This window comes from Lepus europaeus, chromosome 7 (assembly GCF_033115175.1).
Source record: "Lepus europaeus isolate LE1 chromosome 7, mLepTim1.pri, whole genome shotgun sequence".
Classification (NCBI taxonomy): Eukaryota; Metazoa; Chordata; class Mammalia; order Lagomorpha; family Leporidae; genus Lepus; species Lepus europaeus.
In genome coordinates this window covers 8,579,593-8,701,488 of record NC_084833.1, presented here as the reverse complement: position 1 = coordinate 8,701,488, position 121,896 = coordinate 8,579,593, and the positions used below count along the sequence as shown (strand labels likewise).

General features: G+C 53.3%; 14 protein-coding genes and 1 non-coding gene across 21 annotated transcripts in view; 4 read left to right on the top strand and 11 right to left on the bottom strand.

The window, feature by feature from the left end:
* Positions 1-541: 541 nt before the first annotated feature.
* Positions 542-12,463, bottom strand: EEF1G (eukaryotic translation elongation factor 1 gamma). The gene is made up of 10 exons (XM_062196002.1): positions 12,356-12,463; positions 11,137-11,295; positions 10,436-10,499; positions 10,140-10,282; positions 9,475-9,618; positions 5,820-5,949; positions 5,270-5,474; positions 1,207-1,379; positions 993-1,117; positions 542-778 (listed from the first exon to the last, which is right to left on the bottom strand). Exons 1-10 carry the CDS (start codon positions 12,365-12,367, stop codon positions 620-622), a joined length of 1,314 nt encoding a protein of 437 aa, XP_062051986.1. The 5' UTR covers positions 12,368-12,463; the 3' UTR covers positions 542-619.
* Positions 12,464-12,786: 323 nt separating this feature from the next.
* On the bottom strand, positions 12,787-26,748 carry TUT1 (terminal uridylyl transferase 1, U6 snRNA-specific). Its single transcript, XM_062196001.1, has 9 exons — positions 26,604-26,748; positions 25,148-25,338; positions 20,637-20,952; positions 20,370-20,470; positions 16,203-16,672; positions 15,514-15,623; positions 15,248-15,358; positions 14,983-15,075; positions 12,787-14,612 (listed from the first exon to the last, which is right to left on the bottom strand). The coding sequence occupies exons 1-9, from the start codon at positions 26,683-26,685 to the stop codon at positions 13,468-13,470; spliced, it is 2,619 nt and encodes an 872-aa protein (XP_062051985.1). The 5' UTR covers positions 26,686-26,748; the 3' UTR covers positions 12,787-13,467.
* Positions 26,749-28,555: 1,807 nt separating this feature from the next.
* MTA2 (metastasis associated 1 family member 2) lies at positions 28,556-36,913 on the bottom strand. Of its 2 annotated transcripts, none has more exons than XM_062195999.1 (18): positions 36,689-36,913; positions 35,918-35,985; positions 35,488-35,581; positions 33,831-33,948; positions 33,640-33,703; positions 33,340-33,457; positions 32,592-32,694; positions 32,295-32,394; positions 31,938-32,126; positions 31,755-31,829; positions 31,603-31,661; positions 31,347-31,444; positions 31,089-31,228; positions 30,608-30,836; positions 30,353-30,442; positions 29,852-29,970; positions 29,610-29,758; positions 28,556-29,398 (listed from the first exon to the last, which is right to left on the bottom strand). In XM_062195999.1, exons 1-18 carry the CDS (start codon positions 36,714-36,716, stop codon positions 29,233-29,235), a joined length of 2,007 nt encoding a protein of 668 aa, XP_062051983.1. In that variant the 5' UTR covers positions 36,717-36,913; the 3' UTR covers positions 28,556-29,232. The 2 variants fall into 2 exon arrangements, with proteins under 2 accessions (XP_062051983.1, XP_062051982.1); XM_062195998.1 differs by lacking the exon at positions 36,689-36,913 and adding an exon at positions 36,144-36,350.
* A 591-nt stretch (positions 36,914-37,504) lies between these two features.
* Positions 37,505-46,510, bottom strand: EML3 (EMAP like 3). Of its 2 annotated transcripts, none has more exons than XM_062195996.1 (22): positions 46,223-46,510; positions 45,223-45,394; positions 44,885-45,145; positions 44,675-44,788; positions 43,598-43,665; positions 43,309-43,432; positions 42,918-43,088; positions 42,701-42,770; positions 42,504-42,614; positions 42,167-42,262; positions 41,671-41,826; positions 41,365-41,506; positions 40,783-40,934; positions 40,575-40,700; positions 40,366-40,497; positions 39,882-39,949; positions 39,285-39,373; positions 39,114-39,211; positions 38,903-38,990; positions 38,317-38,415; positions 37,962-38,092; positions 37,505-37,883 (listed from the first exon to the last, which is right to left on the bottom strand). In XM_062195996.1, the coding sequence occupies exons 1-22, from the start codon at positions 46,242-46,244 to the stop codon at positions 37,680-37,682; spliced, it is 2,694 nt and encodes an 897-aa protein (XP_062051980.1). In that variant the 5' UTR covers positions 46,245-46,510; the 3' UTR covers positions 37,505-37,679. The 2 variants fall into 2 exon arrangements, with proteins under 2 accessions (XP_062051980.1, XP_062051981.1); XM_062195997.1 differs by having other exon boundaries at positions 44,885-45,142.
* Positions 46,511-46,657: 147 nt separating this feature from the next.
* On the top strand, positions 46,658-48,910 carry ROM1 (retinal outer segment membrane protein 1). The gene is made up of 3 exons (XM_062197827.1): positions 46,658-47,649; positions 48,051-48,297; positions 48,383-48,910. Exons 1-3 carry the CDS (start codon positions 47,060-47,062, stop codon positions 48,599-48,601), a joined length of 1,056 nt encoding a protein of 351 aa, XP_062053811.1. The 5' UTR covers positions 46,658-47,059; the 3' UTR covers positions 48,602-48,910.
* Positions 48,911-49,101: 191 nt separating this feature from the next.
* Positions 49,102-53,437, bottom strand: B3GAT3 (beta-1,3-glucuronyltransferase 3). The gene is made up of 5 exons (XM_062196000.1): positions 53,317-53,437; positions 52,183-52,357; positions 50,419-50,779; positions 49,935-50,225; positions 49,102-49,584 (listed from the first exon to the last, which is right to left on the bottom strand). Exons 1-5 carry the CDS (start codon positions 53,396-53,398, stop codon positions 49,486-49,488), a joined length of 1,008 nt encoding a protein of 335 aa, XP_062051984.1. The 5' UTR covers positions 53,399-53,437; the 3' UTR covers positions 49,102-49,485.
* A 2,291-nt stretch (positions 53,438-55,728) lies between these two features.
* GANAB (glucosidase II alpha subunit) lies at positions 55,729-73,898 on the bottom strand. Of its 2 annotated transcripts, XM_062195994.1 has the most exons (25): positions 73,820-73,898; positions 70,564-70,668; positions 70,323-70,431; positions 69,953-70,080; positions 66,365-66,544; positions 65,857-65,922; positions 64,975-65,044; positions 64,714-64,801; positions 64,530-64,626; positions 63,812-63,992; positions 63,097-63,250; positions 62,674-62,909; positions 62,454-62,580; positions 62,271-62,350; positions 61,927-62,070; positions 61,697-61,793; positions 61,272-61,373; positions 60,871-61,114; positions 58,185-58,249; positions 57,929-58,005; positions 57,748-57,822; positions 57,467-57,580; positions 57,232-57,344; positions 56,994-57,094; positions 55,729-56,860 (listed from the first exon to the last, which is right to left on the bottom strand). In XM_062195994.1, the coding sequence occupies exons 1-25, from the start codon at positions 73,855-73,857 to the stop codon at positions 56,751-56,753; spliced, it is 2,901 nt and encodes a 966-aa protein (XP_062051978.1). In that variant the 5' UTR covers positions 73,858-73,898; the 3' UTR covers positions 55,729-56,750. The 2 variants fall into 2 exon arrangements, with proteins under 2 accessions (XP_062051978.1, XP_062051979.1); XM_062195995.1 differs by lacking the exon at positions 65,857-65,922.
* A 227-nt stretch (positions 73,899-74,125) lies between these two features.
* On the bottom strand, positions 74,126-79,333 carry INTS5 (integrator complex subunit 5). Its single transcript, XM_062195993.1, has 2 exons — positions 79,220-79,333; positions 74,126-77,262 (listed from the first exon to the last, which is right to left on the bottom strand). The coding sequence occupies exons 1-2, from the start codon at positions 79,297-79,299 to the stop codon at positions 74,286-74,288; spliced, it is 3,057 nt and encodes a 1,018-aa protein (XP_062051977.1). The 5' UTR covers positions 79,300-79,333; the 3' UTR covers positions 74,126-74,285.
* Positions 79,334-86,102: 6,769 nt separating this feature from the next.
* On the bottom strand, positions 86,103-91,082 carry LOC133762949 (uncharacterized protein C11orf98). Of its 2 annotated transcripts, XM_062195992.1 has the most exons (5): positions 90,752-91,082; positions 89,677-89,907; positions 87,123-87,247; positions 86,492-86,589; positions 86,103-86,408 (listed from the first exon to the last, which is right to left on the bottom strand). In XM_062195992.1, the coding sequence occupies exons 1-5, from the start codon at positions 91,065-91,067 to the stop codon at positions 86,375-86,377; spliced, it is 804 nt and encodes a 267-aa protein (XP_062051976.1). In that variant the 5' UTR covers positions 91,068-91,082; the 3' UTR covers positions 86,103-86,374. The 2 variants fall into 2 exon arrangements, with proteins under 2 accessions (XP_062051976.1, XP_062051975.1); XM_062195991.1 differs by lacking the exons at positions 89,677-89,907; positions 90,752-91,082 and adding an exon at positions 87,392-87,472.
* LOC133764947 (small nucleolar RNA SNORA57) lies at positions 87,659-87,807 on the top strand. Its single transcript, XR_009866514.1, has one exon. It is a non-coding gene; the product is annotated as a small nucleolar RNA SNORA57 (small nucleolar RNA).
* On the top strand, positions 87,884-88,922 carry CSKMT (citrate synthase lysine methyltransferase). Its single transcript, XM_062195990.1, has 2 exons — positions 87,884-88,109; positions 88,224-88,922. The coding sequence occupies exons 1-2, from the start codon at positions 88,061-88,063 to the stop codon at positions 88,877-88,879; spliced, it is 705 nt and encodes a 234-aa protein (XP_062051974.1). The 5' UTR covers positions 87,884-88,060; the 3' UTR covers positions 88,880-88,922.
* A 2,665-nt stretch (positions 91,083-93,747) lies between the features above and the next one.
* LOC133762947 (ubiquinol-cytochrome-c reductase complex assembly factor 3) lies at positions 93,748-94,868 on the top strand. The gene is made up of 2 exons (XM_062195989.1): positions 93,748-93,936; positions 94,025-94,868. Exons 1-2 carry the CDS (start codon positions 93,817-93,819, stop codon positions 94,172-94,174), a joined length of 270 nt encoding a protein of 89 aa, XP_062051973.1. The 5' UTR covers positions 93,748-93,816; the 3' UTR covers positions 94,175-94,868.
* A 3,892-nt stretch (positions 94,869-98,760) lies between these two features.
* UBXN1 (UBX domain protein 1) lies at positions 98,761-101,570 on the bottom strand. Its single transcript, XM_062195988.1, has 10 exons — positions 101,499-101,570; positions 101,330-101,414; positions 101,169-101,222; positions 100,974-101,080; positions 100,819-100,888; positions 100,539-100,730; positions 100,401-100,452; positions 100,138-100,254; positions 99,063-99,255; positions 98,761-98,902 (listed from the first exon to the last, which is right to left on the bottom strand). Exons 2-10 carry the CDS (start codon positions 101,386-101,388, stop codon positions 98,853-98,855), a joined length of 894 nt encoding a protein of 297 aa, XP_062051972.1. The 5' UTR covers positions 101,389-101,414; positions 101,499-101,570; the 3' UTR covers positions 98,761-98,852.
* A 4,291-nt stretch (positions 101,571-105,861) lies between these two features.
* LRRN4CL (LRRN4 C-terminal like) lies at positions 105,862-109,071 on the bottom strand. Its single transcript, XM_062195987.1, has 2 exons — positions 108,383-109,071; positions 105,862-107,845 (listed from the first exon to the last, which is right to left on the bottom strand). Exon 2 carries the CDS (start codon positions 107,838-107,840, stop codon positions 107,127-107,129), a length of 714 nt encoding a protein of 237 aa, XP_062051971.1. The 5' UTR covers positions 107,841-107,845; positions 108,383-109,071; the 3' UTR covers positions 105,862-107,126.
* An 86-nt stretch (positions 109,072-109,157) lies between these two features.
* BSCL2 (BSCL2 lipid droplet biogenesis associated, seipin) overlaps positions 109,158-121,896 on the bottom strand; it is a 14,760-nt gene continuing 2,021 nt past the window's right edge. The window contains exons 2-12 of one of the 3 annotated variants that reach the window (XM_062195984.1): positions 121,628-121,821; positions 120,120-120,436; positions 115,202-115,283; positions 111,998-112,141; positions 111,061-111,195; positions 110,781-110,878; positions 110,137-110,278; positions 109,933-109,999; positions 109,682-109,762; positions 109,505-109,585; positions 109,158-109,407 (exon numbers count right to left, since the gene is read on the bottom strand). In XM_062195984.1, the coding sequence (XP_062051968.1) occupies positions 109,247-109,407; positions 109,505-109,585; positions 109,682-109,762; positions 109,933-109,999; positions 110,137-110,278; positions 110,781-110,878; positions 111,061-111,195; positions 111,998-112,141; positions 115,202-115,283; positions 120,120-120,436; positions 121,628-121,702 (1,383 nt within the window). In that variant the 5' untranslated portion in view covers positions 121,703-121,821 and the 3' untranslated portion in view covers positions 109,158-109,246. Of the gene's footprint in view, positions 109,408-109,504; positions 109,586-109,681; positions 109,763-109,932; positions 110,000-110,136; positions 110,279-110,780; positions 110,879-111,060; positions 111,196-111,997; positions 112,142-115,201; positions 115,284-120,119; positions 120,437-120,744; positions 120,870-120,926; positions 120,999-121,627; positions 121,822-121,896 lie in introns of those variants that run through there. The other 2 variants (XM_062195986.1, XM_062195985.1) reach the window with 2 other exon arrangements.

Here is a 121,896-nt window from a genome sequence, read left to right as displayed (position 1 = left end):
AGTTACAAAGTCCCATGTTAAGGCCACTATTGTGGCACTGAGGATTAAGCCCCCTGGGACACCAGCACCCCATATGAGCACCGATTCATGTTCTGGTTACTCCACTTCTGATCCAGCTTCATGTTAATGCACCTAGGAAAGCAGCAGAGGATGGCCCAAGTACTTGGGCACATGCCATGCACGTGGGAGACCCAGATGAAGTTCCTGACTGCTGGCTTCGGCCAGCCTCGGCCATTGCGGCCACTTGGAGAGTGAACCAGCAGATGAAGATCTTGCTCTGTAACTCTGCCTTTCAAGTAATAAATTTAAGAACAACCCAAAGCCCCACTCCACGTGCTTCCCATCTTTCCCAGCTAGAAGACAGTCACCACTGTAGAAGGCAGGGCAACAAACCCAGGGGAGGACAGTCCTCCACTTCCGCTCTTCTGAAGACTTCTCTGTGGCAAATGGAGGTACTTCAGACATAGAAAACGCCCTGCTTGGACACATCTAGTCCCCTGCGCAGAAGCCACCACTCACAAAGGAGGCAGGACAGGAAGGGTTCAATGTTCAGTTTCCTTTAATGACCCCCATCTCCCTGAAGGGCAGGTGCAGGCAGCTAGGCGATGGCAAGAGGCATTCACTTGAAGACCTTGCCCTGATTGAAGGCTTTGCCCACATGCTGGAAGGCCCCCTCCCAGGCAAAGTACTCTCGGACCAGCGTCTGGGTTTCCTCGCTGCTTGGATCCAGTTTCCTCCACGTATACGACTCGTAGTCCACCTGCCAATCTGGACTCAGCTGGGGACAGAAAGCCAAAGAAGCATGTGGTCAGACACTGTCCCACACCTGTGGTACTTTCATCTTAGACACAAGGACGGCTGCATGTGTGAGTAGCTCCTGCCCATACACATTCCTAAACTCTCCTGAGCGCCAGATGGCCCAGGAATAAAGTATTCTGCTTCCCAAATCCTTGCCCCACCTTCAAGAGGCTCCTCCCCTCCATGCTCCTCACCGGAAAGGCAAGCTCTTGGCCTCGGAAGACCCAGATTCCAGAAATGGAGCTGCTATTGTTGGTTCCGAAGAGGATGACACTGGCAAAGGCATTCTTCCTCAGCTTATCCAACCGCTGGAACATTCCTGAAGTGACAAAGGAGAACACTCCGCCTTTAGAATCGCATCGCTCACACCCTGTCCTCCTTCCCCTTCCCATTCCACCTTCTTCTCACCGGTGATGAGGTTGCAACTCATGAAAGTCTGCGTGAGCTCCTCAGGGAAACGGTACTCAGCATACCACAGAGACCAGCCATCCTTGTCAAAGTGCTCCCAAAAATATGGCAGCGCCACAGAGAGAGTGTCCTCATTGGAGTACTTGCGCTTAAACTCATCCAACACAAAGGTACTGAAAGGAAACACGAGGCAGTCACTAAGGTCCTACGGAGACAAGAGCGTGGCCAGCTAGAAGCTAAGGGTGTGCTCACTTCACAGTTACTGGTTCAAAGGAAGCGGCTGCTGGCCCAGCAGATGTGTATAACCTTATGAGGGAAGAGAGCCGAGCAGAGGGGTGCGAACAGGAGCCCAGGACACTTCCCTGCCTAAGCATGCTAAGCACGTGGAGGGCGGAACCGAGTGGGGGACCCAGTGAGACCTGCTCCAGTAAGGACATGGCTAACTGCTGCCCCCAGGTGGAGACAAAGAGTAAGGGCTCCTTTTCCTCCCTGTCCAGCCTCTCCCTGGGCAGTTTTCCATGAGCCACATTCAGTTACTGACGCACCCAAGTCCCCAAGTCTTCCCCCAACCTCTTCAGGTTACACAAGCTGCAACAGGAATGCAAGCAGAGGGCCTCCACCTAAAATCTATACCCACACCCTTCAGTCCTGCTCTGCCCCCAAACAAGTTTGCATTGTGAGAACCTTCAGGTTCAGCTTATCTTGGAGGAAGTCTGGCACACTGAGCCAAGAGTGCCAGCATCACCACAGGTTCTACTTTTTCTTTCCAATTTCAAATACATATGCTGACTTTAATGCCAATAAACAGGATAACTAACAATTTTTACATTTTCCTCTGGCCCGATACAAGCATGACATATGCAGTTTTGTGCCTTCCTTTTTGCTAATACTGTGACATGCTATTATGAATTCTTTACTGAAAATGCTAACTAGATTGATTTGCTCACCACATATCATAAGTGGATTATCACACTATACTCCATGAATAGGTACAATTACAATAATACAAAAACCTTAAAAATACATTTTTGTAACACAATTTTCACACAACTCTTTGCCAACATTTTAATGGCTAAACAGTCCTCTTCTACACAAAATGTGCCATGAACCTACTGAACCCTGAACAGTAGATATTTAATAGGTTCAATTATCAGCATGGACATCACCAACAGTTTTTTTTAATCCTTATAACAAACCCGTGAACTACAGCCCTTCACCCCTATTCTCGCCTCTGTACAGACTTGTCCCAGGCTACACTGCAGCAAAGCAAAAACTCTGTCCTTTAACAATAGGATCCCAGGTCCCAGAGACCAGATTTGAGCAGCTTTGAGAAACCTCAACCACCCCAAAAGTTAGACTGGGGATTTTCTCATACCCCCTGAACTGTTTCAACTTTATTATTCATGGATCAATTTCTTTTTTTTTTTTTTTCCAGGAAACCACAGGCTCCTCAAATGAGCTTAGCTGAATCATATTAAAAAAAACTAGAACTAAACTCTGGATAGAAGTCTCTGGGGCCGGCGCCGCGGCTCACTAGGCTAATCCTCCACCTTGCGGCACCGGCACACCAGGTTCTAGTCCCGGTTGCCCCTCTTCCAGGCCAGCTCTCTGCTGTGGCCCAGGTGCTTGGGTCCTGCACCCCATGGGAGACCAGGATAAGCACCTGGCTCCTGCCTTTGGATCAGCGCGGTGCGCTGGCCGCGGCAGCCATTGGAGGGTGAACCAACGGCAAAGGAAGACCTTCCTCTCTGTCTCTCTCTCTCTCACTGTCCACTCTGCTTGTCAAAAAAGCAGCACAGGATGGCCCAAATGTTTGGGCCCCTGCTAACCAAGTGGGAGACCTGGATGAAGCTCTGTCTTCAGCCTAGCCCAACCCCTGCCGTTGCAGCCATCTGGGGAGTGAACCAGTGGCTGAAGATGGATCCCTCCTCTCTCAAATTCTAATTTCCTTTTCTTTTCTTTCTTTCTTTTTTATTTTATTTTTTATTTATTTATTTATTTTTTTTTTATTGACAGGCAGAGTGGACAGTGAGAGAGAGAGAGATAGAGAAAGGTCTTCCTTTTTGTTGTTGGTTCACCCTCCAATGGCCGCTGCGGCCGGCACATCTCGCTGATCCGAAGCCAGGAGCCAGGTGCTTCTCCTGGTCTCCCATGCGGGTGCAGGGCCCAAGAACTTGGGCCATCCTCCACTGCCTTCCTGGGCCATAGCAGAGAGCTGGCCTGGAAGAGGGGCAACCGGGATAGAATCCGGCGCCCCAACCAGGACTAGAACCTGGTGTGCCGGCCCCACAAGGCGGAGGATTAGCCTGTTAAGCCATGGCGCCGGCCTCAAATTCTAATTTTCAAATAAATAAATAAGTCTTTAGGGAGTGCATTGTGGCATAGTGGGTAAAGCCACTCCTATGATGTGGCATCCCATGAGTCCTGACTGCTCCATTTCTTTTTTTTTTTTTTTTTTTTTGACAGGTAGAGTGGATAGTGAGAGAGAGAGAGACAGAGAGAAGGGTCTTCCTTTTTGCCATTGGTTCACCCTCCAATGGCCGCTGCGGCCGGCACATCTCGCTGATCCGAAGCCAGAAGCCAGGTGCTTCTCCTGGTCTCCCATGCGGGTGCAGGGCCCAAGCACTTGGGCCATCCTCCACTGCACTCCCGGGCCATAGCAGAGAGCTGGCCTGGAAGAGGGGCAACCGGGATAGAATCCAGCGCCCCAACAGCGACTAGAAACCCGGTGTGCTGGCACCGCAAGGCAGAAGATTAGCCTGTTAAGCCACGGCACCGGCCTTTTTTTTTTTTTTTAACAGGCAGAGTGGACAGTGAGAGAGAGAGAGACAGAGAGGAAGGTCTTCCTTTGCCATTGGTTCACCCTCCAATGGCCACCGTGGCCTGTGCGCTGCGGCCGGCGCACCGCGCTGATCCAAAGGCAGGAACCAGGTCCTTATCCTGTTATCCCATGGGGTGCAGGGCCCAAGCACTTGGGCCATCCTCCACTGCACTCCCAGGCCATAGCAGAGAGCTGGCCTGGAAGAGGGGCAACCAGGATAGAACCTGGTGTGCCAGCGCCGCAAGGCGGAGGATTAGCCTGTTAAGCCACAGCGCCGGCCGATCTATTTTCTTACCAAAGGAGAAACCTATTACATATGAAACTCTCTAATAATTAGCAATGTTTGTGTAACAGCATATACAATCTTAGTAATTAGTTTTTTGGTCTTGCACAGAAAATACCTCGAAGCAACACCTCTCAGCCCCCTCTAACTTGCTGCTGCCTACTAGCGTGATGCTTGTCATCTACAATCTGACACACAGCTACTGTGCCAACAACATGGTGCTCCTCCACGCTCCACCTCAGACCAGAACGACTGGAAAATGCAGGGGGCAGTGGTGCCAAACGTGAACCCTAAACAGACCATGCAGACTGGAGGCTTTGGGAGCAGCAGACTGACTGGGGTGAAAAGCTTAGAAGTGACCAGGGAAGATGTTTCTCCCATTGGCCCTAATTCCCAGTAAAATGGCTTGGGGCAGACAACTAGACAAGCACAGGATGCCCTCCATCTTCACACCAGAAATATCCCTTTCTCCACATTCTTTTTTCTAAGACTCCCTACACTTACTGAAAAGAGGATGCAGATGAAGAAGTTCCTTGGAGGCACCACCCCTTCTCTTAATGAGCAACTTTCATTACCACCTGATCCATCAAAACCGGGTGGGCGGGGAGAAACCAAAGGATCCTGCTCTGGTGCCCCCGCCTCAGCAAGTCCCTCTGCCCCTCCTCCTCCCTGCGCCTCTCACTGCCCGGGATTCTGAGGTCTCAGATGCTCTTAACAAGCAGCTCACGATTAGTTCACCTCCACACCTCCACACAGCCCCTGCTTCTCTCCACTAAAAGGGGAGTTGCAATCTTCCCAATTATCAGATGTATTCAGGACTTGCTTTTGACTTCCGGAATGTGCTCAATAGTTCAGTATAAGGTCAGAGAGTTGCTCTATTTGCAAATTAAAATTCTGGCAGCAGCAGCGATGAATGGAGACTACAGAGGCGAGAAGCCTGTTCTCGCCCATGTCCTTACCTTTTGGGCAGGTGGGCAAAGGGGTCCTTTGCCTTGGGCTCAGCAGCCAGTGCCTGCTCGCATTCGTCCATCTCTTCCTCAGGAGCTGGGGCAGCTGCCTTTTTCTCCTCTTTCCGCTCAGCCTGGGGCTTCTGCTTCTCCTCCCGTGAGCCTTTCTCTTTCCGTGGAGTGTCCTTTTTAGGCTGGCTCTCTGCAAACTTTTTGGCTGGTACACAGGAAAAAAGAAAAGTGATCACCTTGTCTCTTCCCATAGTCCTCCAAAAACAGGCAGCACAGGGAACTAAGGGACAGCTGATGGAAGGGACAAGGAAACTGCCTGCCACCAGTTTACTCAATGTCCCTGAGCAAAGACACAACCCTCAGCCACAAAGACATGCTATATCACAATTCGATGTGCTAATGCAACTGAGTGGGTACATGGACAAACTTGACAAAATATCAGCCACTGTGCGTGATACCTTACACTCTACAGGTGCCCATAACCCAAAGGCTAGACAAGAAATCAAGCAGTGGACTCTGGCCACGTGTTGCTCCACCTCTTCAGACTTACCATCAAACTGGGCCATCTTCTCACACAGTTTCACCTCCCCCAAGACAGCCCGAAACTGGGGCTGATTAATGCAGGTGAGGAACCAGCGGTTGGTATTCGGAAAAGCCTGGCGGAAAGAAGGCTCCAAGACCTGCCAGGATGCAAGGGTGGAAACAAAGTCAGAGGACAGAAAGCCTTGGACAATCTCCAACCAGAGCCCAGGAGACCAGGGCCTCTCTCTCCCCGAGACCCCAGGCCACACCTTCCTCTACAGCCCCAGACAGCAGCGCCCTACAGCCTTTTTCTCTTTCACCTCTTTTTTCACAGCGCAGTCCAACTTAATGGATACTTGGGCCCATCCTCTATGTATCAAGAATCCATTTGGTAGAAATAATATTTAGTATCTTGCTGATTTACAAACTTACTTAATGTCCACTGTTTTAAATCTTTTAAATTTCAAATGTCAAAAAAACAAAAGTTGGGGGTGGGCATCTGACGTAGCCATTGAAACCTCATTTGGGACAAGCACATCCCCTATCACAGGAATGCCTGGCTTCCAAGCCCAGCTCTGCTCCCAATTCCAGTCTTCCTCCTAATTTATGCCCTGGGAGGCAGTAGCACAGTCCAAGGACTTGGGTCCCTGCTACCCACAATGGAAATGCCAATTAAGTTCCCAGCTCCAGACTTTCACTTGGCCAAGCCCAAGATATTGTGGACATTTGGGGAGTGAACCACAGGATGAAGATCTATCTGTCTCTCTCTTCCTATCAAATAATTAAGAAAATAAAAAAGTAATTTTAAAAAATAAGATAGAACCAACAAAAAGCTCTAAAAATGGGCTATAGGAGCCAGCACTGTGGCATAGGTTAAGCCTCCACCTGTAGAGCTGGCATCCCATATGGTTTGAGTCCCAGCTGCTCCTCTTCTGATCCAGCTCTCTACTAAAGGCCTGGGAAACCAGTGGAAGATGGCCCAAATGTTGGAGCCCCTGAACCCTCGTGGGAGACCCAGAGGAAGCTCCTGGCTTTGGATTGGCCCAGCTCTGACCATTTCAGCCATCTGGGAAGTGCACCAACGGATGGATGACCTCTCTCTGTCTCTCCCTCTATCTGTAACTTGGCTTCTCAAATAAATGTATATATATATATATATATATATATTTTTTTTTAAATAGGCTATTGGGGCCGGCAGTGTGGTGTAGCATAATGCCAGTTCAAGTCCCGGCTGCTCCACTGACAATCCAGCTCTCTGCTATGGCCTGGGAGAGCAGTGGAAAATGGACCAACTCCTTGGGCCCCTGCACCCGCATGGGAGACCCGGAGGAAGCCACTAGCTTCTGGCTTTGGATCGGCACAGCCACAGCTGTTGCAACCAACTGGGGAGTGAACCAGTGGATGGAAGACCTCTCTCTCTCTTTCTGTGTAACTCGACTTATAAATGAATGAATGAATGAATGAATGAATAAATAAAATAAATAAATCTTGGCCAGCGCTGTGGCACAACAGGTTAAAGCCCTGGCCTCAAGCACTGGCATCCCATATGGGAGCTGGTTCTTATCCCGGCTGCTCCTCTTCCAATCTAACTCTCTGCTATGGCCTGGGAAGGCAGTGGGGGATGGCCCAAATCCTTAGACCCCTGCACCCATGTGGGAGACCTAGAAGAAGCTCCTGGCTTTGGATCAGCACAGCTCCAGCCATTGCAGGCAACTGGGGAGGGAACCAGCAATGAAAGACCTGTCTGTCTCTACCTCTGTCTTGTTTTTCAAATAAATAAAATAAATCTTTTAAAAAAAATTGGCTATGTATATTTATCTTGTCAAACACAATGATAAAAACTGTAAGTATCTATTACCTATACTGAGTACACAATATAATTCACATAACATACTATTGTCAAATTTCAGAAAAGTGAAAATTCAACAGCAAAAAAAAGTATAACTGATTTAGAATTAACAGTCCTTTAAATTAAACTTCATTCATGAAGACCTCACAGATCTAATTTTCACTATGCCAAAATCAGAAACTGTGGTTGCATCACAAAATATAGCTTTCAGAAATGCTGGTTCTGCCATATGTGGACTCAAACTCTGCTGTACCACTTCTTACATCAGCTGTGGAACCGCAGGCAGGTTACATTTCATTGCACCCATACAGCAGGTGTAGACTAAGATAATTCCTGTGAGGCCCTTAGCACAGGGTGTTTTTTCCCTTGCTATTATCACGTTACTACTCTGGAACAGCATGGGCCCAAGAGCTGCCACGTCCTTCTCCTTTGATACAGTAACTTACAAAGTGATTATTACTACCCTGATTTAACACATCCCAGAACAGAAAATACATGGAACTAAAGGAACACATTACACCCACATCCCTCTACCTCTATTAGTAAATAATGGACCTGAATCTAGATCTACCTCCAAAAGACCTCGATACTAACGCTATTACCCTTACTGCTATCTTCACAACCAAGCACAACCAGGCTTCAAGAAATACAGAAGTCACTGAACATTTAGCAGCTACACAAAAACTAAGGGCAAAAGAACATAACCCAATTTCTCAGGAAACAGAAAAGCAGAGTCAGGGTACTCAGTCCTGGGGTGGGCATTTGGCGCAGTAGTTACAGATGCTGCTTGGGATGCCTGAATCCCGTTATCAGAGTAGCTGGGATCAAGTCCCAGATCTCTTCCTTACTTTTTTTCAAAGGTCTATTTATTTATTTGAAAGTCAGAGTTAACAGAGAGAGGTCTTCCATCCACTGGTTCACTCCCCAATTGGCCTCAACAGCCGGAGCTATGCTGATCCAAAGCCAGGAGCTTCTTCAGGGTCTTCCACACGGGTGCAGGGGCCCAAGGACTTGGGCCATCTTCTACTGCTTTCCCAGGCCACAGCAGAGAGCTAGACAGGAAGAGGAGCAGCCAGGACTAGAACCGGCGCCCATATGGGATGCCGGTGCTTCAGGCCAAGGTGTTAACCTGCTGCACCACAGCACCGGCCCCACCAGATCTCTTCCTGATTCCAGCTTCCTGTTAATGCACACCCTGGGAAGCAGATGATGGACTAAGCAACTAGGCCCCTGACATCCACTGCAAAGATCCAGACTGAGTTCCAGGCTCTTGGTTTCAGCCTGGCCCAGCTCAGTCTGTTGCAGGTATTTGGGGAATGAGCCACTAGATGCAATATCTCTGTCAAATGAAAATAAACAAAAACACTCTTAAAAATAAAAGTCTTAAAACAAGAGGCTAGCATTGTGGCACAGTGGGTTAAGCTGCTAGTTCCTATTCTAGTTCCAGCTTCCCAACACACTGGGAAGGCAGCAAAAAGACTGCCCAACTACTTGGGTTCCCACCACCACATGCGAGGCCCAGATGGGGTTTCTGGTTCCTGGCTTCAGTCCAGTCCAGCCCTGGATGTTGCACCCATTTGAGAAGTGAACCAGAGGATGAAAGAGTTCTCTCTGTCACTCTGCCTTTCAAGCAAATAAAATAAAAACAAAAAACAAAAACAAAAATGATACTACCTGGGATATCCTGGGATTCCAACAAGGATTCCTCAGACTAACTGCTATCTCAGACTCCCCTGTAGGCAAGGCCTTGGCAAAATACAGAATTCAGGGTAACCTGGAAGATCCATTACTTTGAGTACCCACCTACTCCAAACCAGTACTTTACATACTTCACCTGTTTATAGAGCCATAAAAGGGTGCAGACAACTGTGATGTCAGCCAGTGTCACTCGCTCGCCCACCAGGAAAGTCCTCGTCTTCAAGTGAGCATCCAGCAGCCCCAGAATCCGCTTCACCTCTTCCTTTGCATTCTCAGTGGCCTATTGATTTGAAATCACCAAACTTATCAGTGGGAAGCAATTCCTTTCCCTCAACCCTCCACAGAACTAAAAAAGCTGTTTCACTGATTGAGTCTGGCTCACCCAGACCAGCCCTCTTTCAATGGATTCAGATTCTAAGATGATTCCAAATCACAAAGCTCTCCATGGTTAAATTTCTTTATGGTCAGTCTGGCTTCATTTCCACGGTAATGATGGTACTCATTTATCTTTGGATAAGCAGATGGAATCTTGGAGGTCATCTGGTTTAACTCCTCTACAACTTGGTAAACTTCCTACAACAGAATTCTCTCCTCTGATCTCTTATGACAGACAACACTTTCACTGGGTCTGACCAAAAAAAAGCCAGATACCACCACCCACTGTTCCACATTTATACTCCAAAGCTTACGTTTTCTCTCTGCCCACACTTTGTTTTCTCAGTCTGTTGTATTTCTTACTCCCCAGCATGCAGAAGCTGATGCCAACCCTGCTCCTGCTTCTCCCCAAGTTCCGAGGCTCACCTGCTTGTTGTGATGCATGATGCCCAAGGTGGGGAACACCCAAGTACTGGCTGGGGGCACTATGTCGCTATCGGCAAAGCTCACCCACTGCACCACCTGGGCGGCCGCCTCTGGAGTACTTCCCCGCAGCTCCTCATTGCTCACTGCAGAGGCAGAACACAAAGAGCAGAACTTTGGGATCATGCCAACATCAGTCTAGGCTCCCAAGGATTCCTCCTTGTCCACTCCAGCTCACCCGCATCCTCTCCTGCACCCTCATCCCACACCCTCCCATCCCCATATGTGCCTGTAATCACCATAGTAGGCAATGGCGTTGCTCTCAAACACACAGAATCCATCATCACCTTCAAATGCTGGAACCTGGGGGCAAAACAGTGAAAAAATAAAGAACATCTCATTAGCAAATCCCAGGAACTGAACTGTTTTGGGCAAAACTGTCTACATAAGGCTGACAATTCTTGTAATCCAAACTCTTAATACCATCTAACAGACAGACTTTGATAATTTGGTATCCCCTGTAATCTGAATTCACCATATCTAAACTAAGAAACCCAAAATATTTGGTTATTATGAGGTATTTGTATAGAAGTCTTCAAATCAAAAGGGGCTAGAAACGAAGTAATACATGTTTGCTGTATCACTCGCTGTATCTGGGCTACGCACATGCACCTGACCCCCCCACTCTTAGTGCAGTTATTTCCCTATCCCTGTAAGCCCCTTGGATTAAAAACCTTGCTCACAATATATAATCTATATACTCACACTGAAATAGTTGGTCAAAACTCATTCTCTTTCTCAGAAATATAAAGCACACCTGTCAGTTTTATAAAGTCGCTGAGGAGCTATTATTTTTCACAACTACAATTATCTAAGAAAGTGTTGTTAACCACTGAAATGTGAAAGAAAATACCATGAGATAAGGCCCATCCCCAGAGTGATGGAATCAGGGCTTCTAAGGGTCCCAGGTCCAAAAGCCCCTCACCACTTCCTTACTCACCTTGCCAGCAGGGAATTTGCGGAGAAATTCGGGGGTTCGGTTGGTCTGGCCGAAGTGGAAGTGGGGTGGTGCGGAGAGCACGCGGACCTGAGCCCCGCTGTACTGAGCAGCGATGAGGGCCTTAAAGGCCCTCCAGTTTTCAGGGTATGTGTACAGGGTCTATGCAAGAAAAGGGGAAAAAGATTCATGTGAGGAGGGGCCCCAGCCTACACGCCATATGCCAGCATGGCTTTCCGCAGTCACCACAATCGGTTCAGCTCACTTTTACTCCCTCAGGGAAACCAGGTTCCCTCGTGCTTGCCACATGTAATCAGAGTCCTCCCAAACACCAAGAACAGAACGACGCATCAGCTGCTAAATAAAGCTCGGGGGCAAACTGACCTTCCCTAAGGACACCTCGGGAGCCACTCATCCTCCTTCCCCTCGAATTCATCTCCAAGAAACCCAGCACTGCCTCTACCTACACCCCTGCCTTCCCGGAGGCTGCGTTTCATTCATTGCCGGTTACCCAGTGCCTGCCTACTCCACCGCTGAGCTCATCCCTGCCTCAGAGCCACCAACCTCCTCTGCAGGCACACACATCCGGACGTTTCAAGTTCCCCTCAGAATAGCCAAGGAGACAACCAATAGCGTGCCCTCTTCCTAAATCGACGGCTCGCCCTAAAAAGCCTTTCTTGCCGAGTGGCGCACGCCTTCCCTCCCGCCCCGTCCCGCAGCGAGTTCCCAGCTCTGCCATCTCGGAGAGCCCGGCCAGCGGGATCCATCCACCTGGTCCGGCCTCACCGTCCAGAGATGCCTCGCTCCCCCAAGCCCCCCTGAGGGGCAAACCCCAACCATGCCAGCCGAGCCTCTCCACAAAGACCCTCCTCTTCGCTGTCCCCGCTGCTGCCCCACAAAACGGCCGCCAAAGTTCCGCCAGCCTGCCCGGATCCCGCGTCTCAACGCAGCAGTGACGCTGAACCCCCCGTCAGGCTCCAGACGGCCCAGATCCAGCATCGCACTGCTCCTCCACCCCAGACTCCTCCACCTCTGGCCTCTGAGAGCCCCATCCTCAGTTCCCTTCCAGGCCCTAGGACCTCCGTTCTCCTACAGTACGGTCTGTAAACTCCGGATCGGTCCCCCACTCAGCTCCAGAACGCCTCCGGCGCCGACTGGCCCTACTCAGACAGAGGATGGCGGCGGATAAGGTGACCCGGCTCACTAGACCCGGCAAACTTACCCCGGCCGCCATGGTGATTCCGCAGAGAAAGGGGGTTGGGCTCTCAGCGCTGCCGCAAAGTAAGCCGCCAGGGAGGAAAGGGAGGGGGTAAGGGGAGAGCCGTGGAGAAACAGCAGCCGGAAAGCGAGGACGGCATAGAAGGCACACGCACGACAGTTCGGTATCCAGCCGCGTTGGAGGGGGTGGGGCCTGAGGGGCTGCGCAGCCAGCGCGCTGGGCTTGTGACTGGCCGGCCCTTCTGCGGCAGCCGACCAATCAGAGCCCCGAGGTGCAGGTAGAAGGCGGGGGGGCGGGGAAACTGTGAGAACCGGCTACCAGGGCCGCCCCTTCGCGGCTACGTGGCACAGCGGCCCACCCCGTGCGGCGCCGGCGCCGGCTCCCGGAGGCGCACCCCTCCCGCCTTCCTGCGGCAAGCGGCCTGATGGTAGGTTCTGCCAGCCCCTCGCATCGCCCGCGAAGCTCACGGGACCGAGAAGCCGGAGCTGTGCGGAGGCGGGAGCTGGCGAGGTTCCTTTTGTTCCCGCTCTGGACTTTAGAGAGGAATGTACACGTAACAGGGGCTCGGGTCTGAAACCGTCTGCCCGAGTGAGGTTCGCCCACGTGACACTAGTTTGCAACTCCGCATGCTGGTACTGCGACAAGGGCACCAGACCTCTGACCCGCAGCAGTTCAGGGGCGCAGGGAGAACCCAGCCATGGGCCCTGCCACCCCCTTCGGAGCCTGCATTCTGCTGGGTTGCTTTTTACCCATGTTCCGGTGTGAAAATCTATTACTCAGTTGAAGAACGAGAATGGAAGAGGTCTGAACCCACATCTCCGGCGCGGACACCACGTGTAAACCCGGGGCAGCAGCCTCACTGGAGGCAGACTTGCTGCAGAGCCCGCAAGCGCGGTCATTCAGGAACTCTGCCAGGTGCCTGCAGGCCGTGCTAAGTGGGAAGACCAGGGTGCCGAGCAGGACCGATCGGGCTCAGCCAAGGCAGATCTGAGAGGGCTGTATTAAGGTGTGGGGGAGCCCAAGAAGGAAGCGGAAAGTACTGGGAGAAAATCAGAGAAAACTGGAGAGTATCTGTATTAAACTAGCAGCTTTATTGCCCTCTATGGCCCATGTCTTCACTTGAGGAGATTTCGCAGTGCTTGAGGGAGGAAAACTTGTAAGAAGTGATAGAGGTCAGGGAACAGGCCCTGGGAATCCCGGAGAGGGGTCACAGTGAGAGTCTGGTCAGCTTGGGAGGCAGACACGATGAAGGTCAGGAGGGGGTCAGTTTCTAGCCTGGGTTCACTTCCCAGTCCTCTCAGCTCCTGGGTTACCCGAGCCTCAGTTGCCAGCCACCCAGCTTCTGCGCCAGCACCACCTCCACTTGCTTCCTTGGTTTGCTGCTGCAGGCGCCTCCGGGCACGCCGCCGCCCCTGCCACACTCGGTGCCACAAGGCACAGGGCCAGCTCACTGAGGAGAGGAGTGATGCCCCCTTCCCCATGTCGCTCTGAGACCCTTCTTGGGCTGCCTCAGGGCCCTTGGGCCTCTGCTCTGCTAGTACTGTGAGAGCTCGCTGCCCTTCTCCCCCAGCCAGGTGCTTTCCAGGCATCAGGGGCGGCTCCCCTGGCTGCCCAGGGCTCTGCATGACCCAGTCCTGCACCGTCTCTCCAGCCTCTATAACCATCTCCTCCACTCCATCTTCACTGTGGTCCCCTGCATGCCCTTGCTGTTCCCCTTGCCCCTCCTCACAGCTCTTCTGTGCATCTAGTTTCACCCTTTTGCTCGTCCCTCCCTGGGGAGACTCCTCAGTCCCACCTCCTTCTGACCGTGGCCTCTTGGTTCCCTGTTCTATGTGGCATCCCAGTGCTTCCCTTAACACCTGGACCAGGGCAGCAGTGAGCTGGGGGAAGGGAGCAGGAGGTAAGGGGATGGGCGTTGCAGACAGCAGGGAGCTTGGGGAGCTGGGCTGCAGAAGGGGGAGCAGACCCCAGTCCCGACCCCGGGAGGAACGGTGCTGGTACTGGAGACTTCGGCAGTAACTGGCTGCCGCTCGGCAGCAGTTCTGTAGCCGCCCGGCCACGCGGCTGGTCACGTTGGCTGCAACGTTGTGACTTAGGTCAAAGGGGTCCTGGAGATTCATGGGGCCCAGGCGCAGACCCTCCCAGAGGTTAGAGGGCAGGCCCCCTGCCACAGGCAGTGCCTGACCCTCCCTCAGGGACAGCAGTGAGCCACGAAGATCCCAGGAAGAGACGCAGGAGAAGAACTGGGCTAGCAAGGAACCTGAAGGAGGCAGATTGGGGATAAGAGGTCACTTAGGAGCTGGGATTGAGACTGGGACAGGTCCTGACGGGAGCCGTTTCCTGAGAAGAGTCCCAAGCAGCCAGACTTCTCTGATCCCTGTGAACAAGGGGTCACGCCTCCCTCCCCACACCCCTGTGCTGCTTCTTGCCCTTGCTAACAGTGTAACCTTGGACAAGTCACTTAATCGCAGTAAGGCATGGTTTCTTCCTCTGTAAAATGGCAATGACAATATTAGCCAACCCCAGGGCTGCTGTGAAAACCATGCCAGGCACACGGTAAGTGTGACCTAAGTCACCTATGATTGAGAGGAACATCATTACTAGTCCTCATGCAGGCTCCCCAGACTCACCGACGGGTTCCACGTTGGCGCTGGGCTCCAGTCTTGAGGCATCCCTGGGGAAGCTACAGTCCCAGCCATCAACTTCTACCTGTTCCTCCTCACCTGTCAAAGTACAAGAGGTAAGGGACAATCTGGAAGCAGCAAGAGTAGGGGCGGGCTTAGAAATGGGGATGCAGCAGAGATCTCATTCCAGTGTAGCTTAGTGTATCTGGCTACGATGAAGAAGAGAGATGAAGCTGATGAAGTAGGAAGGGTGGAGGCTGGGCCTTAATACCTGCTTTCTGAGTGAGCTGAGACACAGTGGGCAACACAGGAGGGTCCCTGGTCTGAAGGAAATAGATCACGAGCAAGGTCAAGGCGTAGTTATTGAGAAGGGGGCCACTTCCTGGGTAAATAATCAAGAATTCCAGTTAGACAAAAGGTGTCTCTGGGCCTCTCCTGCCTCAGCCCTGGTTCCCGTACCTTCCTCCCTTTTCCTTCTGAATCCCTGCCTTCATCTGGACACCAATTCAGCCCACACCTGTCCCAATTCACACTCACCTGACAGCCCTCTGCCCTGAGCCCAGCAGCGGACGGTGTACACCAGGGGCCGCACTCGCTCATCCAGCTCAGAGCAGAGACTCAGGAATCGAGAGTTGTGCAGGGCCAGCCTGGGATAAAGGGGAGACTGCGCGTTAGGGCTTAGGAACTCTCGAAACCCATTACTCCCAGTACGCATTCCAGTCCTGTGTCACTGAGGCTGCTGGAATAAGGCCAAACACAGGTTTCCCAAGGCACTGCTGAAATGCTGGTCTTGTGAGAGAATGCAAAGTAGGTCAAATGAGCTTGGAAAGCACTACGTCCTCTTTACCTACCCTGACATTCATGGAGCGTGCGACTGCTCAGACCCTTTAACAAGCAAAAGGAAGGGAAAGAAAGAAAAAGGGAAGAATAGGAAGGGAAGCAGGGAAGAGAGAGGGGAAGGAGAAACCTATCTGCATTTAACTTAGCGCTGCCCGAATTTATTCAGCCATGAACTCTTTTCTACATCCCTTAAAAAACAGTATTCCAAAGAATGCACTTTATAAACATTGAACAGAAGCCAGACAGGAGAAGATAAGTGGCAGAAAGGATGGGACCAAACAAGAAAACACTCAAGACTGCACAGGGAGAGGAGCCTCCCACTACTCATACACCCCAGAATTCTCCATTGGCCTTCCCCAACCACGACCCCCCCAAGACAAAGATACCGATTACTGAGGGAGACGTCACCGTGGAGACCTGAAGGCCGATGGCAAAACTTGACCACAGGGCGCCGGGCAGAGGGCACAGTCTGGACTCGGTACACCCCAGGGACACACCCCCGGAGAATGGATCCCACCAGCTCCAGCATTGCTGCCCCCTCCGTTTTCTCTCCCTTTAGGGATTCTGCTAGTTCCAGGGCCTTCCCCAGGTCCCCCTCGCCCCTGTCCTCCTGTGGTGATGAGGTTGGAGACAGCGACTGGGGAGAGGCGAGGGTCTCCGAGGCCAAAGCAGAGTCCGGAGTCTGGGGCGCCAAGGAAGAGGAAGGCATTTCAAAGTCCAGAGCTTCAGAATCCTGGGGAGAATTCGGAGGCGGAGAGTCTGGAGGAGAGGCCGGGGTGCAGGCCAGGGCTTGAGGATCCAGTGGGGAAGCAAGGGCTGAGTCCAAGGACGGAGATTCTGGAGTCTTTGGGACTGGCTGTGGACAAGAGAGCTGAATGAATGCCCCTCCTGCTGTCTACTGACATCCCCATCCCCAAGATACTAAATATTACTACTTATTAGGCAGAGCACAGCGAGGGAGGGAGAGACAGAGAGATGGAGCTCTTCCCTCCACTGGTACATTCCTCAAATGGGTGCAATAGCCAGGACTGTGCCAGGCTGAAGCCAGGAACCAAGAACTCTACCCGAGAGGCTGGCATTGTGGTGTAGTAGGTAAAGCCACTGCCTGTGATGTCAGCATCCCATACAGGCACCAGTTGGGAGTTTCAGCTACTCCACTTCGAATCCAGCTCCCTGCTAATGTATCTGGGAAAGCAAAGCAGTGACAGGTAGCCAAAGTAGTTGGGCCCCTTGCACCCATGTGGGAGACCCAGATGAAGTTCCTGGCTTCAGCCTGGCCCAGCCCCAGCTATTGTGGCCCAAATGGGGAGCAGACAGAATCACTCTCTCTGTTACTTTGCCTTTCAAATAAATAAATCTTTAAAAAAAAGAAAAAGAAGAAGTGGTTGGAGTTGGAATTGGAGCTAGGACTTGAACACAGGTACCGTAATATGAGATGCAGACATCTAAGTGCTTCCTTAACTGCTATGGCAAATACCCACACAACAGCAACCCTTTCTTAAGATAACCTTTAATCTCATAAATGGTCTGTATTCTGCAAAAATGTCATTGTCACAAAAGACAAAGGCAAAGGAACTACTACAGATTATGAAGACTAAAAAGACACAGCAGTCCACTGCTGGGACAGCTGACACAATTACGTATGCACTGTAGAGTCTTGGAAAGTTGTACACTTGAGCCAGTGTATTATCTCCCCCATTTGATAACTGCACTGTCGTAACACACTAGAAAGCCTTGATTCTTAGGTTATACGTTATAATGCAACCTCTCAAATGATTCATAAAGGACAATGTGTGTGTGCACACAAGTATGCAGAGAATGACAAAACAAATGTCTTTTTTAAAAAATAACACCTTTTATTGGGGCAGAAGATCTATGGAACTTCACTTTCTGCTCAGTTTTTCTGTGAATCTAAAATTGCTCTAAAAAATAAAGACTATTTTAAAAAATAATAAACCTTTCCTATTCCAAAGACAATCTGTACATTACATGCTAGAAAATACAGGTTGTCTATGGCCATACCATCCTGAATGTGCCTGATCTCGTCTGATCTTCGAAGAAAATACAGGTAAGTAGGGATAGTGGCTGTGGCACCGTGGGTTAAACTACTGCTTAGCAGGCCTGCATCCATATCTGAGCACAGCTTGGAGTTCCAACTACTCTGCTTTCGATCCAGCTTCTCACTAATGCACCTGAAAAGCAGTGGAAAATGACCCAAGTTCTTGGGTCCTTACCACCCATGTGGGAGACCCAGATGAAGTTCCTGGCTCCTGGCTTCAGCCTGGCCCATTTGTGGAGTGAACCAGTAAGTGGAAGATCTTTCTCTGCCCTTCCCTCTTTCTGTCACTCTGCCTTTCAAATACATAAAATAAATCTTTAAAAAATAAAACAATGGTCAGTGCTGTGGCACAGTGGCTTAAGCTGCTATCTGCAGTACGTGCATCCCATATGGGCGCCAGTTTATGTCCCAGCTGCTCTGCCTCCCATCTAGTTCCCTGCTAATGCACCCAGAGAAGGCAGAGGAAGATGGCCCAAGTCCTCGAGTTCCTGCACCTATGTGGGAGACATGATGAAGCTCCTGGATCCTGGCTTCAACCTGGCCCCACCCTGACCACTGCAACCATTTGAGGAGTGAACCAGTGGATGGAAGATCTCTCTCTGTCTCTCTCCTCTCTCTGTCTCTCTGTCTCTCTCTCACTCTTTCAGACATATAAATGAATCTTTGAAGGAAAAAATAATTACAAAAATAAATTTAAAATAACTCCGGGGGCCAGCACTATGGTACAGCAAGCTAGGTCTCTACCTGCAGCACCAGCATCCCATATGGACACTAGTTCATGTCCTGGCTGCTCCACTTCCGATCCACCTCTCTGCCTGTGGCCTGGGAAAGCAGTGAAAGACAGCCCAAGTGCTTGAGCCCCTATACCTATGTGAGAGACCCAGAAGAAGCTCCTGACTCCTGGCTCCTAGCTCCTGACCAGCCCAGCTCCGGCCATTGAGGACATTTTTGGAGAGTGAACCAGTGTATGGAAAGCCTTTCTCTCTGTCTCTCCGTTTGTCTGTAGCTCTACCTCTCAAATAAATAAAACCTTAAAAAAAACACAAAAAACAAAAAACTCCTAAATCACCTTATTGTATATCCCTTTTTTTTTTTTTTTTTTTACAGACAGAGTGGATAGTGAGAGAGAGAGAAAGAAGACAGAGAAAAAGGTCTTCCTTTTTGCCATTGGTTCACCCTCCAATGGCCACTGCGGCCGGCGCATCTCGCTGATCCGAAGCCAGGAGCCAGGTGCTTCTCCTGGTCTCCCATACGGGTGCAGGGCCCAAGGACTTGGGCCATCCTCCACTGCCTTCCCGGGCCATAGCAGAGAGCTGGCCTGGAAGAGGGGCAACCGGGATAGAATCTGGCGCCCCAACAGGGACTAGAACCTGGTGTGCCGGCCCCGCAAGGCGGAGGATTAGCCTGTTAAGCCATGGCGCTGGCCCTTATTGTATATCCTTTTACTATATATTTTTTTCCAAAATAAGATAGTATATATAACACTTTGAAATTGCTATTTAAAATAAATAAAAATGAATAAACAAACATGTTTTAAAAGAAAGAAACAGGAGCAAGCATTGTAGCATAGGGGGATAAAGCTACTGTCTCCCACAATGACATCTCACATGGGTACCTATTTATCTCCTGGCTGCTCTACTTCTGATCCACCTCCCTGCTAATGGCCTGGGAAGAGCAGCGGAGGATGGCCCAAGTGGTTGGGCCCCTGCCACGCATGTAGGAGACTTGGATAAAGCTCCTGACTCCTGGCTCTTGGCTTCAGCCGGGCTCAGCACTGGCTGTTGTTATCTGAGGAGTGAACCAGTGGTTAGAAGATCTCTGGCTATGTAACTCTGACTTTCAAGTAAATAATTTTTTTAAAAAATTTTATTTATTTATTTGAAAGGTAGAGTTATAGACAGAGAGAGGGAGAGACAGAGAGAAAGGTCTTCCATCCACCTGTTTACTCCCCAAACAGCCACAATGGCCAAAGCTGGCCCAATCCAAAGCCAGGAGCTAGGAGCTTCTTCTGGGTTTCCCACATGGGTGCAGGGGCCCAAGCACTTGGGCCATCTTCTACTGCTTTCCCAAGCCATCAGCAAAGAGCTGGATCAGAAGAGCCACCAGGACACAAACCGGTGCCCATACAGGATGCCAGCACCACAAGTGGAGGCTTAGCCTACTACACCACAGCACCAGACCCAAAATAAATAAATCTTTAAAAAAAAAAAAAAAAGAAAAGAAACATGGTACATCATAGTACAACCTATGAAATGACGGGGACAATAAAATAGAGAAAATGAGATTTTCAGAGGCAGATTTCTTGTTATAACTGTCATCTATTCTGTGTCAATTCATTTTCATCCTAACTAATGCCTATCCATACTCACATTTCTCCAATTACAATAACCTTTTCAGGTAGGTCCTAGTATACCCATTTTGCAGATGAGAAACTAAGGCCCACTGTCACATGACCATTCTCACTGCCTCTTCCCAGCTGCCCCTCGTCACTCACCTGAGGTTCTTCCATGTCACCCAGATCCAAGAACAGGTCAAGATCACAGCCATGGACATCAAAGCTGTTTATGGAAGAGCCAAAAGGATGGACCACACAGCCTGGGTGCCGAGCAGAGAACAAAGGTCAAGAAACATCAGGGAGGAGCAGGGGTGGAAGAACATAAAGGAGTTCCCAGGCGGAAGAGCAGTCAGGTGACCACCTCCAGCAGTGACACTGAGGAGGGAAGGACAGGAGGCTTCGGACACAGTCGCGGAGGTGACTTACCCGGGAAGAACTCTGTGAAAACCTCCTGCATCAGGGCCACCACCAGGCTCCGAAGCTGTCGTTCGGCCTCAGACAGCTCCCTCAGCCCCACGAGCTTTACCATCTGTGCCCCCACATCTGGGGCTTCAGCAAGTGCCTTGGCCAGGTGCTGACTGTCAGGGGCTGCTCCCTTGGGGGATTTGGAGGCTGGGCTCTGGAACTCCTTCTGCTCCCGTGGCCGGACGCGCAGGCGGTGTCCTCCCAGGCTGTGCTGGGACTGTGACAAAACAGCCTCCCGAGCACTCACGTCCCCCATCTCCACGATGGCAAACACTCCCTAGCAGAGGAAGCATGACGGTTTGGTAACCAGAAATCCAAACATGTGGTGTAGCAGTGGAATATCTCATACATGGGAATACTATCTTGATGATGTTTTCATTAATAGGGAACATATTTAGAAAAGCAATTCTTCGGGGCCGAGCTGTGGTACAATGGGTAAAGCCGCTGCTACAGTGCTGGCATCCCCTGTGGGCACTAGCTCAAGTCCTGGCTGCTCCACTTCCAATCCAGCTCTCTGCTATTGCCTGGGAAAACAGTAGAAGATGGTCCAAGTCCTTGGGCCCCTGCATGGGAGACCCAAAAGAAGCTGGCTTTGGATTGGCCCAGCTCCAGCCATTACGGGTTTTGGGGGAGTGAAACAGCGGCTAGAAGACCCCCCCCCCCGCCCCTGCCTCTGCCTCTCTGTAACTCTGCCTTTCAAATAAATAAATTTTTAAAAAAGAAAAAAAAGCAATTCTCTCCCTCACTCTTACCCCATACATTTCTGTCACCCTAATCTGCCTCCAAAAATCCCATTTTGCCTATTTTATCATCCCCTACTCTTCCCAGTGTTATCATTTCACAGGTAATACTAATATCTACTCCCTAACTTTTCTTGTTTTCTAAAAAAAGAAAAGTTTATTTTGTATTATTTTTTTTGAAAGGCAGAGGGAGATCTTCCATCTACTGCTTCACTCCCAAAATGGCTGCAACAGCCAAGGCCTGGGCTGGGCCTAAGCCAGGAGTCTGGAGCTCCATTCAGGTCACCCACATGGGTGGCAGAGGCCCAAGCACTCAGGCCACCTTCCACTGCTTTCCCAGAAGCATTAGCAGGGAGAAGCAGTGGACTGGACGCAGAGCAGGCAGAATGTGAACCAGTACTCTGACATGGGATACAGGTGTCCCAAGCAGCAGATTAACCCTCTGCATCACAATGCCTGCCCACTGAATTGTGTATTTTATGCTGTGTAAAATTCTCAAATTTTTAAGAAAGGAAAGCTACCAACCCTACACTCACATCTACCCTTATGTCAGAGCAAAGAACGAAAGTGAAGCCAAGGACAAACCACTCTTTGGATCTGCCTAGGCAAGTCTTCTTAGCAGAATCACCAGCTTGCACTTCAGCATCAAGTCTGCAACCAAAGCTCCAGCTAGAAATTAGGCGTCAGGGCCGATGTGGTGGCCCAGCGGTTATGGCCCCAACTTGCAAAAGGCTTCCCATACTGGAGCGCTTGCTTCAAGCCCTGGCTGCTCTAATTCTGATCCAGCTTCCTGCTGATCTGCCAAGAAAGGCTGCAGAAGATGGCCCAACTACTTGTGGGAAACTAGATGGAGTTCCTGGCTCCTGGCTCCTGGCTTTGGCTTGACAGAGACCTGGCTGTTGCGGCCATTTTGGGGAATGAACCAGCAGATGGAAGATCTCTCTTTCAAATAAATAAATAAATCTTTTAAAAAAAAAAAAAGAAAGAAAGAAAGAAATGAGCTGCCCCTTTGCCTATCCTTGTCCTTGTGCACCTTTCTCTCAAGAACCTGACAGCATCAGGGAAGCCAGAATTAGCAGACTCAGAAGCAACTGCCCTCAACATTCTTCTCCTCTCAACACCACCTGCCCCAGCGAGAGCTACCATTCGCTGAATGCTCATTATAAAGCCAGCAGTTCACATAAACTATCTCAAAGGCTCCTAAGACTCCTATAAGATATATATTGTTGGGGCCAGTGCTGTGGAGTAGCAGGTTAATGCCCTGGCCTGGGGCACCGGCATTCCATGTGGGCGCCGGTTCGAGTCCTGGCTGCTCCACTTCTGATCCGGATCTCTGCTGTGGCCTGGGAAGGCAGTAGAAGATGGCCCAAGTCCCTGGGCCCCTGTACCCCCATGGGAGACCTGGAAGAAGCTCCTGGCTCCTGGCTTCGGATCAGCACAGCTCCAGCCATTGTGGCCAACTGGGGAATGAATCATCAGGTGGAGGACCTCTCTCTCTCTCTCTCTCTGCTTCTCCTCTCTCTGTGTAGCTCTGACTTTCAAATAAATAAATAAATCTTTTAAAAAAAGATATATTGTTATTTCCATTTTACAAGTTAGGAAATTAACTCAGACACTAAGTACTTGTCACTGCTTCCTAAGTAGGATCTTTTTTTTTTTTTAAAGATTTATTTTATTTATTTGAAAGACAGAGTTACAGAGAGAGGTAGAGACAGAGAGAGAAGTCTTCCATCTGCTGGTTCACACCCCAGATGGCTGCAATGGCCAGAACTGAGCTGATCCAAAGCCAGGAGCCAGGAGCTTCTTTGGGTCTCCCACACGGGTGCAGGGGCCCAACAACTTGGGCCATCTGCCATCCCAGGCCATAGCAGAGAGCTGGATGGGAAGAGGAGCAGCCGGGACTAGAACCGGCACCCATATGGGATGCTAATACTTCAGGCCAGGGCTTTAACCCTCTGTTTCACAGCGCTGGCCCCTCTAAGTAAGACCTTAAACTCCCAAATGCCCAACTTCTGATGATTTTTTTCAAGGAATAGTGGAAATTAAATGAGACAGTGTATGTAAAATACTTAGTACATAATTGGTGCATAGTAATTATGGAAAAATTTTAATCATTATTGTCATAATAATTACAACCCTCAGAAACTTGAAGTTTAACTTCAGGACAAGATCATTAATCGCAAATGAAATAAGTTATCAACAAACACAAGGTCACTGAACTTCCCAAAGAAGTAACTTGGGGCAGACACTGCCAAGTACCCATCAAATACACTTTCTCCTTTCCTCCTTACTAACAAAACCCTGATTTTGCTCAAAGAGGCAAATTGCCCGCTAAAAATGCTTAATTTCCCAAGCTTGCCTATAACAAGGGGAAAAGCCCTGAAAAGCCCTCTGGAGAAAGTTTTTCCTCAGAAATTAAAAAAAAAGTGGGAGTTACACTCAGCTGGCACTGGCCTTCTACATCATACTCTTCAACCTGGCTTCTTCGGCCTAAAGATGGGTAAGCAGCAGTTGCACAACTATGAGGTAAGAACCATGTGCCAATAATAATGACAGAGCAGTAGGAAAACTGCAAAACCCAGGACTGCCAAGGTCTGGATTGTTGGTTACATGAGAAAAGCTAAATTATTTTTAATCCATTTGTAGTAGAGTTACTCAATATAGTCCCTAACAAAAACAAGCCCACCCACCCTGATCCTAAAAGAAGGGCCTAGGCTGCTTAAGGATATTTGGGATCACCCAAGCCACACCTACATACCCACAGTGCAGCCTCAGAATCACAATGTGACCAACAACACAACAACACAACAGTGAGTTTTTTTTCAAATAACTAAAGGTGCAGTAATGAAAAGGTCCACCTGGCATATAGAGTTAGGCCTGTGCTTGGGGCACCCACATCCCATATCAGAGTGACTGATTCAAGCTCCAGCTGCTCCACTTCAGATCCAGCTTCCTGCTAATGCATCCTGGGAGGCAGCAGATGATGGCTCAAGTATTTGAGCCCCTGCCACCCATGTGGGAGACCCGAATAGAATTCCTGGCTCCTGACTTTAGCCAAGTCCAGCTCTGGTAGATATTTGGAGAGTAAACCAGCAGATGGAAAATCTCTATCTCTTTTTTGCCTTTCAAGTAGATAAAAAAATAAACATTTTTTTAAAATCAGGGAATCAAGACAAAAAGAACCACAAAAAATGAACACTGAGACAGAGAGTTCTGATCACATAACCTCAGTACCTATTGATGTAAGTTACTAAGTTGCCAACCAGTTTATTAGCTGGCTTCTTGTGCATTTGTCCTCCATTGGTAATGCTGTGTTTAAGCACCAACGTTCACTCTAATTACCCACTGTACTATCTACTTTCTCACCTAGACTGGACGTTCCATGTGAGCAGGCCCACATCGATCCCATTCACTACTCAGAATGCAGCCCTGAGGCAGTGCCTACTAAAAGTGAGCAATGAATAACTAACTGTGAACAAAACATTAGCTGAAGAAGTAGATGACAGACAAGTCCCTCAGTGACCAACCCTGATGAAATAAAACCCAGGGGGCAGGGAGCAGGATGTGAAGGTACGAGAAGCTCATAGTCAAAGTAGCCCAAGTACCATGGTGTCCACCAAGACAAGGTCACATCAGGAAGCAGTCCAAACAGGCTGCTGGTTTCTCTCTCTTGTCCCTCTCGGTATGTGGCACACCTGATCCACTCTTAAACCCTCGAGCCATTCTCTCTACCTTGTCCTTGTCCATGACGATGCTGGCCACAGGTCCAAATGCCTGGAAGTACTCAGAGAGCTGAGCAGAATCCACATCCCTGGGAAATCCACTGACAAACACACTTCGAAGTCCCTGGGCCTTTCTGGCAGCTCGTAGTTCTACCAGGTGCCGGTGCTTCCGGCCTCCCAAATGGGCTTCTAAGCTGGGTCCTGCAAAGACAAGTGAGAGACAAACACATACAATTCACTATCAGCACATCTGCCCCTTGCCTTTGTGCTCTGCCTATGTAAATCCTACCCATCTTTCCAAACCACAGTGTGGCCTTTGAATAAACAAAGCCCCAGCTGCTTTCACAGTTCTCTCTTGTCCATTTGTCTGTATCATGCATCCTTTAAATGGTTTCCAAGGGAACTAGCTACACTATCAATAGTTCTTAAACTATATATATGCCAAAGTAAAGCAACACCAGCCAAAGGTAAAACAATAAATAATAAAAATTAACAGGTAACTCCTTCAGGACCTATTTAGAAGAACTAATGGCTGAAGGATCCTCCTGGATTGTCTCTGGGTATGTCACAGTGATTGCAAGTGCAGGATCTGAAATCACACTGCTCAAGTTCAAATCCAAGCTGTCAAGCTGAGGCGTTCATGTCTTGCTCATCAGTTTCCCAAGATGTAAAATGGAGATGATAATAGTACCTACTACACAGGTATTATTCATATGTAGCGCTTGGCAGAGTCTGGGACATGGTAAATGTGGGGAAATAGGCTGCTATTTTTATTATGAATCAGCTGCTTGCTGTCACCGAGGCAGGTGGGGCCAGAGAAGACCTGAGTTTCTACCTTGCCTTACGGGACAAACAGTCGTAGTACCGTTCACAAAGAAAATGAAGACCTTGTCTAGGTTAGCTCTGACTGCATGCTTCAGGTACAATTTGAGGTCTCCCTGCGCCCCTTGCGCCGTCATACAAGGACGCTGTCTACCTCGCCAAGCCCACCTCCTGCCTCTTCCCCACCGGTACCTCTTCTCCAGTTATTCGTGCCCTGCTGGTTCACCCATCCCGCCGTTGGGTGGGTCCCCTTTAGGGCTTCCCAGACTCAATCACCGCCCTGTGACCCCGCAGCTCTCCAAACATACCTGCGGAGCACTGAGCCCGTCCGTCTCTGGGTGGTGAATCACCTCTCCCCACTCACCCACCCACCCCTTGGAGCCCAGCAGAGTACCAGGCACAGGGCAGGTGTCCAGGCAAACTTTCGGAGCGATTTCCTACACTGGGAAAGAAGGGTGTAGAGTGGTGGGGCCGTCCCCGGCTCTCCAACTCTCTCGGACGTGCAGAGTGAAAAAGCAGGTGAGGGACCCTACCGCTGACGGACTGGAGAGGAACCATGGTCTGCACGACCCTAACTTTGGCTAGGATCCACAGACGAAAGCCCACCACCACCACCACCACCACCCTCACTAGCCACCGCTCACGGTTGGCTGTAGTAATGTGGCAGAGGCAGCAGCGGAAACCCCCGCGCGGCAGCGACTCGACATCCGAATCCACCGCCGCCATCGCGACCCTCCGGCGCCGACGGAACACGGCCGCCCCCGCCTCCGCCTCCGCCACCGCCGGATGCCGCTTCGCCGGTCCCCAGCGCGCTCGCAAGCCACTTCCGCCAACCGGAGAGGAAGTGACGGTCAGTCGCGAGGAGCACACTCCCCCGGAAACCGAGCTCCTTCCACTCCGGGTTCCGCTTCGAGTCCGGGGGTAAAAAGCCGCCCATCGACGACGTCGCTTATCGGCAGGCTGTGAGCCGATTGGCGAGCTCCGAGCTGCTCAGGCGTTGATTGGCCCAAAGGATCGTGAATATTCAAAACAGCAGCCACAAAGGTAGGCGGCGCTGGCGTCAGGCTGGCTCCCGGAGCGCCGGCCTTTCACTCCGTGGCCGGGTGGTCGCGGGCCGGCTGGGCTGCGCGCTTCTCCGCCGGGCAGCAGTAGAGGCTCTCGCAGCTGTCCCCTCAGTCCCGCCTTTACCTCCGCGGACTCCAGGGCTGTGCCTGGACTGCCAGCCCCTTCAGGGCTCCACCCCGGGTCTCCAAACGAAGGGCCCACGACTGCTTTCTAGCCCCGGTTGAGGGGCTCCGCCCGCACTGGACACTTTCCGGACTCCGCGAACCAACAGCCGGATCGCTGCGGTCCCGGCGAGCCGGGCTCCTCCTTGCGCCGTTAGTGGGCTGTGTGCAGGGTGCTCAGGAGGCGCCAGAGCCCACTGCGGAAGTGGGACAGAACCGACTAGGGCGGCAGCTGAGTGAAGACAGTGGAGGGCAAAAGACCCCTGAACAGAACAGGGGTCGGTCCGCTCAGCACCAGGAGGTGGAAGCTCAAGACAGCCAGGGAAGGAGGGAGCTGCGGACGCCCCAGGGACAGGGACCACGAGGAGGGGAGGACTGTCCGATGGGCTAAGCGTCGCCAACATCCCATATGGGCAGCTCCCTGCTAATGTGCCTGGGAAAGCAGCAGAGGATGGCCCAAGTCCTTGGACTCCTGCACCCACGTGGGAGACCTGGGAGAATCTTCAGGCTCCTAGCTTCAGCCTGGAACAGCCCCTGTCATTGCAGCCAACTAGGGAGTGAACCAGCAGAAGGAAGATCGCTCACTCTCCCTCTCTAAAACTGCCTTTCAAGTAAATAAAATAAATCTTTAAAAAAAAAAAAAAAAAAAGAGCTAAGCAGCTTTTGCTGTGCTTAACAGCCTGCAGCTCTGCATCTTGTAAAAAGTAGTGACCTGGAGCAAGTCCCAACTACTGAGGCTGTTCTGCATCTCTAAGGGAAGTGTCCAGGGAGCACATAGTAGGCACAACTTCTTGTTCTCTCTCTTAAGGTGTTGCTGCTGTTGGGCCCCAGGTGTCTGTCTTCCAAACCATAAAAGGGCAGGAAACTCCACGACAGTGGACCCTGACAGCCAAGCAGCTGGGGAGGTTGGACTTGAGGATCTGGAAACAGCAGCTGTGCAAATAGACCACACAGAAAGGGTAGGATCCTGCTAACCACCCCCAACAGCTTACCCTGGCTGGGGCAACTCCTAAGGATGAAGGGAGTAAGCGTTCAGAAATAGAGGGAGAAGCACTCTTGTGCCCCCTCCTATGGAGGCCACCAGCCACCCAGAAAGCCAGCTCTTCCCAACTGTTTTGAGTGGATCTGGGCCAAGATGGTGCTTGGGTTCCAGCCCACTGGGAGCTGGGGTGCAGTTTGGTCCCCACCAGAAGGGTAGCCAGAAGAGGCTACCTCAGTCCAGGCTGGGTATCTCAGATAGCTGTTCCCAGGGCAAACACCATCTGTATCTCATTAATTGTCCTTTGTCCTTTATTTTCCTTCTCAAAGATACCCACCAACACACACACACACCCCCACCCATGGCAGAGAACAGCTGAGCCAGGAGGAGCTGAAGAAAACAGCTTTTTATTTGTTACTATAAGAACCAATTACAGAATCCAAGGTTAAAAAAATGGACAAAAGATCTTTATTTCTGAGAATTGGCATACAAAAGGCGGAGGGGGGGAGGGGGGAAGGAAAGAGCAAGCATGGGCTGAGGTTGATGCCAGCTTTGGGGCTTCAAACTCCAATTAGGAAAGTCCGGACACCGGACAGGAAGAGAAACCCCCAATCAGGAAAAAAAAAAAAAAAAGGATAGACATGGCAGTGCACGCCCCCCTCCCACAACCAGGTATCACCACCTGATACATGTTTACTCTTCCCCTCCCCCATCCCTTTCACAAAGGGAGGCAAAATTTTTAAAAAATTAAAAAACCCTCCCCCCAAACCTGTCCAAGACAACTGTGGGTCCTATCCCCCAAAACAGGCTAGGATCCCACATGGGCCAAGTCCCTGCGTGGGCCCTCCATCATGGAGAAGCATGGAGAAGCACCGGAAGGGGACAAGTCATGAGGTGCTAACACCAGAGGGCGCTCAACCCCTCGGGGACACACACTCACTTGCTCCTTCCATCCCCTCCTCCCTCCCTCCCTCCCTCTTCACTCCTTTTGATTCTAAAGGAGGGAGGTTTGGGTGCCCTGGGCACCCCCCCTCTACCTCTCAGCCCACCTCCCTTTCCCACAGACACTCAGTCCTCCAGAACAATGGGCTCATTGGTGCTGGCAGGATGTGAGGGTGCAGGTAGAGAAACAGGAGGCCGAACTGCAATCAGCGTTGGCTTCACCTTCAGGGGCAAGTTGGGCCTGCGGGCAGCTCGCCGCATTTCCAAGTGAGTCAGAGCCTTCCTTAAAGCTCTGGCCAGAGAAAGAGAACAGAAAGGGTGTAAGACTGCCAGGTGAAAAGCCCACATTCCACACTGCAGTTCTGCCTCTTGGCCCATCCCTTTCTGGCATCCCCACCCTGCTCCCACCATCTTCGTTGAGGCAGTGCAGCTCAGATGGCTCTGGTTCCCATTTCCATCATCCTGGACTGTCCCCTCTCAGCTCCTCCCACAGTGGTACCTACCTGGTATCTTTTGTGGCCACAAACACCACAGGATTGGGGGCATCCGCGGGGTTTAGTTTCTGACGCTTGGCTGCTGGCTGTGAGCTTGAGCGAATCCCTGAAGCCAGAGGCCTTCCATTGGCAGAGAAGGGTACCCCTGCCCCCGCCATCTGAAGAAAGGGTGGGGTGGCACAGTGAGGCAGGGGACCCTCTCAGACAAAAACCCACCCACCTCAGCGTGGCCCAGCGGTCTGTCAACTCACAGTCTCATAGGCCCGCTTCACCATGATGCCCCCCAGTCCCCGGTTCTGGGTCAGCTGGTTTCTGTTGATCGGTGTCTTGGTGCCCCGAGGTGTTTTTGGTTTCAAAGGCGCCTGGGCCACTGCCAGAGGCAAAAAAAAAAAAAAGAGAAGGCATATAGAACTTTTGCACTTTCTCTCCTCTTTCTCACCTCCATTGCTTTTCTCTGAGACAGCAGTTTCTCGGGCAGCCCCAAAAGCACGGGTGGGGGAAGGGTCAAGCAGGTTATCACAGTGTTTCAGAAAAAAAATCACAAGCATGATCTTATCAAGCCAGGTAATACTGGACAGCTTATGAGAAACAACCCACAAAAGTAGTTAGACTAAATCTCCTGGGTCTCAGCGAGAACAGAAAAAGCACAGGGAGAGATTTTTAGTAGTAAAAGAACCTGGAGCCTGACACCTGCCCAACTGGTTCCCGATCCATACCACCCTAGATCTTCAGTCTGGCTCCCCATCCCATACCCAGATCTTTGACGATAGTTGCCAGGGGCAGCCGCACCAGAGGGTGAATCTTCAGGGGAGTCTTAGCGGCCTTAGGAAGTCGGATAGAGCCTGGAGAACAAAGATGACAGCTTCTGAAGGGGCTTCCCTATTCGGGCTTCTTCTGAGGCCAGCAGCCATATCTAATCTAAACATTTCTGTGGCCTACTTCCCCCACTGGCATTAACATCCCGAGAAACCCTGAACGCACCCCAGCCCCACCACTCCTGCCCTTACACTCTGCCTTGATGGCATTGGCATTGATAGGGGCATAGGGCCGACGCGCAGCCCTCCTTGGCTGTAACAGGTCCCTGCACATGCGCCTGGCAAGACGGGTCAGCTTCGTGGTCTGCAGCAGGAAAGTTTGCCTGTTCTTAGCCAGCAGCTTGGCCCGGTTGGCGCTGGTTGTATAGGGGGAGAGACTTTGGGCTTCAGGTCTGGACAAATGACCCCTTGAGTGTGGCTCCTGGAGAAAATAGGAAAAAGGGAGAAGACAGATCAGCCCTGAGACTCTTTTCTTCCTTCCATTTCCTGCAGAGGAAATGTTTTCTTGCCTGATCTCAGTAATTCATTCACACTCAACCCACCTGGCTCCCCAACACTGTCAATCACCCCCTGCCAATCAAACCATCATCATATGAACAGCTGCATAATATGGTCTAAAGTTCCCATCAGTATGTGTATTGCTGACCCTTGCCTGTACCCCATCAATCCTTACTGTGGTGCCCCGAGCAGCCCCCTCAAGCTGGGTTGGGGTCTTCAGTCCCCCATACTTCTTCCAGTAGATCCAACAGGACGCACAGAGCCGGCACTGCATGTTGGGTGGGCCCCAGGCATACCACTGGGCAGACTGTGTGGCTGTAAGGACCCAGCGAGGAGGTCAGGGACAAAACAGGCTACCCAAGTCCCTCAGGTTCTTGGGCCACGGCAGGCCTCCCAGCCACCCTCCAGCACCCTGTCTCTCCCTGGAACTCACTGTGGCAGCTCTCACAAGTCAAGCCCTTCTGGAATCCAGCCCCATTCATACCAGGTTTTGAACCCACAGAAATAATCTGGTTAGGGTTTGGCTTAGTGCTAAGAAGGAAAACAGCAGAAAAGGAAATAGTTAAGGAAAAGAATCCATTTCTGCCCTGCCTCCTTAATTTGACCCTGCCTTCTGCCCACCCCCAATCACCAAGGAAACACAGTTGGGGAAAGAGAAGGAAACGTGCTCCCCTGCTCACCACACTTACTAGGTGGGGATGTACACCTGTTTCAATTTGCTGTCCGCTTCAGCAGCTTTCAGTCTTTTCTGCGGAAAGGGAAAAAAGAGAAGAATGAGTGCAGCTCAACAGGGAGGACACACGGGTGGCTTCCAGCCCAGCCTCCCAACCCCAGACAATACCTGCTGAATATACCGGTCTGTGGTTTTCCACATGTAATAAAATTGGACTATGCTGGCAAGTGACTTCCAGGGTAGCTAAGGAGAGCGAGAGAAGAAAGATGAGCTGACATGTGGCTCCAGGGCCTGGTACCCTCATTCATTCCCTTATCTCTCCCACCTCTTTGCCTATACCCATCTACTTACAAAATCCTGGCGAATATCATTGAAATCCTTCCCATACTTCTCAAGGGCCTCCTCAAATAGCATGGCCTCAGAAGCAGACCATTCTTCCATCTCATCCCGACACAGCACTGGGCCCCCCTGGGGTACCAGGGTAGACATGGCCTTAGCTAGGTCATAGCCATTCCTCTGCAATGTGTCCATGGCGTGAAACTACAGGGAAGGTGGAAAACAAGGCTCAGGACCTGAAGCCTGGATACCAGTTCGTGCTGCTCTGTAAGCACTCCCACTCCCTCTGAGACACCCTCCTCCTCTGTGCCCAGGCTCTGCACATCCCCACAAATCCCCCGCCTGCCCAACTACCCACCAACTGCTGCTCACCAGGGTGATGTCTCGGGAGGCGGCAGCTGCACTCATGTGCAAGCTTGGCTGCCGAATGGAGCTGCTGCAATCCAGGGCTCTTGCAAAGGTCCCCACAGCTCTAAGGGAGAGATGGAGAAGTTAAAACAAAAGAAAAAGAAAGGTCGAATGGGCTGAGGAAATAAGCCAGAAGAAGGAAATCACCCATGCCAAAGATAAAAAAGAGAAATAAAGAACAAGAATTTCTAAGAATGGGTAGGACTCAAAGCCACACACACACTTCCTCCAGCCCATCTGCCCCATCCACCCACCCCTCACCGGGCCACCACGAGAAACTGATCAATCTGCCGGTCTGTGAGAGGGTTGTCCGGGTCCCAGACCTTCATTTCCATCTTCTGTTGGTTCCGATTATCAGATTCCCCTAGGGAAGACAGCAATGGCAGTATGATCAGGACAACAAAAAGGAAAATAATTGATGTCTTAAAATTCATAATGGCACTTCCCTTCCTCTTCTCCTGCTTGGATTCTATCAGCCACCCTAACTCTCGGATTTCTTGTCCCAACCGTGCCCATCCTTGCCTTTTAAGTTCCTAAGATCCCATTCTGTCAGGACCCCTACAGAGAGCCTTGCAGACTATACTGTATACTCGGCACACCTTTTTGTTTTAAGATTCTATTTATTTTCTTAGAAGGCAGAGTGACAGAGAGAGCAAGAGATATTATCTTCCATCTGCTGGTTCACTCGAGTCCCAAATGGTTGCAACAGAGAGGTAGGAGCCAGGCAGGAGCCAGGCAGGAGCCAGGAGCCAGGAACTCCATCCTGGTCTCCCACATCAGTGGCAGGGGCCCAGGTGCTTGGGTCATCTTCCTCTGCCTTCCCAGGTACATTAGCAGGAAGCTGGACTGGAAGAAGAGCAGCCAGGACTCAAACCTGTACTCTGATAACAGGATGCCAGGTTTGCAAGTGCCAGCCCCTCTAAGGTACCCCATCTGCAGACACTATGGCAACCAAGAACCCGCTGGAGTTAAATAACCCAGTAGTCATGCAGTCTCTCTTGTTACTTACCCTCTGCCAGACGATCTGGGATCTCAGCTTGGTATTTGCAACCAACTCTGATTTCTCCCTGATCAGCTAGGAGTGTCTTCTGCACAGGGTCAAACACCAGTGAGTAAAAAAAGCAGTCCTGGAGATGTGGAGACAGAAGGTAAGCAGGGCACCAATCCAGACAGGCAGGGGCAGTGGAGTACCCTCAGTTCCCAGGACAGGCAGTCTGGCACCCCCATACCTCATCACTGTCCTATTTCCCTTTTGTCTTGTGGGGGCATTACCCTTTCCCTCCCTCTTCTCCCAACACCTCTTTCTCACCTCCTTTTCCAGGTACTGGCTCAAGATATCTGTTTCATTCAAGAGGGTTACACTGCACTTCCCCCTAGAGGACAGGGCCGAAAACCTTAGGTGAGTCCCTCCTTCCTGTCCACAGCGTTTCCAGCACACCACCCTCCTCTCCATCTCCTAAGAGGTGCACACAGGCCACACTGGGCCCCATCATCCTGTACCGTATGTGGGTAGCTGGCAACGACTCAAACTGCCGTGAAAGGAAAAGCTCCCGGTGCTTCAGCTGATGTCGCTGCTGCTCTGATACCCCAGGCTGCTTAGATTCCTCCTCAAACTCCCCTGCAAGGTTAAGGAGGAAGAAACCAAGTCAAACACAAATCCAGAAAGTCACTACCGAGGGAACTCTTACCCAGGGAAAATATTTCCTGGCTCAGCTGTTTTTCTCGCATTCTCCCTGCATCTACCTTCTGTTCTCTTATCCTACCAGCATTTCTCTATGCCCTGTTCACAGATGCTCCCAACTCTCATCACTAATGCCTTAAGGAAGGGCTGCTGAGTACCAAGAATGCTGCAAGAAAGCATCCCAAACCCAGCTGCCACCGCTCAGATGTCACTCAGAAAGCAGACACTGCCCACACCAGGCCCATCACACTGTCTCTTTCTTGCTAAACCAGCCTATGATCCAGGAACCCAATAAGATGAAAAAAAAAATGTCACACAGGTTGTGTTTACCAGTTCCTCTTTTCAGATTTCAGGAGACTCTGCTCTCAAACATCACATGCAACCCTAACTATCCCTCACTTTCTACTTGGCTAATAATAGTTTGTGGGGCTTTCAAGGACAACACCTCTCAAGCCAGTGCCAACAACTCCCTCAAGGAGCTGCAGCCTGCCTTGAAACCTTGGTGAAAAGGGTTAACCTGGCCGGGCGCCAGTCAAAGTGGGAGGGGGCAGGAGAGCCTCAGGCTCAGGCTCATTGGTGCATTGTTCCCGACCTCAGGGAGGGGGGGGATGGGGAGGGGTGCAATATGCTCCACCCCTTGCCTGTGTGCTCCGGAAACCCAGTGCAAAGGCAAAGGGGACCACACCCCCCACACCCTTTCTGATTGGACAAGGCCAAGGTCAGCCCCTGCCAGAGGAGGCTGGAAACCCCAAAGGGCCAGGGAACTTGGTAAGCCCAGCTCTCCTCATTAACCCCTTCAAGCCCAGTGCAGCCTTTAAAAAGGAAAATAACTTAGACAAGAGGAAGAGGAAAGAAAACCAAAGCAGGAAAGGAAAAAGAAGCCAAGGAAAAAATGAAGGCAATACATTTTCCAAAAGAAAATGAGAGCTTTTAAAAGGAAGGAAGATAAGGCAAAAGGAAAAAGGAAAGAAATAAAATGGAGTGGAGGGGACATGGAAGAGGTGAGAAACAAGAAAAAGTGCAAGAAAACTTTCCTGCCATATCCAAACTTCCATTCTCTCCCTTCAACGTGTTCGCACCACCTCGTGATTACAAAGTAAGCCTGCTTCCCTGTAGCACAGGCTTCTCGGTACAATCTCTTCCTCCTCACCTTGACCCTCAGACACCACTCATTGTTTCAGTGTACTCAAAACTCTGCCCCCTCCAAGTGTCCTGCTTCTCTTCCTTATCTCCTGTGTAAACACTATCATTCCTGTCTGTCTGTCTGTCTCTCTCACACACACACACCATACTCTGGCTTTCCTTATCATGGTCTCTCCACCCTGCTTCCAACCCCAACGTGTAAAAACAGGCCTCCCTCCACAAACCAGGCACTTCCCACCCCCAAAACTCACACCCCTGCTTTGGGCATGCTACCAGGGGAAACACCTGCAGGGACATGCCCAGATGGCAGGAGGAGGGGATGAAGACACTCACTGGCATTACTATCAGCCAGGCTGTTGAGGCTACTAGAAATGTCCCTTCGCCGGAAAAGACAGACAACCTTTGCCTCCACATTTCCATTTGCAGTCTAAGGGAGGGGAAAAAAACGTAGCAGTGAAAATTGGTTATCTGAAAGTGGAAATGCACAGAGCCTAACAACATGGAATAAATTTCTAAGGGACCTAAGTAAAAGAGCTCAAGAAATTATAAGGACTTAATTCAAGGACTTCCAAACCCCTTTCCTTTGCACCCGACAGACAGATCAGGAAGACTCCCACTAAGCTCTCAATAGCCGGTCCTGTATGCACCCAATGAATGAATGAATATGAATGAGCACTCAGGTTAGTGGCCTCTCTTCCACCCGAACTTAGAGACCTCAAAGGAGCCCACTTGGGGGATGGGGAGGGGGGTCTATTCCACTCACCTTGTTCAGCTCCTCAATCCGTCTAACCAGGTAAGGATTGCTGGAGGAGTTCTCAAAATAGACGTAATCTGTAGGAGGGGGTGGGGAAGAACGGGAAGATGGGACAGCCAGTCAGGGTAGGAGGAGAGAAAACCGGCCCGCGTCGACCAAAAGCGGGTAAGGGTCCAGGCAGAGGAGGCTCGGATGTGGACAGGGGCAGACTAAGAGGAAATAAAGATGCCTCCACCTTGCCGCATCGGATTCTAAAATCACATCCTTCGCTCACAAGTGAGCCTTCAGGAAAAGACAGGCAGCAGGGGGTTCCCTGCAGTTTCCCCCAACTCAGCGATGGAGTTGCACTCCAGCCCCGGCGAAGTGAACAATTGTTTCGCTCCAGCACCCGGCCCCCGCCTTGGTGGAGCGAGGCGCACAATAACGCCCAGGGAGAAGAAACCTCCGGCTGCTCCCCGCAGGTAGCACAGCCGTCGCCGCGGCCCCCAGCCCCCGGGGCCCCGTCCCTATCCTGTCAGCTCCTTCGGAACCAGTTTCTCAAGCCCACTCCCCGCCCCAGGGGCCCGCGGCGCCGCACTCCGAGTGCCGTCGGGGCTGCCCGCAGCCTCTCCCGACCCCCGGAGCCCGGCCGCGTCGCGGTCCCCGCACCCTCGCTCCCCGGGCTCCCGGTTCCGGTTCCGGTCCGAGCTCCGGTCCACGCCGCCCCAGACGCGGCTCCCGGCGCCGCCGAGTGCCCGGCCCCTCCTGCCCCGGGCCCGCGCCCCTGCGCCCGGTACTCACCCCCCACCCGGTACATGTTGGCCGCCATGGCCGTTCCCGCCGCCGCCTCCGGCCGCACAAAGGGGTCCGGGAAGCTCGCGGGGGCAGGGCTCGGCTCGAGGCGAAGCCCCGAGGGCCGGGCCGGCGCTTTGCGAGAGTCTTCCTGGGGTCCGCGCAGCCGGCGCCTCCGCTGCCTCAGCCGTCGCGGTTCATCCCGGCCCGCGCTGTCGCCGCCGCTGCTGCCGCCTCAAGCCCGGGACGCCGAGGCCGGCGCCGGTCCGCTCGGCTTCTTCCGGAACGAACTCGGCTCCTGCCGGACCGGAGCCAGGCTCCGGCTAGCCGCCCCCCACCCCCACCCCCGACCTCGACCAGTCCCACCAGACGTTGAGCTCCGCGGGCCCAGGGGAGGCTAGCCCTGCCCGCCTCGGGATTCGCCTTCTTCCGGAACACCTTCGGCTGATCGGAGAACAAGGCCCGGCGCTCGGCTCAGGTCGGAGAGCAAGACCCCACAGATCGGCTACTTCCGGAATGAGCTCGAGTGGCTTCGGCCAACCGCGGCCCGACCCTCGGTTATTTCCGTTGCAGCTCGGGACCGCCCCCCCCTCCGAGGGCGGGGGAGGAGGCGGGCTTAACCCTTCCCTCGCTGGAGTCTGCGGCTCCGCCTGACGTCCCGCAAGGCGCGCGCGCCCTCGCGCTTCGCCGGGCGGTCTGCAAACAGCTTTGCCTACCATTTGCATGAACGGCCTTACGGGCGCTTTCCACACTCCTTTTTGCCTCCATCCCACCCCTCAGGGTCCCTAGGGCACCCAGCTGCGCCCCACAAAAGCACAGGGAGGCGACTCTGGTTTTGGTTTATTGCCCCTCAGCAGGCAGCGGGAGTCAGGGCCCAGGCTGGGGCGGCCCGGCTCGGCCAGCGGGTCCCAACAGTGTGTGCAGGGGCGATCGCCCCCCGGGGAGATGCGCACTTGGGAATGTCTCGAAGTCGAGGAAAAGGGGTCCGGTCCGGCAGCGATCAGACGTCCAGAGAGGAGGCGGGGGACAGGGACGGGGTCCGGGAGGGCGTGGCGGCCGCCGGCCCCGCGCCCCCAGCGCCCAGCACGCGCCACTGGAAGATGCTGGCGTCCTTGCCGCCTAGTGAGACGAGGTACGAGTCGTCGTGCGTGAACCGGACGCTGGTCACGTGGCTGCCGTGGCCCCCGTACACGCGGCTCGGCGCCTGGCGGGGAGGGGAGGGTGAGCGGCGGCGGCGCCGTCCGGGCCCGCCCGCCCCCGCCCGCGCCCCCGGCGGCCTCACCTTGGCGCGCGCGCACGGGTACTGGAAGAGGTGCACTTTGCAGAAGTCGTCGGCCACAGCCACCACGCGCTCGTCGTGGGAGCGGCACAGCGAGTTGATGTCGGTCCCGTCGGAGCCGTCCGGCCACACGCCTAGCACAGCGACGGCCTCAGCCCGGCCCCCTGCCCGCCACCATCCGCGGCCCAGCGTAGCCCCATCTCGGGCACTCGCTGCCACCAACAACCGGCCGCCTTCCAGGGCGACGGGGAAGGGGTGGGGGGCCCTTGGGCTGGGTCCGCAGGTTCTCCAAACACCCGCCAGGCATGCCCACAGCGGGCTCCACCTCCTCCCGCTCCGGCCCCACACCCCTGCTCACCGTACACGTGGAAGCCCAGCACGCAAGTGTAGGTGGCCCATTCCCTGTCTCGGCTCTCATAGCGATTCCGCAGCAGCTTGCAGCCTCCAGCCACGTCCCCTGGGGAGACAGCCGGCCCAGCTCAGCCCACCCTGCCCGCAGCTGGGAAGATGCCAGAGAAGGCCAGGATGGTCAGACTGGCTTGAGGTGAGGCTCTGGCATGCGAGCTGGTCCCTGTGCTCACTTCCGCCCCGCCCAGGGCAGAAGCCCACCCCGGGTGCTCCCCGAGTTCTCCGAAGAAAAGTTCCCCTGAGAGCTTAGCAGCGCCTCCTGTCTAGATAACTCCTCCACACCTGCCTTGAGAGTCAGTTCCGAAACAATCTTTTCCGGGTGCATTTTCAACTCTTTGTGGGAACAAGTCATGGGGTGAAACTGTGGTGGTTTTTTTACAAATCAGAAAATTTTCCCAAGTGTGTAATTCTGACGCCACTTCAACCACCTCCACTGCATCTCTAACAGCCCCTCTGCCTGGAGCTCCCCAAGTATTCCCCATTCTTCTCAACCAGAAGCCCCTCTCGCTTCCTCGGCCCCCACCCCTTTCACTCACAATAAAGAATCTCATAGTCTCCGGAATTGGACATGATGAAGTTCCCATCCTTGGACCAGTCAAGGTGGGTGATAAAGCTGGAGTGACCCTGGGAGCAACGGTCAAGAGTTTGCAAATGCAGCCACAACTTCCCATGCCCCTTCGTGCATCAGGCTCCTGTGGGTTTACCTGCCCTGCAACCTCGCTCCACCCTCCACCCCAGGGTCCTCACCACACAGCGGCCAAAGCGGCTAGACTTGGCACCATCACTGGAAACACTATAGATGTAGATCATGTTGTCATGGGAACCCACGGCCAGGTACAACCCATCTGCGAAGAGAGTTGCTCAGAGAGAGGGAAGGGCCAGGGATGGGTCTGAGTCCAGGGTGGGGGCGGCTCCCACCTGGGCTGTACCGGACCACCGAGAGTTGCTCGTTGCCATCAGTGACGTCAGAAACAATCTCTCTGGTCTCTGTGTCCAAAACCAACCACCTGAAAGGAAAGGGGGGAGGCCAGAATGTGAGAGGCACCGCCCCCCCCCCCAAGCCACCCTGGGCAGAAAGGCTATGATGTAGAAGGGAGGTTATCACATGCTTAGGCTGGGAGTGGGAAGGGACTGGGGCGGATAACAGCTGAGGGGCTCTGATGCTGTCTGGAAAAGAAATCAGAAATTACAGAGCGGGGGCCCACTGCACCAGCCTTGTGAGATCAAGGCTGCCACTTCCCTGTGGTGTTTCTCTCCCCTAGGCCCCTCCCTTCCCTGCTGCTTCTGCCACCTCGGCCACTCTCAGGCTTGGAGAAGAGAGTGGTTGTGGGAAGGGGTGAAGACAGTTACCACTGAGAGCAAGGCAGGAGGGAGGCCTGGGCCACAGCGAGAAGCACCAAGGAGATGAGAGGCACAACCCGGCTCCTGAGCAGCGATGGTCACTCTGAGCCACTTACCAGCGGCCCTACCCAGACCTCTGAACTCTCCCTCCCAGGCGTCCCAGCCACCTCTCACCTGCCCGTGTTCAGTCCTACGGCCACAACTGCCCCACTCGGGTGGAAGTCAGCACAGAGTCCAGTCTCCTAGGAGGGGGAGAAGGCAAATTCAGGAAGATGCCTGTCCAGTCTGGGAACCAGGACGGATGCCTTGTCGTCTTGACCCTGGCCACATCAAAGCCTCCTCTTCCTAAGCAGAGTTTGGGACAAGAGAGGGACAAAAGACCTGGGATGGAGGCAGGGTGTCACCAGGCTCTAAACAGGGGGTGGCACTCAAAATATTTAACCACCGGAACTGCGGCTCCCAGCTGTGCTGGAGATTAACCATTTCGCTTGCTGTTCCAAGAGGCCTCATGGGTGGGGGTGTCCAGGCAGCGGCTTTTACCAATGAGTACAGAAGAGTATATTTCAGCAGACAGTTCAGAGATGCCAATGCAGGAGAAAGAGGATGTCAGGGAAGGAATGGAGGCGTGGCCAAGGGTATGTGGCACAAAAGGCTTTACCTTGAGGTCGATGCTCCAGGCCAGCGCATGGCCCTCCCCGTCCCACAGGCAGAGCTGCCGGTCATGGCCACAGGTGAGGAAGCGGTTCTGGGAGGGATGTGTGCAGAGCCCCCAGAGCTCATCGGTGTGGCCCTGCAGCACAGCAGGGGCTGTCACCACTGCCCTGCCCCAGTAACCTCCCCCCCCCTCACCAAGCCCTCTACCCCAACCTGTATGACAGGGGAGAAGCCCTGGGTCAGATCTCCCCTCAGCAATGCATTCTTCGTGGTTCCCACGAGCAGCTCAGAGCCCAGACCTTCAGCAATGGCCCGCACGGCCCCAAAGTGTTCTGGGATCTGCAGAGTGGTGGCAGAATGTCAAGAACCCACTAACTATTCCTCCTGCCTCTCCCTCCCCTGACCCCAGAGCAGCCTTCACCTCGGCCTCCTGGAGGGCCACCAACCCGGGCCCCCACTGCACCAGCCGGCGGTCCCGTCCACCACCACTCAGCACCGTCCCATCTCGCAGCAGACACAGGGCAAAGATGGAGCCTTCGTGAGCATGAGCCTGGGCCACGATCCCGTAGGTCTCTGTTGGCAAAGCCCCGGGGGGAACAGGGATAGCCTGGGCCACCACGGTACAGCAGTAACTTCCAGCTAGCAAGTGCCTACTGAACGCTAGCTACCTCTGATTCTCATGACTGCCAAAGCAGCTGTCATTCTCCTGAACTTACAGAGAGGAAAACCACCGAGGCTCCGAGAACTGGAGGGACTTCCTAAAGGCCAGACAGCTAGTGACACAGCTAGAGTTTTTGCCAGATACCTGGCAGCCCCAAAGCCCCAGCCCTTCCTCCTGTTAGCTGCCTCTCACCCTTTTAGACCTGCTCCCTGCCCTCCTACACACACACACACACACACGCGGAACAAGCAACTTTCAGGGTAAGAAAGGTGAGAAGCCGTCTCCCCGGCCCAGACCCTTCTAAGGTACTGGCCTTCCCAGATGCCATCCCCAACCACGTACCTTTGGCCCCTCCCCTGCCTGGGGTCTTGGAATCTGAGAGGCTCCGCCCCCAGGTGAGAATGTTCCCTTCTGAGTCCCCAGTGAGAATGTCTCCATCCGGGAGGAACACAAAGCAAGAGATAAACTTGGGTTTCTTGTATTTCTAGCCGGGAGAGGACACAGGGAGCAGAGGTCAAAGGAAGGACAAAGCCACAGGCAGTTGGGGGCAGAGGAGCAATAGGGTCTGCAGTACTCAGAAATGCCAGAGATGGCACTTCCATCTCCTCCCCGTCCCTGCCCCCCCACCTTCCACTCCCTACGCCTCACCCCAAAGACACCCTGTTTCCGGGCGAGGGTCCCGTTCGCAGGAACCCCTGCTGCACCACTCCAGTTCCAGAAGTGGACATGAGATTTCCCACTGGTTACAATGCAGCTGCTGTCACGAGGGCTGAAGCCAACCGCCAGGACTGAGTCATTTGTGCTCTGAAGGGGAAGAGACCAGATTCAGCCACCCCAAGCCCTGAGCACCCTTGTTCTCCTCGACTGTCTTAACATGCCTCCTGGCAGCTGGCCTGCGGCAGTCCGGCAACCCTGCCTGGACCCTGGTCCGCTCTCTACTCCCCACCACTCTAGTCCCTAACGCATCCCTTACAAGGTCAGAACAGCCATGGGCCCTGGTTCACAAGGCTCAGGGGCCAGGTTTGCCCTTGGCAGGTGACCCAGCCAGAAAGGAAGTTAGCGGGTCCCTCTGAGCTCCCTGCCTCACCAGTGCCACCCCCCGCCCCGAGCCTCAGAGCCTGTCCAGACCCCCTGGCCCCTGCACCTTGATCTCAGCCAGTTTCAGTCCTCGGCTGCAGTCCCACACCGACAGCATGTGCTCGTTGGAATCATCCACGACACAAAGAAAAGCACCCTGATCCTGAGGACGGGAGGAAACACACTGAAGGGGCTGGGTGAGCCCTCAGAGGCCTGGGACCCGTGGCCACTGGGCAGCTCGCCTTCACAGGCTGAGAGGGCAGGAGAAGTTGGCACGTGTCCCTCTCTCAGGAGAGCCAGCTGGGCAGGGTTCTGGAGGGCCAGAACTTCCAGGACCTCCAAGTGATATGCAACTGTGGGGTGCCCCGGGGCAAAAAGAGGGCTAAGCCTTGGGGCCAGCTCACCGCAGCGGAAAAGGCCAGGGCCCCCACACCCCTCTCGAAGGCCCCCAGTCCAATCTCCTGCAGCTTCAGCAGCGTCTCTGAGTCCCAGACGTGAACCACGGGCTGCAGGGGCTGGTGGAGGAGACAGGGTCAGGGGTGCGAAAGAAGGCTGGGAGAGCATTCCGTGCTGCCTGCCTGGTGTTGGACGTCGGCCTTACCTTCCCATCCTTATCCACTCCAGCTGTCTGTCCCGAGGCTACACGAATGCCATCAGGGTGAACGGCAAGGCTGAGTGAGAGAGGAGACACTCTAGGGAAAGGGGGTCTCTCAAGGCCCACCCAAGACATGATGCACGGCAACTCTTCACTGCTCCTTGGCACCCTCCCAGACCCTCTTGCTGCCAAGCCCACCAGTCTCCCACCCCAGGCCCCTCACCATCGAACGCAGTCCGTGTGTCCCCGGTAATGTCTCTGGCCACCACCTCCAGGACCCCCTGGGCCTCCCCCGGGCCGGTACAGCACCACCACACAGGCGATAAAGTAGACCACCTCCCCGGAGCGCAGCACAAACAGGTTAGAGCGCGAGTCCCGACCCCTATACCCATACCTGGGGCAGGGACCATGGTCAAGGAAAGGGTCAGATGATGGGCAGGAAGAGGAAGAAGGGAGAGGATCAGAGCTTCTGGCTGGCATAACATCAGCAATAGGAGGGGAGGGGAGGATTCAGTGGGCTCCTTGAGAGACTCAAGAGAAGACCTCAAAGAGGGGAGGGAGGGGGTCCCAAGGTGGGAAAGGTGGTTCCCATGGGACTGGAGGGGGCAGGATACACCCAGTCAAGGCTAAGGGTCTCCGGGGGTGGGCCGCTGGGCAGCTCCTCAAGGCTGCGGATGCCAGACGGGATGTACATGGTAATGGGCCGGCCACGAAGGAACATCTTCACTGAGATGCCTTCTACAGAAAAAAAGGGGAGTGTCAACCAGCACCCTGCGGCCCTCCCTTCCAGGAGAGCCAGAGCAAAACTCCACCCACCACACCTCACGGGTGCCCCAAAACAGCTCTTGGGACTGCACCCCAAACCCTAACTACCACCAGCTTAGTTCTTCCCTCTGTACATACCCAAATTGTAATTGCTCCTCCGGGATCCAGGACCCCCGGGGCTGGACAAGGGGTCTTTCCCACCACGGCTGTTGGGACGAGAGAAGAGTGTGGGGCCTGGGGCAGGGACTAAGACCCCCACGGGGGAGGGGCGGGACACAAGAAAGGAGGGGCCTCCAGAAACCACAGGCCCCTCTGCAGGCTTTCGTGTGCATCTTGCGTGTCAGGGTCCTGGCATAGGAGGGGACTCTAGTTCATTTAGGAGATGAGAAGACGGAGGTTGAAGGGCTAAGCACCCAGCACAAGGACTCGAAGCCTGTTAAGAGGCAGTGCAGGTGCCAGGCCCTCTCCTCCAGCCCACCAGGCCTCTGGCTATTGGTCTTTTCATTTTCCCATTTGTAAAAAAGGACCAAAGTGAATCCAGAATGTATACCAGCCCTGCCTTTCTGGGAGGTAAGCAAGAGAGCCCTCCATTTCAAGGGTAAAGTGACAGGCAACTCCAGAGATCACGGGCGATAATCATCAATCATAATGATCAGAGATCATTTGGTGATAATGTCTCTTTAGAGACTGAGGAAGGATGGGCTTGGGATGGACATTCAGGCGTCCTGGAGCCTGCACACACTACCTCTGGCCACCAGCACGTCTCCTGGTCCTCTAAAAGTAAGCAGATCAGTGCTCGGCAGATTTAGGGGGAAGGAGGATGGAAGCTCTGTGGGCAGCCATACGTGAACATCAGGGGAGCTTCTTGGAGTCTTGTTGTAATATGGTGGAAAGGGCAAGGGAACTGGTACCAGGAACAGTTGGGTTCAAATCCTGACTTTAGCTGTGTGACCACAGGCAAATGACTTATCCTCTCTGAGCCTGCTTCCTCAGTTGTGCAATGGACAGCATGACTGACCTACCCACCAGGGATGCTGGGGGCATTGAATGAGGTGGAAGAGGCCCAGGGTTTAGCGCAGTGCGTGGGACAGAGCAGGCACTCCAGGAGTGCTTGCTCCTTTCTTCCCCCTACTCCGCCCAGGGAAGGGAGGTTGAGGGATGTGCAGAGTCAACAGCCTGAGCCTGCCGGGAAGAACTGAGGGTAGCCCCGCCCACCTCTCCGTGCTCCCTGACCGCAGTAACAGGTTAGCCGAGGAAGCCGCCTTCCTGGACAGTTTCTGCCGAGGCCGCTCGGAGGGGGAGGAAGACGAGGAAGAGTTTCTCCGGGGCCTGGCAAAAGCATAGTGAGCCGGTCAGGGGCTTTCCCTCTGGACTTTGCTCCCGGAACCTGCCCCCCTTTCCCAGACACCATTACAGGACACCTACGTGTCAGCGCGTGGTGGGGGCTGCACAGGCCTGAGGATCCCGGGGGGGCCAGGGGAGCCAGCACCACTGCTGCTGCTGCCCCCTCCCTCAGACTGGGTCCAACTAGGCTCCTCGCTGCCTCCCTGAGGGACTGGGGGCCCGTTGCTCAGGCCAGGGGGTCCAGGGGACGGCTCCATCTCCACCTCCATGTCCGTCTGGGTGCCCCGGCTCACCAAGGACGGGCTGCATGTGGGCGGCAGTCCTGGGGGCGCTGCAGGGCTGCTGGGGAGACAGTGAATCACCACCCAGAAGGCTCAGAGGCCCCAGGAAGGAGGACAGGTGGGTGCAGAGGTGCATACCTGGCCCTTGCAGGAGCTGGTGCACCAGAGCCCTGCAGGGAGCTGGGGGCCCCCTGCAGCCGCAGCAGGCGAAGGGCTTCTGCCAGCGCTGCCTTTACCAACTCCATCTCCTCCTCCTGCACCCGAAGCCTCCGGCTCAAGGACTGCAGGCCCTCCTGAGCAGGGCCCTCACCTGGGCAAGGGGCGAGAAGCACTCAGAATGTTCCACCACCCGGAGAAAGGGTGGAGGGCCCCTGTCCTCCTAGGACTTTACATTTATCCAATAGCACTGCCCTCTCGAAGCAGCCTGGGGCTTGGAGCCTGGTCCAGAGGGGGAGGAGACGGCCGGTAGAGGATCAAGGGCCTCCTCCTGGCAGGGCGGGCAGGAGCCTGGCAAAGCTCCCTTCCTGCTGCCGTCTCAGCCTCCGCAAAGACAGGGAGTACCATGGAGTACCAGGGGAAAATATGGAGTACTGCCGAGGAACGTGGGAGCCGCGGAGAGAGAGAGGCGCGGTCCTGCACGGGGACCGCAGCCCCCCCACCCTCCGTCCCTGCGCCAGCAAGCGCAGGTCTCCAGAAAGCAGAGTAACTGAGCCGGGGTCGCAGGGAGAGGGGAGGGGGCACCACAGCAGAGTCAGACGGAAGACCCCGAGTACAGGAAGAGACCCAGAGTGGCAGGCGAGGGTGTCGTGGTGAGCAGGGTGGGAGTGAAGGTCCCAGGGTTAACGGTGGGGCTCCGAAGTAAAAAGACCCAAAACACCAGAAGAGGCCCAGCGTTCACACAGTGGGCAGGGGAAGACCCAGGGCCCCGGTAACACGGCGGGCACAAGGACGCTGGGCAGGTTTGAAATGACAGGAGGAGGACCCAAGCAACCAGGCAGAGCGCCCTGGGCAACCGTGTAGGATGCTCAGAGCCCCTGGGACGCAGGAGCACGCGGGGACGCCACCAGACAGCCGTCGGGCGCCCGACGGGCCGGGCGCTCCGGGAAGGGGCACGCCGCCCGCCCCGCCCCGTACTCACCGGGCCCCGCGGCCCCGTCCATCCGGCCCCCGGGTTGCTCCGAGCGGCGGCGGCGGAGGCGTCTAAGCCGCGGGGGCCATGGCCGGGGAGAGGGGAAGGGGAAGCACCCCGGGACGCGCGCGCTGGGGTGCCGTGCCACCCCCCGGGGGCGCTGTCGGGTGCGGGGAAAGGGCCTGGAGGGGGCGCTGTGGGGCCGGGGCCGCGGTCTCCAGGGCACGTCCCGGCCTCGGACTCTCCCGGGGCCGCTCTGGGCTCCCGGGGGTGGGGTGGCGGGGCCGTCCCGGGCCCCAGCGCCGCAGCACAAACAGGCGCCGGACGCGGAGCCGCCAGGAAGCGCGGGAGGGGGGGCGGGTCCGGGGGGGGGCCGGGCCGCCTGGTAACCCCTCCCTGTCCGGACCTCGCCGCGCGGCCCGGGGGCGGGGCCAGAGGCTGACCCCCTCGCCCCTTCCTGGCCTCGGTTCTCCAAGCCCTTCCCGGTCCCCGCCCCCAGATTCCCAAGGAATCGTGGAGGCAGCGCGTGCCCTGAGGTCTCCGCCCCCCAGCCCCTGGCGCCTTAGGGTTGAGCCGACCAAACACCCCACTTCCGCGAGGGGGCAGGGGCGGGGTCACGAAACGGGCCCTCGGCCCGGGGGCGGGGCTTTTCCGAAGGGGGCAAGGCCAAGGCATCCCGAATTGGACCTGGCGGCAGCTTATTAAGGCTGGGGGAGAGAGGATGCCCAGGGTATTGGGGTCAGGGTGGCATTAGCCCGGCTCAAGCCGAGCTAGGCTGACTCAGCGACCTGCTCCGGCCATCCCCCATCCCCGACAGCTCTGCGCTCTCTGGGGCAGACATGGGAGATGGCGCCGGTGCTGCCCCTGGTGCTGCCCCTCCAGCCCCGCATCCGTCTGGCGCAGGGGCTCTGGCTCTTTTCCTGGCTGCTGGCGCTGGCCGGTGGCCTCACCCTCCTCTGTAGCGGGTACCTCCTGATCCAGCTGTGGCACCTTGGCACCTTCCTGGCTCCCTCCTGCCCATTCTCTGCCCTGCCCCAGACTGCCCTGGCGGCGGGCGCGGTGGCTCTGGGCACAGGACTGGGGGGTGCAGGAGCCAGCCGGGCAAGTCTGGATGCAGCTCGATACCCACCCTGGCGGGGGGTCCTGGGCCCGCTGCTGGTGGCTGGCACTGCTGTGGGCGGGGGGCTCCTAGTCTTCGCCCTGGGACTAGCCCTGGGTTTGCCTGGGAGTCTGGATGAGGGGCTGGAGGAGGGCCTGGGGACCGCCTTGGCTCACTACAAGGATACAGAGGTGCCTGGGCACTGTCATGCCAAACGGCTGGTGGATGAGCTGCAGCTAAGGCACCAGTGCTGTGGGCGCCATGGGTACAAGGATTGGTTTGGGGTCCAGTGGGTCAGCAGCCGTTACCTGGACCCCAGTGACCAGGACGTGGTTGAGTGAGTGATTTGTTTCTTTTTCCTCCTCTTTCTCCTCCCCAGAGAGGGCTCCCTCCCCCTGCCCCGAAGCCCTACCTCACCCTGGCAGGCAATAAATAGAGCATGGTGATTGAGAGAATGGGTTATAGCCCTGCTGTTTTATCAGCTGTGGATCCCAGGGCATGTTGCCAAACCACTCTGGGCCCATTTCCTAGTCTGTAAAATGAGATAATAGCATCTATCTTATAGATAGTTAGCTATCATATAAACTTGTGAAGATAAACTGAGCTATGCATGCCTGGTGCCTAGTAAAGAGTAAATGTTTTTATTACTGGTTTTCTCTCCCCAACCCCTCCAGCCCTCTGCTCCCTCGTCCCCCTCTGTCTCCAGCTGTCCTAACGGCCCTGCCCTGCCCTTTGCAGCCGGATCCAGAGCAACGTGGAAGGCCTCTACCTGATTGACGGCGTCCCTTTCTCCTGCTGCAACCCCCACTCACCTCGGCCTTGCCTGCAAAGCCGGCTCTCAGACCCCTATGCCCACCCCCTCTTCGATCCTCGACAACCCAACCTAAACCTCTGGGCCCAAGGGTGCCACGGGGTGCTGTTGGGGCACCTGCAGGGTTTGGCAAGCACACTAGGCAGTATGCTGGCTGTCACCTTCCTGCTCCAGGTGAGTCAGCAAAGTGTCTGGGGCCTCCTATCTGGGACCCAGTGTGGCCTCCAACCTTGATTCTTTCTCCTCGCTTTGCCCACAGGTTTTGGTGCTCCTGGGCCTGCGGTACCTGCAGACAGCGCTGGAGGGGCTTGGAGGGGTCATCGATGGGGAAGGAGAGACGCAGGGCTATCTCTTTCCTGGTGGGCTGAAAGACATGCTGAAAACAGCCTGGCTTCAGGGAGGGGTCGCCCCCAGGCCAGCACCCCAGGAGGCCCCACCAGAAGAGGCATTGCCCAAGGAGGGTCCACCTGAGGCCTAGTGACCTGGAGCTTGGGTGTGGGATTGGGGGGGGAAGGGATGCAGGAAGGACTGACAAGTCTGGAAACCTCAGACCCCCCACCAAGGCTCCAGGTGTATGTGGGGGGTGGGGTGGGGGTGTCTTTGGGATTAAAAGGGTTAAGGAGTCATTGACCTGGACTGAGATGAAAAGGGAAACCAGGTGTCCTAGGGCCCACTGGACCTTATGGCCAGAACCACAGGGAACAGAAAACAGGCTGATGGGAAAGCGACAAGTGTCACGGGAAGACTGGAGGCTGCTTCTGGTGTACAGACTCAATAAAGTTCTAGATGGAAGCTGCTGCTCTTTCTCGTCAAGGGAGGGTTCCCCCCCAACCCCCGGGAACTGATTTCTGCCTCACGGAGAAGCCAGGACTCCAGAGCTTGGACCCCGGCTGGGCCCGTGCAGGAAAAGGTGCCCACATCTGGGAGGATCAGAAAGCAAGAACTGGATGTGCAAAGGAAAGGACAACAGGCGGCCCCTCCAAGTTGAGATTCTTTATTCTGGAGGTAGGAGGAGGGTCTGCATGCTCAGGTGGGGAGGGTCCAGCCCAGCTCCTCCGGCCCCCAGTGCACGCCCAACCCCAATAAGTTACCCAGTCCCTCTGCTGCCCTCCCCTCCCGAGTCCGGCTGTCCCTCTGCTCACCCCAGACAAGGCTGACCTGGCTCAACACAAGGGCTGCTTGTCCCCAGCCTGTGGGCAGTGCCACATGGCAGGCTGGGGGAGGGGAGAAGCAGCTAGGCCACACCCTGGGGCCAGAGGCTCTGAGAGGCCAGGACTTAGAAAGCCACATTCTGGGCTGGCCTGGAGCCTAGTCCCACAGGTCTGTGCCTGAAATGAGGTGGTAGCAGGGGTGGGGCAGCCATCACACCTCAATGGCGGGGTCTGAGGCGCGGCCCTGCCGCTGCAGCTGCTCCTCCTGCTTCATCTTGGGCTTCTCTGTGCGTGTGTGCCACACCAGCACCTGTGCCAGGAAGGTTCGGTTAGGGCTGGGCCCACAGAGCCGGGCCTCTGGGGCCCACAAGGTGGAGTGGATTCCCTGACCCCCTCTATGGACGGCAAAATGTGAAGGGCAGGGGGCGGGCAGGCTCTAGTGCCTCTAAAATGGAACCCTGTCCCCGCACCCTCTGTCGGCCACAAAGCATCCAGGACCCTGAGAGACACAGCGTCAGGGGAATACCCTCCCTCCCTGGCTCCCCACTGCCCCTTTGGGAGATTAAGCAAGGTGACTCGGAGATCGGGGTGAGGGGACCTCCTAGTCCAAACCCCCATCCCCAGGGGCCATCCCAGATGTGCCCGCTTCCATCCCCTTACCCGAGTGCAGTTGGCAGCCCGGGGCTCCAGGTCCTTGGGATCCACGAGGTGGCTCAGGAGACTACTCTCCAGGTGGCCCCGGGGAGCAGTAGCATCAAATTGGGCATTGGGCTTCGCCAACAGCAAGGGCAGGGCGACAGCAAATCCTGCCATATCCATGGGGAAGGGCCTGTTGGGCTCCCACGCTGTGTGGAAGCCCACAACCCGGCCATCCTGTACCTGAGGGCCCTCGAATCGCAGGCCGCCCACCAGCCCCACAGGCCACACTGAGACACCACGGGTCCAGCGCATCTAACGGAGGTCAGGAGAGAAAACAGAGGGGGCGGCCCATGGGGAAGGAGGCAGCAGGAAGAGCCACTTGGGCTCACTCTGCCCCATGCTCCCCACTCCTCACCCAGCAGCCTGCAGCAACACTGGGAACCATGGTAACGGACAAAGCTGGTCCCCAGCTGGCCTTTTTCCCCATCCCCATCCCAGCACTCACCTCCTCAAAGAGCTCGCGGCTGTAGGTGTTGTCATCGTCAGCAAAGTACACGACTCCGTGGGTCCCTGGTGGTGGTGGGTCCTTCTCTCCCCCTACAGCACCCCCTTTGCCCCGGAGCCAGTCCAGGGCCTTATTCCGCTGCTCTACACCACGAGGCCGAACCCAGCCTGGCTCGCCCTCCCGAAGCCGCTGGGCCTTGGGGGTGAGGACCGCCAGGTGTGTGAAGAGGAGGCCGGAGGCAGCCAGCAGTCCTGAGACCAGTGGGGTGGGGCCCTCGGCGTCCTCCACCAGCAGCCAGTGCAGCCGGGGCACGAGGCTCAGGGTCTGGGACAGCCGCACCAGCTCTGCCTTCTGCACCAGCCTGCAGGAGGAGAGATGCAGCAGGAGGGAAAGGCGCAAACACCACGTGCTCACTGCAGCCAGGACTCACAGCTGCTTCCGGGCGTCTCCCATGGCCTCTCCCCCCAGCAGTGCCCAAACTCCCTTTCTTGTCAGTCACCTTCATGCTGATGCTCACCTGCCCTGTTTCTCCAGACCATGTCTATCACCCACCTCCTGGGTTTGAACCCCCACTGTGTAACTTATTAGGTCAGCAACCTTGGGAAAATGGCTCATTCTCCCTGGCCTCAGTTTCCTCATGTGTAAAATGGGACTAAAAGCAACTTTAAGGATGACATTTTAAAGATCAAATAATGGCTGGCGCCGTGGCTTAACAGGCTAATCCTCCGCCTTGCGGCGCCGGCACACCGGGTTCCAGTCCCGGTTGGGGCACCGGGTTCTATCCCGGTTGCCCCTCTTCCAGGCCAGCTCTCTGCTGTGGCCCGGGAAGGCAGTGGAGGATGGCCCAAGTTCTTGGGCCCTGCACCCGCATGGGAGACCAGGAGAAGCACCTGGCTCCTGGCTTCGGATCAGCGAGATGCGCCGGCCACAGCGGCCATTGGAGGGTGAACCAACGGCAAAAAGGAAGACCTTTCTCTCTGTCTCTCTCTCACTATCCACTCTGTCTGTCAAAAAAAAAAAAAAAAGATCAAATAAGACAGTGACTTTCACAAGTAAACCAGGTTCTTTTGCCTTGTGTGCTGGGTTTCCAGAAAGGAATTTATTTTAGCCAAGCCCCTTGGCTCATTCCACACCAGGCGAAGATTTGAGTTTAGGCACTGGGAAATAGGAGGCGTATCGTTGTCTCCAGTTCTGCCTGCCAGCCCCAGGTTGGCGGTGTGCACCTGGGAAGGGAGCTTTGTGCAGAGCTGTCTGTGTCTGGATGGCTCTGCCACCTGGGTCCAGGGAGGTGTGTGTGTTAACAGGCCTGTTAGGTGACAGGTACAATACCACATTCCCCTGTCGGTTCTGTCAGTTTGATTTAAAATGTATTCAAAACAAATGTAAAGCACTTAACTCCAAGCCTGATATGGAAACAACAGCTGGTTGTAACCATTTCTAGACCCTGGTATGACTGCCCACTTCCTTATTCAGGAGTTTTTAAAACTTTCTCACCACAGGATTTCTACGGAGAGAGTTAACTCATTGGCAAGCCCAAAATTTCTTTGAAACATTATTCCATCCTAAAATTTAGCAGGACCTTTGTACCCTACCTCAAAGTCTAGCCATATCTATGTACTAGAAGAATGAGCATTTTCCCGTAAGCCTTGGGGTGAAGACGTGGGTTACTTAGTCTGTCATTCGGCATGCTCTACTTTGAGGAACATCCCCCAACCCTGTGCCTCCCCGAATTCGCAGCCCTTCTGGGTGCTCCAGACCCCATACCTGGCGTAGGTGGGGGTAACAACATAGATAGTAGGCAGGGCCTCGGGTTCGGGGGGCTGGGCGGGGACAGGGGGTGGGCGCCGGAGATCTGCTTGCAGCTGGGAGATCCTCAGATCCTTCTGCCGAAGCTGCTCGGCGGCGGCCCGCAGGGGAGGGAGGCAGTCACATGGCTGGCCTGGTCCCAGGAAGCACCAGTCGGGAAAGGGGGTGGGATCAGAGAATCAGAACATTCAGCATCCCAGAGGACCAGACCCTCACCAGAGATCTCCTTACTACCCCTCAGGGGCCTTCTCTACACCTCTGTTGCCGTGGAAGGCACCGCCTCAACTGGCAGCCTCTCTCCACCTTTCATAAATTCTAAGTTTCATTTGCACACTGAGCAGACAATCTACCTCTGTTCTTTCTGCCTGCTGGTCCTAATTTTGTCTTCTGGATGCCCTTAATAGGGCAGCCTTTCAAATACCTGAGGCTCGTGCGGTGGCACTGTCACTAAACCCTGCATAAGAGGCAGGGTTCAACCTGTCTCCTTGTCTGTGACCAAAGACTCATTAAATTCATCGATGCCATCATTGGATAAATATTTATTGAATGCTCCTCTGGGGAGGCACTGCCTTTGGGGCAAAACAGACACGGTCTCACCCCTTACGGTGCTTTCACGTTAGTAAGGGAGGCAGACAGTAAGCAAAGCAACAAATTAACAAAATCACTACGGCCATGAAGGGAATACATAGGGTAGAGAATAAAAGGGAATCGGGAAGAGAAGACCGTAGCTAGGGTGGTCAGGGAAGGCCTCTCCGAGGAGGTGACATTCGAGCTAGGATAAGAGGCAACCAGGGAAGACCCGGGACACAAGCACGGACAGAGGGACCCGGGGAAGCTTGCGCGAGCCATCAGCCTGGGGTTTTGGAGGAGCTGTCAGGAAGGCAGGCCGGCCGGAGCAGAGCAGGGGAGAGGGGAGCAAGTGGGGCTCGAGAGGCGAACGGCGACGGGATCATGCAGGCCTTGCAGGCTCGGCCGAGGTGCGGCGGGGAGCCGCGGTGCGTCCCAGGCAGGGCCAGTGCGCCCGCGGCCGCAGAGGGCCGTCCGTGGGGCCGAGCGGGATGGGTGGACGCACCCCCGCCCCGCCCCGCTCACCGAGCTGCACCAGCGCGTAGAGCAGGCCGGCGATCGACACCAGGAAGTAGGCGAGAAACACGTTCTTCAGCTTCAGCTTCATGGCCGCGCCGCCGCGGGCGCCGGAGCACGGGGGTCCCCGCCCCCGCCGCCGGCCCGCAGGCCCCGCCCCTGCAGCGACCCCGCCCTCCCCGCGCTTCGCCACTGGGCCCGGGAGCGGGGGGCTTGGCCTCGCCGCCCGGGCTCACCACTTCCAGTCATCTGTGCGGCGCCCCCCGCCACCCGAGTCAATTTCCGGTCTCTCCGCCTAGTTCCGGGAACCGCGGACTGACGTCATATCCGGTGTGTGGCGCGCGCGTGGCCGGCAGTCAGAAGCCGGGTTGGAGGCACGTGGGAGCCGCCTGGAGACCCGCCCGCTGGGCGCGGAGTTTAAAGCCGGTCCTCGCGCGCAGCCTCCCCGTGTTCATTCATCCGCTCCCAGCAGCTCGGGGCCTGCCGTGTGCCCGGCGGGTACGGGAGCGTCTCGGAGAAGCCTCACCGGAATCCTGACAGAGTCGCATCGCCCCGTGTTATAGAAGCCAAGGTTGTAGGTAAAGAGGGGCACGGGGGCAGAGACCCTGAACCACTTCGTTTTCTGGAGCTTGGTTTTCAGAGGCTCGTCCTCACTGTGCTGGTGCGGGCAGGACCACGTCGTGATGGCTCTGCTTCCGCAGGGAGGCTGCATCTCTGGGAGACGCCTTCTGTAGGGAACTCTGCCTCCACACTGTCACAAGCAAACTTTCTTTTGAGCAACTCCTTGAGGCTGATTATTTGGTGACACCCAAGCAAACAGACCCCTTGTGTCCACTAACAAGATGGGCAAAAATGATGTCATTCCCACGGGGTGGTTTTCTATGCCCCTTCCAGATACCTGATTCCGGGATCTGTACAGTCTCCCAGGGCCCACATTTCTGCAGCAGGTGCCTGGGGGAAGAGGTGTGCCAAGGCAGGCCACCTACAGGCAACTGGAACTATTCCTTGAGCCGGGGAATCCCATGAACTCGGCTCCACATCTTCACAAACACAAGCCATCCTTAGCTGCCACTTCTCCTACTTAAAAATAGCCAATTCAGGGAGGGAGGGAAGTATAGTTATATTCTCAGAATTGTTCTATAAAATACATGAAACCTATTCTGCATAAATAAATTTTTTAAAAAGAATTTTTAAATAGCCAACTCAGGGCCAGCGTTATGGCTGCTGCTTGCAACGCTGGCATCCTGTATCAGAGCACAGGTTCACATCCGTTACTGTTTTAGTCCAGCTCCCCAAATAATGCACCTGGGAAAGCAGCAAAGGATGGCCCAAGTACTTGGTCCCTGTTACTCACATGGGACACTCAGTTGGAACTCTGGGCTCCTGGCTTTGGTCTGGCCCAGACCTGGCTGTTGTGGCCATCTGGGGACTAAACCAGCTGATGGAAGATCTCCATCTCTCCCTCTAGGTCACTGCCTTTCAAATATTTAAAAAAAAAATTCTTATGACCTTTTAAGATTGATGGTCCACAGAATAGATAAAACTATTTCCTGTCACTAAACACTGGAAAATTTTCGAAAGTGCTGGTTGCTAGAGAAACAGCCTTTAGTGTGAGAATATGACTTTCCAGCTATTTCTATCCTAGGGAATTTCATCACCTCTGATCATCACTGATTAACTAGGCCTACTAAAACCAGATGGCCTTGTGGGCTGTTATGGCTATTAGCAACCCAAAAGCTGAGGAAGGCTTGTATTTGCTTTCTTTTGCTTCCCCATTTTGAAAGACAGAGAGGAGACCTTCCATTTGCTGACTCATTCCCTAAATCTCCACAATGCCCAGGGCTGAGCCAGGCCAAAGCCAGGAGGCAGGAACTCCACCTGGGTCTCCCCAGTGGGTGACGTGAACTCAACTGGTTGAACTGCTCATCTACTGCTTCCCGGGACATCCATTAGCACAGGAAGGTGGTCCAAAGCAGAGTAGCTGGGATTCCAGGTACTCCAAAGAATGTGGACATCACAAGTGGCTTTTTTTTTTAAGATTTATTTTAAAAGTTTAAAAGAATTCTCCATCCCCAGATGGCTGCAACAGCCAGAGCTAGGCTGATCAGAAGCCAGGAACCAGGGGCTCCTTCCAGGTCTCCCATGTGGGTACTGGGGGCCATCTTCTGCTGCTTTTCCAGGCACATTAGCAGAGAGCTGGATCAGAAGCGGAGCAGCCAGGACTCAAACGCCCATATGAGATGTCTACATCACAGGTGCCAGCTCCCAAGTGGCATCTTAAGCCACTTGTGCCAAATGCTTGCCCCTGTGCTAGCTAATTGATGCGCAAATGAGACTTAAGCTGAAGCCTGGTGAAAATGTCAGGCTCTTTGGCTTCTAGGATACATGGCTCAGGTAGAACTAGAATCCAGACACTTGACAGTTACTTATGGTTTCTTTATTGTTTTTCCTTTTATCAAAACCTGTCACAGCTGGGGGCCAAGAAGTAAAAAGAATTCCCACAAATATTCCCATTCATTCTCCATTAGTCTTCCCCACCCCACCCCACCCAGGGCTTCTGGCCAGCCCTGGGCACACATGATCATCTCCCCCCACCCTCAGCCTTTTCCCAGCAATAAATACAGGTGTTCGTGATTCAATGAAACCACAACTGATTTCTCCATCTTGAATGCCCCTCAAGGGGACAAGAAGGGGGCAAAAGAAGTTTAATGCCCATCCCCTCTTAAGGAGGCGTAGAAACTTTTTTCCCCCAAGGGACAGGGGAGGTAGAACTGCCCCCATCAGAACTGCAGCAGCTCTAGAAGGAATTGGGGAAAGGAAATATGGGGATGAGAGAGAAGAGGGTGTTCTCCAGCAACCTCACTCCTTTGATCCATTCATCCCTTACAGGTAAAAAGGGTGGTCCCAGTGTATCAGTGGGGCATAAAAAATGGATGGCTGACAGGGTAGTGTCAGGAGGGAGAAATAAAAGGAGGGACAGGAAAGCAGTGTGGTGGGGAAGCAGAGCAAAGACAGAAGGAGCCTTAAAGCTCGGAGTCTTCATCTTCTTCCAGGAAATGGCATCAACACAAGAGGTATGAATGAATTAGGGCCTGTAGGAGATTGAGGGCCCCCAAGAAGGCAAGGCAAGGGCCCTGTGGTCCTCACGTCTTCCTAAGTCGATGTGCTCCAGTTAGAGCAACAGGAAGTTGGGGTGGGGGGCAGGACAAAGGGAAAGGCTTGGTATCAACCAAGTGGGACGGCTCAAGAGATCACAAGAGGAATTTGGAGACCAGGGACAACCCTCTCATCCTGCCCAGATGTTGGCAGAATCTGGGTCTTGGGATAAGAAAGGTCAAGGCTAGGGTCTGTGTGTCTGTGTGTCTGTGTGTGTCAAACTCCAAAGCAGAAGAAAGGATAACTTCCCACTGCTTCACCTCCTCCCAACCCAGAACACCCCTGGGTTATCGCAGCTGAATGCTCCAGTCAGAGGCCACATTGACACCAGGCTTGCGCAGAATCAACACAGAGGTCTCGGGGTCATGCTGGAACTCTAGGCGGCTTTCAGGAGATTCTGGGGGAGGAAGAGGAGCATCACAGTCACAGTATTAGGCAAAGGACAGCAACTACTTTCCCAGAGACAAAGACATCCCAACTGCACCCGCTTCCCCTCTGTGCCCACCCAGGCAGGTGGACTGGGCACTCACCCTTTGTCTGGAGCACCACGGCTGCTGGCTTTCCAGCCCCCATGATCACCACACGCTCAATCCAAATTGGGGTCTCAAAGTGGCCTTTGGAGTCTGCTGAGCTGAAGGTGGCAAAAACAGATGCTCATCAAGGGATAATTTGTCAGAGCAGAAGGAAGAGCGAAACCCAAAGCCAGGTCAGAAGCCAGGTGAACTGTGTATCCCAAGGCCCAGCACCCCACAGAGGGCACCCCGTTACCTGGAAACAAGGGTGTTGCCAGAGAATGAGAATCGACGCAGCAGGAATTCCTGGCGAGTCTGATAGTTGAACGTGTGCCCATCATCCAAAAACAGTTCTCCTTGGGCTGTACCCTGAGCAGAAATAGGGCAGGTGAGTACCTCAGCCCAAGAGGGGGCAAAGGGCACATCTCCAGAGGACTGAGCCGTGGGGAGGTGGGCCGACAGCTGAAGACGCATCCTGCCTGCGCACTTACCTGGGGGCTGAGTGCAACAAAGAGAGTGAGGGGGTCGTCCTTCATGCAGTCTGAAGAACGCCGCACTCGCATCCATCGAGGCACAATTGTCCCTCCACGCTGGAACACAGGAATCTGGGGCAGGAGCAGAGCTGCAATGAAGCCCCTCCTCTGCAACCCCATGGCACCTGTTGCTCTTGCCCATCTGTGCCCACTCAGGTACTGGATCCCAAAGCACACCCTTTTCCCCTTCCAGAAACCCACAGGCAGATGGAGCTAGCAGCTGGGCCAGAAATACTCACACTGCTTAGAGTTACAGGCAGGTACAGGGTCTGGGGACCATGATGCTTCTGGTAGCTCTGAACGTCGTACCACACCTAAAGGTGACAGAGGAGTATGATAATCGGTTGCTCAACGCGGATGCCCCCATCCTGTCTGCTCCTTTGGCTCCCACTATCTTTACCACAACCTTCCTTAACTTACCTCCCCCTGGCCAGGCAGATAGACCTGCACACCATGGGCCCCAGAGTCAGATACAGGGTGAACCAGCAGTGCATCCCCTGAAACACAACAGAATCAACTCTGAAAGGAGGGATCAGTTCCTAGGCCTGAGACCACCCAAGTGCCTGTCCTCTTGCACCACCAGCTGCACTCATTCACCCCAGGCATCTACAGAGTGCCCACAAACGCTTCTCAACCCTATCCCAAGCACCACCAAAACATTCTCCCCATCTCTCACCAAGTAGGAACTGATCGTCTATACTGAAGGTAGTCACGTCTTGAGGATAGTGCACCCACATGGGCCTAGGAAGGAAGTGAGAAAGGAAGGTATTTGTTTTATAAGAAGTCAAATATACATCTGCAAGAATTAATAATAGCAATGCCAGAGCCGGCATTGTGATGCAATGAGTTAAGCCACTGTGCATCCCATTTGGGTGCCCGTTCAAGTCTCAGCTGCTCCAATTCCAGTCCAGCTCTCTGCTAATGCACCTGGGTGGGAGTGCAGTGGAGGATGATTATGGTGCTTGGGCCCCTGGACCACATGGGAAACACAGATGGAATACCCGGATCATAAGTTTCAGCCTGATCTAGCTCTGACCATTCCAGTCATTTCTTGAGTGAAACAAAGGATGGAAGATCTCTCTCCTTCTTTTTTTTTTTTTTTTTTTTTTTTTAAAGATTTATTTGAAAGAGTAACAGAGAGAGGTAGAAACAGAGAAAAAGGTCTTCCATCCGCTGGTTCACGCCCCCAGATGGCCAAAACAGCCGGAACGGCACCGATCAGAAGCCAGGAGCTTCTTCTGCATCTCCCATGTGGGTGAAGGGGTCCAAGGACCTGGGTTATCTTCTACTACTATCCCAAGCCACAGCAGAGAGCTGGATCGGAAGAGGAGCAGCCGGGACTAGAAATGGCGCTTCAGGCCAGGGCTTTAACCCGCTGTACCACAGCGCCGGCCCCTCCCTCTCTTTCAAATAAATATTTTTAAAAGGGGGTGGGGAGGCTGGCATTGTGTTATAATGGGTAAGACCCCTGCCTATCACACCGGTTTCCCATATAGGCAACAGATTGTGTCCTGGATGTTCCCCCTTCTGATCTAACTCCCTGCTAACAAGCCTGGGAAAGCAGTGAAAAATGGCACAAATGCTTGGGTTCCTGCCACCCATGTGGGAGACCTGGAAGAAACTCCTGGCTCCTGGCTTCAATGTGGCCCAGACCTGGACAATGTGGCCATCTGGTGGGTGAATTAGTGGACAGAAGATCTACCTCTTCCTCTTGGTCTGTAACTGCTTTTCAAATAAATAAAATAAAAAATAAATTTTTTTAAAAATAAATTTTTTAAAAAATAAATTTTTTTAAAAAAGACAGAGAATAGGCCGGCGCCGTGGCTCAACAGGCTAATCCTCCGCCTTGCGGCGCCGGCACACCGGGTTCTAGTCCCGGTCGGGGCACCGATCCTGTCCCGGTTGCCCCTCTTCCAGGCCAGCTCTCTGCTGTGGCCAGGGAGTGCAGTGGAGGATAGCCCAAGTGTTTGGGCTCTGCACCCCAAGGGAGACCAGGATAAGCACCTGGCTCCTGCCATCGGAACAGCGCGGTGCGCCGGCCGCAGCGCGCTACCGTGGCGGCCATTGGAGGGTGAACCAACGGCAAAAGGAAGACCTTTCTCTCTGTCTCTCTCTCTCTCACTGTCCACTCTGCCTGTCAAAAATAAAAAAAAAAATAAAATAAAAAAATAAAAAAAAAAAAAAAAAAAAAAAGACAGAGAATAGCACTGGGACTGGAGCAGGGAGCACTATGCCTAGCACTTAAGACACTTGGGGCTAGCACTATGTTATCGCGGGTTAAGCTGCTGCCTGCAGTGCTGGCATCCCAAGTGGGCAATGGTTCAAGTCCTGAATGCTCCACTTCCAATCTAGTTCCTGGCTGATGCATCTGGGAAAGCAGTGGAAGATGGTCCAAGTTCTTGAGTCTCTGCACCCACATGGAGACCCAGATGAAGCTCGTGGCTTCAGTCTGGCCCAGCCCTGGTCATTGCAGCCATTTGTGGAACAAACCAGCAGACTCCCTCTCTGTAACTCTGACTTTCAAACAAAATTTTGTTTTGTTAAAAAACAAAAGATAGGACACCACTCAGGATGCCCCTATCAGAGTGCCTGCCTTCAAGTCCTAGCCCTGCTCCCAAATCTGGCTTCCGGCTGACGTGAACCTTCAGACAGCAGACGATGTGCTCAAGTAGCTGGGTCCCTGTCTCCTGTAGGAGACCCAAATTGAGTTCCCAGTCCTTGGCTTCAGCCTGGCCCAGTCCTGGCTGTTGTGGGCATTTGGAGAAGAACCAACAGATGAGAGATCTCTTTCATGTTAAAGAATAGGGGAAGACTCAGAAACTTGCAGCAGCTAGGGTCCAGGCTTCAGCTACAAAAGACCACCCTCGTCAGCTCGTTTCACTCCTAACCCTGCTCTCTGCCTCTGCTCCCCTGCCCACCATCCAACTGCTCTGCACAGCCGTCTTTCAGCAGCTTCCTCACACACTTCAGTGCCCAGCCTGCCAGGCCCTCTGGGATCAGATTACTGGCTCTTGTTTTGCACCTGTGGTCCCTTCAGCCTGCACTATTCTTCCTCTAGCTCCCAAAAGTCAGAGTCACTCGTCTTTCAGACCTCATCTAACTTCGCCTTCTGCTAAGTCTTTTTGTGATTCCCCTAATCCCATTACTGTTTTATTTTTGTCAAACAACTCATCACTGTTGGCAATTCTCTTTAAATATTTACTGTTGTTAATCCTATTACTTTGCCCTTCACTCTTGATCTTTAAATGAGACTCCCTTCTTCACAAGGACCTGTCAAATGAAGAGGCCCAGAGATATGGCTCACTCTCTACTGTCCCCTAGCCACCTCAACCCACTCTACACAGACTCAGTGAATGACTTACCTCATGACAGGAACCCCTTCACGATGGGCCTGATAGAAGAGGGTGTACCAGAAAGGCAGCAGGGAATATCGCTGGCCTAGGGCATCCCGGATTATGTCTTGGTGCTGAGAGGATAACAGCCAAGGCTCTCGCCGCCCAGTGTCCAGGTGGGCATGTGCCCGGAAGAATGGCTGGTATGCACCCATCTGGTACCAGCGTACAAGCAGCTCTGGCTCTGAATTTTTGAAGAAGCCGCCCACATCCGCTGGGAGGGGGTAGAAGAAAGCAGGTCAGAAAGGTGGGTGAAGCAGAGATGCTTGCTGAGGAGCTTCCCAAGGCCCACCCTAGACTCTGAGCTCTCTGCCCAGGCCTAGGTTGTGGGCCCTCTACTTTGCCCCCTCCCAAATTCCTCCTACTCTTACCCCCACAGAAGGTAAGTCCCACCAGCCCCAGGCTGAGACACATAGGGATAGTGATCTTCAAATGGTCCCACTCTGCAGTGTTGTCCCCTGTCCACACTGCACCTGCAGAACACAAGAGGGAGGGAGGGAGGTTGCACACCGAGAAGGGACTCAGCCTTTTCTACAGCCCATTCCTCTGACCTGCCACATCCACTCTGGGCCACCCAGGACTTTGCTGAAGACGGCAGAGTTCATAAGAGCACTTGAACAAGGACTGGACCTCCCACTCCTGGCTCCCCTTAAACTGCACAAGTGGGAGGACACAGGGTGTCGCCCTCAGAGGATGGGGCATGGATAGGTTTCTCAGAAAGCCACGCCTAGACTCATGGCTCCCACCATCCACCCTTCACAGCCCTCTGCGTTAGTTCTCATTCTCCAAATCTTACCAAAGCGCTGGGAGCCAGCGAAGAAAGCCCTACTCAGGACAAAGGGGCGTTCTACGCCCCCGGAACGCAGTATTAGCCCATCAGCAGTCGCCATGTGCTAGGAAGGGAGAGGGGAGAGAAGAGGGACAGTGAGGAGCAAAAGACATCCATCACCTGTTGCAAGTGCCCAGGAACTCAGTCTCTGAGCCCTATATTCCCCCTTTTCACCAACTCTTCTCTCAGCCCCTTACCACATAGAAGCCATAGATGTTATGGACATCCCGGTGCTCCCAGCCACCATAATGCTGGGCATCTTTGAGCATGGTGACCTCAGGACCATTGAACACAGATGGTTCATTCATGTCATTCCAGATGTAGAGGTTGGGAGCTGAGCCCTGGGGATACAGGCAGAAAATACAAATGGAAAGGTAAGAAAGTGAGACAAACTGTCACAGCAGAGAGCTCCCAGGGTCATCAGAGGTCCCTGATAAGTTACAGCCAACCAATCAAAACAGCAGGTGCCAAGCAAAGAAGACGTACGTGGGGAGGCAGGGTAGGAAAGATGGAACAGGTCATGGGGAGAGGCCTTTCCTACCTCATAATTGTCAAAGTTGAACATGTGAGCCCACCAGGTCCTCATCATGGGATTAGTGAAGTCAGGGTAACCAGCTGAGCCTGTGAGAGGGTAAGGGTGGCTGTGAACCCACGGAACCAAAGCGCTACCATTCTACCTCTGTGGCCTCTCAGTTGTTTCTCCCTCATTTCTGGGCTTGCCTACCTGGCCAGCACCAACCCTCATAGTCAGAGCCGTCCCGAGTTTTAATGTACAGCCCCTGGTTCCGTAGCTCTTCATGAACTCGGTAGTTAGAGTCCACTTTGATATGGGGGTCCACGATGGCCACCAGCTGGGGTAAAGGAACATGAGTGGTTAGAGCTCTCCAGAGCTATTCTGCCTTAGCCTTCCCTGTGGAGACCAACCATGGCCACAGCCCTTTTACCTTCCGCCTCTTGGAGGCCAAGTGCTCTAGCATGGTAAGCGGCTGTGGGAAGCGGCTGGGGTCCCAGGTGAAGTACCGCTTGCCGTCGGCATGTTCGATGTCCAGCCAGATGACGTCGCAGGGCATGTTGTGATCATCAAAGCCCTGATCCACTTCCAGCACATCAGCCTCGTCCCGGTAGTTCCAGCGGCTCTGGTGGTAGCCCAGGGAGAAGAGCGGGGGCAATGCCTGGGTGCCTGCAGGTTCATTGAGGGATGGGGGTCACAACGGGGATCAGGTCCAACCTGGGGCCAATGGGGGCAACCCAGAAATTAAGAGAGGTTGAAGGGCAAAGGGGTGGCAAACGGGCTGGGGCACAGAACCAGCCCTCTCAAGACAAGGGCAGAAATATGAGGCCATCGACAGAGTGAGGACACCAGGTACCTGTGAGGCTAGCGTACTGCCGAAAGACATCAAAGACGGAAGGCCCAAGGAGCAGGAAGACATCGATAATGCCACTTTCTGACATCCAGCGGACATCTGTCTGCGGGGTCTCCCCAGAGCCTTGCAAGTAGTCCAGCATCTTCCCAAACAAGGTCTGCACAGGGGATCAAAGAGATCAGACACCTGCGTTCTCATTTCCCAGCCCCAAGACAGAAGCATCGCTTCTCTCCTTAGAGCACTCACACAGCTGACTCCAAAAAACTTACTTTGGTCTGAGATGGAAAGTCATCTCCTCAGTGAAGCATCCCCAGACCATACTATTTAAGCACCGCCACCACCCTCACCATGGGACTGTGTCAGCTCTTCCTTAGCACCTACTCCCCTGAGCTCAGCTGCCTTCCCTTTTCCCTGTTTAATGTGTCTCCCTCTTCCCTGTTCAAGCTCAGCACATCTGCAGCATCTAGAAGAGTGCCCAGCACATAAGGTACTGAGACGCAAAGCCCTCAGTCTGGAAAGGACAATGCCTTCCCCATGTGTGCGAGGAGTGATTGGAAAACTCAAATGCCGTCCACCAAGACCCAGGACCCCCTCTCTCACTCAGTCCCCAAAGAGGCTATCCCACCAGCCTCTTCAAAGCTAATGGCCTTAGTATACCCATCTGCCTCAAGGCCTGACAACCTCCCTCCCTCCCTTCTCCCAGGACCCGTGCTCATACCTTCCCTGCAGTGTTAGACGATATATCAACCCAGGTCTCTGCCGCATTAAGCCAGAAGATGCCCAAGTCACGATGAGGGTTATGAGCCAAGAGCACAGGCACAGACCCATAGAGGGCCATGGGGTTGTACAGCTCGTACTGGAACACATCCAAATTGTAGAGGCGATACGGCTCCCCATCTCTACAAACATATAAACTTGGGGTAATAACTGGCCCCAGCCTGTGGAACATGCAACCCTCACCCCAACAACACAGGTATGCCATAAGAACTGGCTCCTCTGTCCTTCCTTTTTTTTCTTTTTTAAAAGCAGAGTGACACAGAGAAGGAGAGTAACAAACAGAGAGATCCTCCATCTGCTGGTTCATGCAGAAGCCAGGAGCCTGAAACTCCATTTGGGTCTCCCACATAGGAGGCAAAAACTTGGATCATCATCTGCTGCCTCCCAAGTGCATCAGCAGGGAACTAGATCGGAAGCAGAGTAGCCAGGCACTCCAATAAGGGATGTGGGCATCCCTAGCAGCAGTTTAACCCACTGTGCCACAAAGCCTGGCCCCTCTGCCCTTTCTCAAAGAAGGGTTTTCTGATCAACAAAGGTGAGTCAGGCATGGGCAGTGATCTCCCGGGTCTGAGTACTGAATCTGCACACACACCTCCCCAAGCCCCTAACTTCTTCCTGCTCTCCTTCCCCCCGGACCCTGCTGTCACCATGGAACTCACTCAGTGACCTTGAGCCTCAGGCTGTCTGCATGCTCAGGGATTCCATACACATGTTCCATGCCTGGCAGAGAGAAGTCCAGACCCACAGACGTGGGGCCTAGAAGAAAGCAAAGGATGAGCTCCAGGGCCTCGGCTCAGCAAAGGACTCCCTGTGCCCCTACCCTCGGCTCTCCCAGCCCCTCACCATGTGGCTTGCTGTCAGAGTGAGTTTTGAATGTCTCCTCCCAGGCTCCTGGCTCATCTTTCTCTGCCTTCCCCTGGGTCTCCTCTGGCTGTAAGGAGGAAAGTGAACCACTACCCAATCATAACCAGTTCTCTCTCTTGCCCCTCTCATTTTCTAAATTCCATCCCTGAGGGCAACACTAAGCTCAAGTTTCTTGTGGGTCTTTCCCCTCCAGCCTCCCAGCCAGCCTCATCCACCGACCACCCACCCACTCCTACTTGCCTTGTCACCATCCTCAGGCATCTCCTCGGGCTGGGCCTCATCGCCCTCAGCTGGGTCTTTTGATCCTTGCCTGGAAGGTAGGAGAGCTGTCTGCTCCAATCCAGAGGGGGCAGGGACGAGGGGCTAGTGGAAGGAGGGGTGGGGGAATAGAGAGCCAAGGGTCCAAAGGAACGAAAGCAATGGAGGAAGGGACTGAATGTTAAAGGTTGGAGGGACCCCCAGTGAGCAGGTAAGTTCACAAAAGAGGGGGGTACAGGGGTGGAGGGATGAGAAAGGGAAATGAGGAGTAAATGCCACCAGGAAGTACCCTCTGCACAAAGGCCCTAATCACCAGCTTCTGCCAGCATCTCAGAAGGAACAGGCAGAGTGGTTCAGGGCCTGGGTTCTGAACGCTAGTCCTGGCTTTTGGGGCCTCCATTGAGAATCTGGCCTTAAGTGCCCTCACTGGGCCTCAGCCTTCTGGCCCAACACAGGGATTTGCAAAAGCAAGCAGGTCATACTACAGCAAGTCCCTATGGCTACACAGGACTTCAAAGGGTCTGCCAAAGGGTGCTTTTCAAGGGCAGCTGGCAAGCAACTAAGCCAGAAACTAAAGTGCACCCTGGCTGAAAGCCAGCAATCCCAGCCACAGGCAGCACCACTCCACCCACTGGCACAGCCGTGAGCTCCCTACATTCCTTAAGGACTGCAAACGTTTCATTTTCCTTCTCCCAGGGGGCTCCCAGTCAGGGCAACAGGGGACTTAGATACCACATAGCTGAGAACTGGGGTAAGCAAAGGTGAGGGCATGAAAGGGTCATAGGCATGTTCCCCCGAGGGCCAGAGTAAAGGGTGGGTAAGGGCACAGGAACAGATACAGTACCAATAGCCAAATGGATTTACCTAGAGAAAAGGTTCTTGATCTTATCCCACATGCTACCGAGCGTGAGACTAACTCTATCCGAGAAACTGGGGCAGGAGGAGATGGGTGGGGAAGGGGAAAAGGAGGCACAAAACCAACACAAAAACAGAAACATAAAAGTGAGTTTCAGTAGACAAACTTCCAGAGATGGGGGGGAAAGAAACCAAAAAATAAAAAAATAAAAAGAAAGAAAATAAATTTGGGAAATGCGATGATATGAGAAGGGGAGGAGGGAGAGGCAGACCCAGGCAGGACTCCCAGAGGAGATGCCCAGGGTACAGCTCAGGGACAAAAAGCGACTGTCTCCTGGCCTGTACAGGAAATGGAGGAAACTGCAACCCAGGTCTGATTCCTGCCCTCCCTGCTAGACAGCTCCTCCCAGCCCCCAGGCCCCACCCTGTCTCCCCCCAGGAACTAAAGCGCCAGACCCCATAACATCCCTAGGCCCTTGCATGTTAGGTTCCCTGTAGTCCTGACTATAGTACTCACGGGACCCTGCGGGCCCTCTGGTGCTCAAAGCCCATGAGTCCTCGGGCATTGACACTGAGCAGCAGGCTGCGGTCCTCCAGCAGGTCAAGGCGGAAAGGCTTTGCCGTCAAGATGATTTTGTAGGGTCCCTCAGCCACTGTTAGCTCCACACTATTGTCATCACGACCAGAGATAGAAAGCCTGAGAAGGGATCAAAGGGGATACAGTCACAATAGTTCAGAAGGAGGAACTGCTAGGAGTCACAGTGTGGTCACAGTGTAGAAACAAATGAAGGCCCAAGCACACTCAGAACTTTGAAGTTAAGAAAGATGGCATGGCAGATATTGAAGAAACAAAGACTAGTGGGACAGGAAAAAAAATATTTCCCAGAAAGAAAAAAAAAATGGTGTCATGTTCTTACCTCATACCAGATACACATATCAATTCCAGAAAGATCAAGATTTAGTAATAAAAATTCTAGAATATAAACAAATATTTTTCTGACCTTGAAATAGAGAAGGATTATTTAAACAATATAAGGAATACACACTAGAAGATAAAAGACTGATACATCTAACAGCATTAAGATTAGGGATTTCTATTTATCATAAGGCACATTTAGGATCACAAAGAACAAGAAAAGTAAGAAACTATGTCAGGCGTGACAAATAAATATAAATACAACATGGCATCCTGGATGGGACTCTGTAACACAAGAAGTTCATTAGGTAAAAACTAAGGAAACACAAAATGTAGACTTTGGTTAAGAGTAATGACTCACTACTAATTCATCAGGTACAAGGAACCACAGTGTTGTTAACTGCAAGGGAAAGTGGGTGCCGTGGATACAGGAACTATAAGAATATACTTGCAACTTTCCTATAAATCTAAAACAATTCTGAAATACAGTGCTTTTATTTGCTTATTTGTAGTTAATAGTTTATTTTAAAGGCAGAGTGGCAGAGAAGGAGGGAGGGATATGGGGAGAGGGAGAGAGAGATCATCCAACCACTGTTCATTCCAGTGCTGAAGCCTGGAGCCAGAACTCCATCCTGGCCTCCCATGTGGATGGCAGGAACCGAAGTACTTGGACCACTTTCTGCTGTCTTTTAGGCACATTAGCAGGAAGCTGGATCAGCAGCAGATACAGGACTTGATCTCAAGCACTCCAAAATGGGATGCCCGCATCCCACTTAGCAGTTTAACCCACTGTAAAACAAGCCTACTCCAAAAAGATTTTTATTTTCAAAGATACCTTTAGGAAATCAAAAATAAACTACACCCTGGAAAAAGAGAGCAGCAATACAAATAAGTGACAAAGAATCAGTATTGGGACTATTTAATGAGCTCTATATTAATGAGGACAACATAAAAGAACAATGGGCAAAAGTTGTGAATGACCAACTCACTGAACAGTATAGCAGAAAGAGATGCTCACCTCATTAACTGGGAAACACCAACACCAAACGAAGACCAACATGTGCTGTTTTATATCCATTCTACTGACAAAAATTAAGTCCAATGGTGCCATGAGATGGAGAGCATGCAGATCAATAAGCTCTCCTGTAAACTGCTGGTGGAAGTGCAAATTAGCAAACCCCTTCGGTTTTATCTTAAAAGTTGATCATCCTCATGCTCTACAACCCTACAGTACCTCTCCTAGTCATAAACCAGAGAAAGTCTTGCACAAGGACAACAGGAGACATGGACAAGAATGTCCATGCCAACACTTTGGGCAGCAAAACACTGGAAACAACCTTAATACCTATAAATATGGAAATGTACAGGTAAGCTGGAGTGTGCTCAGGCAACATAATACTACACAGCAGTAAAATGAATGAACTGGAGAGACATGCAACAGAACAGTTATGAAAAGAGGAATTCCAGATCACATTCTCTAAGATCACTAAGATACATTCCCTACAAATCTCAAAAACAAAGCCACATAATTTATTGCATAAGCATATATCCACAGCATTTACACACATATACACACAATATAACTGTAAGAACAAAAAACATAAGGTAATGATAAACTTCAGAATAGCAATCACTTCTTGGAGAGTCAGGGACAGTGGGAAGTACATGGTTGAACTGGGAGAAGATTGACAGGGTTTATAAAGTAGAGGTTTCATTATGCTATTTCCTAAATTATGTATTACGAGACAAGCCAAGGGGCTGGTGTTGTGGTGCAGCTTTAGGCTGCTGCCCATGACACCGGCATCGATATGAGTATCAGTTCAAGCCCCAGGGGCTCCACTTCTAATCCAGCTCTCTGCTAATGCACCTGAGGAAGTAGAAGATGGCACAAGTGCTTGGGTCTCTGCCACTCATGTGGGAGACACAGATGGTGTTCCAGCCTCCTGGCTTCTGCCAGGCCCAGCCTCAAAATCAGGGCCATTTGGGGGAGTGAACCAGTGGACAGAAGATCTTTCTTTCTGTCTCTGTCTCTCCCTTTCTATAGTTGCATTTCAAATAAAGAAATACATAAATCTGTAGAGCACACGCATGCTACAATGGAACAAGGACAGCAATGTGTCTTAACTCAAGAATGTGAGGGCTCCTAAAAGAAAGGAAGAAAGAGAGAAAAAGAAAAACAGATAAGCAACAAATGAACCAGGGAGATACTGTATTCCTGAAAGGCAAGATTTGTGCCTTATTTCTTATTTTAACACCAGCACCTAGTTGAGGCCTGGCACAGAAGAGAAAGCAATACCTGTTTGCTGAATGAATAAAAAACAGGTAAATGAGAAGGTAAGTGAAACAGAGGAAGACATGAGGAAAGGTTGAGAGAGGAGTAAGGTGCTCACTCAACTAATACCCTCATGTGGGAAAGAAAGTCAGCCATCAAAGGGGCCAGCACTGTGGCACAGTGAGTTAAAGCTCTGGCCTGAAGCGCCAGCATCCCACATGGGTGCCGGTTCAAGACCCTGGTGCTCCTCTTCCTATCCAGCTCTCTGCTATGGCCTGGGATAGCAGTGGAAGATGGTCCAGGTCCTTGGGCCCCCTGCACCCACATGGGAGAACCAGAGGAGTCTCCTGGCTCCTGGCTCCTAGCTCCGGATCGGCGCAGCTCCAGCCACTGCAGCCAGCTGGGGAGTGAACAAGCGGATGGAGAACCTCTTCCTCCCCCACCCCCCGCCCCACCTCTCCTTCTATCTCTGTGTAACTCTGACTTTCAAATAAATAAATAAATCTAAAAAAAAGAAAGTCAGCTACCAAAAAAAAAAAAAAAGGTTCAGTAGAAGGGAGAAAAAGGACATGGAGATGGGTATGCTTCTCAGTAAAAAATTCACTAAGCTGGAGCAGGCACTTAGCCTAGCACTTAAGATGCCAATATCTCCCAACAGCGTACTTGGGTTGAAGTCCAAGTTCCAGCTCCTGACTCCAGCATCCTGCTAATGCAGACTCTGGGAGGCAGCAGTGATAACTCAAGTAGCTGAGTTCCCACCACCCATGTGGGAGACACGGACTGAGCTCCTGGAACCTGGTTTCAGTCTAGCACAGCCCCCGTTACTTTCAGGGGATGCAGGTATTCAATGAATGAAACAGCAGATAGTAACTCTCCTCTTAAAATAAATAAATAAAAGTTGAAAAGAAAAAATTTACCGAGCTGTGGGGGGATCAGCCACCAAAACATCGGGCACACGGTATCGGGGCCGCAGGGGCTCCAGCTCATCAATCCTGATGCGAGTCATGTTCTTTTGAAGCCCCTGGAGTTCCAGCACCAGTAATACCTATGGGGACAGAGGTTTGGATCTGGACAAAGAAGAGCTATACCATGAAGTGCCTTCTGAACCCATTTCTTCCTGAGAGGTCCCCTCCTTTGAGCCCTTTGCCTAAAGAAACTGAAAGCAAATTTATTCACAAAGTCCCAAGATTAAGCTAGGACAGGATGTCCTGCTACAGGTTCCCCCTTCCAAAAGTATCCCTTAGCCATGTGTCCACACCCACCACACTTGTCCTTGTCTCCCCTTACCTTGGTGACCTCATGGATCAGATGAACCGTGAGGGCATCAGGACCAAGCTGAAGAGTGTCCAGCAAAGCTCGGTATGGAGAGAGGCCTGGCCGTATGCTTCGCTGCCTCCTGCCAAGTGGAATGGATGGGAAGTAAGGTGTGAGGGCACCCCTGTGTCCCGAGGTCCTACTAGTACTTGCAGGGTCCCAGGCTACTCCCACGTTACCCTATTTCCATCCCATTCTCCCAGAAATATCATACTTGCAGAAGGAACTTTCTTCACAGGTCTTGAAGTTGCTTCTATCCACAGCAAGGGCAATCCCCAGGCAGAGCCCTAAAGAAGCCAGTACCAAACCTGGCCAAGACCTGCGGAGACAGAGGACAGAGGGACAATCAGCACAGTGGTCAGCGAGGACCAAGACCTGCGGAGACAGAGGACAGAGGGACAATCAGCACAGCGGTCAGCGAGGACTCCACTGTCAACAGGGAAGACTTCTTCCCATCACGGTCCTAGAAGACAGCTCAGGAAAGGGAGGCAAGGATGCAGCCGCACTGAACAGAAAAGGCAGAATGCATGTGGCGACAGGCCAGGCCTGAGCAGTCAGCTCACTCACACCTTCCCTGCACAAAGCAGAGGAAGTGGACAAAGGATCTCTGGCCTTCAGGGGCCCTCGTATTGACTCTGGTTACATCAGCCTCTCAGAGGAAAGCAGCAGTAATAGCTAGTCCCAGAGGAAATGATGGTGGTACCACACGTGTGGAACAGAGAAACAAAGCAAGCTGTGCCTTTCCCTGGGTATGGCACTGGGTGGAACAGAGTTAAAAAGTCAAGATGTACCTCTACCCTGACGGTCCCGGTCACCAGGGTCTTTTTTTTTTTTTTTTTTTTTTTTTTAAGATTTATTTATTTATTTGAAAGGCAGAGTTACGGAGAGGCAGAGGCAGAGAGAGAGAGAGAGAGGTCTTCCATCTGCTGGTCCATTCCCCAACTGGCCACAATGGCTGGAGCTGTGCCAATCCGAAGCCAGGAGGTAGGAGCTTCCTCCAGGTCTCCCACATGGGTGCAAGGGCCCAAGGACCTGGGCCATCTTCCACTGCTTTCGCAGGCCATTGCAGAGAGCTGGATTGGAAGTGCAGCAGCTGGGTCTCAAACCAGCGCCCATATGGATGCCAGCACTGCAGGCGGTGGCTTTACCCGCTGCGCCACAGCACCGGCCCCCTACCAGGGTCTCAACTTCCCTAGCACCTTAGGGATCCTGCTCCTCTGATCTCCACTCCTCCATCTTCAAGACAAATCACCAAGGGTGGAGCTGGGGCCATCGAGTTAAATAGCAGCTTAAGATGCCCCCATCTCATAAAGGAGTGCCAGTTGAAGTCTTAGCTCCTTTGCTCCGGATCCAGCTTCCTGCTAAGGAGCTAGGAAGGCAGCAGACAATGACCCAAATATTTGGGTTGCTACTACCCAAGTGGTAGACCTAGACAGAATTCCTGGCTCCTGGATTGGGCCTGGCCTGCACCACCGAATGTTGTAGGTATTTGGGGAGTGAACCAGTAGATGGAAGATTTATTCATTTCTCTCTCTCTCCTGAATTTGGTGTGGCCCAGTTCCAAATGTTGCAGGCATTTGAGGACTAAACCAGCAGATGGAAGGCATCTCTGTCTCTCACTTCCCTTCTCTGCCATTCAAATAAATAAACCTCAAAAAATAAAAAGACAAATTACCACCATTGCTACCTAAGGCTGAAAAGAATATGACAGCAAAAGTGCACTGAGCCCCGAGTGCTTTGCATTCCCACCAACCACCAGCAGGATGAAGGGAGCCGGCCCCACCAGGGACCATCACCACCCCAAGAAGTCATCACAAACTGTCCCTTCTCCAACATGCTAGCCAATGAAACAAAAGGAACTAATAGGCTTATTTTAAAAAGTTAATTTGAGGGATATATTCATTCATAAATAAATATTAAACAGAGGCTCTTCTATTTTATTGTCTGTTAAGAATCACCTCTGGTGCTTGTTATGAAGATTCCCAAGCTTTGGGCATCTGCATTTTAAACACACTTTTCCGGGGACTCCGATGTGAGGGATCCAGGAGCACGCTCTGACAAAGTGTTCCAAAGTGAAGGTGGGGCAGGCAGGGGAGACAGGCTGCTTCTAAGCAACAAAACTCTGCAACCTGTCATAGGGCAGCTAAAACCAGGGCCTACCATACACTGTACCTAGCATTAGTCTCAGGATCCTCTTGAGAGCTCAAGGTAAAGAAAATGTCTGGGAGAACACAGGCAGCCTTTCAGCTCCAGAAGAATGCGCAAAGCAAGCACTGGACACCAGGCCAGAAAGAAGAGTGAAGAAAACACTAGGCACTGGCTTCATAGGCTCAGCAGGAACTAAGTACCAGCAAAACAAGCAGGAAAAAATGCTACCAGGAACACACAATAAGGCATGGGGGCCAGGACCTGAGAAGTGACCGCAGACCCACCCACAGCCCCCTGCCCGGAGCAGCAGTAATTTTAAGTACAGTGAGTTAAAGTACATACTCTCTGGAGCCCTATTTGCAGAATACAAAACAGGTTTGAGGAGACACCAACGGGGACAGGATTTCTAAAGGACCTTTCAGCTCTGACCTGCCGGAAGACCCCAGGAACTCAGGGGTGCACTTAACACCCACAACAAGAGGTGTCCATAGAGCCAAAGCAGGAACGAGCCGCAGGGCAAGTTGCACCTGTTTACTGCTTCACATCACAGACTTCCAGAAGGCTGAGTTTATGATCCACGCCTTTTTCATTGCCGCTGACAGTACATGCTCCCAGCCCAGTACATCCGCTAGATCCTGGTAAATGCTTTGCGCGCCGAGGATGTCCTTCGAACCTTTTTTGTTTCAGTAATGTAAACTCGAAAGCGCAGACCAAACCATTCAAACGTGTGGGGTCTGAGCAACACCATCCAGGCAGACTGCGAACTGACTGGATCCTGCCCCAGCCGTGTCCAGCCACCGTGGACAGTTCACTAGCCAGGGCAGGTGCCCACGTGAAGACAACGGCAGGGGAGGGTCCGACTCCGGGCGGGGGAGGAGGGGACGGCAAGAAGGGCAGTACGGGCAGCACTGCCAGCCGCGGTGCTTCCACCCCAGCCAAAGGGCCACAGGGCAGCTGCCCGCCCCAGGCTGGGCCGCGTCTCATCCCCCCCGACCGCCCCGCGCCCTGCAGGAAGGAGACCGCGGCACAGACCGCCGTGAGCCCCCAAGGGAGAGCGGCGCCTGAGAACGGCCAAGGCCAAGAAGGGCACACATGTGTGGCCTTCTTTAAGCCTCTGGGCCAGAGCTTGGAGCCCCAGAGGCTAGGGCCCCAACGTCGCGCGGCTCTACCGCGGGGAGGCTGGAGACGCCTGAAGCCGCTTCCAAGGGACAAAGGATCCTCGCGAAGCTAGGAGTGACAGGGGCACATTCAAGAAGGGGGAATATAGGGCTCTGGGGGTCTAGGGACGTCCCGGGAGCGCCCCGGGATTCCGGGCTCCTCACCGCCTCCTACGCGCCGCCACTGCCGCTACCGCCGCCATCTTGTGCCGGGTTTGCTCCTTGACCCCGGGCCTCCCCTCCCCCTGCGCGCTGGAGCCACGTATGTCAGCGCCCGCCCCTTCCGGCCCTCTAATTGGTCGAGCCAGAGCGCGGCCTGACGGCTGTCCTATTGGCTGAGCGCGCACTCTAAACTCCCCTAAAGGGGCTGGGTCAGGGGCGGGCTGAGAGGCAGGGGGCGGGAATGTCCAGTTTGGGGTGCTGTCCGACTTAGCAGTTCTCAGGATCAGACAGAAGCATTGGGCTGTTTTTCTCAACTCGGCAAATTTTTATTTAGAAAAAATGGTGGGGGAGGAAAAAAGTGACAGCTCCCTTTAGGCCAAGGACTTAGAAGAGAAACTTCCACCCTTCAGTAGCACCTTAGTCCCTTTTCTCACTGCTCAACCTCCCTCGTTTCTGGAGCTGGGAAAGGCTACGTCCCCTGCCGAAGGAGGGTGGATGAAGGTGCCTGGAAACGGCCAGAGAAAAGGCCCAGGCGATCAATGTTGCGGTGGAGGACACTGTGCAACACAGCTAGATGGGGGCCACCCTCACCCCCACCCTCCCTGGAGAAGTCCCGGATGAAGCGGCCACGCTCCGACTGGAAGATGAACTTCTGGGGCAAGGGCCCATGCTCCCGGAGAAAGCCCCAGACACTGAGCAGCAGCAGACGCACTTCGAAAGGTGCCAGTTGGCTAAATACCTCGTGCATGTTACCCAGCGCTGGTGGCAGGAGGCTTCCCTCTGCCATGACAGCCACCAGGGTGCAGGAAGCCTCCAGGTGCCAGGGAGAGTGGGCCGTATCAGGGTGTCGAGAGGCCTCCCAATGGCCCAGGAGGGCGGCCAGCAGCCCCCGCAGCAGCACAGAGCAGTAGCACAGGGCTGGGGGAGCAGCCGCTACCAGCTTTAACAGCTCGAAGAGCAGGGGCTGTTCCCTGAAGCGCCGGCCAATGCGGAGATCCCGCTCCACGGTGGCCCGAGCATGCTCCTCAGGGGGCCAGGCCAGCTCAGCACCAGCTGCATCAGGACACACACTCTCCACCAAGGTCACTGCCACTGCTTTGGCTGCCTCTGGGCTCAGGGTGGGAGCCCCCCAGAATCCTCCACATTCATTGCCCCCAGAGGCACTGCAGCAGTGGACCAGGAGGCTGAGGAGGCTCTGGGTGTTATAGATCACTTCCTGCTGATTTCGTGACTGGACAAACTTGGGCGGCTTTAATCCACGGCCGATGACTCCAGCATGGAAAACAGACCAGATGCCTCCAGGACCTGGCACAGCCGCAGTATGCCGGCGATTTGTGTCCAACAGGGAGGCAGAAGCCAGAGGAGCTGAGACAACTGAGAGAGTCTCATTGTCCCCATCCACTTCCCCTCCGAACAGTTCTGTGTTGCCCCGATGTAACGCTCCCTCCACTAGGAGCTGCAGGACAGCCTTGAGCCCAGCTGGGGAGGTCTGAGAGAGGCGGGTGAGAAGCTGGGAGGCTGAGGCCACGCCTGGGGGGCCGTGCAGCCTCAGAGAAGCAAAGAAGCGGTGCACCCCAGCCCTCACCAGTCCCAGGAGCTGGGAGGGGGACAGGGCTTCCAGAGGAAACGGACAAATGGCCAGGAGGGAGGCAGCAGCTTCGGCTACTTCCTCCTCAGGATGCAGCAAGAGAGGAGCCAGGTCAGACAGATGAGCCGAGGCCGACTCCCCAAACCGAGCCCCTAGGGCTGCTGGTCCCTCTCCGCCCTGCTGTTCCCACCCCACTAGCAGTGCTAAGTTACGCAGGAACCGGGCTGTGAAGGGAGGCTGTAAAGTCCCTGCGTGCACCCGAGCCAGGCAGCTTCGGAAGGCCAGGGGCAAGAGGCCAGAAAGACTGACCACCAGCCCTGCATACAACTGAGTAGCCAAACTCAACTCTTCGGGGCTTCGGGCTCGGCTCAGTAGATGACCCAGGGCCTCAGGTCCACAGCTTGGCCGGGTATAGACGGACAGCAGGCCCAAGAGCTGGTGCTGCCAGAGGAAGCGCTTCCGTTCCAGTCGTAATGTCTCTCCACACAGCTCTCCAACATGGTTTCTTAATGCATCTAGAAAGGGCACCGGGCGGGGAGGTGGGGGTGGGCCCAGCACCCCTTCCCCAGGAGACCCTCCCCGGTGATGAACCAGTTTCTGCAGGTGCAGTAGCAGCAGTTGGATCAGCCGGTCACAGGCCTCACGCACAGTGTCTGGCACAGCCAGGCCCTGGGTGGTAATGACCGAAGCAGGCATAGCTGTGTCCACTAGGAACTGCAGCAGGCGGTAGGCACCTGCCCCAGAGGCCTGGCTCACCAGGTGTACAGCCAGGTTCAGCATGTTGTCCAGCTCCTCTCGGGGGAAACCCTGCAGGTGTTGCTGTAGCTGGCTCAGCACAGCTGGAGGCTTGAGGCAGTCCACGAGCTCTCCAGAGACTGTGCCCAACAAAGCTGGTGACATAACCGCCAGCTGCAGCAGGAAGGGAACTGTGGCCTGGAGAGAGGGGTCCCCACTCCGGCCCCCAGTGCTCCCTGCCAGGCTATCGTGGAACATCCGCAGGAGCTCTCGTCGAATGCTGTCTCCATGGCGGGAGGCCAGGTGCCCTAGGATGCCTACAACTGAGGCAATCTTGGGTACCCGTTTCTCCCCAGGGATGGCAGGAGATCCAGGGAAGGGGTCTGTAGAGGGGGTTTGAGAAGAGCTTCCACCACTACCACCAGCTCCACCTCCAGCCCCACCATGGACACAGAAATCCTTAAGGCCACAGGAGAGGACTCGGGAGATGATAGTGCCAGGAAAAGAGGAGCCAATATGTGCTACAACCCAGTCAAAGTGTGGGGAATGCTGGACAGAGGTATCCAGCAAGGCATCCACACATGCATCCGGGCAGCTACCAATGAGAGCTGAGAGGCACTGCACGTAGATGTCCATTAATGTGCGTGTGGCCCTACAGCCCATCCACAGCTGCAGCAGTTCGTTCAGAGAGCCAGTGGCATGGGGCACACGCTGGTGCTGGCCCGAGTATGTGCTGCTCAGCTGCCCCATGAGATCAATGGACCACGCGCTAATCACAGGTGCCCAGGCCTTCGGGTTGGCCCGGATAAACTCAGACAGCACCTGCTGTACTTCCTGCACCACATCCTCTAGACCAGGTCCCCCAGCAGGGACATGGGAGGGGGGAGGTGGCCGGAGATGAGGTGGACCAGCCACAGGGCTTTCATCCAGGGTGGCCAGATGGGCCCGGACACTCTCATCAAAGACGCCTCTCAAGTGGTCAAGCACAGCAGTCCGAGCAGGTGGCAAGGAGCGGAGCAGGAGAAGACCACAGCGAGCATGTTCCCGGGCTGTGAGTTGGTGGCCCAGAATGGGGTCTACGCCAGTCAGAAAAGCCTTGATTTCCTGGGACAGCTCCTGAGCACTGTAAGAAAACAACAAAAGAAATGGACTTAGATATTATATTAGGCAAGTTTCATTTCCTCTGTGAGCTTTGGTTTCCTTCTATGTAAAATAAGGATAATATTATACCTTTCTCAGTAAAAAAGGTTTCTAAAGCACTTAAGTACCACACCTAGGGGTGGACATTTGGGGCAGCAACTAAGACAAGGCTTGAAATGCCCACATCCCATGTCGGAGTGCCTGGGTTCAAGTCAGCTCTGCCTCTGAGCCGGCTTCCTACTGGTGCTCACTCGGGGAGGCAGCAGGTGATGACTTAAGTACTTGTTCCCTGCCACCCAAATGAGATTCCTGCACTGAGTCCCAAGATCTGGGTTTGGGCCTGGCCCAATCCCTGCTGTTTCAAGCATTTGGGGAGTGAACCAGCGGACAGAAGATCTTTCTGTCTGCCTTTCAAATAAACATGAATAAATAAATAAATATTTAAATTAGTTCAAAAATCTACATGAGTCAAAACCAATGCCATTTGATCATCATTTAAGTACCACATCTGGTTCACACTAATCACTCAACAAAGGCCATTTTTCTTTCAATAATAGCAATAATAGTTAACTCTTAGAATGTGTCAGGTATTCTTTTAAGTATGCCCTATGTATTTATTTCAATCCTGACAACAGTTCAATAAAGAATTATCATAATTGCATTTTACAGATAAGAAAATCAAGGTTAAGCAAGCAGACTATATATTCAAGAATTAGGAACCACCTCCAGGCTCGCTCTACACTGAATCTCCTTCTGTGGAGGAACCTGATATATGGGAAGCACTCGTGTTTCTGTAACAACCATTTTGAAAACACCTTCCCTGGGCTGGCGCCGTGGCTTAACAGGCTAATCCTCTGCCTTGCGGCGCCAGCACACCGGGTTCTAGTCCCGGTTGGGGCACCGGATTCTATCCCAGTTGGCCCTCTTCCAGGCCAGCTCTCTGCTATGGCCCGGGAAGGCAGTGGAGGATGGCCCAAGTCCTTGGGCCCTGCACCCGCATGGGAGACCAGGAGAAGCGCCTGGCTCCTGCCTTCGGATCAGCACGATGCGCCGGCTGCTGCGGCCATTGGAGGGTGAACCAACGGCATAAAAGACCTTTCTCTCTCACTATCCACTCTGCCTGTCAAAAAAGAAAAGAAAAGAAAACACCTTCCCAGCTTTACACACACGCTCCCCTCCTTCCCCAACAACAGAAGCACCCTGGAATCTTCCCGCAAAGAAAAATTTAAGTTCCTTATTAAGGGCTCTTCCTCCCAACTCATGTCTTCCCACACTCTGCAGGCATCCTAATCACCCACACAGCAACAACCACCAGCGACCCCAGCCTCAACGAGCCTGGGAACGAGGGCGCCCCAAGCACAGACAGGGTCCTGCTTTTCAACCCTTCCACTCCTGAAACATACAGCTTCTGAGGTTCGGAAGCCAGTGTTAGGGGAGGAGGCAAGGGGCTAAGGCTCTGGCTGTGCCATGTCTGTCCGGTTCCTCAAACACACACACACACACAGACAGCACAATCCAAGGCGAGTGGAGTGACTCCGTGAGAGGGCCAGGGAGAGGCCAGAGGAAGCATCCAGTGGGCTTCGGGGCCGGGGCTCTCCGGCAGTCTCCACGGAGTCGGGGCCCGGGCTTCCCTCGGGACTAGAAGGGGCAGGGCTGCCGGGTGCCCGAGAGTTCTGCGACCTCCGACTCCCGGCAGAGCAAGGCCGGGCCCTAGGGTAGCTGGCCGTCGGGGTCTAGGGGTGGGCGGAATCGAGTCTTGCTGGCGCGGGCCCGGAGCCCAGCGTTTCGGTGAGGCAGTGCCTGAGTTCTGAGAGGACCCGGCCAGCAATCGCTGCGAACCCTGACGCGAGTTCTCGAGGCAGGAGCCGGGTTTCAGCCCAGGAGGCTGGGGATCGGCGCGGGGCCGCGAGGTGGGGGAGGATGCCAGGGGCTCTGACTACCTGAGAGGCGCGGGACCGTGGGTGGCCGGGGCAGGCCCGGGAGGCCCTGGGGCCCCGGGAGGGTCGCACAACGCGGACATCCCGGAGCCCTAGCCCGAGCCCGAGGCGGGAGCGACGGAGCGCAGGCGGCGCATGCGCGGTGACGGGAAACCAAAAAGGAACCAGCGACGAGGCCTCTCAGGAAAACCAATCCGGCGATGTCCGCAACCCTCATACATTGGTTCCGCACCGCGTCGATGACAGCGGGAAGGGCACACGCCCTCAACACACCCTTTTTTTTTTCTAAAGAGTCACTGACAACAGAATAAAGCTCATCAGCTCATTCACGGTGGGATTTCATTGTTGTTCCTAACGCCCAAAATGCCGATGTTCAACTCTTGAGCTCTTAATAAATGAAACATTAAGAAACATTTTAATCAATAAACAGTGGCAATATAATAAACAATTAAAAAGTAGGCAAGGGGAAGCAGAGAAGACATGAAAAGGAAATTCAGAAGATAAACAGAAAAAAAAAAAAGAATGATAAGGAGCCCAAAGCAAACTGTGCTAGGCCGGAGTTGTCCCCCAGTAGGAGGTAGAAACATCCTTGTATCAACCCCCATACCTGGGAGTTAACAGTTAGTTAGCAAAACTGCTCCCAGAGCCCTCCCCAGGCCAACTGCCAGCTACTCCACTTACTAGCTGTGTCCTTTAGTTAAAACCCTATGCCTATTTCCTCTTCAGGGAATGAGGAGGTGGTAGTACAACTACCTCCTAGGTCTTTATGAAAATTGAAACACAACAATATGGTCACTACGTAGCACTCAGTGTCTGCAATGGTAAGCTTTAGCATCTATCTGTCGATCTATAGATCTATCTATCTCTGTCCTTTTTTAAGTGTTTATTTGCATCTACTTGAAAGGCAGATGACAGAGAAAGTGAGAGATATCTTCTATCTATTAGTTCACTCCCCAAATGCCCACAACAGTCAGGGCTGGGCCAGGCCAAAGTCAGGAGCTTGGAACTTCATCTGGGTCTCCCACATGGGTGGCAGGAGCACAAGGATTTGGGCCATCTTTCTGCTCCTTTCCCAGGAACATTAGCAGGAAGCTGGATCAGAAGAGGAGCTGCTGGGACTTAACCGGTGCCCATATGGGATGCTGGTGTCACACAGGCGGTGGCTTAACCTGCTACACCACAATGCTGGCCTCAGGATCTCATGATTTAAGGGTGTTCATTTTGAAAGTGGATTGATTCAGACTTACGTCTGCCATTTATTAGTAAAATAACCCTGAGCAAATGACTCAGCTGTTTGCACCCATTTCCTCCACTGTAAAGAGAACATGATACATCTATCTCAAAAACTCCTGGTGAAGATAACTTAAGATATTTATTTAAATGGCTTAGCATATCAGATACAGAAACTCCTGTTTGAATGACAAAGGTGAGAAGATGCCCTCTGGACTCTGAAGCCAAGCTGCTTATATACAAGCTCTGTCACTGATAGACAAACGATTTTATCAGATTTTGGCTCCCACATCAGTAAAATGGGGATAGTTACAGTGTCTGCCTCAGAGTATGGTTGTGGGGTTAATGCACTAATAATAAATGCAAAAGACTTAGAACAGTATTTGCAGCACAGCACATCACTTAAATAAAAGTTGTCTGTTACTGATGTCTGATGGGAAGATGGGGTGGAAAATGCAAAGGAAACTGGAAGACGATGTCTATTTGTCTTTTTCTTCATTAATTTTTTTTCAATTCAGGTTTTTTTTTTTTTTAAGATTTATTTATTTACTTGAAAGGCAGAGTCACAGAGAGGCAGAGAGAGAGAGAGAAGTCTTACATCCACTGGTTCTCTCCCCAAATGGCTGCAATGGCTGGAGCTGGGTCAATCCAAAGCCAGGAGCCTGGGGCTTCTTCCAGATCTCCCACATGGTTGCAGGGGCTCAAGCTCTTGGACCATCTCCCACTGCTTTCTGAGACCATAGCAGAGAGCTGGATTGGAAGTGGAACAGCTGGGACTTGAACTGGTGCCTATATGGGATGCTGGCACTGCACCACAGTGTTGTCTCCCTTTTATTCATTTTTAAAAATGTTTATGACAATGTCTCTTTAAATGTAGTGGTAGTTTGGAAATAAGTTTGGAAAATGTAATGAGTAGAGGTTGGGTGATAAGTAGTATTTTCTCTACTTTTAGGTATGGTTGAGATTTTTCCATAATGAAAATACAAACTGAAACACAACTTTAATAGTCCTCATTATGCTTAGGGAAAAATTAGAATAAAATTCAAATTCCCTACTGGCACTTAATGTTTTGGCCCTTGCCTTCCTCTTCAACTTCATTTCTTTTCAGCTTCCCCCTTTATCACTCCACTCTGAGCTACACTCAACTTCTGACAGTTCCTTGAACACAGCCTCTTGGCACAGAGGGTAGAACAAAATTATGAAGGGTATACCAAGATGTTGAACGTCTTTCCTTCACCCTCTGTCTTCACTCATCCTCTCCTTTCTGCATCCACATACAGTTTAAACACTTTTCCTTTCTGTTTTCTTTTCTTTTTTAAAATATTTATTTATTTGAAAGTCAGAATCACACCCAGAGAGGAGAGGCAGAGAGAGATCTTCCATCCGATGGTGATGGTTCACTCCCCAATTGGCCGCAATGGTCGGAGCTGCGCCAATCCGAAGCCAGGAGCCAGGAGCTTCCTCTGGGTCTCCCACGTGGGTGCAGGGGCCCAAGGACCTGGGCCATCTTCCACTGCTTTCCCAGGCCATGGCAGAGAGCTGGATGGGAAGTGGAGCAGCCGGGACTAGAACCAATGCCCATATGGGATGCCAGCGCTTCAGGCCAGGGCGTTTACCTGCTGCACCAAAGCACCCCTCCTTTCTGTTTTCAAAACTGGATGTAACACTGTCCACAAAAGGCCGATTCCAAGTTTGTGGGCAGAGGAAGTAGTAGGTGAGCCTGGAACATAACTGTCCTTGCCAGAAAGCAAGGACATGGTCAAAGCACGTGTGCATCCAAGCACATAGAGATCACCTGGAAGAGGCACAATTTACACATGAAAAAATGATAACAGAAAATTGAAAGAATTCTTAGGCCTCACCTGGATCACCAAAACAACAATCCATAGTGGTCAGGTTTCATGACACAGAGGGTTAAGCCACCACATGAGATGCCTGCTGGTTTGAGTCCTAGGCACTCTGCACTTCTGGTGCAGAGTCCTGCTAATGTACCTGGGAGAGCAGAGAGGATGGCCCAAGGACTTGGGTTCCTGCCCCACACATGGGAGACCCAGCTGGAGTTCCTGGCTTCGAGCTGCAGCTTGGCTCAGGCCTAATGGTTGCAGCTATCTGAGGCATGAACCATCAGACGGAAGAGCTCTTTCTCTCTCTCTGACATTCTGCCTATCAAATAAATCAGTCTTTAAAAAAACAAAAAGTCTTGTCTAGGGCTAGCATTGTGGTGCAGCAGGTTAAGCAACTGCCAGCAACACAGTCATCCCATATGGGTACTGGTTCAAATCCTGACTCCTCCACTTCCAATCTAGCTTCCTGCTAATGAACAAAAGCATTTGGGAAATGAACCAGTGGATGGAAGACCTCTCTCTCTCTCCATCTCTTTGTAACTCTGCCTTTCAAACAAATTAACAAAACTTTTTTTAAACTTTAAAATCTTTTTTTAAAGTGTTATCTAGGACAATGTACCACTCTGGATTAAAGGAAACTAGAGACATGACAAATGCAATATTTGATTGACTCCTGGACTGAGAAAAAAAACAGCTGCAAAGAATATTACTGGAACAACTGAAGAAATTGAATATGAAACTAAATATTAGCTATTTTATCAATGTTAAGTATCTGACATGTAATGTAATAATAGTATAATAATAGCATTTTGGCCATGTAGAATATTCTTAGCGATAAAGTCTCATATTAGTTGTACTTGGCTTTCAAATGATTTCATTTAAGGATAATGGATACATACAATGAGTATGCAGGAAGAGATAAAACAAGTATAGCAAAATGGTAACTATTTAAATTTGAATCTAAACAGAGAGCATGTACATGGCATCATTGCACTAATCTCTTATCTTTACTAAAGGTTTAAAATTGTCCTAAATATAAAGTTGAGGGAAAATATAAGTCGGTGTAGTGGGCAAAGCTGGCGCCTGTATTGCCAGCATCCCATATGGGCACCAATTTGAAACCGAGCTACTTCACTTCCAGTCCAGCTCCCGTTAATGTGCCTGGGAAAGCAGCAGCAGATGGCCCCAAGTCCCTGGGTCCCTGCACTCATGTGAGACCCGGAAGAAAGTCCTGGCTCCTGGTTCCAGCTCGGCCTAGCCCTAGCCATTGCAACCTTCTGGGGAATGAATGAGCAGTTGGAAGATCTTTCTGTTTTCCTCCTACCCCCTGTAACTATGCCTTTCAAATAAATTTTTAAATTTTTCAAAAAAGAAATGTTGAGGGAAGGTGAATGCTGAGCCCAAGCCCTCCCTCTTCCAGGGATCGCTGAATTACACAAAGAGACCCTTTCCTCTTAAGAACTTCAGCAAAGGAGCTTTTTTTCTTTTTTTGACAGGCAGAGTGGACAGTGAGAGAGAGAGACAGAGAGAAAGGTCTTCCTTTGCCGTTGGTTCACCCTCCAATGAGTGCCGCGGCCAGCGCACCACGCTGATCCGAAGGCAGAAGCCAGGTGCTTCTCCTGGCCTCCGGTGGGGTGCAGGGCCCAAGCACTTGGGCCATCCTGCACTGCACTCCCTGGCCACAGCAGAGAGCTGGCCTGGAAGAGGGGCAACCAGGACAGAATCGGTGCCCCAACTGGGACTAGAACCCGGTGTGCCGGCGCCGCAAGGCGGAGGATTAGCCTATTGAGCCGCGGCGCTGGCCCTAGGAGCTTTTCATTTTAAGGATCCCAGCCTTGGCTTCCCACAAAAATTTTCAACATTATTAAGAAAAAAATAAAATGTGGTCTTCAAGGGGCCAGTGTTATGCCAGAGTGAGTTTAAACACGGCCTGTGATGCTGGCATCCTATATGAGTCCTGGTTCAAACTAGGCTGCTACACTTGCAATCCAGCTTTCTGCGATGTAACCAGGAAAGCAGCAGATGGCTGCCCTCCACCCCATGTGGAAGACCCAGATGGAGTTCCAGGCTGCTGGCTTCAGCCTGGTCCAACCCTAGCTGCTGTGGCATTTGGGGAGTTAACTGACAGATGGGAGCTCTCTCTCTCAAAAAAATAAATACATTAAAAAAAAAAAAAATCTCTCGGCCAGCGCCGTGGCTTAACAGGCTAATCCTCCGCCTTGCGGTGCTGGCACGCCGGGTTCTAGTCCCGGTTGGGGCACCGGATTCTGTCCCGGTTGCCCCTCTTCGAGGCCAGCTCTCTGCAATGGCCCGGGAGGGAGTGGAGGATGGCCCAAGTGCTTGGGCCCTGCACCCGCATGGGAGACCAGGAGAAGCACCTGGCTCCTGGCTTCGGATCAGCACGATGCGCCGGCCACAGCGGCCATTGGAGGGTGAACCAACGGCAAAAAGGAAGACCTTTCTCTCTGTCTCTCTCTCACTGTCCACTCTGCCTGTCAAAAAAAAAAAAAAAAAAAAAAAAAAAGGAAAAAAAAAATCTCTTTTAAAGATTTATTTTGAAAGGCAGAATTAGAAAGAGGGACAGAGATCGTCCACCTGCTGGTTCACTCCCCAGATGGCTGCAAAGGCCAGTGGTGGGCCAGGTTTTATCCAGGTCTCCCACATGGGTTGCAACAGCCCAAATACTTAGGCCATCTTCCACTCTCTTCCCAGACCACTGGCAGGGAGCTGGATGGGCAGTGGGATGTCAGCGTCCTAGGCAGCCTCTTTACCTGCTACTCCACAATGCCAGCCCCAATTTTTTTTAAATCTTGGCTCAACAGGCTAATCCTCCGCCTTGTGGTGCCGGCACACCGGGTTCTAGTCCCAGTTGGGGCGCTGGATTCTATCCTGGTTGCCCCTCTTCCAGGCCAGCTCTCTGCTGTGGCCCGGGAGTGCAGTGGAGGATGGCCCAAGTGCTTGGGCCCTACACTCCATGGGAGACCAGGAGAAGCAACTGGCTCCTGGCTTCGGATCAGCGTGGTGCGCTGGCCGCAGCAGCCATTGGAGGGTGAACCAACAGCAAAGGAAGACCTTTCTCTCTGTCTCTCTCTCTCACTGTCCACTCTGCCTGTCATAAATTTAAAAAAAAATTTTTTTTTTAATTAAAAAAAAAAAAATAGGCTAATCATCCGCCTTGCAGCCTCGGCACACCGGGTTCTAGTCCCAGTCGGGGCACCAGATTCTGTCCCGGTTGCCCCTCTTCCAGGCCAGCTCTCTGTTGTGGCCCGGGAGTGCAGTGGAGGATGGCCCAAGTGCTTGGGCCCTGCACCCCATGGGAGACCAAGAGAATCACCTGGCTCCTGGCTTCGGATCAGCGCGGTGCGCCGGCCGCGGTGCGCCGGCCGCAGTGCGCCAGCCCCGGCGGCCATTGGAGGGTGAACCAACAGCAAAGGAAGACCTTTCTCTCTGTCTCTCTCTCTCTCACTGTCCACTCTGCCTGTCAAAAAAAAAAAAGAAGAGAGAAAGAAAACGTAACGCAACAAAAGGAGCAAAGACAAACAAAATGTGAGATGATTAGCCTATTCTGGTCACATAGGAGTAATGGCGGCACTGGTTACCAGGACCCTTACTGCCTCTGCTATCCCTACATATCCCTCTATTTCTGTCTGAAAATGCAAAGTTGCAGGGCCACTCACTAGGGAGACCAGGCTACTGCAGAGGTTGGCTCCTGCTTGCCTTGGCTTGAGCAAGTTTTGGGGCTCCTCCCTCCGGACTGTCTGTCGTGTCTGCACACTCACAGCCCACTGCGATCACACACGTCTCAGTCAAGAAAGAGTTCAAGGGCTTTATTACAAAAAGAATTGACTGCTAGGGGCCCTTCTTCTCTGCTGACACATCCCTCCAGGGGAGGTCAGTGGGCCACTAAGGAAGAGGTATCTGGGAAGAATGAAAAGGGGGAAATGCTTTCTCCAAAGTCCTCTGAGTCCTTCCGGCTCCGGTTGAGACTTCTGATGAAGGAGAAGTACTTCAGCTGCCACCTTCAAGGTCCTCCATTTCTACATCCTGGGGGGCTTTTGTCTTCTTTTGCCGTTTGAGCTGTGGTTCACTGGTCCTGGCTGGCTTTGAGGGGGCGTCCACTGAGCAAAAGGAACAAAGAAGCATGGAGCAATCAGAATAAACTCACCCCACTCCTCCTCCTGTGTCTGTGCCCCAGTCTCACCTTCCATAGTCGCCTTCTCCTTCTGGGCAAGCCGGATCTGCTGGAGGAGCTTCCTGCGTTTCTTCCCCGACAGAGTAATGTTGGCGCGCGCGCTGGACCTAAGGAGGAGAAAGAGTCCTGGTTGCCGTGAACTGGTTTACATCACACACACGGATCTATGTGGCTATGGGAAAATTCACATCACACAACTGTTTAAAAAAAATCTGGGATCTAAAAAAGTCATGAGCTAAGTCTCTCTAACACCTAGACTTTAATCTCAACACATATCTTGGGGCCTTGGAACCTGTGTGCAACATCTTCTGTTTTGGGGAAAACTCACTGACTTGTACACACTTCTGTGTGCAGTTTTCTGAATGCAAACATATGTTTACTGGTAAAAAAAGTCTAAGTGGATGTACATTGTTACTGGGGGGAGTGGGGTAGTCGACAGCTCTCCAATGTGGGACGCAGGCATCCAAGAGGTGGCTTCACCGAGACCCTAAAGGGGGCTGTGCGCCACACGCATAGACAGGCTAGCAGAGTTTGGGAATGAACCATCGACCAGCACAGATCAGAGCGCACATGCAAACCGGGGGTACCGGCTGCTCCGGAGTGGGCGGGGAGGGCCGCGGGGAAAGGGGTTGGCGCTCACGCTCGCTTCTTGAGGTGGTGCCGCGTGATCAGTCCCGCGTCTACCACAGCCCCGACCACCCGACGCTTCAGTCGCCGCTCCCGGTTCAACACCCGCCGGCGCTTGAACAGCTTCTTCTTCAGTTCCTGCGCCAGAGAAAATGCGAGTCAGATGGAGGCCGCGCGCCGCGTCCCGGGACCCCCGCCCCCGGAGACCCCGGCCCCTTCGATCCCATCTCGAGCGAGAGAAGAGGGCCCCGCGGGGAAACAGTAGCGACCCCAGGCCGTCACCGTTCGAGGCCGGTTGATCTTGCCCCCCGGAGGTCCCATGGCTGAGCCCGGACGCTCGCCCCCCGCCGCACTTCCGCCGCACGCCGGCGCCGCAGGGCTCCGCCCCCAGCCCCCGCCGGCCAATCGCGGCTCGGGGGCGGGCCCTGGACTATATAAGGAGGCTAGGCCCGCGGGCCGGCCTTTCCGGGCGCGCCGAGCGGGTGAGTCCTGTCTGTGCCGCCCGCCTCGGGGGTGGGTCGGGCGAGGGTCGTGGGTGGGGTCTCGAGCCCTCCTTTTCTTGGCGGGGACCGGGCGCACGATCCCGCTCCCCGTTATGTGCGGAGGCAGAGGAAGAGGGCTGCGGGCCCCTCGGCGTCATGTCTTCGGTGCCGGCTGCTTCCCGTCCGCCGGTTCTATCCTCAAGCGCCGAGACACGGCTCATCCGAGCAGGGCAGAGCCCAGGGCCTGCGGGCTGCTCCCGGAGGGTGCTCACGCCTTCTGCTTTGGTTTCAGGTCTGCGGACGCCTTCCCTGGAGCAGGAGCTGTCAACCCCCGCGCTCTGTTCCCTTTTGCGTGGTAACCAATAAAGGTTTGTTCGTACCGCAGGTCCGTGTCCTTTTTTTTTTTTTTTTTTTTTAACTCTGAAGCTGCATACGTCTTTCGGGGCGCGGGAATTTGCCGACCTTCCGAATGCTCCACGTGCGGTCACTCGTGTCATGCGTGCCCCGCGCCTTGGCCGGTAAGGAGGTGGGGAGGGCAAGGTGCGTCTGCCATGCCCCGCGGTGTGGTCCCTGAAATGGTGGCTCCAAATGGAACTCACGCACCAGGTGACCCAGGCTCCCTGTGTCCGCAGGCTCTCTGGCCGGTAGCTGCCTGGCGGACCGCTGCCTCTGGGATCGGCTCCATGCCCAGCTGCGGCCCGGCAGCGCCCCCACCTTCGACTGGTTCTTTGGATATGAGCAAGTCCAGGGACTGCTACTGCCGCTGCTGCAGGAGGCACGGGCTGCCGGTCCACCGCGGGTGCTGGACGTGGGCTGTGGGACCTCGGGCTTGTGTACAGGCCTCTACACCAGGTCCCCACACCCCGTGGACGTGCTGGGAGTGGACTTCTCTCCCGTGGCCGTGGCTCACATGAACAGCCTCCTGGAAGGGAGCCAAGGCCAAACACCGCTGTGCCCTGGGCACCCCGCTTCCCGGCTGCACTTCGTGCAAGCTGATGCTCAGAACCTGGGGCCTGTGGCTGCGTCGGGCTCCTTCCAGCTAGTGCTGGACAAGGGCACTTGGGATGCTGTTGCCCGGGGTGGCCTGCCTGGGGCTTACCGGCTGCTCTCCGAATGCTTGAGGGTCCTGAGCCCGCAGGGGACCCTGATTCAGTTTTCAGACGAGGACCCTGATGTGCGGCTGCCCTGCCTGGAGCAGGGGTCCCCCGGTTGGAACGTGACTCTGCAGGAGCTGGGCCCTTTCAGGGGCATTACCTACTTTGCCTACTTGGTCCAAGGCGCTCATTAAAAAACACTTCCGTTTTGACCCTGGCCTTTCAGTTGGTCAAGCAAAGGGTTAGACAGAGCTTTGTCTTTGCAGGGTGAGTTGGCTGGGATATGAGAATTTGAGAACTAGCCTGTTCACTCATAGCAGAATGGGGAAACGCCTACAGTTGCATGTGGACATGGATAGAGTACCTAGTGGGTCCCTACTGCTTTCCAACCCAACGTCCCACTAATGTACATCCTGGAATGGCAGCAGATGGTCTCCCACATGGGAGACCAAGATGAAGTTCCTGGCTCTGGCCTAGCCTGGTCCAGCCCTGACAGTTGTATTCAGGAAGTGAACTGGCAAATGGAAGTTCTCTCTCCCTCTCAAAGATTACATCCAGTAATAGGTGAGACTTTTCACAGTGGCAGGCACTGGATGACTGCTGGAAAGAGAAGGTACAAGTGGGGTCACCACTAGAACTAACAGGAGCTCCTAAAAACAAAACAGGTACCTTTTTTTTTTTTGAAAGGCCTGTTTAACTCCTCAAGGCCAGGGCTGCACTAGGCTGAAGCCAAGAGCCAGAAGCTGCTTCTCCCATGTGGGTGCAGGGGCCCAGGCACTTGAGCCATTATCCACTGCTTTCCCAGGTGCATCAGCAGAGAGCTGGATCGGAACTGGAGCCCATATGGGATGCCAAAGTGTACTTAGTCCAAATCCCAGCAACAATTTACTAAACCTTAATTTCCTCACCTGTGAAAAAAGGAAGATTATGAGAAAATGGGTACAAAGGCTTCATAAACAAAGCTAGGTGAGGGAAAGCGAACCATACTTGCCTGCAAAGTGAACAGGAGGGAGGAGGAGGGGGGAGTACTCCACAAAGGGGCTTCTACAGACACAGGAACCTGTTGCTGGGTCCCCTCGAGCACAGGGGTTGGGGGTTTCCTGGTACTCAGAGCCCTCAGGAGTCCAAGAGGCATCTTGTTCTTCCGGCTCCTGCCCCCAGATGACTCCAGGGTTAAATGTTCTTAAGGGAGACCTAGGGTCCTGTGGGCTCCAAGTCCAGCCTGGGAAGGAAGGAAAAGAGCAGAGCCCATTTGCAGTGAAATTTAAAACGGTTACAGGACTAATTTGTGTAAGGTGGTTTTTTTTCCTTATAAAAAAGGAAGGTGGAATATGTGGCCTGCCAGTTCAGATGCAGGTTGGGAGGTATGCCCTTGTCCCGTATTGGAATGCCTAGCTTGGATTCCTGACTCCCAGCCTTTGTCCAGCTCCCTGCCAGGCAGCAGGGATGGTGATGAAACAAATGCTGGTACAAGCATTTGCGGAGCAAACCAGGAAATGGGAGCCCTCGGTTTCTTTGTCTCTCTGCCTCTCAAAATTTTAAAAACCAAACAAAAAATACTTTGAGGGGGAAAAAAAAAAGTGATCATGATTAAGAACCTTGATTCCACAGCCTCATCCATAAAGGGAAAGTCCCATGTTGAGTTTCCTGAATATGAAGTGAAAGTGTTAAGCTCCTTGCCTAACACACAGTAAATAGTTAAAAAAAAAAAGTAAATAGGTAGCTTCTGTAGTAGTATACAGAACTGGACAAAGATGAAAAGAGGTATCAAAAATAGTAACTGTTTATGGGTAGTTGGGTTTGAGGTCATTTCATTATCTTTTCCCAACAATAAACTAATTTTTAAAAAAATTAAAGGTACACATCTAAAAATGTTACCCCATATGACAGCACAGCTCCTTCCAATGTTCAACTTCACCATCTGCCTTGATGTTTCCTCCCACATCTTTCCTCACTTTGGCTGCTCTATGCCTTGTCCTGCTGCATGCAGGGGACACACTGTTCCTTCCCCACCCTTCCCAGAACAGCCAGATCACAACAGCCCCATTGAACCAGGCACCTCTCACCTGGCTCTTCACTCTGGTCCTGGAAGAAGGCCTCGGCTTCCTCTTCCTCACCATCAGTGAGCAGCAGCAGGTCCTCACATGGCCACTGGAGACCTGTACCGTCCTCATTCACCTCAGACGTTTCCACCACAATGGAGGGCAGGCGTGGCTTTTGAGAGACAGCCTGAGCATCCTGGTGACCTTCAGCCCTGCCAATGTCTCCCGTGTCCTTCCAGAGAGAGCTGGTCAGCCTGGGACTTTCCGGGTGCCGGGAGGAACCTGTACTGTCCCTAGGCCAAGGCCCATCCTCCTCGCTGTTCCCTGGCACCAGGGCCATGGTGGTAACTATAAAAGTGCAAGCTGGTTGAATTCTTAAGAGGGTACTCAGGGTAGAGTACCCTTGCTCGGGGCACCCACACACTGCTCCTTTAATCTTCTTTGGAACCTGACTGCATAATCACTTCTGAGGACAGGAGGATGACATGCTAGGAGATTATGGGCTTTGCAGGTGGGGAAGAAGCCCAAGAGGTGGGACAGAGCTTTATTGCTACTCCCAGAGAAACTGGGCATGGCAGCACAGGTTGGAGAGAACAAGTGCATCTGGATTAAAGCCTGGGAGTGAAGAGCTTTGACAACAAATTCACAATTCCCTGACTTCTCTGCTTACGGGTTTTCCTCAATCTGGGACATCTGTCTGGATTTTATTTAATAAATATTTATATGGTGTTTACTATTTTCCAGGAACTGCCTTAAATGTTTTACCTACACATTTATTTAATTGTCCTAAAACTATGAAATGGGTACTATTAGAGGCCACTTTAAAAAAAAAAATATTTGAAAGGCAGAATTACAGAGATAAGGAGAGAGAGAGAATCTTCCATCTGCTGGTTCACTCCCCAAATGGCCTCCATGGCCAGGGCTGGGCCAGGCTGAAGCTAGGGGCCTGGAGCTTCTGGGTCTTGCACATGGGTGCAGGGACCCAAGTACTTGGGACATCAACTACTTTCCCAGGGACATTGGCAGGGAGCTGGATTAGAAGTGGAGCAGCTGGGACTCAAACCGGTGCCCATATGGGATGTGGGCATCACATGCGGTGGCTTCAACCCACATTTTGTTTGAGTTGCTGTGACTAAAAGGGATTGTTTCAGAACCCCCAAAACCTGGGTCTACTTGCCTGACCTTGGGGTTGTAGAGCAAAGTAGGTATGGGGCCGGTGCTGTGGCACAGTGGGTTAAGCTGCCACCTGCGGCCCTGGCATCCCATATGGGTGCCAGTTTGAGTCCCAGCTGCTCCACTTCTGAACCAGCTTCCTGCGAATGCACCTGGGAAAGCAGCAGAAAATGGCCCCCTGCACCCAGGCCCCCTGCACCCAAGGTGGGGGACTTGGAAGTAGCTCTTGGCTCATGGCTTCGGACCAACCCAGCTCCCACCTGGGGAGTGAACCAGCAGATGGAAGATCTTGAAAAAGAAGAAGACAGTAGGTATTTATTTGCAAAGCACAGAGCAAGAAGCCAGACAGCTATCAATGCCCAGGTTCCTGGAGAGGTTAAGGGTAAAGGTTCTTATAACATGAAGTTGGGTTTGAGAAATTTGTGTTCAGTTCATGTGCAGGTCCTTGCTTGATCTGCAGCTTGATTGGCCAAAAACAGATACAGCTTTCTGGAAGTTTGATGAAGCAAACTAGGCTTCAGTGAGCTACAGGTGGTAGTTACTTCTCTGGAAGTAACTTGTCCCCTCAAGACAGGAATGAACATCAAAATGTTACCTATTGGGGCCAGCGCTGCGGCGTAGTAAGCTAAGCCTCCACTTGCGGTGCCTGCATCTGATATGGGTGCTGGTTTGTGTCCCAGCTGCTCCTCTTCCAATCCAGCTTTCTGTGATGGCTTGGGAAAGCAGTGGAAGATGGCTCAAGTGCTTGGGCCCATGGACCCGTGTGGGAGACCCAGAAGAAGCTCCTGGCTCTTGGCTTTCGATGGGCTCAGCTCTGGCTAATTGAGGCCATTTGGAGAGTGCACTAATGGATGGAAGACCTTTCTCTCTGTCTCTCCCTCTCTGTAACTCTACCTCGCGAATAAATAAAATATTTTAAAAATGTTACCTATTGAGCCAATAAATGACCTCATGAGTCTTGTGATGAAGGAAGCAGTGGGGCCAGTGACACTATTCCCTCAGTCCAGTGAGCTGATTTTAGTGAGAGGTTGCTTTGTGAAAAAAATTTAAGCCAAGGGAAGGAGACTGAGAGACTGTGGGAGAGTAGGGCCTGATAGTATCTACATCAAAGGCTCTGTATAGGGTTTGGTTGCTGGGTCAATAAATTGATATGTGCAAATATCTGGATTGACATTTTGTGCTATGTTGAAAATGCTCAAGTAGGGACAGGTGTTTGGCCTAGTGGCTAAAAAGCCATTTGGGACACCTGCACCACAAATCAGAATGCTTGGTTCGAGTCCAGTTTTTCCGCTTCCCAATCGGCTTCGAGCTAATGCACACCCTGGGAGACAGCGTGATGGTTGAAGCACTTGAGACCTCGGCCACCCACGTAGGAGACCTGGATGCTGTTCCTGGCTCCTGGTTTTGGCTTGGTCCAGCAGAAGCTAAGGGCATTTGGGAAGTGAACCAGAAAATGGAAGATCTGTCCCTCTCTGCCTTTCAAAAAAACATTTTTTAATATGTTTTTGAATTGTTAAAAAAAGAAAACGCTCAATTTTGCGGGAAACCAGAGCGCAGCTGAGCCCCTCGGGTGATGGAGAAATCTTGGAGGACAGAAAACTGGGCAACTGTAAAACCCACAGCAACAACAAGGGCACGCACTCGGCCCACTGTGGGTCTGCAGCCACGACGCCACGCACTCAGTCCTCCGCGCCTGCACCTTTTCTTGAAACGCAATCTCTTCTACTGTTATCTGTGAAGACTCGGGCGCTCTGGGCTAAAGGTTTTTATGGTCAGGCCCGCTCTAGGCCAGCCGCTTCTCAATGGTTTCCGCTCTGGGCCGCTCTAGGCTGCGCAGGAGGTGATGAGACGTCGGTAGCCACCTCTCTAGGCGGCGGGAGGCTCCCGAGGGCGCCTCGCTGGTCGCGCCGCCAGCCATGGTGCTGCTGCGGAAGGCGCTGGTGGTCGTCGCAGCGCTGGGCGCCGGGGCTGGGCTGGGCTCCGCGCTCTTTGCTCTCGTGACCCCAGGAGAGCTGCAGAAGCAGGCGATGCTGAAGGTGGGCGCAGCTGGGAGTCCTGAGGTGGAGTGGGCGGCTCAGAACCTGCGGTGGGGACTGGGACTGCGAATCCTCTTCCTGTTCTCAGGAGATGCCGGAGCAGGACCCGCGGCGCAGGGACGAGGCGGCCAGGACCCAGCAGCTAGTGATGGCCACTCTGCGAGAGTCTGTGGCCACGCAGGAGAACGTGGCCTGGAGGAAGAACTGGATGGTCAGCGGTGGCGGGAGGTCAGCGTGAGACGGACCTGTCTTCATGGGCGCTGAGACCTTGGGCGCGGGAGTCCAAGGCGACCTTTCCCCCTCCGTGGGCCCAGCGGGGATTGGGGACCAGGGGTGCCGCTCCCAGGACTCCTCGGGCCCCGGGGAGTAGCCCCGGCTGAGCACGTCCCCCCTAACTCCTGCCCTGGTTGCTCGCAAGTCCACGTCTCAGGCCGAGGCCGAGACACGGGGATGGAATGTGACGAACTGAAGGAACCAATAAACCCCGTCCCTCCGCGCGGTGAGTCCTAGAGTGCTGGCCGCGCCGAGAGGTCGAAGCCAGATAGGTTTAGCGGCCACGTTTTCAATGCTGTCTCAGGCTGTGTGATCTAAGTTTGCATGTACTACCCGGGATAACCAAGCGACACTCTCGAAGTCAGAGCTGCCCTAGGGAATGTTGTAGCCATGGATGCCTATGGAGGACCCTCGGGGCTCCTGTCCCCTGAGATTGGAAAGGGACCCTGCTCCCTGGTGATGCCTTCTGTGGAGTTTAACTCTGGCTAAACTAGCTTAGAGAGGCTCACTCACTAGCAGTAGCAGACGGAACGTTCTTTGAGTCAGTCTGTTCTATAAGAGGTGGTAACTTTCTTGAGCATGTTTGTAAAGAGATTAATTTAGGATGTAAAATGCAATGCCTGGCACAGAGCAGCCTCTCAGTAAATGTACTGGGGTTATTTTTGCCCTCAAGTGTTTTTTTTTTTTTTTCGTTATTTTTTTAACTAAATATTTTATGTGAAAGGCAGAGAGAAATCTTCTATATTATACCCCAAATACCCACAACATCTAACGATGGGCCAGGCTGAAGTTAGGAGACTGTAACTCAATCTGGGCCTCTCATGATGGTGGTAGGAACCCAAGTACTTGTACCATCAACTGCTGCCTCCCATGGTACAGTAGTTTCCAGTCTCTCTCTAAGACTGATTGATTGATTTGAAAAGCAGAGTTACAGACCCCAGATGGCCAGAAAACCAGGGCTGGACCACATCAAAGTCAGGAGCCAGGAGCTTCGTCCAGGTCTTCCACATGGAAGCACGGGCCCAAGCACTTGAGCCATTGTCTGCTCCTTCCCCCAGGCCATTAGCAGGGAGCTGGATTGGGAGTGAGTAGTGGAGACTCAAACTGGCATCCATATGGGGTGCTGGCACTGCAGGCAGTGGCTTTACCCACACCCTAATACCAGCCCCTGGTCTTTTCCAGTCTCTGAGCACCCAGGTGCAGGATCTGTTGGAGGTGCCATTGAAAGGATGAGATAAGCCAGGATGGTCACACCTATTTTGTCTGTTTTACATTTTGTGGCCCCCAAGCAAGAAAAGGCTTACAGTCAAGTCAGAACGCCGTGGTTTTCTCAGGCATAAACCCGGTTTTGAGCATTGGTGCTGCCTTGCTGGACTTTTGTGTTTGTGTGTGTAAGATTTGTTACTTGGAAGTCAAAGTTACAGAGGAGAGGCAGAGAGAGGTCTTCCACCTGCTGGTTCACTCCCCAGATGGCTACAATGGCCAGGCTGAAGCTAGAAGGCAGGAGCCTGATTCTGGTCTCCTATGTGGGTGCAGGAGCCCAAGGACTTGGGCCATGGCCCTCTATTTTCCCAGGTGCATTAGCAGGGAGCTGGATGGGACGTGGAGGAGCCAGGACTTGAACCAGCGCTGCAGGCAGCAGCTTTACCCACCATGCCACTGAATATATCTGTGGTTTGTGATCCTTATTTTAATTTTTTAAAAGACTTTTTTGACATGGGGAGTGACAGAGGAAGAAACGGATCTTCCACCCATCCTCTGGTTTGCTCCTGAAGTAGCTGCAGCTGCCAGGGCTGGTCCAGGCCAATGCTAGGAGCTGACCCATCCGGGTTTCCCATATGGGTGGCAGGGCCCCAAGGACTTGGGCCATCTTTGGTTGCACTTTAGTAGGGAGTTGGATTGGAAGTGGAATGGTCCATACTTGGACTGGCACTCCAATATGGGATGCCTGCATCACAAGTGGTGGCTGCAATGGTGGCTCTGCTGTGTGATCTTTGTATTTTAAACTGCGGCCAGGCCCCTCGCCCATGAATGAGAGCTCTGAGTCAGCAACTGCTGGACAGGGCCTGGGCAAGGTGACCAGCAGCAGCATGAGGTACATGGAGAAGCTTGGTGGTTCCGAGGCAGGCTTCCCAGGTGTGTGTGAAGGTCTGTTGGGGAAGGAACATGTTACTTTAGTGTCTTTCTGTTGTTGTTGTAATTTTAAGATTAATGTATTTATTTGAAAGGCAGAGAGAAAGGAGACAGATCTTCCATCCACTGGTTTACTCCCTAAATGGCCTCAGTGGCTAGAGCTGGGCCAATCAGGAGGAGCTCCTTCTGGGTCTCCCATGTGGGTGCAGGGGTCCAAGGACTTGGGCCATCTTCCGCTGTGTTCCCAGGCGCATTAGCAGGGAGCTGGATGAGAAGTTGAGCAGCCGAATTTGGCACCAGAGGCTGTACTGGCAACACCAATGCCGGCCCCACCTTGGTGTCCTGGTTTCTGAAATGGGCTAAATACCTATACATAACAGAGCCTTCATATGTGGAAAGCACTTGACACTAATGCATAGTAAGTATAGTCTCTGACTTAAAATGTTTCAACATAACAATTTTTTGACTTTATGATACAAAAAATGGTACACATTCTGAAGAAATCATACATTATCTTTGCTCAGATGAGCTATCTAAGGTACTGTCCTCTTCCGCGATGCCAGGCAGGGGTAGCAAGCAGCAGTTCCCGTCTGCCACTTCATCACAAGGCCAACCACCAGTCCCTTTGTGTCTGCATGGCTGAGCCTTGGTTCAGTAAGTTAAGTGTATTACACGCGTTTTCAACGTAACGGGCTTACCAGTTCAGTACCACTGTGAGCTGAGGAGCGTGCGTACTCACTAGATTTTAGTGCTGTTAGGAAAGCACCATGTGGCTGTGATTTGCTTTTTTTAAGATTTATTTTTATTTATTTGAAAGAGTTACACAGAGAGGAAGAGAGAGATCCTGCATCCACCAGCTCACTACCCATATGGCTGCATGGCTGGGTATGGCCAGGCCGAAGCTAGGAGTCAGGAGCTTCCTCTGGACCTCCCACATGGGTGGTAGGGACCCAAGTACTTGGACCACCCTCTGCTGCCTTCCCAGTCAGGACACACAGTGATGCCCATATTGGATCCTGGGATTGCAGTCAGCTTAACCCACATCTGCTGGTGCTATAGTGCTAGCTGCCGTGACTTACTCTTCTTAAGATTTATTTTTATTTGACGGGCAGAGTTACAGAGAAGGCAGGAGGATAGACAGATCTTCCATCTTCTGGTTCACTTCCCAAATGGCCACAACAGCTGGGGCTGGGCCAGGCTGGAGCCAGGAGCTTCACCTGGGTCTCCCACATGGGTGCAGTGGCCCAAGGGCTTGGACCACCTTCCACTGCTTTCCCAGGTGCATTAGTAGGGAGCTGGATTTGAAGTGGAGCACGCGGGACTCAAACCAGCATCCATATGGATCCATATGGGATTGCCGGCACTGAAGGCGGTAGCTTAACCTGTTATGCCACAAAGTCCCTCCCCCCCCAACCCGTGACTTACTCTTCAGAGCAGAAGAAATGCACTTGTGAAGGTCAAGGTCACTCTCATGCTCCTCTCAGTATTTATGGGTGGCACATTAAAAAATTAACCCTGGCCGGCGCCGTGGCTCAACAGGCTAATCCTCTGCCTTGCGGCGCCGGCACACCGGGTTCTAGTCCCGGTCGGGGCACCGATCCTGTCCCGGTTGCCCCTCTTCCAGGCCAGCTCTCTGCTGTGGCCAGGGAGTGCAGTGGAGGATGGTCCAAGTGCTTGGACCCTGCACCCCATGGGAGACCAGGATAAGCACCTGGCTCCTGCCATCGGAACAGCGCGGTGCGCCGGCCGCAGCACGCTACCGCGGCGGCCATTAGAGGGTGAACCAACGGCAAAGGAAGACCTTTCTCTCTGTCTCTCTCTCTCTCACTGTCCACTCTGCCTGTCAAAAATAAAAAAATAAAAAAAAAGAGGAAAAAAAAAATTAACCCTTTTGGGGGCTGAAATTGCAGTGCAGTGGGTTAAACCACTACTGGTGATGCTCCAGCCCCTGCCACCCAGAGTTCCTGATTCCTGGCTTCAGCCTGGCTCAGCCCTGGCTGTTGCTGCCATACGGAGAATGAACGAGCAGATGAAAGATCTCTGTCTCTCCCTTTCAAAATAAATAAGTACATAAATATATATCTTTTAAACTGACTCATTTAGTAGCTAATATTTTTTGAGATTTATTATATTTCAGGCACTATGAAACAACCTAAATAAGCAGGTACTACTATTCTTACTCTAGAAACTAGAAACTAGGCTCTTAAGGTTATGCATCACATTATCCACAGGAGCAAAAAGATGCCATCCAGTGTGCTCCCCACCCCCTACATCTCCCCACTTTACCTCCCTGGCAGCTCATCAGACCCAGACATTAGAAACTACCCATGAGGAAGAGGATCTACTCCATTGCCTTCTGTTTAGCTTCTTCCTCTGCTTGAGTTTCCTCCCTCCCACAATTCAGGAAGGAGTCAGGCATATAGAGAACTCAGCGGGTCTGTTTATTAGCGGGAGATGTCAGTGCTTTATCAAAGATGAAAAGATCAGAGAAGAACGGTGGGAAAAAGGCCTCAGCTGGGACATTTCTTGGCCACAATGAGAACAGCAGAAGGCACGAGTCCTGAAGATGAAAGAAAATAGGCTTGAACCACACACAAGGATACTTGTTTGCTCCCAGAATTTCCAGTCGCACCCATCACCCAGCATCTCCAGAGTCCCTTCTCTTCCCAGGCGTGTCCTCCATTCCCCCACATCCTGGTTTGTGGTCCTGCATGACGTACCCAGCTCCTGCAGAGGCCGCTCCATGTCAGCCTCTGAGAAGGCCCGCCTGGGGAAGCCACTGAGCAGCTGCACAGGGTCCTGGCCTCCCCCAGGTTCCTCCCCACGGTGGAGCTCCACATAGAGCCTCACAGCTGCCAGCTGTTCCCGGGCCCGGAAGGTCTGGGTCAGTGAGGTCCCATCTGGCAGCCTGACCTAGAAGGCAAAGGAGGGAGCTGACACTGTAGAGCAGGGTTAAGCCCCGGCCTGTGATGCCGGGTTCCCATGAGTCCTGGCTGCTCCATTTCTGATCCAACTCCCTGCTAGTGTGTCTGGGAAAGCAGGGAAGATGACCAAAGTCATTGGGCCCCTGCCACCCACGAAGGAGACCTGGATGGAGTTCCAGGCTCCTGACTTCGGCCTGGCCCAGCCCTGGCCATTGTGGCCATTTGGGGAGTGAACCAGCAGATGGAAGATCTCTAATTCTCCTTTTCAAATACATAAAATTCTTTTTAAAAAATGCCCAAGGAAAAGAACAGCTAAAAAGCTACCCCCCACTTGCTCTTAAAGAGACTAAACTAGCACAACTACTATTTAAAGCCCCTAAAAAAAAACCCACTTATGCTCTGCTTTACTGACTGTTAGAGAGACTCCTCATACCAATCAGATGTCCATTTGTTATTGTGTTTGTTAACAACCCTTTATCTCTTAGTGTTATACACTCCACTTAAAACTGATTAAAGTCTCATTCTTATCGAAAAAAAATTAAAGAGAGACTCTTGGATCCCTCAAAATCTAAGACAAGGACAGAGACATTTGGATAAATATCATGTCACAAAAATCCCTGTGTAATAAGCCAAATGAAACATGGACAAGTAGAAGGCGACCTGCTGACTAAGAGGGAGGTATGGGTTTAAATAAGACTGGAGCAGGTGAAATGTGATCCTCTCCTAAGAGTAGGCAGGTAGTGTTTCAAAAGTCATTTACAAAGAAGGAAGAGATCTGGCAAAGGGAACAAGACTGGAAAAAGCTCTGATCGGGCACCCTAGAGCCCTGAAAAAGGGGTCCCAGGAAGAAGACCGGACTCAGAATCAGTACCTGGATGCGACACTGGTCGTACTCGCGCTTGCTGGGGGGCTCCTGGCTGGGAGAGGAGGGAACAGGACCTGGCTCTGTCGCTGGTGGGGTTGGCTGCGAACCCACACTGCCACCATACTGAAGGACAAAATCGAACACTGTCAGGCACTCACCCACCCTCAGGAGGAAGTGCTCACAAAAACCCCTGCCCTTCCTCTAAAGCTGGAAAGGGCGATTCACTAACCCCCCCACGGCACTACCCCCAGTGTCTCGCCAACACCTACCTTCTTGGCTCTCTCCGCTTTGTCTCTCTCAATCTTCTCACGAACCCTCTGTCTGGAATGCGGACGGGGAGAACGGTCAGACATCAACAAAGCAAACCCCGAGTTTCTCCTGCGACCCGGCACCCCCACCCCGCAGACCTGGCTGCTAACTCCTCGGCCTTCTCCCGCCTCCGCTCCTCCGCGGCCCGGCGCATCTCGCCTTCCTGCAGCCGCTGGCGGGCCGCTGACAGCTCCTGCCCTTGCCTCCTGCGCTGCCGCTCCCGCTCCAAGGCTTCCCGCTCCTCTCGTTCTTCCCGCTCCCGCTGCTTCTGGGCCACCAGCTCCATCATCCTGATAGAAGAGGGCATGCAGGGGGAAGGTGGGTTTACAGCAAGGGGCCGGGGCAGATCAGAGAGGCGCTGGTTCCCCACCAACCCACCTCTTGGTCTGTTCCTGCCTTTCCTCCTCACTCAGCGCGGGTTTGCCCTCGCCAGCAGCAGACCCAGGGCCTACAAACGAGCAGTCCGTGTTACTCCCGTGCAGGTTCTCCTCGGGGGCCCGCGGGTACTGACACCACGCCCCCCCAGTCGGGACCTGCGGCGCCACTTTGCTCCAAGGAGGTGGGCTCCCGTCCCAGAATATGTCCAAGCGGGGCCTGCAGAGGCTCGTCCACATCGGGGTCGTCTTCGTGCTCCATCAACCTGGCCGGAGAAGTCGGCAGGGAGCTCAGCGTCCAGGCTGCCGCTCCCGACAGCCCCCAGCCCTCGGGCCCCGGGCCTGATCGCTCACCAGTCCATCGCCGCTTCGATACCCTGGTTCCCTGTGAGGGCCAGAGCCTTCTCCCTGGAGGGAGAAACAGCGTGAGTAGCGCCTACGAGCCATAGTGGCGGCCAGGCTCGGGGAAAGGCCGGGACCGGGCCGCGCGGATCGGGGCGAGGAAGCTCCCTTACGCGCGTCCCCTGGGGAAGCCCATCTCGATGAGACTCTCCAGAGCCGTCAGCTCCGCCATGGCGCCGCCGCCGCCTCCGCGGGGACCTGGTGTGCCGACAGGGAGGCCGGGACGGTCAGCGCAGGGCGACCCCGCCTCTGACGCCCCGGGCCGGGCGCTCCCTCACTCACCGGCTCCGGACCCGCCGGGACACCGACGATAAGAAAGCCGAGAGGGAAACGGAAGTGCACGAAACTGTTTGGGTCACGTGGGACGGACGTGGACGGGTGCCGCCAGGAGCCACAAAGCTCCCTGGTCCGGCCGCCTCGACCTCGCGCGGGCGGGGCCGGAGCCGCGGCAGAGTCCCCGGATCGGAGCCCGGGCGCCCCTCCGGGCCCGGTGGGCGGAGGCGAGCGGGCGCCCCAGCTTTGCACCCCGTCACCCTCCTCGCAGATTACAAGGATCACGGCCCCTCCGCGGAGCCCGTTGGAAAGCTGTTTGGCCGTGTGTATCAGGAGCCCTGGAAATGTGCGCGCTCTTTAGCCCACTCTTCCCCCGGGGAAGGGGGCCGTCCTTGGCCCTACCGCCACAGGGCCCCCTGCGAAAGCAGCGTATCTGATCCCGGCCTCGCTCTTCTGCTTCGGACTCCTCCGTGTCGCACAAAACTGCAACGCCCGCTGCCTTCCGCCCGTCGTCTGGTAGAGCGGAGACAACGCTCGCCCCTGCCTTAGACGGTGACTTCGGTGCTGGTAGTTGAACCTGCGCAGCGTCATCCCAGCCACTTCGGGGTGACCTGGGCGTCTTGCAGAGCAGCCCGAACCCTCCTCGCCGTCATTTTCCAGGATCCAGAGTTTGCTCCCTAACCCAAGCCTGCGTGGACACCCCCCCCCCCCGAAGCTTCAGTGTCTACCTCATTCATCATTCACCCCTCTGCTGTGTGCTCACCCCTCTGCTGTGTGCTCACTGATAACCTAGTACCCCGTCACCGCCAAGGCTGTTAGATCCAGCAAGGTGAAGCACTTTGTTTATTAGGGGGCAGGCACTTGGCGGCAGCTCTGCTTTGACTCCGGTTTCCTGCTAATGCACACTCTGGTAGGCAGCAGGTGACGGCTCAGGTACACGTGTCCCTACCAGTCATACATGAGACCCAGATGGAGTTCCCAGCCCCTGACTTCAGCTGGCCCCGCCATAGCAATTATGGGCATTTGGATGGGAACCAGCAGACGGGAGACCTCTGTCTGACTCTGTTTCTCAAATAAGTAAAATAAATGACAATTTTTAAAAATATTTAAAAAGTGAAATTTTCCTTTTTTTTTTTTTTTTTTGCAAGACTTTTTATTTACTTGAAAGGCAGAGCGATGGAGAGAGAGAGAGAGATGCAATGGGAAGTGACTTCACAGCGAATTCACAGAGGGGCTGACTTTGTGTGCAGCGAGTTAAGCACTGTTGCTATCATGCATGAGAGCCCCTGACTTGCTGGCCTCTGTGTTTCTGATCCAGTTCCCTGTTAATGCACCTGGGAAAGCAGCAGAAGAGCTAAAACATATTAAATACATACTTATTGGAAAAAATGATGCTTAAGGCCCTTATTTTAAAAAAATAACCAACAGATCGACTTACTGAGCACGCTTGTAAGGAAGCAGCAGAGATGGGCGCTGTCTGCTGTCTGATTGTGAACTTTAATCTGCGGGGCACACCTGTTGCAGCAGCCCCTTCTTAGGGTGACTGCTGCCATATACTTGCAAGGCAGCAGCAGGTGTGATAGCCAAAGGTTGTCTGTTACAATATGGACTACAACACAAGACACACACTTGTAACGTGGGGCTTGCATTGTGGTGTAGCAATATGGATGCCTGCCATGCCAGCTTCCCATATGGGCATTGGTTCATGTCCTGGCTGACTCACTTCCTGTGCAGCTCCCTGCTAATGCCCTGAGAAAAGCGGCAGAAGACAACCCAAGTGCTTGGGCCCCTGCCACCCACATGGGACACCCAGATAAGGCTTTGGGATCCTGGCTCCTGGCTCCCAGGTTTGGGCTGGCCCAGCCCTGGCCATTGCAGCCATCTGGGAAGTGAATTAGCAGATAGAAGATCTCTGTCTTTCCCCTTCTGTAATTCTTTCAAATAAAATAAATAAATCTTTAAAATAGCTAAAATAAAAAGTTATTTATTTACTTATTTGATAAGCAAAGGGAGAGAGAGACAGAGAGCACCCATGTGCTTGTTCACTCCCCAGGTGCCCATGACAGCCAGGGTTGGGCCAAGGCTGAATCCTGGAACTGGGAACCCAATCTAGATTGCCCAGGTGGCTGGCAGGGGCCCAATTACTTGGGCCAACACCACTGTCTTCCAGGGTCTGTATTAGGAGGAAGCTGAAGTCAGGAGCCAGAAAGGGATATCAAACCCACTCTTAAACAGGAGGCACACCGGCGCTGTCGCTCAACAGGCTAATCTTCCGCCTAGCGGCGCCGGCACACCAGGTTCTAGTTCCAGTCGGGGCGCCGGATTCTGTCCTGGTTGCTCCTCTTCCAGGCCAGCTCTCTGCTGTGGCCCGGGAGTGCAATGGAGGATGGCCCAAGTGCTTGGGCCCTGCACCCACATGGGAGACCAGGAGAAGCACCTGGCTCCTGCATTCGGATCAGTAAAGTGCACCAGCCACAGCACGCCGGCCATGGCGGCCATTGGAGGGTGAACCAACAGCAAAAGGAAGACCTTTCTCTCTGTCTCTCTCTGTCTCTCTCACTGTCCACTCTGCCTGTCAAAAAATAAAAATAAAAATAAAATAAACTTAAACAGGAGGCAGACATCCTAAGCTTATCTCTTAAGTCCATTTTCCACAAACATGTTTTTATTATTAATACTAATTATTTATTTACTTGAATGGCATAGAGATCTTCCATCTGCTAGCTCACTTCCCATGTCCACAAGAGCCAGGGCTGGACCAGGTGGAAGCCAGGAACTCCATCCTGGTCTCCCACAGCATTGCTTTGAACTCTTATTTCTGTGTGGGCAAGAACTTGGAAGAAATAATTGAGATACTCATGGCCACAAGTTTCATAGTAAACTTTTTTCTAAGTAGGAGTATATTCTAAAATAACGACTAAAAGTACAGTAAATATAGAAACCACTAACATAGTCATTTATTATCTAGTATTTTGTAGTACCCATAACTACAGGGGCTTTACTTTATATGGCTGGCAACACAGTAAGTTAGCTTACACCTTACACCAGCATCAACACAGGCATGTGAATTAGTAAGGTGTTGCACTAGGACATTATAACAGCTATGATGTCGTTAGGAGACAGGAATTTTCAGTTTCATTGTCATCGGTCATACATGTGGTCCATCGTTGACTGAGGCATTATGTGGTGCACGACTGTAATCTAAATTTATTCTGGAGAGCCAATAGCAAACATGATTTTTATAGTGCTGCTTCTTTGATCTACTGCCTGTAAGTCTCCTACAGAAATACACAAAGATGTCAGGACACACAAACAGGGATGTCTGTGGGAACCCTGGAGATAAATGTTCCAGCCAACAGTTAAGGAGCGTCCACCCACAGAAAGCTCCCCAGCCTTGAACTTGGCTGAGGAGGCTGAGTCACCAAAATGGAACATTGTGGCTAAGGAGACCCTGAGTGAAGCAGGTGCTTGTCTTCCCCACCATCTGCTCCGCTAAGGGCAGTCCCTTCTGGAGGAGGAGGAGGAGGGACTCTCACTTCCTGCTCTTCAGTATTGCTTGAAATCTGCGTGTAGCAACCATCTACATCCATTTAATTAATTTATTACAGATTTATTTTATTCATTTGAGAGGCAGAGTTAGAGAAATCTTCCATCCACTGGTTCACTCCCAAAATGGCTGCAACAGCCAAGGCTGGGCCAGGCTGAAGCCAGGAGTCTGGAGCTCCTTCCAGGTCTTTCACATGGGAGCAGGGGCCCAAGCAAAGTCAGGCCACCTTCCACTGCTTTCCCAGGTGCATTAGCAGGGAGCTGGTTTGGAAGTGGAGCAGCCAGGACGAGAACCAGCACTCATACGAGATGCTTGCATCACAGGTGGCAGCTTAACTCACTGTGCCAGATCCCCAGTCCCTACATCCACTTTTTTAAAAAAAAAAGATTTGAAAGTCAGTTACAGAGAGAGAGAGGAGAGACACAGAGAGAGAGAGGGAGGGAGGGAGATAGGTCTTCCATCCACTGGTTGGTTCCACTCCCAAGTTGGCTGCAACGGCCGGAGCTGCACCAATCTGAAGCCAGGAGCCAGGAGCTTCTGGGTCTCCCACGTAGGTGCAGGAGCCCAAGGACTTGGGCCGTCTTCCACTGCTTTCCCAGGCCATAGCAGAGTGCTGGATTGGAAGTGAAGCAGCCAGGACTAGAACCGGCGTCCATATGGATTGCCGACACTGCAGGGAGTGGCTTTACCCATTATGCCACAGCGCCGGCCCCCCTACATCCACTTGCATTAACAAGAAATTTATAAGTATGTATGCTTCTCTGAAAAGCAAGGATGTAGACAAGGAACTGAAAGAAATCATGAAAGCTGAAAATAATCTTCCTTCTAAATTTCTTTTAATGTTGTTACTAGTAGATATACATTACATACAAACAGAGGGGAGAAATTCTTTAATGTTACAGTTTTTTTTTTTTAATTATTTATTTATTTGAAAGGCAGAGCAACAGAGACAGAGGAAAAGACAGAGATTTTTCCATCTGTTGGTTCACTCCCTAAAAGGCCACAACAGCTGAGGCTGGTCCACTGGCTGAAGCCAGGATCCAGGGGATTCTTCTGCATCTCCCAAGTGGGTTGGGCAGGGGCCACTTTCCCAGGTGCATTAGCAGGGAGCTGGTTTGGAAGCAGAGCAGCTGGGACTTGAACCAGCAACCGTATGGGATGTAGGTGTTGCAGGCAGAGGCTTTACTCACTGCTGCGCAACGCTGGCCCTCACTTTTTGTTTTAAGCACAGGAACACAGCTGACCTGTGCTAGAGAGCATCTTGGGCTTCCCCTCTCTTCTGCACCCAACGTGAGCCAATTTTTCTGCCCTTCTCAGAGACCCATGGCCTCTGATCAGTGCTCAAATAAAAGATAATGGAAGAAGGGGATTGTTTCTGGTGCTGGCCCCAAACTCATATGCATCTTCTTTTGAGAATGCAGCAGCTTATTCTCAAAATTCCACTGAAGCCACACAGAGTGGCAGGGCCATCGCAGGGTGATGGCAGGGTCCTGCTCACTACAGGACTGTGCCTCATGTGTAAGGTCCAGGAGCTTAGAACAGTTTTCACATTTTTAAAATGAATATTTTAAATGTTTCTTTTCATCTGCTTGAAAGCCAGAGCAACAAAGAAAGAGGAAGACAGAGAACCTTCTATTAGTTTGCTCACCAAACACCGGCAACAGCCAGGACTGGGGCAGGCCAAAGCCAGGAGCCTGGAACTACATCCGTCTCCCCAGCACTGGAGCCATCACCTGCTGCCTCCCAGGTACAGTAGCAGGAAGCTGGATGGTAAGCAGGGCATAGCCAGAACCAGGCGCTTGGGATATGGGACGCCAGTGTCCTGAGTCTTAATGACTGGGCCAAACAGCCGCCCCTGAAGAGCACTCATTATCTGATCCTTTAAGAAAAAAATCTGCAGATTCTCTGCTACTCCTTCCTAACTTGCGCCAGCTGCAGAGTCACAAGCCAGGACCTAAACAAGATCCCGGCCCAGAGAACTGAGACAGATGTAGCCCAGGCGCCCGGGCGTGGAGCCACAACTCCTCCAGGGTGCGGCCGGTGTTCCAGGAAGCCCTGGGCTGTGTGGAGCCATCCCCCTGACCCCTCACTCACAGCGCCCCTGAGGCTCGGGCGGTGGCCCCACGGCGCGGGCAGCCCCAGCGGTCACGCAAGCAGAAATGCCAGACCAGTGCAAAACAGCTCAGCAGGGCCAGGGCCGTGCCCACCCCCAGGGCCACGTGGACCAGGGTAGCAGGTCTAGGTGGCACGGTGATCCGGCCGCAGGGCCCGAAAGCAGGGACGGCCACTTGTTCAGACTCCTCCCCACCTTCCCGGGGTATGAGGCTCTCCCCGGCCTCATTAGATGCCACCACACAAACAGTGTAAGTGGCCCCGGGCTTCAGGCCTTCAAGTTCTGCTCTGCGGACTGTGGCGTTGAGGCTGGGTCCCCTCCGTGGATCTCCACTGCCTTCCCAAAGCAGCAGCCAGTACTGGCGGACCGGGGAGGAGGGTGCACACCAGTGGACCAGGGCACGGCCCTCCTCAGCCACAACGTGCACTTCTCCCAGGCGCGGTGGCTCGGGCTGCTGGTCAGGGCTGGAGAGCCCAGGGCACAGACAGGGCACCGGCCCGGCCTTCTGCAGCTCCTGGCAAGGCACCTGCAGGTGGCGGCAGCGGTCATAGTCGCAGTAGACAGCCCGTGAGGGTGGCAAAGACGGCTGATCTTCTCCCTCCTCTTCAGAGTCTTGAGGGGCCAAGAACTGAGCTCTGGGAACCAGGAAGGTCATGACGAGAAGCCACGGAAAGCAGGGCGAGCCCAGCATGGCGTCTGGAAAGGAAGAGGGGGAATAGGTAAGGATTTCTCAGCACGTGCCTTCCAGGTCCATGCCTGCAAAATCTCAACTGACAGAGAAATATGACGAGGGACAAAGAGGACAGGAAAGAGGTGGGAATGAGGCAGGTGCACTCATTTGTCAACTGGCATCTGAATCCAGGCTGTGTGCCTGCGTTTGGACAAAACAGAATACAATGCGGTGTGACCCAGGAGCGCCGCAGTCTGGTGGTCAACAATGTGTGAAACGCTGCGAACGGTTAATGAATAAACAAAGTGCTGGAGGAGAAGAGAAAATGATTTACTCAGCCCAGGGAAGAAAGGTGGAAGAATTCCCAGCTGCCACCCAGAGAAACCATCTAAGTACAACAAATACCAGTCGGCGACAGATGCGAAACCCGGAAAGGAGGCAGAGCAATGAAGGGGGAAGCGAGGCTCCTGGAATCCTCACTCCCCACCTGTTATCCGTGCAAATCCTGTGCAGAGTCCCAGCCGCTGCCCGTCCTCCCTGCCCAGTGGACAGCAGCCCCTCACCAGTGCGTTCGCCTTGGCGCAGCTGCGATCTGCCAGCGGACGTCTGTGGGATGGTGTCGAAGGGTCACCAGGATCAGGGCACGCTGTCAAGTTGTATCTTCAATTCTGTTTTGGCTAAAGCTTTTAAACCCTTCAATTATGATGTCACCAACTAGCCCCCACCCCTCTCTCTCCCCTGCAAGTGCCAAGAAGAGGGCTGGTCCCTTCAGAAGGCCTGAGTCATGGGGCCAGGGATGGGGGAAGCACACGCAGCGGTTTGAGCTGGAGGCCAGGACGCCTGGGTTCTGAAAGACGAGTGGAATGTGGACAGCAGCCAGGAGCAGGGAATCCAAAAGCTGGAGTCATGTGAAGGGATGGGAGGAGAACACGGCGGAGCAGAGACGGCCACCTGGTCCGCAGGAGAGGAAAACAGCTGTGGGCAGCATGGGGCCAGAGCCACACAACGCTGCTGTTTCAGTAAAAATCCTACCACATCCCTGGCAGTCATTTCCTGTCTTCTGCCTCCCAATGGACAGAGGGAGGGAGGGGTGCAGAGCCAGAGTGATGTATTCTTGCTCTGCAGACCCGCCCTGCACGGTCCCCTCCCCTGAGGGAGTCACATGGATGGAGTGGGAAAGCTGCTAGGGGTCAGAGTAGGTTTCCTCTCCTTGGATTTCCTAGGCTTATGAATGGAAACAGCTGTGGTTAAAATAGTCCAGGTCTGGAGGGAGATGCCTGGGGAACACAGGGTGAACAAATGGCCTGGAATCCATTTCGAAAGACTCAGGGAAGCAGCTGGCACAAAATAGTTTATTAAGGGGAAAAAAGGGGGGCAAGCGCTCAGGTGGGAAAGTGCTGGAATGTGAGGAGTCTGCCCTCTTCTCTTCAGGAACTGGAGCAGGTGGGGCGCTGTCGCAGAGTGCCCACAGAGGCTTCGGAGCTGCCCAGGGTCTCCGGGGCCAGGGCAGAGGCAGGGGCAGGGGCAGGAGCAGGAGCAGGCAGGTTGGCCTCGGTCAGCAGAGCTGCATCTTCCCAGGAGCCTGAACCTGGGCCAGCAAAGAGGAGAACAAAATCCCACAGGAGATTTAACCGGGCGCCTCCCCGAAACCCCACGCCACCCGGGTCCCACTGTGGGGCCCTCACCGTCACTGGCCTCGGGCTCTAGTTCCTCCTCTCTGTTTAGGGGCTGCCGCTCTGCTTTCTCTTCCTCAGACAGCTGGCCTTCTGCAGCCAGAAGCGGAAGGCAGGGTCAGATCCCGGGGCTGGAGGGTGACGCTGGGGAGTCCCCAGGGAGCAGGGGCCACTGCTGCTGCTCCTCACCTGTCCCTGAGGGATCTTCAGGGCTCTCGCCGTCCTCTGTCACATCCGATTGCGGGGTTGACTCCTCCTGGCCTTCAGGCCCTGCACCTCCCAAGCAGATACAGGATAGGCTAGGATTAGGAGCTGGGCCAGGCACCAGGGTCAGCTTTTCCTTTGACCCTCCATCCATATGTGGGTGCCTTAAGTCTCATTAGACAAGGCAGGCACCCTCTCGCCCAGCCAGTCCCACCTCCCCCTCCCAACACCTTTACCTGGCTGATGGGTGGAGATCCTTCGCTGGACTTCCTTTCGGGAACTGTCCCTTTTTCGGATATTAACCTGTAGGGGAGAGCCTACTGAGCAAGGCGGCCTGACTTCCCTCGCCACGCTGTTCTGGGCCCTCAACCCCTAGCCACCAGCTTGCTCCCGCCCAGCCCCATGGGAAGAACACAAGGGCAGAGGAAGGCCCCTGCGACCTGCAAAGAGAGGCGGTGTCGGGGCCAGATGCCCCCCCACACCCACTGCATGTAGCTGAAGAGCACGATGACGCTGAGGAAGGTGAAGTTGCTGGCGACACCTACGAAGGCGCAGGTCATCGGGAAGTTGTACAGCAAGTACCTGAGGCAGGAAGAAGGCAGAGGGAGGGAGTAGCAGTTGCTGGAGAGCACTGCCTTCTCATTTCCCAGAAATCACTTCAGGGCAATTCGAGTGAGTTTGGCTAGAGGTCCCCTCTGCCCCACCTCCCCTGACACAGCTGCCAGATGCTGCTGCCGCTCTAATAAAGGCACAACACCACCGGCAGGACCACAAGCAGTGGCCTCGACTGGGGCTGTCTCTCAAGAGCTCCCTCAGCTCTTGCTGAGCCAATGGTTCAGGACAGGGGTTCCCGGCCAGGGCGTCTGATGTTCCAACAAATCCTGGCTGCGCTGGTGACTCTGCATTTTTTAAAAGCTCCCCGGGCAGCTGATATGCTGACACATAATCAGTATTGGGAGCCTCTGGCTTACACAAGAGCACACAAGCACCGCTGCTCTGTGAAGCTGTACGTCTGCTTGGGACGGTCTTCGCTCAAGGACAGCCCCCAGGAGGGTTGCTGAGGTCCACTCCAGCAGCTCCTCACCTGAGCCCCGTGAAGTGGGCATGGATGCGGAGGTAGGCGCCATACATCTGGATGCGCTTGCTGTGGATCTCGATAACCACGCCGGTGGTGGGCACGTACTGCAGCGGGGTAGGGAGAGGGCCACGTCAGGCCAGGATCCCTGCTGCCACGTGCCCCAGCCCAGTCTGAGGCCTGCTCACAGCCTCTCCGCTGTCATCCCTCTTGACTGAGACCAGAGGCTCCCCACGTGTAATTCTGCGCTGAGAGGAGGGCTGGCTCCGTTACCCTTTGCCTCACTCACCGAGTTCTCTCTGTAGTCGGCGTAGAGCTCCACCTCCAGCAGCTGCTTCTGCTCAGCAAAGCCAAACAGCAGGAGGCTGGAGAAGACCAGTGTGTCCAGCATCTGCAGCAGGTCTGAGCGATAATGCAGCATCACCTGGGAGGGCCAGGAGGCGAGGCTGGGACTGCGGCCCCAGATCCCCATGGCCTTACCACCTCTCCCCCACCCCCAGACCTCTATGGAGGCTGCTTCCTTCTCAGGACCCCTGTTCCTTCCCCTTCACTTCCTGTCCCCCAAGTCTTCACCCAACCATTTCAACTGCACAACCTCTCCCCCACTACCCAATCACGCTTCTCCATTCTAATACAACAAAGGCCCCACTGCCAAGAAACCTTCCTAGGGTGAGCCCAACTCTGTCTGATCTTTCTCTCCTCCCAAGTAGTTCTACAACCAAGGATGGTACTGAAGTCCTAGGGTACCATTTGAATCTCTCCGCCCGCCCATGTAGACAGATTGTGGTTGACAATCTGTATATGAATGGAGACCCTGACTGAACTATGCGCTGATGAGAACTTTACATTTCCTTACTGAATCCACACTAGGCTTGCTGTGAGGCAGTAACCAGCACATCCATTTTGTAGTATCTGGTGCCTAACAAGGTCCGCTGTCCTGCAGGCCAGCGTGCCTTTGTGGACACAAACTCAGGTCTGCCTGGCGCTAGCCTGCCTCTGCCTTCCAGCAGCAGCCCTGCTCTTCACACCTGACCCCAAAGTCAGCTGTGCTCATCAGGCACCTGGGGTGGTGGCAAACGTTTCCGGCTGGTGAGCTCATTCTTCTTCCCTTATCCTGACGCTGGCTGTGACCTCAGAGCCAAGGAGGTTTTCTCCAGAAGCCCTACCCAGATTTTCTGCTCTGCTGTCATCCGCCACACCTTCTCAGACAAGCTGTGAACACTTACCGAGCGAGAGGAAGTGGAGATGACTCGGCCACCCCTAGTGTAGCATGATACGGTGACCAGGAACATGCCCAAATCTTGATTCACGGGCGACTCTGGCAGCTCAAGCTCTAAGGTGACACGATACGGCTGTCCATACATCAGCACCTGTTCAGCGTACCCACCGGCATTCAAAAAAAAAAAAAAAAATGGCCTTTCCCTTTTCCACCTCCCTTCCACTTCCTCAACATGCTGTGCCGCGCCCCTTGGTTAGCCTAACAGCCCTCTCCATGTGCCATGCCAGGAAGGTGCTGCCCCCTTCTGGTGGCTGGATCCCCCCCACTTCCATGGCCCTGTGGACCCCTTTGGCTCAGACTTGCTGCGCTGTTCTCAGAAAGGCTGTGTACCATTTATTTTCCAAAAGTGAACTGCACGCTGTCAACTGGGACACCTGTTGCTCAGATGTTACTCACTGTGTGCCAGTGAGGCCATCCCCCTGGGCCCAGCCTGCCCTCAGTTATATTATTAATTAAGCAAGAGCAAGCAGCACTCACAGTCTCCCTAGCCAGCTCTCGCATAATCGTCCTGGTTCCAGATCATCTTTGTCATTCTGGGTCCCTCATCTTGGTTCTGTTGGTAGAACCCCGAAACTCACGGTGGGAAGAGACTTCACCGGGATCAGCCTCAAAAGTTAACGATTTGCCACCACACATGCCCTAATTTTCCCTGACACTCCCTGTACTTTTCATCTTTTCACTGCATGACTCTTATCTAACAGAATGTCTCGCTCTGGATGGTATATTAGAATCACAGGGGTGGGGAAAGCTTTTAACTAGAGGGAACGGGTTGAAAAAATAAATAAAGCTGGGGCTTGGGCCTGTGGTGCTGTGGCACAGTGGCCTAAGTCTCTGCCTGTGGTGCTGGCATCCCATATGGGTGCTGGCTCGTGTCTCGGCTACCCCTCTACCACTCCAGCTCTCTGCTTATGGCCTGGGAAAGAAGAGGAAGGTGGCCCAAGTGCTTGGGAGGAGCCTTTGGCCTGGCCCAGTTGGCTGCTGCAGCCATTTGGGGAGTGAACCAGCAGAGACCTTTCTCTCTGCCTCTCCTCTCTCTGTAACTCTACTTCTCAAATAAGTAAATAAATAAATAAAGCTGAAACATACCACCTTAACCTACAGTGAATCACCTCCACACTCTGGCAATGGTCATGGAGGCAGTTTCAACATTTGAACTATACATACCACATGGTAAACATGAATTAAATCTCAATAAAGCTGTTATTGTTTTAAAAATCTGGTAAGTTTAAAAAATGGCATCTCTCTCAAGGTGATCCTCAGAGTCTAATACTAGAGCCTTGTGGACCAACCCATGCTTTCATTCTCATTGGTCTGCTTAAAGGGAGGAGTCTTGCCTCCTACATCATTCTTACACACTATTCACCTCCCTTCAAAGACATACCTCATCTCCACAGTCTCAGAATATTCCAGACTACACTGATCTAATTCACAATTTTTTATGGAATGTATGCATCTTACACTTTACCGCATGCAAATAAATGCATAGTTTTAAAAAATACTTACTTATTTGAAAGGCACAGTGAGAGAGCAAGAGGGGAGGGGAGATAGAACATGTTCCATCTGTTGATTCACTCTCTAAATGGCCACAACAGCCAGGGTCTAGGCAAGGCTGAAGCCAGGAGCCAAGAACTCCATCCTGGTCTCCAACATGGGTGGCAGGGGTCCAAGTACTTGGGCCAGCATCTGCTGCCTTCCCAGGTGTATTAGCACAAAGCTGGACTGGAAGTAGAGCAGTCAGGACGAGAACAGACATTCACATAGGAGAAGCTGGCATCGCAAGTGCTGGCTTGACCCGCTGTACCAGAACAGCCTCCCTCAGTTTATAGTTTTTGTTGTTGTTGTTGTTTAAATCAACCTGGTGAGCTCCTTGAGAGCACAGGCCTGTATCTTCTACTTCTAACAAGGTTTCTCCCATACAGTGGACACATTATTTCATAAATTCATATAAAAATGTTCACTTTCGGTGAACAGAACGTCCAGGCTCCTCTGTCCCCGACCTGGGCCGGATCTCTTCTCACCGTCAGCTTTTCCTCTTCCTCCTCTAGCAAGCTCACACTCAGTGATGCTCCCAGGCTGCCTGCATCCCCAACACGATCTCCACAAGGGCAGACACACAGCTGTACATGCTGTTCCAGGTGCAGGTGTGCTGTGGCTTGCCTACTTTCTAGTCTCCTCTCAATATGCTCCACTGACCACTGCTTTCTAACCAGAGAAGCACACCCAATCAATGTCTTCACAGTACCTTCTGAAATAGCTTCTGAGTTCCTTTCCTGGTTGCTGGGCTACTGGCTACTTTTGCTGTGAGGTGGTTAACATTTTGCTTCACTAGTCTGAACGGCCCCCTGTCACCCATCCCAACTTGGGCCCCAGTCAACTGACCAGCAGAGATTTCCTGACAGTGTCTGGCCACGTGGTGGACACACTGGAAGATGTCCCAGGACACACCATCTCCCAGGCTATTTGCACTAAAGCAGGCCGGGCTGAATAACGGTCCCAGGGAATCCCAGGTGCTATAGCTCATACTCCTCTTACCAGAGTGATATTTCTAAGTCACTTTCCTCCCAAGTACCACTTTTGAAAAACAATTTTCCAATGACTTTAAATTCTTAAATCTCAGCATTGTTTATGTCTGATTACACTGGTGACTGACACCTCCAAAAGCTCTACTCGTCAGAGCTGGCGCTGACATCCAAGGTCCCTTCTGGATGTTCGCAGATCCCACACCTATCGGAGCCGCCACCAGCTTGCCTGGCGAGGAAGCGGAGTCTCCATTGGCATTTCTCAGGGTTCCCAGGTTTGTCAGAGTCACTCTGGCCTCTGGCAAGTCCTCTGGCCCAGTACCCTTTGTAACGACAGGTCACACATCATTTGTCAGCCATTTCATAATGTTACTTATAAGCTTTTAAAACTCTTGGGTGGATGCCATCCTATTCCAATAAAATAGTTCAAAGAGGTCACATCTCATCTGCTTTGCTGAAAATTAGAACATTCTTAGTATTTGCTGTACAATACAGCTTAGCTTTCCATTTCTTTTCAACCTTCCTTCCTCTTAGACATTGTTACTCAACCCCTATTCCCTACATTTTTCTCAAGTCTTGCTACTTGAGTCAGCAAAGCACTAATGAGTCCTTTCTCTAGCACCCCTACTCACCCGATCACGTCCACTCTTTGCCAGCGAGACATTGGCAACAGGGAAGGAGCAGAGCGAGGTGGAGGAGGAATCGCAGTCGGTCCTAGATAAGAATGGAGGACGATCCTCTGGTAAGTTACAGAGCCTGCCTTACAAATGTTTGCACAACTCCTGGCCCACCAGGACTCCCTCTTGTCCCAGATCCCTTCTCTCACAACAGGCACCTTCTCTCTGATACAGAGAGATGGAGGGAGACATGCAGCCAGGAGATTCAAAACACCAAGATGACATTTTTTTCTTTTTGACAGGCAGAGTTAGTCAGAGAGAGAGCGAGGGAAAGAGAGAGAGAGAAAGGTCTTCCTTCCATTGGTTCACCCCCCCAAATGGCCGTTATGGCCAGCGAGCTGCGCCAATCCGAAGCCAGGAGCCAGGTGCTTCCTCCTGGTCTCCCATGCAGGTGCAGGGCCCAAGCATTTGGGCCATCCTCCACTGCCTTCCCAGGACACAGCAGACAGCTGGACTGGAAGAGGAGCAACCGGGACAGAACTGGTGCTCCAACCAGGACTAGAACCTGGGGTGCCGGCACTGCAGGCGGAGGATTACCCTGGTGAGCCACGGCGCCGGCCCAAGAGGACTTTTTTTTTTTTTTATTTTTGACAGGCAGAGTGGACAGTGAGAAAGAGAGACAGAGAGAAAGGTCTTCCCTTTGCCGTTGGTTCACCCTCCAATGGCCGCCGCGGTAGCGTGCTGTGGCTGGTGCACTTTGCTGATCCGAAGCCAGGAGCCAGGTGCTTCTCCTGGTCTCCCATGCGGGTGCAGGGCCCAAGCACTTGGGCCATCCTCCATTGCACTCCCGGGCCACAGCAGAGAGCTGGCCTGGAAGAGGGGCAACCGGGACAGGATCGGTGCCCCGACCGGGACTAGAACCCGGTGTGCCGGCGCCGCAAGGCGGAGGATTAGCCTAGTGAGCCGCGGCGCCGGCGAGGACTTTTTTTTTTGACAGGCAGAGTGGACAGTGAGAGAGAGAGAGAGAGAGAAAGGTCTCCACCCCCCAGTGGCCACTGCGGCCGGCACGCTGCGGCTGGCGCACCGCGCTGATCCAAAGCCAGGAGCCAGGTGCTTCTCCTGGTCTCCCATGCGGGTGCAGGGCCCAAGGACTTGGGCCATCCTCCACTGCACTCCCTGGCCACAGCAGAGAGCTGGACTGGAAGAGGAGCAACCGGGACAGAATCCGGCACCCCGACCAGGACAAGAACCCGGTGTGCTGGCGCCGCAGGTGGAGGATTAGCCTTTTGAGTTGCGGCGCTGGCCCCAAGAGGACTTTTAATTCTCTTACTGCTCCATCAATTTCTTTCATTAGAGCAGACATTCTTAGATGGGAATCTAGTTTCCTACTTTAGTGTCTCTTTAAAAAAAATTTTTTTTTTAAAGACAATCTCTTTTTTTTTAAAGATTTATTTATTTTACTTGAAAGTCAGAGTTACACAGAGAGAGGAGAGGCAGAGAGAGCGAGAGTGATAGCAAGAGAGAGAGAGAGAGAGAGAGGTCTTCTATCCGCCGGTTCACTCCCCAATTGGCCACAACAAAGCCAGGAGCTTCTTCTGGGTCTCCCACATGGGTGCAGGAGCCCAAGGACTTGGGCCATCTTCTACTGCTTTCCTAGGCCATAGCAGAGAGCTGGATCAGAAGTAGAGCAGCCGGGACTAGAACCGGCGCCCATATGGGATGCTGGCGCTTCAGGCCAGGGCGTTAACCCACTGAACCACAGAGCTGGCCCAAAAGATTCACTTATTTGAAAGGCAGAAAGACACAGAGAGGGAGAGTCAGAGATGAGAAAGAGAAAGAGATAGAGGAAGAGAGAGAGAGAGAGAGAAAAGAAAGAAAAGAAAGAGAGAGAGAGAGAGAAAGAAGGAACTGCTGGTTCACTCCCTAAATGGCTGTGAAAGACAGGACTGTGCCAGGCTGAAGGCAGGAGCCAGGCACTCTACCCTGATCTCTCACATGGGGAGCAGTGGCCTAGGTACTTGGGCCATCTTCTGCTGCCTTCCTAGGTACATTAGCAGGAAACTGGATTGGAAGTAGAGTAGCTGGGACTCAAACCAGCACTGCTATATGGAATGGTGGCATTGCAGGTGGCAGCTTAACCCAGTGCACAAACAATGGCCCCACACTTCAGGGTTTCTAAAGACTCACTTGAGGGGCAGATGTTTGGTGCAGCAGTTAAGACACTGCTTAAGATGCTTGCATCCAGGGGCTGGCGCTGTGGCGCAGCAGGCTAAAGCCTGGCCAGCAGCACCAGTATCCCATGTCCTGGCTGCTCCACTTCTGATCCAGCTCTCTGCTATGGCCTGGGAAAGAAGTGAAAGATGGCTTAAGTGCTTGGGCCCCTGCACCCATGTGGGAGACCCAGAGGAAGTTCCTAGCTTCAGTCTGGCTCAGCCTTGGCTGTTATGGCCATCTGGGGAGTGACCCAGCGGATGGAAGATCTCTGTTTCTACCTCTCTCTGTAACTCTTTCAGATAAAATAAATCTTTAAAAAAGAAAGAAAGAAAGTAGTTCTGCTCTGGGGCCTAGTTTGAGAAAATGCTTTTGAAAGGATCCAAATATTTCTGTTATCTGTTTGTTTAAAGATGTATTATTTACCTGAAAGTAAGAGTTACACAGAAAGCTATCTTCCATGTGTTGGTTTACTCCCAGATGGTTGCTGGTTGGTTTACTCCCAGGGCTGCTGGGCCAGGCGAATGCCAGGAACTTCATCTGGGTCTCCTACATGGGTGGCAGGGGCCCAAACCCTTAGGCACCTTCTGCTGCTTTTCCTAGGCTATTAGCAGGGAGCTGGATCAGAAGTGGAGAAGCTGGGACAGGAACCAGCACCATATGGGATGTCGGCGACCCAGGCAGCAGCTTTATTTGCTATGCCACATGGTTGGTTTTTGTTTTTTTTAAAGATTTTATTTATTTGAAAGGCAGAGTTAGAGAGAGATAAGAGAAAAAAGAGACATCGTCCATCTGCTGGCTTACTCCCCAAATGGCTGCAACAGCCTGGGCTGGCAGCCAGGAGCCGGGAGCTTCATCCAGGTCTCCCACGTAGGTGTAGAGGCCTAAGCACTTGGGTTATCTTCTGCTGCTTTCCCAGGCAGATTAGAGGGAGCTGTATATGGGATGCCAGCATTGTAGATGGCAGCTTAACCCATTATGCTCCACATGGTTTGTTTTAAAAAAATTTTAAAGATTTATTTATATATTCACTTATTTGAAAGGCAGTGTTACAGAGAGACAGAGAGATAGCTTCCAACTGCTAGTTTAGTCTCCAAATGGCACAACAGCTGAGGCTGGGCCAGACTGAAGCTAGGAGCCTGGAGCTTCTTCCAGGTCTCCCATGTAGATTCAGAGGCCCAAGCACCTGGGCCATTTTCTGCTGCTTTCCCAGGCATATTAGTAGGGAGCTGGATAGGAAGTGGAACAGCCAGGTCTCAAATTGCCACCCCTGTGGGATGCCGGTGTTGTAGGCAGAGGCTTAACCTGATACACCACAACCCCGGACCCTAAAAATTTTTATTTGCTTTCATCTTCCATCCACTGGTTCCCTCCTCAAATGCCCACACCAGCTAGGGTTGTGCCAGGACAAAGTCAGGAGCCAAAAACTCAATTCAGGTCTCCCATGCGGCTGGCAGGGACTCAAGTACTCGAGCCATTGCCTTTTGCCTCTCGGAATATGCGTTAGCAGGAAACTGGAATCAGCAGTGCGGTGGGACTCCAACCCCAATCACTATGACATGCAACATGGTATCCTAAGTAGCATCTAAACCGCTGTACCAAACAGCCAGCCCTCCACAGATATCTTTAAAGATGCTTCAATCTGTGAGCAAAACTGCATGTGAGTATGTATGTGCAGCACATGCCAGGGCATAGTGTATATACATTTTTATAGCAGGCATGGCTACAGCTTTCCTAAAATCTGTTTCCTAAAAGCTGAAGAAACTCTACCTTGAGAATTACAGCAGGGTTGGTGTTGTGGCATAGTAGGTTAAGCCTCCACCTGTGATGCCAGCATCCCATATGGGTGCTAGTTTGAGACCCGGCTGCTCCATTTCTGACCCAGCTCCCTGCTAATGTGCCTGGGAAAGTAGTGGAACATGGCCAAAGTCCTTGGGCCCCTACACCCTTGTGGGAGACCTGGAAGAAGCTCCAGGCTCCTAGCTTCAGCCTGACCCATCCCCCAGCTGTTGCGGCCATTTGGGAAGTGAGCCAGAGGATGAAGGACCTCTTTCTCTCTCTCTTTCAAATAAATAAAATCTTTAAAAAAAAAAATTATAGCTCATGACCAGGGACTCAGGGCAGGGGGAAAAAATGACTGTGGACCACTGACAATAATGGTCTTTTCATACACACTGATTGATCCCACAGCCATTGCTAAAAAGAGAGAGACCCTGGGAGGTGGAGAGGAACCAAGGGGCCAGGGAAGTTTGAAGCCCATCACCTTGTGTTTGCACACCAGCTCCAATTCCACAGACTACTGAGTGTGGGAGGCAGGAGAGTAAAAGGCAAACCGCTGCTTTCCCCATACCTCCTCTACCGAAAGCCAGGCTAGTTCTGAGATGCTGAAGGCGCTGGGTTGTCTCAAAAGTCTCTAGAGGCCTGGAAAGAATTCTGATCCAATGCAGACAGAATTGGTCCTCAGTATGACAGCCTAGAAGTGGAACTGCTTTTTTTTTTTTTTTTCTTGTTTTTAAAATTAGAATTCAGTAACCACAGGTAGAACAAGGACCCTAGAGCCCCACCAGTTCACACCTGCTCCAGCGTTGGGCTGTGCCGTGAGAAGTCCTCTGGCACACTGGGCTCAAGGTTCCTCAGGGGTAAAATGAGGAGACTGAACTGAACAACTCCGAGGGCCCCTGCAGCACGTCTCCCGTGGACTTTGAGAGAAGCCTGCCCTCACCTGTAGTAGAAGTGCACGGGGCTGAGGTGGCTGACTGTCGGCATGTAGGAGTAGTAGAAGGAGCCGTAAAGGAAGACGGACACCCACAGCAGCAGGAGGATGGTGCAGAAGAGCACCCCAAACTGCAGCAGCAGCCTGCGGGCACGGCCTGCCAAGACATGGCCCACCTCCTGGGCCCACAGAAAGGCAGGCACCGGAGGGTCGTGGACCATGGTGGGGAGAGCAGGGGGTCTGGTTCCAGGTTCAGGCCTTGAGTTCTTGGCTGCTCTGCCACACGGACGCCAGCCCTGGCCATGGGATGAGGCAGCTGGTGGCTCCTGGAATGAGAGAGGGGAAAGAATGGCTCCTTTCCCCAGGGAGGCGGGGACAAAAAAGCTTACTGGACCGGCTTTGCGGAACCACAGACAGCAAAGCAAAGTCAGTGTTTCCCATGGCCCTTCTCCAAAGGAGCCAGTTCTCCGCCAGTTCTCCCTTGTCCACCTCCACTGCGCTCCCTTCACCCAACTCCTCCGGCACTGATCTTGGAACAAATCACCCTGACATTCGTCAGCAAAATATAACCCACGGAGAACGAGCATCTTAAATGTTCCAAAAGCTTTTCCACACACGATGACACGGAACTCACACTGCCAGGTGTGGCACGCAGAGGAGGCCCTAAGCTCGCCAGTAGCCTAAGAGCAGCCAACGTCTCCTCTCCGCCAACGGCCGCTCCCCCAGCCCCTTCCGGCTCCGCGAAGGCGCCAGGAGCCCCCGCCTCACCGCACCGCCATGGCAACCAGCCGGCCGCCCGCCGCCGCGCGGACTCACCAGCCTCCCGCTGCCCAGGCAACCGCGGGACGGGATTTCCGGGCCCGGGAAGCCCCGCCCCCGTCGCCAGCAGGCCTGGTAGCCTGAGGAGGCGGGGCCTCGCCCGAGGGGCGGGCCGGGGCGGGCCGGGGCTGCGAGGCTCCGCCCCTCACGCGCCTGTGTCCCCTGCAGCCAGGTACCCGCCGGGTCTGTCCCGAGGCAGGGCACCTCCTTCCAGTCCCGAGGCACGCTCTGCCTCTCCAGGAGGACGCCATCCCCCGGCACCTTCCCCACAGACCCCTGGACCCCCAGAGCCGCGGTGGGAGAGGGGGAAGGCTGGGCGCCAGGGGCGTCCGGACCGCAGTGACTGTAGTCCCCCGCGGCTCCCGGGGCCTGTAGGCGGCCAGGGTTCCAGGCTGCAGGAGGCGCGTTGCGCAGGCGGGCTTGCAGTCCGCTAGCCGCTGCGCCCCGCGATCTGCCTCCTCCGACCTGTACTGGCCGCGCTCTCCACAGCTGGGCCTGGGCACTTGGCATTTTCAATTCCGCATCTGTCTGGTCCCCAGATAAAAGTCCTTTAGAGGGCAAGGCCAGCACACAGCACGGTAGGTGAGGGAGGTCAGTACTCAAAACGCACGAAATTCCTCAAACCAGCGCTCCCAGCCGCGCCGCTCCCTCCTCCCCCAGGCCTGCCTCTTTCCAGAAAGCTTCCACAAGCCCCTTACCTCTTCTTTGTCCGATCCTCTGACCTGGTCTCCGCACACTGCCTTTCCCGCAGCCTCTCCCTGAGGGTCTGCCATTTCTGCGGTCCCGATGACGCTGCTTTGCTGCCCCCCGCTCTGTCACTTGTGACTAGAACACGAAGTGCCCATCACCTGTAGCACATCCCATTTTCCTGGATACAGGGAATGCAGGGTCCCTGGGAGAGAAACGAAGACTCAGGTGCGAAGTGCTGTGTCAGGGTAGGGGGAGGGATGGGGGGGGGGGCGACTGC

Coding starts and splice junctions, on each gene's coding strand:
- EEF1G (XM_062196002.1), bottom strand. Junction 1,118..1,206: donor GAGTTGCAACCTCATCACCG/GTGAGAAGAAGG, acceptor TTGTCACTTCAG/GAATGTTCCAGCGGTTGGAT. Junction 779..992: donor GCCAAGAGCTTGCCTTTCCG/GTGAGGAGCATG, acceptor TTCTGTCCCCAG/CTGAGTCCAGATTGGCAGGT.
- TUT1 (XM_062196001.1), bottom strand. CDS start 26,685: ATGGCGGCGGTGGATTCGGATGTCGAGTCGCTGCCGCGCGGGGGTTTC. Junction 16,673..20,369: donor GTGACATGGAAGAACCTCAG/GTGAGTGACGAG, acceptor TCTTGTCCACAG/CCAGTCCCAAAGACTCCAGA. Junction 15,359..15,513: donor TCAGGGCAGAGGGCTGTCAG/GTGAGTGTGAAT, acceptor TTATTTACCCAG/GAAGTGGCCCCCTTCTCAAT.
- MTA2 (XM_062195999.1), bottom strand. CDS start 36,716: ATGGCGGCCAACATGTACCGGGTGGGGG. Junction 31,445..31,602: donor CAGGTGTACATCCCCACCTA/GTAAGTGTGGTG, acceptor TTTCCTTCTTAG/CACTAAGCCAAACCCTAACC. Junction 29,759..29,851: donor TGAAGCGGGCCTATGAGACT/GTGAGTTGACAG, acceptor CCCTTTCTTCAG/ATGGCGGGGGCAGGGGTACC.
- EML3 (XM_062195996.1), bottom strand. CDS start 46,244: ATGGACGGGGCCGCGGGGCCCG. Junction 42,771..42,917: donor CACACGGACTGCGTTCGATG/GTGAGGGGCCTG, acceptor TCTCTCACTCAG/CCTTGCCGTTCACCCTGATG. Junction 41,507..41,670: donor GGAAACAGGGTGTCTTTGGG/GTGAGGCGTAGG, acceptor TCTCCCGGCTAG/AAATACAAGAAACCCAAGTT.
- ROM1 (XM_062197827.1), top strand. CDS start 47,060: ATGGCGCCGGTGCTGCCCCTGGTGCTGCCCCTCCAGCCCCGCATCCGT. Junction 47,650..48,050: donor AGTGACCAGGACGTGGTTGA/GTGAGTGATTTG, acceptor TGCCCTTTGCAG/CCGGATCCAGAGCAACGTGG. Junction 48,298..48,382: donor CTGTCACCTTCCTGCTCCAG/GTGAGTCAGCAA, acceptor CTTTGCCCACAG/GTTTTGGTGCTCCTGGGCCT.
- B3GAT3 (XM_062196000.1), bottom strand. CDS start 53,398: ATGAAGCTGAAGCTGAAGAACGTGTTTCTCGCCTACTTCCTGGTGTCG. Junction 50,780..52,182: donor GTTACCCCCACCTACGCCAG/GTATGGGGTCTG, acceptor CTCCTCCTGCAG/GCTGGTGCAGAAGGCAGAGC. Junction 50,226..50,418: donor GCCGCGAGCTCTTTGAGGAG/GTGAGTGCTGGG, acceptor GACCTCCGTTAG/ATGCGCTGGACCCGTGGTGT.
- GANAB (XM_062195994.1), bottom strand. CDS start 73,857: ATGGCGGCGGTAGCGGCAGTGGCGGCGCGTAGGAGGCG. Junction 62,351..62,453: donor TGAGGGTTGGTGCTGGCCAG/GTAGGCAAGCCC, acceptor ACCCTCTCACAG/GCTCAGCTGGTTACCCTGAC. Junction 57,581..57,747: donor TGCCTGTAACTCTAAGCAGT/GTGAGTATTTCT, acceptor CTCCTGCCCCAG/ATTCCTGTGTTCCAGCGTGG.
- INTS5 (XM_062195993.1), bottom strand. CDS start 79,299: ATGTCCGCGTTGTGCGACCCTCCCGGGGCCCCAGGGCCTCCCGGGCCT. Junction 77,263..79,219: donor CACGGTCCCGCGCCTCTCAG/GTAGTCAGAGCC, acceptor GTTTTCTTACAG/TGCTCAGGAGCTGTCCCAGG.
- CSKMT (XM_062195990.1), top strand. CDS start 88,061: ATGCTCCACGTGCGGTCACTCGTGTCATGCGTGCCCCGCGCCTTGGCC. Junction 88,110..88,223: donor CGTGCCCCGCGCCTTGGCCG/GTAAGGAGGTGG, acceptor CTGTGTCCGCAG/GCTCTCTGGCCGGTAGCTGC.
- LOC133762949 (XM_062195992.1), bottom strand. CDS start 91,067: ATGGCCCTGGTGCCAGGGAACAGCGAGGAGGATGGGCCTTGGCCTAGG. Junction 86,590..87,122: donor CACCACCTCAAGAAGCGAGC/GTGAGCGCCAAC, acceptor TCTCCTCCTTAG/GTCCAGCGCGCGCGCCAACA. Junction 86,409..86,491: donor GGAGAAGGCGACTATGGAAG/GTGAGACTGGGG, acceptor CCTTTTGCTCAG/TGGACGCCCCCTCAAAGCCA.
- LOC133762947 (XM_062195989.1), top strand. CDS start 93,817: ATGGTGCTGCTGCGGAAGGCGCTGGTGGTCGTCGCAGCGCTGGGCGCC. Junction 93,937..94,024: donor AGAAGCAGGCGATGCTGAAG/GTGGGCGCAGCT, acceptor TCCTGTTCTCAG/GAGATGCCGGAGCAGGACCC.
- UBXN1 (XM_062195988.1), bottom strand. CDS start 101,388: ATGGCGGAGCTGACGGCTCTGGAGAGTCTCATCGAGATGGGCTTCCCC. Junction 101,223..101,329: donor GGCTTCCCCAGGGGACGCGC/GTAAGGGAGCTT, acceptor TTCTCCCTCCAG/GGAGAAGGCTCTGGCCCTCA. Junction 101,081..101,168: donor ATCGAAGCGGCGATGGACTG/GTGAGCGATCAG, acceptor TTCTCCGGCCAG/GTTGATGGAGCACGAAGACG.
- LRRN4CL (XM_062195987.1), bottom strand. CDS start 107,840: ATGCTGGGCTCGCCCTGCTTTCCGTGGCTTCTCGTCATGACCTTCCTG.